General features: G+C 45.6%; 1 protein-coding gene across 1 annotated transcript; it reads right to left on the reverse strand.

Annotated features, from left to right (window-relative positions):
- Positions 1-8929: 8929 nt before the first annotated feature.
- Positions 8930-75601, reverse strand: LOC138648839 (prostaglandin E2 receptor EP2 subtype-like). The gene is made up of 2 exons (XM_069738793.1): positions 74078-75601; positions 8930-11232 (listed from the first exon to the last, which is right to left on the reverse strand). The coding sequence occupies exons 1-2, from the start codon at positions 74873-74875 to the stop codon at positions 10909-10911; spliced, it is 1122 nt and encodes a 373-aa protein (XP_069594894.1). The 5' UTR covers positions 74876-75601; the 3' UTR covers positions 8930-10908.
- Between the last annotated feature and the right edge of the window lie 68578 nt (positions 75602-144179).

The following is a 144179-nucleotide window of genomic DNA, read 5'->3' on the forward strand; positions in this document are numbered from 1 at the left end:
CTGTTTCTTCGGACCACTTAACCATTACTGATTTTGTCCCTTTTAGCAGGTCAGTCAGAGGCGCCGCCATTGTGGCGAAGTTTGGGATGAACCTCCTGTAATATCCCACGATTCCCAGGAAGGCTTTAACTTGCTTCTTGGAAACTGGTTTTGGCCATGTTTGAATTGCCTCCACTTTACTGATTTGGGGTTTTATTTCTCCATGACCCACTATGTATCCAAGGTACTTAGCTTCTTCTTTACCCAATGCACACTTCTTCGGGTTTATTGTAAATCCGGCCTCTCTTATAGCATCAAACACCGCTTGGACTTTCTCCAGATGACTCTCCCAGTCCGGGCTAAAGATGACGATATCATCTAGGTACGCAGCAGCGTATGCCTTGTGGGGTGCAAGGACTCTATCCATAGCCCTTTGGAAGGTGGCCGGAGCTCCCTGTAGGCCAAATGGCATCCGGACATACTGGAAGCATCCATCTGGTGTAGAAAACGCCGTCTTCTCCTTGGCTTCCTGTGCCATGGGGATCTGCCAATACCCCTTCGTCAAATCCAAGGTGGTTATGTACCTGGCGGGCCCAAGCCTTTCGATGAGCTCATCAACTCGGGGCATGGGATATGCGTCGAACTTGGAGACCTCATTCAACTTCCTATAGTCGTTGCAAAATCTCCACTCCCCATCAGGTTTTGGGACCAGGACAATTGGGCTCGACCAACCGCTCTTGGATTCCTCAATGACTCCAAGCTTCAACATACGCTCCACTTCCTTGGAGACTATTTCTCGACGGGCCTCAGGAATTCTATAGGGCTTCATGTTCACGCGCACATGGGGCTCTGTCAGGACCTCATGCTCTATGACCTTCGTGTACCCAGGCAACTCGGAAAACAGGTCCCTGTTTTTCTGGAGTAACTCCCGGCATTGCTGTTTCTGGGACTCCGATAGCGTCTCCGCTATAGTAACCGCTCCAACCTCATCTTCTGGGTTGCTTAACAACGATGGAGTTACTGTCGGCTCTCTATCTTGCCACGGCTTGATAAGGTTGACATGGTATACTTGGAATGGTTTCCGTCTTCCTGGTTGGTGAATTTTATAGTTTACTTCACCAAGTTTCTCGACAACCTCATATGGCCCTTGCCATTTGGCCAAGAACTTGCTTTCCACTGTCGGAACTAACACAAGAACTCGGTCTCCCGGATTGAATTGCCTCACTCTTGCAGACCGGTTGTAGACCCTGGCCTGAGCTTCTTGTGCTTGGAGAAGGTGTTCTTTCACGATAGGCATCACCTTTGCAATCCTCTGCTGCATCAGGGCCACATGCTCAATGACGCTTCTGTGGGGCGTGACTTCGGCTTCCCAGGTTTCCTTGGCTATATCCAGGAGTCCTCGTGGATGTCGGCCATACAGAAGCTCAAACGGTGAGAAACCTGTGGAGGCCTGTGGAACTTCACGAATGGAAAACATCAAATAGGGTAAGAGACAATCCCAGTCTCTACCGTCTTTCTCTATAGCTTTTCTCAGCATGCTCTTCAGTGTCTTGTTAAATCTCTCAACAAGGCCATCTGACTGGGGATTGTACACCGAGGTCCTCAACTGGGAGATTTTCTCCGGCAATGCTTGCTGGCTTGCAACAGCCTTGACCCAGGACATTCAAAATAAACTCACGTCTCCGCTGGGAACGCTGCTCGCACGTCTACCACCAATTGTAGGGATTTCACTCACTCAGCTGCGACGGCTGACGCTCAGGAGACGTGTTCCTTTAAAGTTCACTGGGTTTATTGCTTCATAAACCATGTGGCAAACAACAGAAAACAAATAGCCTTTGGCTCAGGTAAAGAAAAACAAGTGTCCAGTTCATCCGGCTCAGTCCTGAAGCCGTAACACACTCAGGAGGGTTTCACCTCCACACATACCTACCTGTGTTAAGCATTAGGCTTTCTTTTATATGTCTAACCACACCCAGAACCCATCACATGACCAGACATGTGGTTGTGACATCACCACAGGTCCTGAAACACATATAGGTAGCCATGGTTACATCACAGCAACAAGCCATCTATAAGACACATATCTCCCATCGATTAGACATCCTTTAGCCACGCTACAAGCGATACCTCATTTATATTATTTTTTTTGTTTTGGAGCTTTTTATACTATAAAAACTACTTAATAGAAAAAATAATTATTTTTGCATCGCTTTATTCTGAGGACTGTAACTTTTTTATTTTTTCACTGCTGGTGCTGTGTGGCGGCTCATTTTTTGCGGAACAAGATGATGTTTTCAGTGGTATCATGGTTATTTATATCCGTCTTTTTGATCGCGTGTTATTCCACTTTTTGTTCGGCGGTATGATAATAAAGCGTTGTTTTTGCCTCTGGGTTTTTTTTTTTTACGGTGTTCACTGAAGGGGTTAACTAGTGGGACAGTTTCATGGGTCGGGTCATTACGGACGTGGCGGTACTAAATATGTGTACTTTTATTGTTTTTTTTTAAATTTAGATAAAGACATGTATTTATGGGAACAACATATTTTATTTTTCTTTATTTGGAATTTTTTTTTTTTTTACACATCTAAAAAAAAATTTTTTTTACTTTGTCCCAGGGGGGACATCACTGTATAGTGACAGATCGCTGATCTGACACTTTGCAGAGCACTGTGTCAGAGCAGCGATCTGGCGTGCCCTGCTCCTTGCTTACCAGCGCCTGCTCTGGACCCGGAAGTAGTCCCTGCAGGACCCAGAAGTAGCCCCGCGGTCATTTTGGATAAGGGGCCTGCAGGGAAGAGACGCTCGGTACAAGGTGAGCACATCGCCTTGTACCGATCGTCTCAGGGAAGCACCCAGGGGCTCCCTGCGTGATGCTTCCCTATGCCTTGTGCAGGCATGTACTACGGAGGACAGAGAATGAACTTCAATCCAATATTACAGCCAGCATGCAGCCGGCGGGTAAGGAAAGGGTGAATCAAACACCCGAAAACCCCACCCCTATGGCTGAAGATTGTTCCCTCCAAATTCAGGTGACAGAGTCCCTTTAAGGTTCAGCAAATAATGGACACCCTTTTTTTTAACTCTTCTATCGCCACTCCTGCCAAGTCTCATGAAGGTTGTGAGCCCAATGTCCCCACGGAGTGATCCTTGACAGACGTGACGGGCATTCTCCTTGACTCTGTTTTTGGCAGAGATCTGACCGAGCCTTTCCCAGAGGAACCCATAACCCCAAGAATTTGCACGTTCTCGCTTGCTGACATGTCCTTGTGCATCTCATTGTTTAGCTGCTCATTCGTACTAAACGTGTGTGCACAAAGCCGATATAAAAGGACTTTATATGGTGCACATGCTGGGATGAGGCCAGATAAGAGTGCAGGAGGAAGCTATTGATTGACACGTCGCGTGCTGTTATATCAGCTGCTTGAGGAACTCGGTCATTCTGGCTAAAAACGTCATCAGTGTTGAAGAAACTTCTACTGTATGGTTCAACCAGCAGGGTTAATCATTCACTAGGTTCACGCTCTGGAGCCCCCAATCTTTGGCTTGTCTGCTGTTGCAAAATTAGTACTCCAAGTCTCCACCTGTCAGCGCTTGTGAGTGTTGTAACTTTGTAATGGTGAGAGAGTCGAAAGTTGTAGACCACTCACCTAGGGTCAAGTTGGCCAGCCTGGGTAGACATCTCCATTGGTGGGGTCCTAAGACTGCTGAGTAACAGGGGGATGGTTGAATTTTTCAGTAAAGACCTAATTTCCAAGGAGGAGATGACACTGAAGCGTTTCAAGCTCATTGCATGTGTGATATCCAGAATATGATGGATATCGTAGGACTTTACGTTAGACTTCACCACTGGGATATAATATTATGTGGCACATTGCCGATAATTATGCATATATAGTTATCTACTGTCTGGGGTGTATGGAACAGTCTTTTGGCCCCCAGGTCAACTTTTGGACCTGTGTCCCCCCAAAACCAGCAGATTGTGGTTTGGAAATGTGGGCCCTTGTGGCTCTGCTAAGGTCTATAAAGATTTATGTTCCCTCTCCATAAATATATATAACTATATATAAATATACATGACACTCAGATCTCCTGTAGACCATATATGTTTACTGCGTACAGATAAATCCAGTGACTCACCGGTGACGTTCTCTCTGATTTTAGTTCATTGCCCATATTCTTCTCCATCCGGCCCAGACCGTCATTACAACTTCCTCCATCAACATCTTGTTTCTGCAGAATGTAACCCACAGACATTCTTCACATGGAGGAAAAATAGTTGGTAAAAACTGCACTGCTGGTTCTGTATTCACAATAAAGATTCCATGAGCTGCTGCTGATCATCTGTTATGATCTGGTGGCCTAGGAGCAGCATGAGACGTACTCTGGAGAAGGTGGTACCTGTACTGACCGCAAACCCTGAACTTAGCAGCGCATCTAGAAGTAGCCGCGGGGGGTACCTAACACTCCCTAGACCCCTCGACACAGCCTAAGAACTAACTTCCCCTAAAGACAGAAACGGGAAAACTATCTTGCCTCAGTGAAAATCCCAAAAGGATAGACAGCCCCCCACAAATATTGACTGTGAGAGGAGAGGGAAATAACATACGCAGACATGAAATCAGGATTTAGCATAGGAGGCCATTCTAGCTAAAAAGAAAGAACAGGACAGAGTACTATGCGGTCAGTATTAAAACACTTGAAAATATCCACCACAGAAAATACAAATCACCACATCTGACTAAAGACATGGAGGGTATATCTGCATCTCCAGAGACACAGCTTGGCTGCAAAAAATCCTTCACAGACAAAGCTGGACAAGACAAAACATGAAAATGCACAGAACTATAAGGTCCACAGCAGGTGGACAGCAAAAACAAAGCCAGAACTTATCTTTGTTGAAATGAACAGCAAAAACAGGAGAGACCAGGAATGGATGTGAATCCTCCAAAAACAATGGACAACTGGCACTGACTAAAGGATAAAGCAGGACTAAATAGCCCAGCCCAAATTGCAAGAAATGGATACACCTGATAAATGCTGCGATCCAAAGACAGCAGCACTACCACTCATAACCACCGGAAGGAGCCCAAGAGCAGAATTCACAACAATCATCCATGCGGTTTTAATCTCAGCGCGTTTCGAAGTTAACACGGTTCTTCATTAGAAGAACACAATAATGCGAACAATTGGAATTCTCCTGAGAAGAAGCCCGTTAACGTCGAAACGTGTTGTTCTTTATTGTGGATACAGAACCAGCAACGCCGTTTTGACAACTGTTTCTTCCTCAATTTGATCACTACATTGGATTCTTCAGCCTGTTGGTCTTACAGCAGCCGGCTCTACTAACTTCCAAAGTGCAAACCTTTGTTGTGATGTACAGAACCTCACCAAGTGGGCATCGCTGCATCCCCCAATACCTCACTGCTTTATCCGCTAAGACCCTATTGCGCTTGCTTTGTCCCATTGTCTTGCTAACATGGAAATTCTTGGCTCATCACTTTTTCCAATAAACATCCCCCATACTGCCTTGCACAGTAATAATTCCCCTCCGCCTAACCGCACACCCTTCTACCTTCACACGGTTATAGTGCCCCTTTCTGCTCCCATGTAGTAGTCATCCCTTTGCAATGTCCTTCTTTGCCTATACAATAATTATTTGCCATTTGTGCTCCCGTATAATACTAATGCCCTTTTGTGGCCCTCGCAAAGGCAATGTCTTCTTTCTGCCTCCATACATTAATGATGAATAACGAGCGACCAGATCGCCCTCTTATACCACTCATCATGTGATATTGTTGTGCCACCTGACATCACCCGTACATCACCAGCCTCTGAAGGGCGCAGATCTTAAGCAACCTGTGATTACCAGAGTAAGTGGCGGAGCAGGGAGCCAAGGTATCTTTGTTCCACCACAGTTTTTTACATACAGAGTTAAAAGCAGTGACTGCCCGGGAATATGGGCTGAACTCCTTACCCTCCAGGTCCGGTAGAGATTACACCTTTGGCAACTTTAATTACACCCATTTACTGTAGAGGTCAACAGTGATTAGGAATTCATATATCCTTGATCACTACAGGTCTACTGACTGCCTTGCTCGCTTTGGCGGCTGCCTTGCTCGCTCTGTCGGCTGTGTTGCTCGCTCTGGCGGCTACATTGCTCGCTCTGGCGGCTGTCTTGCTCGCTCTGGCGGCTGCATTGCTCACTCTGGCGGCTGCATTGCTCGCTCTGTCGGCTGCGTTGCTCGCTCTGGCGGCTGCATTGCTCGCTCTGGCGGTTGTCTTGCTCACTCTGGCGGCTGCATTGCTCACTCTGGCGGCTGCATTGCTCACTCTGGCGGCTGCGTTGCTCGCTCTGGCGGCTGCCTTGCTTTCTCTGGTGGCTGCCTTGCTCGCTCTGGCGGCTGCCTTGCTTTTTCTGGCGGCTACCTTGTTTTCTCTGGCGACTGCTGATGTGCTTAATTCTAATACTCTGGGCAAAACCGTCAACGAAAAAGACCTGGGTGTATGGGTGGATGACAAACTCATATTCAGTGGCCAGTGTCAGGCAGCTGCTACAAAGGCAAATAAAATAATGGGATGCATTAAAAGAGGCATAGATGCTCATGAGGAGAACATAATTTTACCTCTATACAAGTCACTTGTTTGACCACACTTAGAATACTGTGCACAGTTCTGGTCTCCGGTGTATAAGAAAGACATAGCTGAACTAGAGCGGTGTTGTGAATTCTGTTTTCGAACTCCCTCCTGTGGTCATGAATGGTACTTCGGCGAGTTCTGTCCATGGACTCCCTCTGGTGGCTGTGAGTGGAGCTGCTGCTTCTGAGGTTCCTTCCACAGGTGACGTAGTTTATTCTTTGGCTGGCTGTTCTATTTAACTCCACTCAGATCGTTACTCCATGCCAGCTGTCAATGTTCTTGTACTGGTTCAGTTCGCTCTTGGATCTTTCTGGTGACCTGTCTATTCCAGCAGAAGCTAAGTCCCTGCTAGTTAATTATTTGTTCATTGTTTCCTTGTCCAGTTGGCTATCATAATTTTGTCTTGCTAGCTGGAAGCTCTGGGATGCAGAGTGGCACCTCCGCACCGTGAGTCGGTGCGGAGGTCTTTTTGCACACTCTGCGTGGTCTTTTGTAGTTTTTTGTGCTGACCGCAAAGATACCTTTCCTATCCTCAGTCTGTTTAGTAAGTCTGGCCTCCCTTTGCTGAAACCTGTTTCATTTCTGTGTTTGTGACTTTCATCTTAACTCACAGTCAATATATGTGGGGGGCTGCCTTTTCCTTTGGGGAATTTCTCTGAGGCAAGGTAGGCTTTATTTTCTATCTTTAGGGCTAGTTAGCTCTTAGGCTGTGAAGAGGCGTCTAGGTCGTGTTAGGTACGCTCCATGGCTATTTCTAGTTGTGTGATAGGATTAAGGGTTGCGGTCAGCAGAGCTCCCACTTCCCAGAGCTTGTCCTGTGTGAGTTTAACCATCAGGTCGTTCCGGGTGCTCCTAACCACCAGGTCCATAACAGAGCGGGTGCAGAGAAGAGCGACCAAGGTTATTAGAGGACTGGGGGGTCTGCAGTACCAAGATAGGTTATTACACTTGGGGCTATTTAGTTTGGAAAAACGAAGACTAAGGGGTGATCTTATGTTAATGTATAAATATATGAGGGGACAGTACAAAGACCTTTCTGATGATCTTTTTAATCATAGACCTGAAACAGGGACAAGGGGGCATCCTCTACATTTGGAGGAAAAAAGGTTTAAGCATAATAACAGACACGGATTCTTTACTGTAAGAGCAGTGAGACTACGGAACTCTCTGCCGTATGATGTTGTAATGAGTGATTCATTACTTAAATTTAAGAGGGGACTGGATACATTTCTGGAAAAGTATAATGTTACAGGGTATATACACTAGATTCCTTGATAGGGCGTTGATCCAGGGAACTAGTCTGATTGCCGTATGTGGAGTCGGGAAGGAATTTTGTTCCCCAAGGTGGAGCTTACTCTTTGCCACATGGTTTTTTTTTGCCTTCCTCTGGATCAACATGTTAGGGCAAGTTAGGTTAGGCTATGGGTTGAACTAGATGGACTTAAAGTCTTCCTTCAACCTTAATAACTATGTAACTATGTAACTATGACTGTCTTGCTCGCTCTGGCGGCTATTTTGCTCGCTCTGGCGGTTGCCTTGCGTGCTCTGATGGTTGCCTTGCTCGCACTGTTGGCTGTCTTGCTTGCTTTGTCGGCTGTCTTGCTTGCTCTGGCACATTCTACCTTTCTCTTAGTCAAGAAATGAAGTGCTCCTTGAAGACTACAGGGACATTCGAAAGAGCTGTTTTGTTGCAAATCTGACTTCAGCATTTAAAGGAGATCGTTCCTATCATTTATGCTGCTCGTATCACCGGAACCATGAATTAGAGACCGGCTCCTGCATTACTCTGCAGTGTTTTACTTTGGAACACTGCCGCATTTTAGAGAAAAAATGTTGGAGTTGAAGTGACTAGTCCAAGTAGTATGTCCCCGCTAGTTGCTCCTGGGTCGTTCTACACAATATGATAGACCTGTCAGTCAAGCTTAATAGTGTGGATTCAGTGGGAACAAACCCTTCCAAAGCTCGTTCAAAACTCCTCAAAAACCCTTCCAAACTCTTCATGAACCCCCCAAAAAAGCATTTCCTGGAGCGCTTTCCACTTAAAAAAATTCATCAATTTTGAACACTTCAAAAACACCTTGTATTCATACCATAAAAAGATGGATCTTAAGTCTAACTGTGTGATGAAACATAAAATGGATTTCAGACCACCGCAGACTCCATTGGACAGTGCAGCTAAGCTGGAGTCTCCGACCATGTGTGTCCTGTTAGAACATGGCAAAACACAGCAGAAAAGCATCTTTCATAGTCTCAGGCCACAGCTGACATCTGCCTATGATGTCTGTAAGCAAACGTTCACATTGTTTTATTTGAATCAGTTTTATTATAAAAGGGACAATTGACACATAGACGCATTAAATTAAATAACGGCTTTGTATACATATATAGTCACAAACAAAACATTTGCTGCCTGTGGAAAAATACAAAATAAGTGCTTTCTGAAAAGTGTCTTTCTAATATAAGTCCAATTGTTATTTCTTTTTCCTTATTTTTCATAAACTCACAAATTTTAATTCCTATTTTTTTTTCACAAAAGGGTCTTCACATATACCAAGTAAACTTCTTATCGCAGTGACTTTCCATTAGAAATTAGTTCCACATTGAGTCCGGGTTATTAACAATAAGACCATTTGTAATTAATTTCTAATTTTAAAGTGGAAAGCTACCACGAAATAAATGTGCAAAAAAAAAGAAAATTGCAGTGCTTTAAAAACAACCATAAATCTGGTATCGCCTTTTAAAGGGGACCAGTCGATGGTTTAAAAGTGGTAAGTTTTTACTCTTATTTTTATTCCCACTGATCCCTTTAGTATTCCGTTTTTTGTTTTTTTTAAATTCACCATACGGTATCAGAGATATGGGCTTTTATATTTAATGCTACATTTTATGGTTTTTATAAAGGGGGTGTGGCATACAGGATTCTTTGTGGGTGTGACTAGGCTGCACCGCATAATTACTCTGTAAGCCACACCCCTTTAGAGAGATCATAAAATAATAGCATTAAATATAAAGGCCCATTTCTCTGGAACCGTATGGCGGATTTAAAAAAACAAACAAACTTAAAAACAAGAAATAAAATGAGTAAAACTGGTCACTTTTAGACTAAAATTTTACATTTATTTTTCCACTTGAAAATCTGGAATTCTAGCAGAGTCATTGGCACAATACTAGATCACGCTTTATAAATCTATAATATAATTATAAGTGCTTCCTGGACACCATAATCCGTCCTTAGCATTAGAAAGTGCAAAACATAAGGACATTATGACATAAGGGAGGATCGTTTGGTAGAAGAATACATCATGGCGGTGGCACCACGCCAAACCGAAATCTGATGACAATGCCCTGTGGTTCCTTAGGAGAGATAAGAGATTAAGAAGTTATTGTATGTACAGCAGATCTATCAAATGTCACAGTACAAGCTTAGACCAGATGGGACTGGTGTACTTACTCTTAAAAAGTACCTTGCCAGGATGGCTGCCTATCTAGAGCTGGGCTCATTAAGATGTCAGGTGTGAATGTTCCAGTAAGGATTATACAGTCATGGTCACATATTTTCAAAGTAAGTCCATCAGCCTCATCCGGTCTAAAAGCTTGATTTAAAGGGAACCTGTCACCCCCCCAGGCATTTGTAACTAAAAGAGCCACTTGTGCAGAACTAATGCTGCCTTCTGTCAAGGTGGCTCTTTTATTTGGGGTCCCTTCCACCTCTGAAAGAATTGTTTTTATAATTTGCCCTCCATACCTGTAGTTTGTCAGGGGGGCATGTCTGACAGACCCAATTTTGTAAAGTGGTTGTCCCATCAAAACGACCTCATGTATCATTGGGACATGTGGACACTATAGGAGGGGACCCAGGATGGGCATATATGGGGCAGTCCGGAGTCCTGACTGTAGGGCTGTGTATTGTGATGCCAGCCTTGGCTAATAATGGGTCTTTTCTGCAAATTGGTAGAGTTGCCCGAGCACAAACGGTTTGCAGGTCCCAGGTCCAGCGGCCACAATGGTACTACACGCAAGACGATGAAGGCACTACGGTTCTCCTGTCTGACTACAATGAGGAGCACAGGTAGATTTTTACATGCGGACACTCCATATCTGTGGTCATATCAGTGGCTCCTTCCTCAGAGCAGAAGTCCCTCCCCAATGTGTGCCTCCATGATGTGGTCGCTGACAGCGTGCACTGTTTTATTATATGATCTCAATCAGACGTTACTTGGCGCTCCTCCGACACTGCCCGTCATGTACGAAGCATAGAACAGCCAAGGCAGTTTATTACGCTGTCACAATCCCTAGGTGTCAGTTTTTTCTCCCCATGCAATTTTGTTACCATCAGATAAATTCTTCTTCTGGGAAATCCCATACGAGGTGTCGGCAAAGTTTAGCTTAGTGTTGATGGACAGCCGGGTGCTGAGGGACGGGGAGCCTCGGATGCTCCCTGTGCCAAAAGAGGTCCGACAACATAGCACCGAGCGCATCAGCCGGAGCACGGAGGGGCGCAGGATGGTAAAAATCCATGGGTCAATTATTGAATTCACCGACAAAAATCTCAAGGCCAAAAGGTCCATTTTGTCGTCTCCTTTATCACCGTCCACTCTGTTCATATAAGCTCGTACCTGAAAAACACAAAGTCGAAAGATGTGTGAATGACGTCCGGGGGTGTTATTGTACCACGGAATGCGTCAATAATAATCTTTATACATTATCAAAAGCACTTTCCAATATGTAATAGTGACCTACTGTTCCTAAATATTACCGCTATATAGTGTCCAAATAATATGGCATGCAATGTCTACATAGTAGAGCCTTTATGTACAAATAAAATGTGCACTATGATGCCCACATCATAGTACCTAAAAATTGCATAATATACATTGCCATAGAGAAAAAGATGCGAGGGTGGAGGAGATCTTATCAATATATCTTATTATAATTTATCCCAAATTAATCATGACCTATTGTGCATAAATAATACCACCCTATAGAGTTCATAAGATATACTTTGTAGCGCCATACTGTGCATATAAAAAAAAGTGCTGTATGGTGCCCACATCATAGTACTGCCTGGCACCTAAGTAATTGTCTTATGCAACTCTTTATTATTAGCACCATACAAATTGCTACCTAATAGTGCCATGCAGTGCTTACACAATAGTGTCATATAGTGCCACACAGTGAATGGGGAGGAAGATAGTTTTTCAATACATAGTGCTATTTTTTAGTGACTGACCTGCTATACTGAAATAATACGACCACGTGCTCAATGGTGCCCATACCATTGTGTGGTAAAATACCTACATAATTTGCTTGTTTGATTCCACAGTACAGTACCAAACTGTGCCCAGGTAATAGTGTGCCAATCAGTGCCAAGGTAGCAGTGTGCCACACAGTGCCCAGGTAAGTGTGCCAAACAGTGCACAGGTAATAGTGCCAAACAGTGCCCAGGTAACAGTGTGGCAAAAAAGTGCCATGGTAAGAGTGTGGCAAATAGTGCCCAGATAATAGTGCCAAACAGTATCGAGGTAATAGTGCGGCAAACAGTGCTGAGGTAACAGTGTGGCAAATAGTGCCCAGGTAACAGTATGGCAAACATTGCCCAGGTAACAGTGTGGCAAACAGGGCCCATGTAACAGTGTGGCAAACAGGGCGCAGGTAACAGTGTGGCAATCAGTGCCCAGGTAATAGTGTGGCAAATAGTTCCCAGGTAACAGTGCCAAACAGTGCCCAGGTAACAGTTTGGCAAACAGTGCCCAGGTAATAGTGCCAAACAGTGCCTAGGTAACAGAGTGGCAATCAGTGCCCAGGTAATAGTATACCAAACAGTGCCCAGGTACCAGTGTGGCAAACAGGGCCCAGGTAACAGTGTGCCAAACAGGGCCCAGGTAATAGTGCCAAACAGTGCCTAGGTAACAGTGTGGCAATCAGTGCCCAGGTAATAGTGTGGCAAATAGTACCCACGTAATAGTGCCAAACAGTGCCCAGGTAACAGTGTGGCAAACAGGTCCCAGGTAATAGTGCCAAACAGTAACCAGGTAACAGTGTGCCAAACAGTGCCCAGGTAACTGTGCCAAACAGGGCCCAGGTAATAGTGCCAAACAGTGCCTAGGTAATAGTGCCAAACAGTGCCCAGGTCAGTGCCCAGGTAACAGTGTGCCAAACAGTGCCCAGGTAACAGTGTGGCAAACAGGGCCAGGTATTAGTGTCAAACAGTGCCTAGGTAATAGTGTGGCAAATAGTGCCCAGGTAACAGTGGCAAACAGTGCCCAGGTAATAGTGCCAAACAGTGCCCATGTAACAGTGTGCCAAACAGGGCCCATGTAACTGTGTGCCAAACAGTGCCAAGGTAACAGTGTGGCAAACAGGGCCTAGGTAACAGTGTGCCAAACAGTGCCCAGGTAGGTGTGGAAAACAGTGCCCAGGTAACAGTGTGCCAAACAGTGCCCAGGTAACAGTGTGCCAAACAGTGCCCAAATAACAGTGTGTCAAACAGTACCCAGTTAATAGTGCCAATCAGTGCCTAGGTAACAGTGTGGCAAACAGTGCCCAGGTAACAGTGTGACAAACAGGGTCCAGGTAACAGTGTGCCAAACAGTGCCCAGGTAACAGTGTGCTAAACAGTGCCCAGGTAACAGTGTGGCAAAAAAGTGCCAAGGTAACAGTGTAGCAAACAGTGCCCAGGTAATAGTGCCAAACAGTGCCCAGGTAACAGTTTGCCAAACAGGGCCCAGGTAAGTGTGCCAAACGGGGCCCAGGTAAGTGTGGCAAACAGTGCCCAGGTAACAGTGTGCCAAACAGTGCCCAGGTAACAGAGTGCCAATCAGTGCCCATGTAACAGTGTGCCAAACAGGGCCCAGGTAACTGTAAGGGATGTACTGGGACCATGTAATACTCCACTCCCTTCTCTTGTGTTGATACGGTTGTAATTAATGTAAAGTATATGTATGTTTTTGCCTACTGTGAACATTTCATAATGCTGCTAAATGTATAATATAATGTATATATTTGCTATAGAGTGTACTCACCAATAGGGAAAGTGTAGTAGTGGTTTTGGCCACTAGATGGGGGCATTTTAGTAAGAGTAATAGAATACAATTAAACATAGGAAGGGTCAGCTGCAGCTAAGACAGGGAGGATTTCCTGATTTGAGTCAGAAGAGCCAGGGTGCCCAGACAGTCCACACAGGCTTAAGTAACATAGTAACATAGTTAGTAAGGCCGAAAAAAGACATTTGTCCATCCAGTTCAGCCTATATTCCATCATAATAAATACCCAGATCTACGTCCTTCTACAGAACCTAATAATTGTATGATACAATATTGTTCTGCTCCAGGAAGACATCCAGGCCTCTCTTGAACCCCTCGACTGAGTTCGCCATCACCACCTCCTCAGGCAAGCAATTCCAGATTCTCACTGCCCTAACAGTAAAGAATCCTCTTCTATGTTGGTGGAAAAACCTTCTCTCCTCCAGACGCAAAGAATGCCCCCTTGTGCCCGTCACCTTCCTTGGTATAAACAGATCCTCAGCGAGATATTTGTATTGTCCCCTTATATACTTATACATGGTTATTAGATCGCCCCTCAGTCGTCTTTTTTCTAGACTAAATAATCCTAATTTCGCTAATCTATCTGGGTATTGTAGTTCTCCCATCCCCTTTATTAATTTTGTTGCCCTCCTTTGTACTCTCTCTAGTTCCATTATATCCTTCCTGAGCACCGATGCCCAAAACTGGACACAGTACTCCATGTGCGGTCTAACTAGGGATTTGTACAGAGGCAGTATAATGCTCTCATCATGTGTATCCAGACCTCTTTTAATGCACCCCATGATCCTGTTTGCCTTGGCAGCTGCTGCCTGGCACTGACTGCTCCAGGTAAGTTTATCATTAACTAGGATCCCCAAGTCCTTCTCCCTGTCAGATTTACCCAGTGGTTTCCCGTTCAGTGTGTAATGGTGATATTGATTCCCTCTTCCCATGTGTATAACCTTACATTTATCATTGTTAAACCTCATCTGCCACCTTTCAGCCCAAGTTTCCAACTTATCCAGATCCATCTGTAGCAGAATACTATCTTCTCTTGTATTAACTGCTTTACATAGTTTTGTATCATCTGCAAATATCGATATTTTACTGTGTAAACCTTCTACCAGATCATTAATGAATATGTTGAAGAGAACAGGTCCCAATACTGACCCCTGCGGTACCCCACTGGTCACAGCGACCCAGTTAGAGACTATACCATTTATAACCACCCTCTGCTTTCTATCACTAAGCCAGTTACTAACCCATTTACACACAATTTCCCCCAGACCAAGCATTCTCATTTTGTGTACCAACCTCTTGTGCGGCACGGTATCAAACGCTTTGGAAAAATCGAGATATACCACGTCCAATGACTCACCGTGGTCCAGCCTATAGCTTACCTCTTCATAAAAACTGATTAGATTGGTTTGACAGGAGCGATTTCTCATAAACCCATGCTGATATGGAGTTAAACAGTTATTCTCATCGAGATAATCCAGAATAACATCCCTCAGAATCCCTTCAAATATTTTACCAACAATAGAGGTTAGACTTACTGGCCTATAATTTCCAGGTTCACTTTTAGAGCCCTTTTTGAATATTGGCACCACATTTGCTATGCGCCAGTCCTGCGGAACAGACCCTGTCGCTATAGAGTCACTAAAAATAAGAAATAATGGTTTATCTATTACATTACTTAGTTCTCTTAGTACTCGTGGGTGTATGCCATCCGGACCCGGAGATTTATCTATTTTAATCTTATTTAGCCGGTTTCGCACCTCTTCTTGGGTTAGATTGGTGACCCTTAATATAGGGTTTTCATTGTTTCTTGGGATTTCACCTAGCATTTCATTTTCCACCGTGAATACCGTGGAGAAGAAGGTGTTTAATATGTTAGCTTTTTCCTCGTCATCTACAACCATTCTTTCCTATTTTTTAAGGGGCCTACATTTTCAGTTTTTATTCTTTTACTATTGATATAGTTGAAGAACAGTTTGGGATTAGTTTTACTCTCCTTAGCAATGTGCTTCTCTGTTTCCTTTTTGGCAGCTTTAATTAGTTTTTTAGATAAAGTATTTTTCTCCCTATAGTTTTTTAGAGCTTCAATGGTGCCATCCTGCTTTAGTAGTGCAAATGCTTTCTTTTTACTGTTAATTGCCTGTCTTACTTCTTTGTTTAGCCACATTGGGTTTTTCCTATTTCTAGTCCTTTTATTCCCACAAGGTATAAACCGCTTACACTGCCTATTTAGGATGTTCTTAAACATTTCCCATTTATTATCTGTATTCTCATTTCTGAGGATATTGTCCCAGTCTACCAGATTAAGGGCATCTCTAAGCTGTTCAAACTTTGCCTTCCTAAAGTTCAATGTTTTTGTGACTCCCTGACAAGTCCCCCTAGTGAAAGACAGGTGAAACTGTACAATATTGTGGTCGCTATTTCCTAAATGCCCAACCACCTGCAGATTTGTTATTCTGTCAGGTCTATTAGATAGTATTAGGTCTAAAAGTGCTGCTCCTCTGGTTGGATTCTGCACCAATTGTGAAAGATAATTTTTCTTGGTTATTAGCAGAAACCTGTTGCCTTTATGGGTTTCACAGGTTTCTGTTTCCCAGTTAATATCCGGGTAGTTAAAGTCCCCCATAACCAGGACCTCATTATGGGTTGCAGCTTCATCTATCTGCTTTAGAAGTAGACTTTCCATGCTTTCTGTTATATTTGGGGGTTTGTAACAGACCCCAATGAGAATTTTGTTACCATTTTTCCCTCCATGAATTTCAACCCATATGGACTCGACATCCTCATTCCCTTCGCTAATATCCTCCCTTAAAGTGGATTTTAGACAAGACTTTACATAGAGACAAACCCCTCCTCCTCTCCGATTTTTACGATCCTTTCTAAACAGACTGTAACCCTGTAAGTTAACTGCCCAGTCATAGCTTTCATCTAACCATGTCTCGATGCCCAGGGCAATAGCAGCGACTGCACAACGTTCGCTAAGAGAGAAGCCCAGCCATCTGCAGCATCAGACCTGATCGGTAACAGGCCAGTAGAGCAGCAAGCAAGGAGACTAAAGACAGAAACAGTGACAGGACGAGGACACAGGTAGCTCCAGTATGTGGCAGCTTATAGCATGGGCAGATGCCCTCAGAACCGGGTCGAAACATCTGAGGGAATGCTCAGATGCAGTGAGCTTGGACCAGGAGTGCGCTATGTCGTCACAAAGTACAGGACAAATGGACAGATCGCTCGCCAAGTGGCCACTGACTTCGAAGGCTGATAGTCTCTTGTCTGTGGCGAAACAGACAAAGGTAGGTCTATCTGTACGTAACCCCTTTCTCATGTACAGTACCATGGACTTAATGGTGCTACATAAATAAATAATAATAATAAATAATCTGTAGCAGAGCTGAATTGGGAGAACCCTGAGGAACCATTCGGTAAGGTTCGACCCGGGTATGTGCTGTGTGACAGAAAGGAAAGTGCAGGGAAAGAGGAAGAAATGTGCAATGTGAAACGTTGTAAATGCTGTGAAGAATATGGATGTGCTGTGTAAAGAAAATAGTAAAGTTGTTTATATGAAAGTTGAAAAGGACTGTGCCTCAATGTGTACAACACCGTCTAAAGGGAGCCTACAGCAGAGCAAAGGAGACCCTACAGGGCAGAAAGTGGAGCCACAGGTGTGCAAAGTAATGGACATTATTTTCATGTGAAGGGAGGCCAGGGCACAGACGTCCCAGTATCCTCTGCCATGACTACGGCCCTGGCCCTCTCTCACACTTGGCGTAGTCATCAGGATGCCGATACTGAAAATCAACTTCAACACTCACCGGTTCCCCAGTTCAGCTGAGGAGCGGTGCTGACGGCTGCCGGAGCCAGAACGCCATAGTCCGGGTCCAAAACATCTGTGTCGGGAGTTGGAGGCCGGGGAAGCGGAGGTTGCGACCGCCTCAGAGGAGCTTGCGCCGGAAGTAAAGGAGTTGGGGCGCGCAGCTACCGCAGTGGTGAAGATCAACAGCCACGGGATGGACGCAGTCCGGTTGCAGGAGGTGGTGAGTGATCCTCGGCCCCAGACTATAGAGAACAGGTCCGTACTCGGCAGTTATGCCACTCGACACTCGTCCCGTGCTCAACCCCTGGTGGAGGGTCCTTTCCCATCAACCACACAAGCCGCCTGGATAGAGGAGGTAATACTCTGTAGGAAGCAACGTGAGAAGGACGTGTGGGCGGAACTGCGACAACCGGGAGTTGGCGCTATGGCCGGGCGGTGCACTAGCAGGCAATTAATTTACACTGACGTAGAGCACGGATATGGATTTATCCAGGAGGATGACACCAATGTGAAAATGTATGTAAACACCACCTCGGTGAAGTTTGGCAGACCCTTAAAAGAAGGCAACTGGATCACCTTTTACCGGGAGGATGGCCCTCAGAGATTTTATGCAATTGCCGTAACCCGTCAGGAAGAAGAACTGGGGCTGTGTGCAGGCGTTGAGTCGGCCCACACAGAACCTATCTCTCAGGCCAATGTGCGGTCAATTATTGCCCCTGCCATTCTGTGGCAGCCAACGACGACTGCGGCTGCAGCATCATCATGAGCCCGTGTACAGGCACCAAACTGTTGAGGAGATCAGGCGACCCAGGATGGGTGTCGCTGAAAATAGGGGCTCCGGTGGACTGATACATTGTGCTTGTTGCACTTAATATGCGGGACTGTTCCGCATCCCGATGGGCAAATAAGCCCTGCAGCATCAGTACAGCGGAGCAATAAGTCCGGTGAGACCCAATATTTTGATGTTGTTACATGTGGACCCTCTCCTTGAGTTTGTTTTTTTGTGTTTTTTTTTGTTGCGCTTGTTGCTTCCTTTCTGCTGGATGGCGGAGCTTTGCCTTTAAGAAGAAGACCGGGACTTTGGATTACCTGACCTATGTGTGACTGCAACAATTAACTGTTTCCAGGACAGGCAGTGCACCTGGCATACAAGGGCAATACTCGGTTTAAAGGGAGGGGGACGCCTTCCTCCTTAAGGACTGTTGACCTAATGAATAGGTCCTGTGATTGTACATATGTCTGGTCTAAATACTAGTGACCATGCTTCCAAAAAGGAAGTGGGGAAGTCACCCCAAAGGACTGGAGGCCCCATGGAGCGGTCACCTTGTTATTCATATTCAGGGTCTTATCAACTGTAGGTGCACCTGGAGGACTATGTGCCACGTACCAAGGTTTTATTAAAGAACATGAACCCATTTTATTTTATTGGCTCCAACTTGAGCCGTAAGACTTTCTGTGGTGGGTGGTATCCGGTATACCCGCTGAATCAAAAGACTACCTCATTCGTCTCCCTGCGTGGAGTATTAGTTGTACAAAGTAAAGGTTTACTTATGCTATGGTCAGGGATTACCATAATTTAAAGGAAGGGAGAGTGTAATGGGTGTACCGGGACCATGTAATACTCCACTCCCTTCTCTTGTGTAAATACAGTTGTAATTAATGTAAAGTATGTGTAGGTTGTTTTTTCCTACTGTGAACATTTAATAATGCTGCTAGATGTATAATGTAATGTATATATTTGCTACAGTGTACTCGCTAATAGGGAAAGTGTAGTAGTCGTTTCTGGCCACTAGATGGAGGCATTTTAGTAAATAATAGAGTACAGTTAAACATAGGAGGGGTCAGCTGCAGCTAAGACAGGGAGGATTTCCTGATTTGAGTCAGAAGGCCAGAGTGCCCGGACAGTCCACAGGGGCTTAAGTGCTGAGGGCAATAGCAGCAACCGCGCAACGTTCGCTAAGAGAGATGTCCAGCCATCCGCAGCATGAGACCTGATAGGGAGCAGGCCAGTACAGCAGCAAGCAAGGAGACTAAAGACAGAAACAGGACGAGGACGCAGATAGCTCCAGTATGTGGCAGCTTACAGCATGGGCAGATGCTCTCAGAACCGGGTCAAAACGGCTGAGGGAATGCTCAGATGCAGTGAGCTTGGATCAGAAGTGTGCTGTGTCGTCGCAAAGTACAGGACAGATGGGCAGGTCGCTCGCCAAGTGGCCACTGACTTTGGAGGATGATAATCTCTTGTCTGGTGCGAAACAGACTAATGAAGGTCTATCCGTAGAAGAGCCAAATTGGGAGGACACTGAGGAACGGTGCGGTACCGTTCGACAAGGGTATGTGCTGTGTGACAGAAAGGATAGTGCAGGGAAAGAGGAAGAAATGTACAATGTGAAACCTGTTGTAAATAGTGTGAAGAATATGGATGTGCTGTGTAAAGAAAATAGTAAAGTTGTTTATATGAAAGTTGAAAAGGACTGTGTATTAATCTGTGCAACTTTGTCTAAAGGGAGCCTACAGCAGAGCAAAGGAGACCCTGACGGGGCAGAAAGTGGAGCCACAGGTATACAAAGTAATGGACATTATTTTCATGTGAAGGGAGGCCAGAGCACAGACGCCCCAGTATCCTCGGCCATGACTACGGCTCTGGCCCCCTCTCACATAACAGTGTGGCAAACAGTGCCTATGTAATAGTGTGCCAAACGGGGCCCAGGTAACAGTGTGCCAAACAGGGCCCAGGTAACAGTGTGCCAAACAGGGTCCAGGTAACAGTGTGCCAAACAGGGTCCAGGTAACAGTGTGCCAACAGGGCCCAGGTAACAGTGCGCCAAACAAGGCCCAGGTAACAGTGAGCCAAACAGGGGCCAGGCAACAGTGTGCCAAACAGGGTCCAGGTAACAGTGCGCCAAACAAGGCCCAGGTAACAGTGTGCCAAACAGGGCCCAGGTAACAGTGCGCCAAACAGGGTCCAGGTAACTTTGTGCCAAACAGGGTCCAGGTAACTTTGTGCCAAACAGGGTCCAGGTAACAGTGCGCCAAACAGGGTCCAGGTAACTTTGTGCCAAACAGGGTCCAGGTAACTGCGCCAAACAGGGGCCAGGCAACAGTGCGCCAAACAGGGCCCAGGTAACAGTGTGCCAAACAGGGCCCAGGTAACAGTGCGCCAAACAGGGGCCAGGCAACAGTGTGCCAAACAGGGCCCAGGTAACAGTGTGCCAACAGGGTCCAGGTAACAGTGCGCCAAACAGGGTCCAGGTAACAGTGTGCCAAACAGGGGCCAGGTAACAGTGGGCCAAACAGGGTCCAGGTAACAGTGTGCCAAACAGGGGCCAGGTAACAGTGTGCCAAACAGGGGCCAGGTAACAGTGCGCCAAACAGGGTCCAGGTAACAGTGTGCCAAACAGGGGCCAGGTAACAGTGCGCCAAACAGGGGCCAGGCAACAGTGTGCCAAACAGGGCCCAGGTAACAGTGTGCCAACAGGGTCCAGGTAACAGTGTGCCAAACAGGGTCCAGGTAACAGTGTGCCAAACAGGGCCCAGGTAACAGTGCGCCAAACAGGGGCCAGGTAACAGTGCGCCAAACAGGGTCCAGGTAACTTTGTGCCAAACAGGGTCCAGGTAACAGTGCGCCAAACAGGGCTCAGGTAACGGTGTGCCAAACAGGGCCCAGGAAACAGTGTGCCACACAGGAGGGAGACAATATATTGCCATAATTCAGCCCAAATAATAGTGACCTGTTATATCTAAATAATAGCACCACGTAGTGTTCACATAATATTATATTCACTGCCTGCATTATAACGCCATACTGTGCGAACAAAAAAAGTCCTCACACCACAGTGCTGCATAGTGCCGAAATAATAATGTAATGATGGCGCCAGCTGATGCAAAGGTAATTGTGTCCTATACCGATGCCTCCTATATACGCCCTCACAATGCCACACTATGGCGTATTTTCCAGTAACACTGATATATTGGGGGGATCGCATCAGGTTTCATGAATAAATAATGGAGAGAAATCATTTTTGTCGCGTATTGATTCGTAGATGGCGCTGAGACTCATTAACAGGCAGGAAAGTGACCACAAAACTCCTCCAGCCCCGGCACGTCTGTCCACAGGACGGTGTTATCTCTCCCCATTACACCATGTAACGCTCAGGCGACGCATTAATGACTGACAAATACAGGAGCAATGATTCTGTCCCGGAAAAGTCACAAAGTCAGTTACAAGAAGGGGGAAAAATTAATTTTTGTAGAAGTTGTACCATATCTCACCAGAAAGTTGGGGCTACACGGTGACATTGGTCGTGAAAAGTGAAGGTCAACATAATGGCTGGTTGTGTCGCCGCTTGCAATGTGACCAACGCATCGGTCACTAGTTGCAAAAGTTTTGCTCCCATAGACTTCAATGCAAATCTGTGATTTTCATGAAATGCTAAAATTGTAGTGTAACGGGGTCTACTAAGCTGGGGTACCTCTTTCAGTACCACCCTGCGTTTTAGGAGGTCCACTCTGCTTTGGCTGGAGTCTGAATGAAGGACGCTGGCTGGAATCGCTGGGTTACATGGGCGCATATAAAAGATCACTGCTTCTCCACGTATTTCCAGTCTGACAACACTTTACTCACAGGACACAGAATATATCACACAGATACAGAGGGCAGGCCAATAGAAAAGCAGCAGGCCAGACATACATTACAATAGCCGCAGGTGGCCAGAGCCTGCCGATATTTATTGTGGGAATTACAAAGGTGGGGGGCGGACAGAAGGGATATCTTGTCCCCTCTGCCCAGGGGCGCAGCCTGTGGGCTGATGCATTAGGGACATGCATCTCACATGGAACCTATTATACATACATATAATTGCACAACATATTCTGGGTGCTGAGTGGTTCTGTAACATGTAACATGTAGTGTAACAGCCATTGTCCTATAATCCCTTATATAAACTGGGGCAGGGTACATCCACTTCTCTGCCCATATGCCCGGCCCGATGATGGCACACACACTGGGGCACTTCCCTCTTGGTATCGGTTTAGGATGAGGCTTAAAATGTTGAGCATATGTGTCACATATATCAATGGGGTGAAACATTTTGCAACATAGTGAGTCTGGGTCAGATGCAGAGGACAGTTTGGTTTGGAAGGCTTTTCTTTTGTTCTTTTCTATGGGTCACAGAATTGACAATTCACTTTAATAAAATATTTCATACAGACATATGTCATGATTGTAACGGAGAATTTATAGAGAATACTTGCATTTTCCCATAGAGGAAACAATTCTGGAAATTTTAATTTAGAACTTTGCATTGTGCCTCAGTTATTCCTCCGGGAAATGTATAAAAAGTGAACAACTGGAAGCTTCTGCTTCAGGGGTCCACAGTGTGTCCCCACACAGAACGATAGCATCAGTTACGATTGTAAAGCATCAGGAGTGAAACATGCAACGTAAAGATGCTCCAGGATGGTTTCATGCGGAGGAACGGCACGGTGCAATATGGGGCCGGATGACTACTTATTGGATATGGTGGATTTTTGGTGGTTATTCCTAAATAACTATTGTGGGTAACGAGAGAGAACCTTTAGGCTTTGTTCCCACTATCAGTTTTTGGTCAGTTTTCTAAAAAATACAAGTAACCTTTCTTAATGGGTGCAGAAAATCTGCAACATGAAAAGCTCCTTGTGGGAACGTTGCCTAAGGCCAGTCTCACACGTCCAGATAATTCCGGTACCGGAAAAATCGGTACCGGAATTATCCGTGTCCGTGTGCCGTGTGTTTCTGTGGCACATCAGTGTGGCACACGTGTGCCGCCCGTGTGCCGACTCGGTACCGCACGCACCGTGCAGGAGACAGCGCTAGAGATAAGCGCTGTCCCCCCCCACGTGGTGCTGAAGCCGCCATTCATATCTTCTCTGCAGCAGCGTTTGCTGTAGAGAAGATATGAATAATCCTTTTTTTTTTGTTTCTCATGTTCAAAATAAAGATCCCTGTCCCCATCCCCCTCCCACCCCCTGTGCGCCCGCCCGCTGTTATTAAAATACTCACCCGGCTCCCTCGCTGGCGCTGCTTCCTGTCCTGGCCGCACCTTCTACTGTATGAGCGGTCACGTGGGGACAGGGATCTTTATTTTAAACACGAGAAACAAAAAAAAAAAAAAGGATTATTCATATCTTCTCTACAGCAAATGCTGCTGCAGAGAAGATATGAATGGCGGCTTCAGCACCACGTGGGGGGGGGACAGCACTTACTGTAGCGCTGTCTCCTGCACGGCACACGGACTGCACACGGACAACGTCCGTGTGCGGTACGTGTTTTACACGGACCCATTGACTTTAATGGGTCCGTGTAATCCGTGCGCTCCCACGAACACTGATATGTCTCCGTGTTTTCCAAACGGACACACAGTCCGTGAAAACACTCTGACATGTGCAGAGACACATTGATTTCAATGTGTCTATGTGAGTCAGTGTCTCTGGTACGTGAGGAAACTGTCACCTCACATACCGGAGCCACTGACGTGTGAAACCGGCCTAAGAGGAAGAAATCCCCAAGGGTCAGACGGATCTCCTAACTGTTTCTCTGCTCAGTCTCAGACATTTTGGAATATTGAGACTTGATTATCGGATGCTGGATTGGAGAAATGTTACTATACGGGAAAGCGATTCCCCTCCTCCAGTGCTGCTGCTCTGACTTGTAGAAGAATGCTGCGTCTTACTCAGACTTGTACTTTGTCCATTGTAAATATTGTCTTTCAGGGCAAGAAAAAACAAAACAAAACAGTTTTAAGAAGTCTTAGGCCTCTTTCACACTTCCGTCGTTTAGGGGCCGTTGCAATGCGTCGTTCTGTGGAAAAAACGCATCCTGCAAAGTTGCCCGCAGGATGCTTTTTTTGCACATAGACTTGTATTACCGACGCATCGCGACGTATGGACACACATTCCATACGTCGTGCACTGGATGCGTTGGTATTTGGCGGGCCGTCGTATCGAAAAAACATTCAAGGGAATGTTTTTTGGTACGTTGTGTCCTGCATTTCCTACCACGCATGCGTGGCTGGAACTCCGCCTCCTCCTCCCTGGGACTTTACAGTGGACAGCGGACACGTTGAAACACTGCGCCCGCTGCCCACGTTGTGCAGAATTTGCACAACGTCCATCGGTACGTTGCGCCGACGCTTAGCGACGGCCCCGTACCAACGGAAGTGTGAAAGAGGACTTATCCGGCATTTATTACCTTTATATCCAGTGCGTTTTCACTGAAAGCTTCAATCTGTGACAGAAGCGCAGGACTGATATCACTTCACCTATTCACCTATCCTATACTGTAGATGGCGGCCGGAGAGTCAGTACAGGCAACCGACGTAACAAAACATGGCTGCACTATTACTCCTCATCTATTACTGTGTGTGATGTCATGTGTGCATTATCCCAGTATTGTGACATCACTGTGTGCATTATCCCTGTACTGTGACATCACTGTGTGCATTATCCCTGTACTGTGACATCACTGTATGCATTATCCCTGTACTGTGACATCACTGTGTGCATTATCCCTGTACGTGACATCACTGTGTGTATTATCCCTGTACCGTGACATCACTGTGTGCGTTATCCCTGTACCGTGACATCACTGTGTGTATTATCCCTGTACTGTGACATCACTGTGTGCATTATCCCTGTACTGTGACATCACTGCGTGCATTATCCCTGTACCGTGACATCACTGCGTGCATTATACCTGTACCGTGACATCACTGCCTGCATTATCCCTGTACCGTGACATCACTGCGTGCATTATCCCTGTACCGTGACAACACTGTGTGCATTATCCCTGTACTGTGACATCACTGTGCGCATTATCCCTGTACTCTGACATCACTGTGTGCATTATCCCTGTACTGTGACATCACTGCGCGCATTATCTCTGTACTGTGACATCACTGTGTGCATTATCCCTGTACTGTGACATCACTGCGCGCATTATCTCTGTACTGTGACATCACTGTGTGCATTATCCCTGTACTGTGATATCACTGTGTGCATTATCTCTGTACTGTGACATCACTGTGTGCATAATCCCTGTATTGTGACATCACTGTGTGCATTATTCCTGTGCTGTGACATCACTGTGTGTATTATCCCTGTACTGTGACATCACTGTGTGTATTATCCCTGTACTGTGACATCACTGTGTGCATTATCCCTGTACTGTGTGCATTATCCCTGTACTGTGACATCACTGTGCGCATTATCTCTGTACTGTGACATCACTGTGTTCATTATCCCTGTACTGTGACATCACTGTGTGTATTATCCCCTTACTGTGACCTCACTGTGTGCATTATCCCTGTACTGTGACATCACTGTGTGTATTATCCCCATACTGTGACCTCACTGTGTGCATTATCCCTGTACTGTGACATCACTGTGTGCACTATCCCTGTACTGTGACATCACTGTGTACATTATCCCTGTACTGTGACATCACTCTGTGCATTATCCCTGTACTGTGGCTTGATGTGCTGTGAGAGCTATCTGTATCAGGATCACTGTCAGTCACTTGCACTGTATTTGTGACTGTGGCCGTCTGTAAGTAATTGCTCGGAGAAGGGGACAATAACTACGGCTGATTATTTTTACTTTGGAAAACAATAGGACTGAAAAACAAATGTACCGGTAATATTGAAAGCCCCTTAAATGTGAAACCCCCAGTCTGTGCGCAGCTCCGAGTGATCGGGGAAATATGTTTGTTCTGTGTGTCACATTTCCATCTTTCCAAGCTCTGGAATCATTCACTGAAATATCAGCTTTTCTCAGACAGAACTAGCGACTCTTGTGAATCACCGATGACAAAGCACTGACCTTCCCCTCCACCCCGACACCTCCTGCACTGACTCACAGCATCTTTATGTAATGTAAGGGTCTGCCAGCTACAGGCAGTAATTACCCCGCAGCCCCTCATTACTGACCTCCTTAATGGTAAATCATGTTAGTTTCTTTATGAAAATGCAATGTCTGACGGGAATTCTCATCTCTCTTCTATGTTTGATGGATCAGTACTGAAGACATAGAAAGTGTAATTCGCATTTGAACACCAGTCTATATATAGACTAGAAATAGGCCCGATGCTTTGGCATCGGGAGTGCGGTGAAATTGACATCTGTGTATGTGCGCAGTTGTAGCTCTTACTGCGCATGCACGGGAATAGTGGTGAGGTGAATGTCACTTGCGCAGGCGCAGTTCATGGCCTTGCAGCCATGAACTGCGCCTGCGCAAGTGACACTGCCGCGGTGCCTTATGGGATTCGGGGGCTGCGGTCAGAAGTCCCAACTGGCGATTATATATGTAGGTGTAACCAACTGTAAAATTTGAGTCACTGTGTACATACACTACACTACTGATCCTGCACAGATCCTGAGTTACATCCTCTATAATACTCCAGAGCTGCACTCACTATTCTGCTGGTGCAGTCACTGTGTACATACATTACATTACTGATCCTGAGTTACATACTGTATTATGCCCCAGAGCTGCACTTACTATTCTGCTGCTGCAGTCATTGTGTACTTACATTACATTACTGATCCTGAGTTACCTCCTGTATTATACCCCAAAGCTACTCTCACTATTCTGCTGGTACAGTCACTGTGTACATACATTACATTACTGATCCTGAGTTACATCCTGTATTATACCCCAGAGCTGCACTCACTATTCTGCTGGTGTAGTCACTGTGTACATACATTACATTACTGATCCTGAGTTACATCCTCTATAATACTCCAGAGCTGCACTCACTATTCTGCTGGTGCAGTCACTGTGTACATACATTACATTACTGATCCTGAGTTACATACTGTATTATGCCCCAGAGCTGCACTTACTATTCTGCTGCTGCAGTCATTGTGTACTTACATTACATTACTGATCCTGAGTTACCTCCTGTATTATACCCCAGAGCTGCTCTCACTATTCTGCTGGTACAGTCACTGTGTACATACATTACATTATTGATCCTGAGTTACATCCTGTATTATACCCCAGAGCTGCTCTCACTATTCTGCTGGTACAGTCACTGTGTACATACATTACATTACTGATCCTGAGTTACATCCTGTATTATACCCCAGAGCTGCACTCACTATTCTGCTGGTGTAGTCACTGTGTACATACATTACTGATCCTGAGTTACATCCTCTATAATACTCCACAGCTGCACTCACTATTCTGCTGGTGCAGTCACTGTGTACATACATTACATTACTGATCCTGAGTTACATCCTGTATTATACCCCAGAGCTGCACTCACTATTCTGCTGGTGTAGTCACTGTGTACATACATTACATTACTGATCCTGCAATGATCCTGAGTTACATGCTGTATTATACTCCAGAGCTGCACTCCCTATTCTGATGGTGCAGTCACTATGTACCTACATTAAATTACTGATCCTGAGTTACCTCCTGTATTATACTCCAGAGCTGCACTCACTACTCTGCTGGTGCAGTCACTGTGTACATATATTACATTACTGATCCTGAGTTACATCCTGTATTATACTCCAGAGCTGCACTCACTATTCTGCTGCTGCAGTCACTGTATACATACATTACATTACTGATCCTGAGTTACATCCTGTATTATACCCCAGAGCTGCACTCATTATTCTGCTGGTGCAGTCACTGTGTGCCCACATTACATTACTGATCCTGAGTTACATCCTGTATTATACTCCAGAGCTACACTCACTATTCTGCTGGTGCAGTCACTGTGTACATACATTACTGATCCTGAGTTACATCCTGTATTATACCCCAGAGCTGCTGCAGCCCCCAGAGACCTGGTCGTTGCAGTATGACGCTCTGCCACTAAGGGGAGTAATGGTACGTCTGATGGCACTAAAGGAGTTCTCCTGACTAGGTATCACCAGAACACATTACACTTCACACTGGTAAAACTAGGGGTTGGGGAGGAAGTTAGTCAGAAGCTGACTGGGTTGGATTCAGGCAACATCCCGTGGCAGGCGGTGTTGCAGGGAGAAGACACAGGGGGGTCCCTGTCAGGCGTGGGAACCTGGCAGGTGCCTAGCGAACAGAGCAGAACCGCACCTGCACACCCTGCGGCGGTATCCAAGAGAGAGACACGAAGGGAAGGATATTGTGGAACAGTGTAAACGAGATCAAGCACAAAGGAGTACCAGTAGGAGTCGTGCCGTGAGACCGAGGCAACATCCTACTGAGGCGCGTAGCTGGTGGCCGGAACACCGCGGGAGTAACTGACTCTAGGCCTTACTTCGAACTCCGCAGGACAGTTAATTATAGGTTGGCTGTCTACCTTACTACACCTACGAAGACATAGGGGGCAACAGTGGGAGAGGGGGCGTCTCTCGGGTCCCGTAAGACCTCCAGGCCTTCCCGCCACACGGGTGCGTCCTAGCCATAACATACCTGGGGGACGTTGAACTAGAAACATCTGGAACCAAAGAGAGAGAGAGCTGTAGAGAACGAACGAACGAGAACAGCAGTTGTGAGGACTATTCCGAATGCTCAGCAGGGTAGGACTACAACACACAGGCGCTAGTGGTAGGCAACGATTTCCATCTGCAAAGGAAACTCTGGAAGTGCCCATCGGACCGGCCGGTCTCAGATAGCCCTGTTAAGCGTGCTCTGGATTGCGGATCCTGAAGTCTTCAGTAAAGAGGTAAAGAGACTGCAACCTTGTGTCCTCGTTATTGACTGCACCCTACACCATTACCATCTACCTTACTGGGAAGCCCTGGGGACATACTTCACCTGTGGGAAGGTATACCATCCAGCTGCCATTCCATCACCCCAGCGGACCCCACAGCAGCGTCGGTCGCCCTGACCGAACACCACAGGTGGCGTCACGAACCCCTGACAGACTGCACCACCTTTATTGGATGCCCCTTAGCAGGGTCACGGACCGGGTCTAGCCACCGTGACAGCCTCAGAACCGAACCAGAGAGGCCCGGTACCGAGAACTCGTGGCCCTGTGTCTGGGGGCGCTCCACTGCACTCACTATTCTGCTGGTGCAGTCACTGTGTACATACATTACTGATCCTGAGTTACATCTTGTGTTATACTCCAGAGCTGCACTCACTATTCTGCTGGTGCAGTCACTGTGTACAAACATTACATTACTGATCCTGAGTTACATCCTGTATTATACTCCAGAGCTGCACTCACTATTCTGCTGGTGCAGTCACTGTGTACAAACATTACATTACTGATCCTGAGTTACATCCTGTATTATACTCCAGAGCTGCACTCACTATTCTGCTGGTGCAGTCACTGTGAACACACATTACATTACTGATCCTGAGTTACATCCTGTGTTATACTCCAGAGCTGCACTCACTATTCTGCTGGTGCAGTCACTGTGAACACACATTACATTACTGATCCTGAGTTACATCCTGTGTTATACCCCAGAGCTGCACTCACTATTCTGCTGGTGCAGTCACTGTGTACAAACATTACATTACTGATCCTGAGTTACATCCTGTATTATACCCCAGAGCTGCACTCACTATTCTGCTGGTGCAGTCACTGTGTACATACATTACATTACATTACTGATCCTGAGTTACATCCTGTATTATACCCCAGAGCTGCACTCACTATTCTGCTGGTGCAGTCACTGTGTACATACATTACATTACTGATCCTGAGTTACATCCTGTATTATACTCCAGAGCTGCACTCACTATTCACACAGAGCCCATGAACCCTGCAGCCACTCATTAAGTTTAATGGCTCCTGACTTCTCCATCTGCAGAGCTGCTGAGCTCAGTGAATGGCTGCAGCGGTAACAGGTGCTGTAATCATGATGTCACTGTGGCAGCCTGTAATCAATCACTGGGAGCAGTGACAGGCAGCGCTGGAGCTGGGGAAGGTCAGTAATTTTTAACATGTGGTAGCCTGTGGGCTGAAGAAAGTTGTAAGTGGAGACCCCTTTAAACTATTGCTTTTAGAAAGATACATTTTGCAATAATCAAGTAAATGTTACATTTTGCTTTTATGTGTTTATTTTTCATTCTGGAATTTGTACCTGGCATAAAACCACATGATGCTTTGTAAGTGTGTGTGACTCCTGGGAGCTGCAGAGATGAATGAACCCTGCAAAATAACTCTAAATGATGATATTGAATCGTAGGCCCCCGTGGACATCACTGTGATATGATCTGAGCGCTGTATAGTGGTGATATGATCTGAGCGCTGTATGGCGGTGATATGATCTGAGCGCTGTATGGCGGTGATATGATCTGAGCGCTGTATGGCGGTGATATGATCTGAGCGCTGTATGGAGGTGATATGATCTGAGCGCTGTATGGCGGTGATATGATCTGAGCGCTGTATGGAAGTGATATGATCTGAGCGCTGTATGGAAGTGATATGATCTGAGCGCTGTATGGAAGTGATATGATCTGAGCGCTGTATGGAGGTGATATGATCTGAGCGCTGTATGGCGGTGATATGATCTGAGCGCTGTATGGCGGTGATATGATCTGAGCACTGTATGGCGGTGATATGATCTGAGCACTGTATGGCGGTGATATGATCTGAGCACTGTATGGCGGTGATATGATCTGAGCACTGTATGGCGGTGATATGATCTGAGCGCTGTATGGCGGTGATATGATCTGAGCACTGTATGGCGGTGATATGATCTGAGCGCTGTATGGCGGTGATATGATCTGAGCACTGTATGGAGGTGATATGATCTGAGCGCTGCAAGGCGGTGATGTGATCTGAGCGCTGTATGGCGGTGATGTGATCTGAGCGCTGTATGGCAGGGGTGTCAAACTACATTCCTCGAGTGCCGCAAACAGGTCATGTTTTCAGGATTTCCTTGTATTGCACAGGTAATAATTAGGTAGGCATCTATACCATTGTATTTCGGAATCTGGATGGCAGTGTTATTTGGATAGCTTCCTTTAGGCACTATATGCTGATTTTTACACATAGGGAGAGGCACTATAAGACCATCACAGGCTTTTGGCAGCATACATCTCCTAGTGCGGTACTATTAGTGTTTACTCCGTAGCCATGTTACTTGTTATGACCTGATGTTCTAGTACTGAGAAATTGAACTTTGAAGCCACATGCAAAAGATTTGGGAAGTGCCTTGGAGGGGTGTCGGAGCACGAGAAAAGCATGAACACCCTCCCCCTATGCCCTTCCAGGCTAATTTGCATATGACATATCGGACTATTACAAGACAGTATCATTTTTATTGCTGGACTGGGACCCATAAAGCCATTACACATAGTTTCAGTAGTAAGTTATCCTGGCAAGTTTCTTTTAAAGACTAATATGTCTGTAAGAATATGAGGGAATGATGCATGCAGTGGAGACAGGAATACAAGGACGGGCAGCACGAGTTGGTTCGTGGCCAGAATCTGCAGCTTCAAAAGGCGGCTGCTATTTCACAACTGAAATAAAATTGCCTGCGTGGTGGATGGCGCAGCGGTGACACGTGGCCTTTATTACTGTACCGAGGTTGGGCGACATCGCTTTAGTTTTGGAAAGTTTTTAGCTGGCTGTGGGTTATGGCTCTGAATGACGGTTGGTGGGGGGTGTATGCGGAAATCCGTAATCAGGGCTATACTCTGTTTCTTTCTAGGGACGGTTGTGGTGGAGCACAATAGCCCCCCTGCTGTGGCGGGGCACCACAATTTGGGTCCTGAGGCCTAGGAGTACCACAAATCCAAATATCATTAGTCTCTAGTGTTTGAAACATATTATATAGCACTATTAGTAGATTACTTTAATTATGAAACTGATGAATGCTTTCATTGTTGCACTGTATGGCGGTGTTGACTGTGGCGCTTCTCTTTAGCTATATTGGTAACCACATGTTGGCAGACACTATAACAGCTTTTAAAAAAAGAGGCTGGATGATTTCCTTGATACACATAACATTGCAGGTTATAGCTAGATTAGTGACGAAATGTACAGTTGGAGGAGAAAGGTTGAACTTTGATGGACCTAGATCTTTATTCAACCTACGTAACTATGTAAACATGTTGTTGGTAACATTGGATAACATTAGCCTTTAAGGAACTGTATGGAAGCATTATTGGTCACCATGTGGCACCATGTAGGTAATATACAGCACACGCCGTCTCCTGGTAAGAGCTGTGCTATATAGTATACGGCATATACTGTCAGTATACGGGATGCCTCTTAGATTTAGGCACTGTATTGTTATTTGTACACTGTATGATACAATATTATCAGGAAGAGTGACTCCAACAGAGCGCACTGCATAAAGGACCGCCAGAGGAATTGGTTCTATGCAGACTTATGTGTCTCCACGGTTACAGACTACAATGCCTCTTTGTAGTCAGAGTCCACAGTCATTGGTGGATCTGTCAATGTAGAAGCTGCGATGGAGCCCGGAGTTTGATGGGGCCAGTGTGGCGTAAGAACACCATGTATTTCTGTAGAGGATGCACATTGGTGATTTTCTGCTCTTTAGCACTATGGGCAGCACGGTGGCGCAGTGGTTAGCACAGCAGCCTTGCAGCGCTGGAGTCCTGGGTTCAAGCCCCACTAAGGACAACATCTGCAAAGAGTTTGTATGTTCTCTCCGTGTTTGCGTGGGTTTCCTCCGGGCACTCCGGTTTCCTCCCACATTCCAAAGACATACTGACAGGGAATTTAGATTGTGAGCCCCAATGGGGACAGCAATGATAATGTGTGTAAAGCGCTGCGGAATATGTTAGCGCTATATAAAAATAAAGATTATTATTATTATTATTATTATTATTATTATTACTATGTGCTGTTCTCTGATATATGGCAGTATTATACATATCTGTAATTGTTGCTACATATGACGCTGTTGCAAGGACCCTGTGTGATTTTCCTGAGGGGCCCTATGACTTCTAGCTACACCTGCATTACTCTTTCTATCACTGCCTGTGGGACCTATGGAGTGAAGTATCCTCAGATCAAACCGAAAAGCCGCATAAATCTGCACAGGAGCTGCATGATCCAGCTTCCAAGCTTGCAAAAAAGTATTGGATTAAAAAATATTAATAGATTCCATCAAGAGTGTAGACACAGCAATGCGTTTCGAACATCAATTGCGTTCTTTAACAAAGCTTTGAAGAGGGATCATCTTCTTTTTTCATGACCCTGGTATTGTCGAAGGAGTAGACTTTGCCGTTACGACACCCCCACCCATTCTATCCCCACCCGTGGCCCCCCAACTATCATTCTAAACCCAATAAAAACACAACCACTGTAATTCTTTTGGAATGATCTAGGCCACAGTAGCCTTTTTATTAAAACATATAACAATAATACATTAATAACAATAAATAACATTTTAAAGGCCAGAAGGAGTCCTAGGAGCCCCAAGAATCTGGTGATTGACAAGCCATACCGTGAACATCCATAACACCAACTTTACCCCCAGCCGTTCAAAACCCTGGCTCGGGAGCACCAAAAACCCAAACGAGGGCTCACTGTTCACGGTAAAAATCCCTGGAGATCCAGCCACCCCTGCCGGAACTCCCCAACCACCATTCACCAGATTCAAAAATACACCAACACAAAAACAGAGGACCCATATGCCAAAATGGATCCCCAAATCCAATTTTTACCAACTCCCAGGACTCCCCCCAGACGCCACGGCCACAATGACCCACGAGAAACAACAACCCTCCCAATTAACGACCAACTTGATAAAACCCTCTCCCTCCACTTTGTTTTTTTTTTTTTTGTAAATAAAATGAAAATAACAATAGGGCGGGAGGGCGGGACTGCTCACGATCCTCCGAGAGCGGGAAGTGACTGCCCCCACCCCAAAACTCCCATAAACCCCCGAGCTAGCTCCACCCCCTCCTGATTCAAATTCTCTACCCCTCTCCCCCCCATTGTCATGCAGGCCTTCGCCTACGCCGTGGGGGGGAGGGGCACGGCTCGCTTCGGCCCTTCCTTGACCCTGGTATTGTCGAAGGAGTAGACTTTGCCGTTACGACACCCCCACCCATTCTATCCCCACCCGTGGCCCCCCAACTATCATTCTAAACCCAATAAAAACACAACCACTGTAATTCTTTTGGAATGATCTAGGCCACAGTAGCCTTTTTATTAAAACATATAACAATAATACATTAATAACAATAAATAACATTTTAAAGGCCAGAAGGAGTCCTAGGAGCCCCAAGAATCTGGTGATTGACAAGCCATACCGTGAACATCCATAACACCAACTTTACCCCCAGCCGTTCAAAACCCTGGCTCGGGAGCACCAAAAACCCAAATGAGGGCTCACTGTTCACGGTAAAAATCCCTGGAGATCCAGCCACCCCTGCCGGAACTCCCCAACCACCATTCACCAGATTCAAAAATACACCAACACAAAAACAGAGGACCCATATGCCAAAATGGATCCCCAAATCCAATTTTTACCAACTCCCAGGACTCCCCCCAGCCGCCACAACGAAAGGCCCTTTGAACCCCTCAAAGGCCCGAGACCCCACCACTCCGAAAAAATATGGCCCGTTCAATGCCCTCCTGAATAGCGAGGGCCCACAAGTCCATTCCTACCGCATTCAAATGGACCCCATCCGCCAACCAAAAGGCCCCTTCCCCCTTTCTCCAGCTCAAAATGGCGCACCGCCGCGCCCCCTGTTGTGAATTCTGTGGCTGAGTTCACTTCTGTGGTCACAAGTGGTATTGCAGTCTCTGGGCTTCCTCCCTCAGGTGTTTTGGTGAGCTCGTTGGCTGCCTTGCTATTTAGCTCCACCTGAGTCTGTCTTCCTTGCTCCTTGTCAATGTTCCAGTGTTGGATCTGAGCTACTGCATCTTTCCTTGGGCCTGCTGCTCTGCTAGATAAGTGCTTCTAGTTTGTTTTCTGTTTTTTCTGTCCAGCTTGCTATTAACTTTTGCTGGAAGCTCTGAGAGGCAAAGGGGTGCACCGCCGTGCTGTTAGTTCGGCACGGTGGGTCTTTTTGCCCCTTTGCGTGGTTTTCGTTTTAGGGTTTTTTGTAGACTGCATAGTTCTCTTTGCTATCCTCGCTCTGTCTAGAATATCGGGCCTCACTTTGCTGAATCTATTTCATTCCTACGTTTGTCTTTTCATCTTGCTAACAGTCATTATATGTGGGGGGCTGCCTATTCCTTTGGGGTATTTCTCTGAGGTAAGTCAGGCTTGTATTTCTATCTTCAGGCTAGTCAGCTCCTCAGGCAGTGCCGAGTTGCATAGGTAGTGATAGGCGCAATCCACTGCTGCTTATAGTTGTGTGAGGATAGATCAGGTACTGCAGTCTACAGAGATTCCACGTCTCAGAGCTCGTCCTATTGTTTTTGGTTATTGCCAGATCTCTGTATGTGCGCTGATTACTGCACGCTGTGTAGCCTGATTGCCAGCCATAACAGTACAAGGAGCCAACCAATGATTCCCAATAGAGGGAAAAAAGAAATCCTGACAGCATTTTTTTTTCTTAGCTCTGTCTTCAGTCTTTTTTTTCCCCTAGACATTAGAGTGCTTCAGGACACAGCTGTGGACATGGATATTCAGGCTCTGTGCTCCTCAATGGATAATCTCGTTGTAAATGTACAAAAGATTCAAGATACTATTGATCAGAAATCGATGCTAGAACCAAGAATTCCGATTCCTGATTTGTTTTTTGGTGACAGAACTAAGTTCCTGAGCTTCAGAAATAATTGTAAGCTATTTTTGGCCTTGAAACCTCATTCTTCTGGTAATCCTATTCAACAGGTTTTGATTATTATTTCTTTTTTGCGCGGCGACCCACAGGACTGGGCATTTTCTCTTGCACCAGGAGATTCTGCATTGAGTAATGTTGATGCATTTTTCCAGGCGCTGGGATTGCTTTACGATGAGCCTAATTCAGTGGATCAGGCTGAGAAAAATCTGCTGGCTTTATGCCAGGGTCAGGATGATGTAGAAGTATATTGTCAGAAATTTAGGAAGTGGTCAGTACTCACTCTGTGGAATGAATCTGCACTAGCGGCTTTGTTCAGAAAGGGTCTCTCTGAAGCTCTTAAGGATGTAATGGTGGGATTTCCTATGCCTGCTGGTTTGAATGAGTCTATGTCCTTGGCCATTCAGATCGGTCGTCGCTTGCGCGAGCGTAAATCTGTGCACCATCTGGCGGTATTGTCTGAGAGTAAACCTGAGCCTATGCAGTGCGACAGGACTATGACTAAAGTAGAACGGCAAGAACACAGACGTCTGAACAGACTGTGTTTCTATTGTGGTGATTCTACTCATGCTATTTCTAATTGTCCTAAACGCACTAGGCGGTTCAATAGCTCTGCCGTTATTGGTACTGTACAGTCCAAATTCCTTTTGTCCATTACCTTAATGTGCTCTTTGTCATCGTATTCTGTCATGGCGTTTGTGGATTCAGGCGCTGCCCTGAATCTGATGGATTTGGATTATGCTAAACGTTGTGGATTTTTCTTGGAGCCTTTGCGGTGTCCTATTCCATTGAGAGGAATTGATGCTACACCTTTGGCCAAGAATAAGCCTCAGTACTGGGCCCAGCTGACCATGTGCATGGCTCCTGCACATCAGGAAGTTATTCGCTTTCTGGTACTGCATAATTTGCATGATGTGGTCGTGTTGGGGTTGCCATGGCTACAAACCCATAATCCAGTATTGGATTGGAACTCTATGTCGGTAACCAGCTGGGGTTGTCAGGGAGTACATGGTGATGTTCCATTTTTGTCTATTTCGTCATCCATTCCTTCTGACATCCCAGAGTTCTTGTCTGACTTTCAGGATGTATTTGAAGAGTCCAAGTCTGATGCCCTACCTCCGCATAGGAATTGTGATTGTGCTATCGATTTGATTCCTGGTAGTAAATTCCCTAAGGGTCGTTTATTTAATTTGTCCGTACCTGAACACACCGCTATGCGCAGTTATGTGAAGGAGTCCCTGGAGAAGGGACATATTCGCCCATCGTCGTCACCATTGGGAGCAGGGTTCTTTTTTGTAGCCAAGAAGGATGGTTCGCTAAGACCGTGTATTGATTACCGCCTTCTTAATAAGATCACTGTTAAGTTTCAGTATCCCTTGCCATTGATTTCTGACTTGTTTGCTCGGATTAAGGGGGCTAGTTGGTTTACTAAGATTGATCTTCGTGGTGCGTATAATCTGGTGAGAATCAGGCAGGGAGATGAATGGAAAACGGCATTTAATACGCCCGAGGGTCATTTTGAGTATCTGGTGATGCCGTTCGGACTTGCCAATGCTCCATCTGTTTTTCAGTCTTTTATGCATGACATTTTCCGTGAGTATCTGGATAAATTCTTGATTGTTTACTTGGATGACATTTTGATCTTCTCAGATGATTGGGAGTCTCATGTGAAGCAAGTCAGAATGGTTTTCCAGGTACTGCGTGCTAATTCCTTGTTCGTGAAGGGATCAAAGTGTCTCTTCGGTGTGCAGAAAGTTTCATTTTTGGGGTTCATCTTTTCCCCTTCTACTATCGAGATGGATCCGGTTAAGGTTCAGGCCATCCAGGATTGGACTCAGCCGACATCTCTAAAAAGTCTGCAGAAATTCCTGGGCTTTGCTAATTTTTATCGTCGCTTCATCTGTAATTTTTCTAGCATTGCCAGACCATTGACCGATTTGACCAAGAAGGGTGCTGATTTGGTTAATTGGTCTTCTGCTGCCGTGGAAGCTTTTCAGGAGTTGAAGCGTCGTTTTTGCTGTGCCCCTGTGTTGTGTCAACCTGATGTTTCTCTTCCGTTCCAGGTCGAGGTTGATGCTTCTGAGATTCGTGCAGGGGCGGTTTTGTCACAGAGAGGTTCTGGTTGCTCAGTGTTCAAACCATGTGCTTTCTTTTCCAGGAAATTTTCTGCTGCTGAGCGTAATTATGATGTGGGCAACCGAGAGTTGCTGGCCATGAAGTGGGCATTCGAGGAGTGGCGTCATTGGCTTGAGGGTGCTAAGCATCGCGTGGTGGTATTGACTGATCATAAGAACCTTACTTATCTTGAGTCTGCCAAGCGCTTGAATCCTAGACAGGCCCGTTGGTCGTTATTTTTTGCTCGTTTTGATTTTGTGATTTCATACCTTCCGGGCTCTAAAAATGTGAAGGCGGATGCTCTGTCTAGGAGTTTTGTGCCCGACTCTCCGGGGTTATCTGAGCCGGCGAGTATCCTCAAGGAAGGAGTCATTGTGTCTGCCATCTCCCCTGATTTGCGGAGAGTGTTGCAGAAATTTCAGGCTAATAAACCTGATCGTTGTCCGGCCGAGAAACTGTTCGTCCCTGATAGGTGGACTAGTAAAGTTATCTCTGAACTTCATTGTTCGGTGCTGGCCGGTCATCCAGGAATCTTTGGTACCAGGGAGTTGGTTGCTAGATCCTTCTGGTGGCCATCTCTGTCACGGGATGTGCGTGCTTTTGTGCAGTCCTGTGGAATTTGTGCTAGGGCTAAGCCCTGCTGTTCACGTGCCAGTGGGTTGCTTTTGCCCTTGCCGGTCCCGAAGAGGCCTTGGACACATATTTCGATGGATTTCATTTCTGACCTTCCCGTTTCTCAAAAAATGTCGGTCATTTGGGTGGTCTGTGATCGCTTTTCTAAAATGGTCCATCTGGTGCCCTTGGTTAAATTGCCTTCCTCCTCTGATTTGGTGCCTTTGTTCTTCCAGCATGTGGTTCGTTTACATGGCATTCCTGAGAATATTGTTTCTGACAGAGGTTCCCAGTTTGTCTCGAGGTTCTGGCGAGCCTTTTGTGGTAGGATGGGCATTGACCTATCTTTCTCCTCGGCCTTCCATCCTCAGACTAATGGCCAGACCGAACGAACCAATCAGACCTTGGAAACATATCTGAGATGTTTTGTTTCCACTGACCAGGATGATTGGGTGTCATTTTTGCCGTTGGCTGAGTTCGCCCTTAATAATCGGGCCAGCTCGGCTACCTTGGTCTCTCCATTTTTCTGCAATTCTGGGTTCCATCCTCGTTTCTCTTCAGGACAGGTTGAGTCTTCGGACTGTCCTGGTGTGGATTCTGTGGTGGACAGGTTGCAGCAGATCTGGACTCAGGTAGTGGACAATTTGACCTTGTCCCAGGAGAAGGCTCAGCTTTTCGCTAATCGCAGACGCCGTGTGGGACCCCGACTTCGTGTTGGGGATCTGGTTTGGTTATCTTCTCGTCATATTCCTATGAAGGTTTCCTCTCCTAAATTTAAACCTCGTTTTATTGGTCCGTATAGGATTTCTGAGATTCTCAATCCGGTGTCTTTTCGTCTGACCCTCCCAGACTCCTTTTCCATACATAATGTATTCCATAGGTCGTTGTTGAGGAGATACGTGGCACCTATGGTTCCATCTGTGGAGCCTCCTGCCCCTGTTTTGGTGGAGGGGGAATTGGAGTATATTGTGGAGAAGATTTTGGATTCTCGTGTCTCTAGACGGAAACTCCAGTATCTGGTCAAATGGAAGGGTTATGCTCAGGAAGATAATTCCTGGGTTTTTGCCTCTGATGTCCATGCCCCAGATCTTGTTCGTGCCTTTCATGTGGCTCATCCTGGTCGGCCTGGGGGTTCTGGTGAGGGTTCGGTGACCCCTCCTCAAGGGGGGGTACTGTTGTGAATTCTGTGGCTGAGTTCACTTCTGTGGTCACAAGTGGTATTGCAGTCTCTGGGCTTCCTCCCTCAGGTGTTTTGGTGAGCTCGTTGGCTGCCTTGCTATTTAGCTCCACCTGAGTCTGTCTTCCTTGCTCCTTGTCAATGTTCCAGTGTTGGATCTCAGCTACTGCATCTTTCCTTGGGCCTGCTGCTCTGCTAGATAAGTGCTTCTAGTTTGTTTTCTGTTTTTTCTGTCCAGCTTGCTATTAACTTTTGCTGGAAGCTCTGAGAAGCAAAGGGGTGCACCGCCGTGCTGTTAGTTCGGCATGGTGGGTCTTTTTGCCCCTTTGCGTGGTTTTCGTTTTAGGGTTTTTTGTAGACTGCATAGTTCTCTTTGCTATCCTCGCTCTGTCTAGAATATCGGGCCTCACTTTGCTGAATCTATTTCATTCCTACGTTTGTCTTTTCATCTTGCTAACAGTCATTATATGTGGGGGGCTGCCTATTCCTTTGGGGTATTTCTCTGAGGTAAGTCAGGCTTGTATTTCTATCTTCAGGCTAGTCAGCTCCTCAGGCAGTGCCGAGTTGCATAGGTAGTGATAGGCGCAATCCACTGCTGCTTATAGTTGTGTGAGGATAGATCAGGTACTGCAGTCTACAGAGATTCCACGTCTCAGAGCTCGTCCTATTGTTTTTGGTTATTGCCAGATCTCTGTATGTGCGCTGATTACTGCACGCTGTGTTGCCTGATTGCCAGCCATAACAGCCCCCGTTCCTGGCCACGAAACTGGACACCGCCCGATTAACTTTTATCCGGGCTTTATTCAACTTGTCCAGTGACCTCATATTCCTCCACCGTTTCCTCGGCACGATTTCAGACCAAACAATGGTCAAACCAGGATACAGGACCCACAAACGCAGACAGTCCTGCTTAATGTCTTTAATCAATTCTCTAAATGGACAGGCCCCCAAGTCATTCCCCCCGACGTGCAACACTAAAATATCCGGAGCCCTGTCCAACCGGGCTCCGTCATTAATTTCCTTTAGAACTCTGCGCCATACCAACCCCCGAAAACCCAACCACCGGATTACCGCCTTCTCACGATCGAAACCCAATTGTCTCCCCTCGCTCCGCACGTCGGCGCGCTGCGCTCCCCAATAAACGTAAGAATGGCCGAATATCCACACCAACAAAGGCGAGGGACCTGAAAAAACACAAAGCAGAAACTCAAGATCAACACATACCAACAGCCAAACCGTCCCCGCCTCCCAAAGAGCCCCTCAACTTTTACGGGCGCACATAGCTCCGATATCTATCCGAACGCCACCTTCCGATGCGCTGAATTGCTGGAGCCCCCAGGCCTCCCAACGCTGCTTCCGTCGCTGCCCCAATCCTAAAAGAGTGGGGCGCGAAACCACCCACATCCAAACCCAGCAACCCGATTGCCTTTCTAAAAATCACCGTAAACTGATACCGGGACAACAAGGAACCATCCATATGGCATAATAACGACCGGTCACGACAAGGCCCCAAATCCCAAAAATTTTTTAAACAGGTAACCGGGCACATAACCGAACCTGGCACCGAACCCAACACGATCCTGCTCCCCTTACCTTCCTGATCCGCCTTGGACCGCCGCAGCCACAACTCGACTCTGCCCACCAATAACAGCACGTCCCGAGCCAACAAACCTCCCACAACCTTCTTGCTAGGCGAAACCAACTCGCCCACCCGTAACGCCCGAAAAAGGCTAAAGAAAACGCTAGGCGAAATAAGCGCACCTCAAAACCCGACACGCAGACCGACTCCAAGACCCCACCCAGTCTTTCCAACAAACCGAAAGACACTGGACGCCTGGTATCCATGCACCGCGGCCCCCGCCGGAAACCCTTAACCGCTTGCTTCACCAGAAAAATTTTTGTTAAATCCAATTGACCACGCAATTTAAATCCGAAAGCCAAAGCTGACATAAGCCGTGACACTTTAGCCGGAGACCAACCCGCAGCAGCTCCCCGACTCAACCAAGACAACAACACTCCCGCTTGCTCCTGCTCACCCGACCTACACCCAGCAGCCCCCAACACTTCCATCCACTCCACCCAAATAGCCTGGTAAGCCTCCCACGTTCTGGGAGCCAACGACGACTTGATCAACGCCTCCGCGTCTCGGACGCCACAAGCCAAAGCTCCGCTGGGCATTCCAACCCAACGACCTCCGCCTCCGGAGCCAGCGACCGAAAACGTTCGAACTGTGAACGAGAAAGAGCGTCAGCAATGGAATTATGAGCACCAGGCACATGCGTCGCAGTCACCTGTGCGTTCAAACTCAAACATGACAAGACCAGCTGTCTCAACACCCGCACAACCGGAGGCGATGAAGCCGACAGATTGTTTATCGCACAAACCACTCCCATGTTGTCGCAGTAAAAACGAACACGCCTGTTCTGAAAAGCCTGCTGCCACAAATGTACCGCCACCAAGATAGGAAAAATTTCCAAAAGTGCGATATTCCGAATCAAGCCAGAAGAAATCCAAGATGGCGGCCATGTTGCCGCACACCATTGTCCCTTAAAATACGCCCCGAAGCCTGACCCCCCGGCTGCGTCCGTAAACAACTCCAATGACTCGTTATCAAAGACTCCCTCCTGTAACAACGAACGGCCGTTGTAACTCTGCAAAAACTCGCTCCACACCGCCAAATCCTCTTTATGATCAGCTGACAACCGTACAAAATGATGAGGAGCCCTCACTCCTGCCGTAGCCATGGCCAATCGCCTCGAAAAAACCCTGCCCATAGGCATAACTCGACAAGCGAAATTAAGCTTTCCGAGGAGCGATTGCAAATCCCTTAACGTTAACTTCCGCAAACGACAAGCCCGCAACACCTCCTCGCGCAAACTCCCAACTTTATCGATGGGCAACCTGAACTCCCACTGAATGGTATCGATCACGATACCCAGAAACGACAAGCACGTGCTCGGGCCTTCCGTTTTGCCCGCAGCCAACGGAACTCCGAAGCGATGCGCCACCCATTCAATTGCTCTCAAAAGCGTCAGGCCGACGCACAAAAAGTCATCCAGATAATGAATGACAGAATCACACCCCGAAACATCACGAACCACCCACTCCAAAAAGGAACTAAAAGCCTCAAATAATGCGCAAGATAACGAACACCCCATAGGCAAACACCTGTCAACAAAAAAGCGATCCTCCCAAAAACAACCCAGCAGCCGAACACTATCTGGATGAACAGGCAACAACCGAAATGCGGATTCTATATCTGTCTTAGCCAACAAGGCCCCTTTTCCGGATTTCTGAACCCATTCTACCGCCGTGTCAAATGACGCGTAAACCACAGAGCACAACCCCGGGTCAATCCCGTCATTAACTGACAAACCCCTGGGATAAGACAGATGCTGAATCAAACGAAATTTCCCTGCCTCTTTCTTAGGCACGACCCCCAACGGGGAAACCACCATATCCACAAAGGGAGGAGACTCGAAAGGGCCCGCCATCCGACCCATCGCAACCTCCTTCCGCAACTTCTCGGAAACCACTTCAGCATGCAACAAAGCCGACCGCAAATTCTTCCTAACACAGGGAACAACATAAGAAGGGGCCAGGATTACAAAACCCTCCTGAAAACCTGCTAACAATAACTCCGCTTTTTCCCTATCTGAATATCTACTTAGATAAGGGACCATCTTTTCCCACATCACCGGTGTCACCCCCTTGGGTATTACCGCTTCCTGACTTACCTCTACCCTTTTTGAAACATTTTGCGGCGCCATGCGTGGAGCCGCTACAGTGTGAACACAAGTGTTTATACTTGCAGTTAGCACCGAATCTACACTGGCCTTCGTTAAACTGCCAACAGACCCCCAATTTTTGACCCCCTGTTTGACTTCCTGAACTAGAGGCGCTCGCGGTACTGGACTGAAAACCCTGGCCGGAACCTCCGGCCTCCCCGTGAAAGGGGTTGCCGAACTTGTACTGCGCCATAACCCGCAACCACAACCCAATATCTTTTTGATCCCAGCGAATTGCTGGCCGAACTGCCTTCCTCTGTCTGAACTGCTCATCATACCTGAGCCACGCCTGACCACCATAAACCCGATGAGCCTCACTTATGGAATCCAGATAACAGAACAGACCCGAGCAATTCTCAGGCGCCTTTTCTCCAATCACACTAGCCAGAATGACAAAAGCCTGCAGCCAATTACCGAACGTCTGAGGAATCAGGCGCCATCGCCGCTTTTCCTCGTCCTCCTTCTTACCCTCATCCTTTTTTCTTTTTATCCAAATTAAATTTCTCTAACGGAAGTAACGAGAATATCTCCACATATTCGTCTTTTGCAATCTTTTCTCTAACTTCCTTTTTTAGATGCGCCCCCAACGGGCCCTCAAAACACACATAAACTTCGCCATGGGCCCTATCATCTAAATGCACCCTACACTCTTTTTCCTTCTCCATCTGCACTGAAACCGATATCGGCGCCGGAGCCGCTACTGGCGCCACCACCGCCCCAAAAGCCCCCACCTGCGGGCTCAACCAAGCCCCTAAATGCCGCTGCGCAGACATACCTTGCTCCAACCTAGATAACAGATCCTGCACACTACCCAAAAGCTCACGCACCCCGACTGAACTTGCATCACCCGCAACCCTCTCAACACCACCAACCCCCTGACTACCCAAAAAAGCAGGTGACGCCAAATTAGGTAAACACAGACCTGACACAGACGCATACTCACCGGGCTGCAAGGGATCTGTGGGCCCCCCAGCCGGAGTGCTGGCATCCAGACGTCCCCGACTCGCTGTGTCGGCGAAGGATCCACCCGAATCCGCCCGGCCCTGCCTTCCAGTAAGGTCCGCTTGTGTGCCCTGTCCCGGTACAGGCACGGCAGCTAATGGATCCAGGCTCTGGCTTCCCGGGGAAAAAGGTGCCTGCGTGGACGAGCTGGCAGCGCACCAGCTCCCATCCGTCCCAACACCGACCGCAGCGGCCATGAAGCTGTCTTGTCGCCCCGAAGCAGGAGAGGACCCTGCCACTGAAGGTGGGGCCAGCCCGGATACGTCCAGCTGCGGGCCGCCCGCCCCGACGTTGCTTGCCGGAACCGCCGTCCATCCAGATGCGGCCGAGGCAGGCCGCGCGGCAGGAGCCACACCGCCGCGGCCTCCCGCTCCAACAGGCCCCAGTCGTTGTCGTGCGCGTCGAGGCCCCGCCCCCACTGCACTCCGAGGTGCAGGCCTCGAAACCGCCGATGAGCCCCGACCGGCAGGTGGATTCCTCCCAGGCCGGGGCCGCGCATCTGCTGATCTTACCGGCGCCTGGCCTGGAGGGTCCCGGGAGGGGCTCCTGCGCCTTCGGGGGGCTCGAGGACCGGAGTCCGGGGAAAGACGCTCGGGGGGCCGCGTCATCCGAGAACGCGGCGCCGCAGCGCCAGCCGACCCTGCGGCGCTCGACGATCCCGCAGCGCCGGACGGCCCTGCCACCGACATAATGTGGGCCACCTGCTCCTGCAGCCAACCGGGAGGATGAAGCGCTGCCGCCGCCCTGAGGCCCTCGAGGATCGCGTCGGTGCCAGACATGTCAGGTATGTCTGCTCACGATCCTCCGAGAGCGGGAAGTGACTGCCCCCACCCCAAAACTCCCATAAACCCCCGAGCTAGCTCCACCCCCTCCTGATTCAAATTCTCTACCCCTCTCCCCCCCATTGTCATGCAGGCCTTCGCCTACGCCGTGGGGGGGAGGGGCACGGCTCGCTTCGGCCCTTCCTTTTCCACAAGTGGTTCCTTGCAGATCCGTGCGTCCTGGGAAGCCTAGCTGGGGTGAGCTGGTTAGTCTATTTCCATAGGAGCTGTATGCGCAAAACGGTAAGAGGCGTCTAGATACATCTTCTTTCTTTTTATAATTAGCATAGGATTCCATGACGTGGATTTGTTAGCGCTGATATCTGGCACGCAATGTGGCAGCTCAGATGCTTCTGCACCGGCTCCGGACGACTTCCAGCATTTTTTGATTTGATCTGACTTTTGTTTTTTAGTTCCTTCTGGAGCCTGAATTGTTCCTTTGTGAGATTCTCAATGTTACATAAGACTGATCCCAGGAAGCTCCCGAACATCAGGCTGCTGGCCTTCATATATAGCTTCATGGTTATATAAACTCACAGGCCAACGCCCTTCTGCACCGCAGAGGGATTTACGGAATTAGTAATGTCTGTGAAAAGGTTTTTCAGTTGATGATATTTGGTTTAGAAGGTTCTCAGATATAGAAATAGAAAAGGTTCATGAGATGTTGTGACCGGCTGGAGCTCTGGAGCAGGTTACATTTTAGTTTCCATCTATTTGTAGAACTAAAATCCTGACCTGACTCTGCTACATCATCTCCAGTGATGGGCGACTGTGTGTGAATAATGAATTGTCACAGTGGGATAAGGCAATATCACGCTGAGATAAGGTGATATCATGCTGGGATAAGGCGATATTACTCTTGGAACCGGTGTTATCACGCTGAGATAAGGTGTCATCACTCTGAGATAAGGTGTCATCACCTGGGATAAGGTATTATCACTCTTGGAAACGGTGTTATCACGCTGGGATAAGGCGTCATCACGCTGGGATAAGGCGTCATCACGCTGGGATAAGGCGTCATCACTCTGAGATAAGGTGTCATCACGCTGGGATAAGGCATTATCACTCTTGGAAACGGTGTTATCACGCTGGGATAAGGCGTCATCACACTGGGATAAGGCGTCATCACGCTGGGATAAGGCGTCATCACTCTTGGAAACTGTGTTATAATGCTGGGATAAGGCGTCATCACGCTGGGATAAGGCATCATCACGCTGGGATAAGGCGTCATCACGCTGGGATAAGGCATCATCACTCTTGGAAACTGTGTTATAATGCTGGGATAAGGCGTCATCACGCTGGGATAAGGCGTCATCACTCTGAGATAAGGTGTCATTACGCTGGGATAAGGCATTATCACTCTTGGAAACGGTGTTATCACGCTGGGATAAGGCGTCATCACGCTGGGATAAGGCGTCATCACTCTTGGAAACTGTGTTATAATGCTGGGATAAGGCGTCATCACGCTGGGATAAGGCGTCATCACGTTGGGATAAGGCGTCATCACGCTGGGATAAGGCATCATCACTCTTGGAAACTGTGTTATAATGCTGGGATAAGGCGTCATCACGCTGGGATAAGGCGTCATCACTCTGAGATAAGGTGTCATTACGCTGGGATAAGGCATTATCACTCTTGGAAACGGTGTTATCACGCTGGGATAAGGCGTCATCACACTGGGATAAGGTGTCATCACTCTGAGATAAGGTGTCATCACTCTTGGAAACGGTGTTATCACGCTGGGATAAGGCGTCATCACGCTGGGATAAGGCGTCATCACGCTGGGATAAGGCGTCATCACGCTGGGATAAGGCGTCATCACGCTGGGATAAGGCGTCATCACACTGGGATAAGGCGTCATCACGCTGGGATAAGGCGTCATCACTCTTGGAAACTGTGTTATAATGCTGGGATAAGGCGTCATCACGCTGGGATAAGGCATTATCACTCTTGGAAACTGTGTTATAATGCTGGGATAAGGCGTCATCACGCTGGGATAAGGCATCATCACGTTGGGATAAGGCGTCATCACGCTGGGATAAGGCATCATCACTCTTGGAAACTGTGTTATAATGCTGGGATAAGGCGTCATCACGCTGGGATAAGGCGTCATCACTCTGAGATAAGGTGTCATTACGCTGGGATAAGGCATTATCACTCTTGGAAATGGTGTTATCACGCTGGGATAAGGCGTCATCACGCTGGGATAAGGTGTCATCACTCTGAGATAAGGTGTCATCACGCTGGGATAAGGCATTATCACTCTTGGAAACGGTGTTATCACGCTGGGATAAGGCATCATCACGCTGGGATAAGGCGTCATCACACTGGGATAAGGCGTCATCACGCTGGGATAAGGCATCATCACTCTTGGAAACTGTGTTATAATGCTGGGATAAGGCGTCATCACGCTGGGATAAGGCGTCATCACTCTGAGATAAGGTGTCATTACGCTGGGATAAGGCGTCATCACACTGGGATAAGGCATCATCACGCTGGGATAAGGCGTCATCACACTGGGATAAGGCGTCATCACGCTGGGATAAGGCGTCATCACACTGGGATAAGGCGTCATCACGCTGGGATAAGGCATCATCACTCTTGGAAACTGTGTTATAATGCTGGGATAAGGCGTCATCACGCTGGGATAACGCATCATCACTCTTGGAAACTGTGTTATAATGCTGGGATAAGGCGTCATCACGCTGGGATAAGGCGTCATCACTCTGAGATAAGGTGTCATTACGCTGGGATAAGGCGTCATCACTCTGAGATAAGGTGTCATTACGCTGGGATAAGGCGTCATCACGCTGGGATAAGGCGTCGTCACGCTGGCATAAGGCGATGTCACGCTGGGATAAGGCGTTATCACTCTTGGAAACAATGTTATCACGCTGGGATAAGGCAATGTCACACTTAGATAAGGGGTCGTCACGCTTGGATAAGGTGTTATCACTCTTGGAAACGGTTTTCTCACGCTGGGAAAAGGCATTATCACGCTGGGACGAGGAGTTATCATGCTGCGGTGTTATCTGAGTGACTTCAGTGTGCTTGAATACTGTGTTCCAGTCCCCGTGGCTGCATGTCTCACACTGTTCGACAGACACAAACACTGACAGGGATTTCTGTTAGGTAATCCCCGCATGTGTTGCAACTGTCGAGCAGCTGTGGGGACTTGAACATGTTTTTCGAGCACGCCGAAGTCACTAGGTTTGCACACAAGCATGGCGGATAACACCACATATCTGAGCCCGTTCACTCATCAATAGCCATCTCCTCTAAAACACAACATTTTGTCAATACCAAAAATGTACCCGTCCTGTATCCGGGCAAAACTCTTGATGAAATTTTAAATAAAGGATACAGCCGTGTTGCAAGGAGAGGTAAATCCGCAGGTAACATACTTCCCCCCCCTCTCCTTCCCCCCCCCGAGTCTGTCTAAAAAATGTACTAACAACTCGAGGCTATCCATAAAGGTTCCGGTAATAATGCAATATTTGCCATTTTGCTAAAAAAAAAAATATATAGACGACCATCATATTCATTCTTTTATTAATTGCGACACCTGCCATGTGATTTATTGTATTGATATCTGTGATAAAAAGATATGTCTGCTGTACTACTTGCTAGGTGAACATAAATATACAGACATGGCTGACATTGTTGGCACCCTTGAAACTGTTCCAGAAAATGAAGTATTTCTCCCAGAAAATTCTTGCAATTCCACATGTTTATTTCCTTTCTATGTAAAGGAACAACAACAAAAAATACAGAAAAAAAGGAAATTGGACCTAATTTCACACACAAACACAGAAATGGGCTGGACAAAATTGTGGGTAAACAACTTTGGTTTCAAGCATGTGATGCTTGTTCACACTCACCTGTGGCAAGTAACAGGTGTGGGCAATATGAAAATCACACCTGAAAGCAGATTAAAAGGGGAGACATTGACTCAATCTTTTCATTGTATGTCTGTGTGTGCCACACTAAGAATGGAGAGCATAAAGAGAAGAGAACTGTCTGAGGACTTGAGACCCAAAATTGTTGAAAAATATCAACAGTCTCAAGGTTACAAGTCCATCTCAAGAAATCTTGAGGTTCCTTTGTCCACAGTCCGCAACATAATCAATAAGTTTACAACCCATGGCACTGTAACTAATCTCCCTGGACGTCAATGGCAGGGAAAAATTGATGAAAGGTTGCAATGTAGGATAGTCCAGATGGTGGGTACAGTGCCTTGCGAAAGTATTTGGCCCCCAGGAACTTTTCAATCTTTTCCCACATATCGTGCTTCAAACATAAAGATATCAAATGTAATTTTTTGGTGAAGAATCAACAAGTGGAACACAATTGTGAAGTTGAATGAAATTTATTATTTTAAATGTTTGTCGAAAATCAAAAACTGAAAAGTGGGGCGTGCAATATTATTCGGCCCCTTTGCTTTCAGTGCAGCAAACTCACTCCAGAAGTTCATTGTGGATCTCTGAATGATCCAATGTTGTCCTAAATGCCTAATGATGATAAATATAATCCACCTGTGTGAAATGAAGTCTCCATATAATTGCATCTGCTCTGTGATAGTCTCAGGGTTCTGTTTGAAGCACAGAGATCATCATGAAGACCAAGGAGCACAACAGGCAGGTCCGTGATACTGTTGTGGGGAAGTTTAAAGCCGGATTTGGATACAAATTGATTTCCAAAACTTTAAAAATCCCAAGGAGCACTGTGCAAGTGATCATATTGAAATGAAAGGAGTATCATACCACTGCAAAACTACCAAGACCTGGCCGTCCCTCTAAACTTTCATCTCAAACAAGGAGAAGAGTGATCAGAGATGCAGCCAAGAGGCCCATGATCACTCTGGATGAACTGCAGAGATCTACAGCTGAGGTGGGACAGTCTGTCCATAGGACAACAATCAGTCGTACACTGCACAAATCTGGCCTTTATGGAAGACTGGAAAGAAGAAAGACATTTCTCAAAGATATCCATTATTATTATTATTATTATTATTTATTTATATAGCACCATTAATTCCATGGTGTTGTACATGAGAAGGGGTTACATCAAAATACAAATATCACTTACAGTAAACAAAACTAACAATGACAGACTGATACAGAGGGGCGAGGACCCTGCCCTTGCGGGCTTACATTCTACAGGATTATGGGTAAGGAGACAGTAGGTTGAGGGTTGCAGTAGCACCAATGGTGTTGAGGTGGCCGTGTTGTCATTACAGGTTGTAAGCTTCTTTGAAGAGGTGGGTTTTCAGGTTTCTTTTGAAGGATCCAAATGTGGATAACAGAACGTGTTGGGGCACAGAATTCCAGAGGATGGGGATATTCGGGAGAAGTCTTGGAGGCGATTGAGTGAGGAGCGAATAAGCGTGGAGAGAAGGAGGTATTGGGAGGATCGGAGATTACGTGAGGGAAGATATTGAGAGATTAGTGTGGAAATATACGGAGAAGAAAGGTTATGGATGGCTTTGTAGGTCAGTGTTCGTAGTTTAAACTGGATACGCTGGGAAATTGGGAGCCAGTGAAGGGATTTGCAAAGAGGGGAAGCAGGAGTGTAGCGAGGAGAGAGATTAATTAGTCGGGCAGCAGAGTTAAGGACGGACTGGAGGGGTGCGAGAATGTTAGAAGGTAGGCCACAGAGGAGGATGTTGCAGTAGTCGAGGCGGGATATGATTAGGGCATGCACAAGCATTTTGGTAGAGTGAGGGTTGAGGAAAGGACGGATTCTGGAAATATTTTTGAGCTGGAGGTGACATGAGGTGGCGAGAGCTTGGATGTGCGTTTTGAAGGACAGGGCAGAATCCAGGGTTACTCCGAGGCAGCGGATTTTGGGGACAGGAGAAAGTGTGATTTCATTTATTTTGATAGATAGATCAGGTAGGGAAGATATGCAAGATGGAGGAAAGATAATTAGTTCAGATTTGTCCACATTGAGCTTGAGGAAGCGAGAGGAGAAGAAGGAGGATATGGCTGATAGACACTCTGGGATTCTGGACAGCAGAGAGGTGACATCTGGGCCAGAGAGGTAGATCTGAGTGTCATCAGCATATAGATGGTACTGGAAGCCATAGAACCTTATGAGTTGTCCCAGGCCACATAAAAAGTGTCATTTAAAATTTGCAGCAGGCCACCTGGGAGACACACCAAACATGTGGAAGAAGGTGCTCTGGTCAGATGAAACCAAAATCGAACTTTTTGGCAACAATGCCAAGCGATATGTTTGGCGTAAAGGCAACACAGCTCATCACCCTGAACACACCATCCCCACAGTCAAACATGGTGGTGGCAGCATCATGGTTTGGGCCTGCTTTTCTTCAGCAGGGACAGGGAAGATGGTTAAAATTGATGGGAAGATGGATGGAGCCAAATACAGGACCATTCTTGAAGAAAACCTGTTGGAGTCTGCAAAAGACCTGAGACTGGGACGGAGGTTTGTCTTCCAACAAGACAATGATCCCAAACATAAAGCAAAATCTACAATGGAATGGTTCCCAAATAAACGTATCCAGGTGTTAGAATGGCCAAGTCAGAGTCCAGACCTCAATCCAATCGACAATCTGTGGAAAGAGCTGAAAACTGCTGTTCACAAACGATCTCCATCAAACCTCACTGAGCTTGAGCTGTTTGCCGAGGAAGAATGGGCAAGAATTTCAGTCTCTCCATGTACAAAACTGATAGAGACACACCCCAAGCGACTTGCAGCTGTAATCACAGCAAAAGGTGGCGCAACAAAGTATTAAGATAAAGGGGCCGAATAATATTGCACGCCCCACTTTTCAGTTTTTGAATTTCCACAAAAATTTAAAATAACCAATAACTTTTGTTCAACTTCACAATTGTGTTCCACTTGTTGATTCTTCACCAAAAATTTACATTTGGTATCTTTATGTTTGAAGCTTGATATGTGGGAAAAGGTTGAAAAGTTCCAGGGGGCCGAATACTTTCGCAAGGCACTGTAAGCCGCCCCAATCAAGTTCCAAAAAAATTCCAGCTGTCCTACAGGGATTGTGTGAATTATGTCCAATTTGCCTTTTTTTTGTTGTTGTTGTGTTGCTCCAATAAACAGAAAGGAAATATACGTGTATAAGAAAATATGTGAAATTTAAATAATTTTCTGGGAGGAAAGCTTAATTTTCTGGGACCATTTCAAGGGTGCCAACACTTTCAGTATGTAACATCAGTATTAACTAGATGGGTATTTCCTGAAGGAACTACAGATAGTGCTTTGGAATGGTGCCCGGGCTGCCCCTGCAAGACTTTCACACTTGGGTGCCCCTCAGGCGCTGATTTGGTGGGTGGGGCCCCTCAGGGGCCTATTTGGTGGTCGGGGCCACACTGGGTCCGATTTGGTGGTCGGGGCCACACTGAGTCCGATTTGGTGGGCGGGGCACCTCAGGAACCGATTTGGTGGGCGGGGCCACTCTGAGTCCTATTTGGTGGGCGGGGCACCTCAGGAACTGATTTGGTGGGCGGGCCCACTCAAGGTCTGATTTGGTGGGCGGGGCCCCTCGGCCTCCGCTTTGGTGGGCGGGGCCCCTCGGCCTCCGCTTTGGTGGGTGGGGCCCCACGGCCTCCGCTTTGGTGGGCGGGGCCCCTCGGCCTCCGCTTTGGTGGGCGGGGCCCCTCGGCCTCCGCTTTGGTGGGCGGGGCCCCTCAGGTGCCAATTTGGTGGGCGGGTCACTTTAAGAGCTGATATTATCTGGCAATATCTGTGTCCTGGTGGGGTCATGTAGAGTTCGTAGGCGTTGGCATAGTAACTGGGTCTGACTGTGCACATCAATGAGCTAATCAGCCAGGTGGCAGTTGGCAGTTATTTTGAAATTGCCTCAGAAATCAGACATTATACCCTATGGGAAAATTTCCCTATTGAAATGCATTGAGACAAAATTTTCAAACGCAAATTGCGACAAAACTACAAATCCGATCGGCACGAAAAATACTTAGCACACCTCTCATGTACGCTGGCTTCGAAATGACACCTCACTGGAGTCTGTGAGTGCAGCGGTTCGGGCCGCATTAATTGCGGACTGAATAATACTAAAGACATACTGATAGGGAATTTAGATTGTGAGCCCCATCAGGGACAGTGATGATAATGTGTGCAAACTGTAAAGCGCTGCAGAATATGTTAGCGCTATATTAAAATAAAGATTATTATTATTATAATAATAATAAGTTATCTACGGTGGAATAACAATATAGTGCTTTTTCAAAGCACTATAATAACATAACCTATTTGGAAGCCATTTTTCTTTTTGGCGGGGGGGGGGGAGGGGGGAGAAACACATAACAGCTTCAGCTTCTTTGGATTAGAAAGAGTTAAATCTTCAGACCGAGGAGCAAGGGAACAGAAACTCTTAATGAGAGAAACTTTTGGATACAAATCATCCCAGGAATGATAGAATTGACACTATGGTTATTCGCTGTCGCTCCACACTTGCTATTTTCCCGTTTCTTTTTACTGTGCCATTTTTTTCTGGCTGTTCAGTTAGTCGTGGATGTTCCTATCTAATATTTGCATAATTTCACCTCCTCATTGCATTTGATTAATTGTAAATTACAGATGATTGATAATGGTTTCCTACAAAGGTTTGTTCTTTCACATTGACGGCTATGACTCTGGCTGGAGTCACACTCGGCGTAAGACAATACGTTCCATATATTACGGCTGTAATACGCTGAAAAGTCCCCAAAATAGTGGTCCGTAGCTCCTCCGTAGGCAGGGTGTATCAGCGTATTTTGCGCATGGCATCCTCCGTATGTAATCCGTATGGCATCCGTACTGCAAAATATTTTAACCCCTTCAGATGAATTTACATTGTTGGACGTTACAGATCTGTGGAAGGTATGGATATTGTTGGTTTATTTTTTATTTTTTTGTTACAGATCGAGGGTCTTCAGTGATTGGATTGAGCGTAGAATTAAATAAAATATTACAACAACCTTTGTTTTTATTTCATTAAAAAAATTTTTAATAATGTGGTTGTGTTTTTTTTAACCCTTTACTACTATTGGATTAATAATGGATAGGTGTCATAATTGACGCCTCTCCATTATTAATTTGGCTTAATGTCACCTTACAATAGCAAGGTGGCATTAACCCTTCATTACCCCATATCCCACCGCTACACAGGAATGGGAAGAGAGTGGCCAAGTGCCAGAATAGGCGCATCTTCCAGATGTGCCTTTTCTGGGGTGGCTGGGGGCAGATGTTTTTAGCCGGGGGGGGGGCCCAATAACCATGGACCCTCTCCAGGCTATTAATATCTGCCCTCAGTCACTGGCTTTACTACTCTGGTGGAGAAAATTGCGTGGGAGCCCATGCCAATTTTTTCCGCCATTTAACCCTTTAATTTAATAGCTAGAATGGCCAAATTTTGCATATACACACTACTAACATTAGTAGTGTGGAATATGCAAAAAAATGGGGATATGAGATGGTTTACTGTATGTAAACCAGGTCTCATATCATGTCGGGTTTAGGAAGGAGATAGCTTTAAAGCCGGTAATTCAATTACCGGCTTTTGCTATCTAGCGCTGTATGAAGTAATAATATATATACATATATGTCTCTCACTGACATGTATATGTGTATATATATATATATATATATATATATATATATATATCTATTCTATGTGTACACATTTATTCTACCTATTCTACTGTAAGCTGTCAGTGTGATTTTACTGTATACCGCACTGAATTACCGGCTTTTCTCTCTAACACCGCTGCGTATTTCTCGCAAGTCACACTGCTGGTCCGTGTGTAATCCGTATTTTTGGGGCTTCCATAGACTTTCATTGGCGTTTTTTTTGCGCAATACGGTAACAAACGCAGCATGCTGCGATTTTCTACGGCCGTAGCAAGCCGTATAATACAGATCAGTAAAATATGGCAGATAGGAGCAGGGGCATAGAGAAGCATTGGGCCGTGTGTAATGCGTGTTTTACGGACGTATTTTATGCGCTCATACGTCCGTAAAACTCGCTAGCGTGACTCCAGCCTTTGTCAGTGCCAGAAACGTGTCAGTGTTTCTTCTGGCACTCTAACACTACCATGTGTGATTTTTAATCTGATGGACCTGAAATAAAGCTTGATTTTTTTTTTTATATTTATTTATTTATATATTTTTTTGGATGTTCCTACCCAGTCTTCCTTTTGACGTTTTCCTTCCGATCAGCAGTAATTGAATGGAAACCACAACGATAAAGACAGGTGTTCATCAAATGAGTACCGTGAGATCTCTGAAACTTTTTTTATGTTAATCCCTTTAAAAGGCCAAACGCACACATTCAGTATTTGGTGTGTTTTTTACCCCAGTATTTGTAAGACAAAACCAGGAGTGGGTGATCAATGCAGAAGGGGTGCAAATGTTTCTATTACGGTTTTCCTCTGACCTTTCCACTCTTGGTCTTGGCTTACAAATACTGGGGTAAGAAAATCACCAAATACTCAATGTGTGCACGTGGCCAAAACGTAACGATCAGCTGATTGACTTAGGATCTACTATATCTCCAGCCAGGCGTTTTCCCTGCAGTGACCACTACAGGCAAAATGTAGTATTACATGTTAGCAACTCAGATGAATGACCGTCAATGTTCTGGCACACTTGAGATGTCCTTGAATTACAATAACCTCTTGTATAAAGCGGCTTTCTCTTCTGGCTCATAAATAGGGGTCCCAAGCTAGAATCCCCCCCGTGTGATATTTAGGTGCCATTATAAAGCATATAGACAGAAGTCGAGACCATTTTAAGGCCCAGTGTATGTAATATAGCAGTCATTTCCCGTGCCCTCCTCTCCTCGAATCCTGGGCCTGATGTATAACAGATCTGGAAGGCTGGAAGTAGTTTATGTTGGCGCGGAGAAGTAAATCTATTTTTAAGATAAATCTACCGTAAATCCAAAAAAGTAAAACAATGAGAAATTCCATCTCTGACACAGAATTGCCATTTAAAACTGCTGGTTTCTAGAGCAACAAGATATTTTACCAGTTTTATTTACGGTTATATGTTGAAAGGCCCTCAGTAATGTAACAACAACGTGCAAATATCTTTTCAAATAGAATAATCCTATATTAACTGTATAGTGAATCTAGAAATGCAGTACATTTGTATCCTCCATGGATGCTGAGCTATATTCTGTATTAGGCTATGTGCACACGTTGCAGATTTTGATGCGGATCCGCAGCGTTTTTGGATGCGCGGAATTGCATCAAATCCGCAGTGTAGTGCACAAGCAATGTTAGTCTACAGTACAGACCAAGAGTTTGGACACACCTTCTCATTTAAAGATTTTTCTGTATTTTCATGACTATGAAAATTGTACATTCACACTGAAGGCATCAAAACTATGAATTAACACATGTGGAATTATATACGTAACAAAAAAGTGTGAAACAACTGAAATTATGTCTTATATTCTAGGTTCTTCAAAGTAGCCACCTTTTGCTTTGATGACTGCTTTGCACACTCTTGGCATTCTCTTGATGCCTTCAGTGTGCATGTACAATTTTCATAGTCATGAAAATACAGAAAAATCTTTAACCCCTTTACCCCCAAGGGTGGTCTGCATGTTAATGACCGGGCCAATTTTTACAATTCTGACCACTGTCCCTTTATGAGGTTATAACTCTGGAACGCTTCAATGGATCCCGGTGATTCTGACATTGTTTTCTCGTGACATATTGTACTTCATGACAATGGTAAAAATTCTTTGATAGTACCTGCGTTTATTTGTGAAAAAAACGGAAATTTGGCGAAAATTATGAAAATTTCGCAATTTTCCAACTTTGAATTTTTATGCAATTAAATCACAGAGATATGTCACACAAAATACTTAATAAGTAGCATTTCCCACATGTCTACTTTACATCAGCACAATTTTGGAACCAAATATTTTTTTTTTTGTTAGGGAGTTATAAGGGTTAAGTTGACCAGCAATTTCTCATTTCTACAACACCATTTTTTTTTAGGGACCACATCTCATTTGAAGTCATTTTGAGGGGTCTATATGATAGAAAATACCCAAGTGTGACACCATTCTAAAAACTACACCCCTCAAGGTGCTCAAAACCATATTCAAGAAGTTTATTAACCCTTCTGGTGCTTCACAGGAATTTTTTGAATGTTTAAATAAAAATGAACATTTAACTTTTTTTCACAAAAAATTTAATTCAGCTCCAATTTGTTTTATTTTACCAAGGGTAACAGGAGAAAATGGACCCCAAACATTGTTGTACAATTTGTCCTGAGTATGCCAATACCCCACATGTGGGGGTAAACCACTGTTTGGGCGCATGGCAGAGCTCGGAAGCGAAGGAGCGCCATTTGACTTTTCAATGCAAAATTGACTGGAATTGAGATGGGACGCCATGTTTCGTTTGGAGAGCCCCTGATGTGCCTAAACATTGAAACCCCCCCACAAGTGACACCATTTTGGAAAGTAGACCCCCTAAGGAACTTATCTAGAGGTGTGGTGAGCACTTTGACCCACCAAGTGCTTCACAGAAGTTTATAATGTAGAACCGTAAAAATAAAAAATCATATTTTTTCACAAAAATTATCTTTTCGCCCCCAATTTTTTATTTTCCCAAGGGTAAGAGAAGAAATTGGACCCCAAAAGTTGTTGTACAATTTGTCCTGAGTACGCTGATACCCCATATGTGGGGGTAAACCACTGTTTGGGCGGATGGGAGAGCTCGGAAGGGAAGGAGCGCCGTTTGACTTTTCAATGCAAAATTGACAGCAATTGAGAGAGAACGCCATGTTGCGTTTGAAGAGCCACTGATGTGCCTAAACATTGAAACCCCCCACAAGTGACACCATTTTGGAAAGTAGACCCCCTAAGGAACTCATCTAGAGGTGTGGTGAGCACTTTGACCCACCAAGGGCTTCACAGAAGTTTATAATGCAGAGCCGTAAAAATAAAACAAAATTTTTTTCCCACAAAAATTATTTTTTTAGCCCCCAGTTTTGTTTTTTCCCGAGGGTAACAGGAGAAATTGGACCCCAAAATTTGTTGCCCAATTTGTCCTGAGTACGCTGATACCCCATATGTGGGGGGGAACCACTGTTTGGGCGCATGGGAGGGCTCGGAAGGGAAGGAGCTCCATTTGGAATGAGGACTTAGATGGAATGGTCTGCAGGTGTCACATTGCATTTGCAGAGCCCCTAATGGACCTAAACAGTAGACACCTCCCACAAGTGACACCATTTTGGAAACTAGACCCCCTAAGGAACTCATCTAGATGTGTTGTGATAGCTTTGAACCTCCAAGTGTTTCACTACAGTTTGTAACGCAGAGCCGTGAAAATTAAAAAAAAAAATCTTTCCCCCCAAAATTATTTTTTTAGCCCCCAGTTTTGTATTTTCCCGAGGGTAAGAGGAGAAATTCGACCCCAAAAGTTGTTGTCCAATTTGTCCTGAGTACGCTGATACCCCGTATGTTGGGGGGAACCACCATTTGAGCGCATGGCAGAGCTCGGAAGGGAAGGAGCGCCATTTGGAATGCAGACTTAGATGGAATGGTCTGCAGACGTCACATTGCGTTTGCAGAACCCCTAATGTACCTAAACAGTAGAAACCCCCCACAAGTGACCCCATATTGGAAACTAGACCCCCCAGGGAACTAATCTAGATGTGTTGTGAGAACTTTGAACCCCCAAATGTTTCACTACAGTTTATAACGCAGAGCCGTGAAAATAAAAAATCTTTTTTTTTCCCACAAAAAATATTTTTTAGCCCCCAGTTTTGTATTTTCCCAAGGGTAACAGGAGAAATTGGACCCCAAACGTTGTTGTCCTATTTGTCCTGAGTACGCTGATACCCCATATGTTGGGATAAACCCCTGTTTGGGCACACGGGAGAGCTCGGAAGGGAAGGAGCACTTTTTTACTTTTTCAACGCAGAATTGGCTGGAATTGAGATCGGACGCCATGTCGCGTTTGGAGAGCCCCTGATGTGCCTAAACAGTGGAAACCCCACAATTATAACTGAAACCCTAATCCAAACACATCCCCATAGTTTGTAAGCTTGCGAGCAGGGCCCTCATTCCTCCTGGTATCTGTTTTGAACTGTATTTCTGTTATGCTGTAATGTCTATTGTCTGTACAAGTCCCCTCTATAATTTGTAAAGCGCTGCGGAATATGTTGGCGCTATATAAATAAAAATTATTATTAATTATTATTATTATCCCTAACCCTAATCCCAACAGTAACCCTAACCACACCTCTAACCCTGACACACCCTTAACCCTAATCCCAACCCTTTTCCCAACTGTAAATGTAATCTAAACCCTAACTGTAACTTTAGCCCCAACCCGAACCCTAACTTTAGCCCCAACCCAAACTGTAGCCCTAACCCTAGCCCTAACCCTAGCCCTAGCCCTAGCCCTAACCCTAGCCCTAACCCTAGCCCTAGCCCTAGCCCTAACCCTAGCCCTAACCCTAGCCCTAACCCTAGCCCTAACCCTAGCCCTAACCCTAACCCTAGCCCTAATGGGAAAATGGAAATAAATACATTTTTTTAATTTTTCCCTAACTAAGGGGGTGATGAAGGGGGGTTTGATTTACTTTTATAGCGGGTTTTTTAGCGGATTTTTATGATTGGCAGCCGTCACACACTGAAAGACGCTTTTTATTGCAAAACCACATTTTGAGAGCTATAATTTTTCCATATTTTGGTCCACAGAGTCATGTGAGGTCTTGTTTTTTGCGGGACAAGTTGATGTTTTTATTGGTAACATTTTCGGGCACGTGACATTTTTTTGATCGCTTTTTATTGCGATTTTTGTGAGGCAGAATGACCAAAAACCAGCTAGTCATGAATTTCTTTTGGGGGAGGCGTTTATACCGTTCCGCGTTTGATAAAATTGATAAAGCAGTTTTATTCTTCGGGTCAGTACGATTACAGCGACACCTCATTTATATCATTTTTTTATGTTTTGGCGCTTTTATACGATAAAAACTATTTTATAGAAAAAATAATTATTTTTGCATCGCTTTATTCTCAGGACTATAACTTTTTTATTTTTATGCTGATGATGCTGTATGGCGGCTCGTTTTTTGCGGGACAAGATGTCGTTTTCAGCGGTACCATGATTATTTATATCTGTCTTTTTGATCGCGTGTTATTCCACTTTTTGTTCGGCGGTATGATAATAAAGCGTTGTTTTTTGCCTCGTTTTTTTTTTTCTTACGGTGTTTACTGAAGGGGTTAACTAGTGGGCCAGTTTTATAGGTCGGGTCGTTACGGACGCGGCGATACTAAATATGTGTACTTTTATTGTTTTTGGTTTTTTTTTAGATAAAGAGATGTATTTATGGGAATAATATTTTTTTTTTTTCATTATTTTGGAATATTTTTTTTTTATTTTTTTTTACACATTTGAAAATTTTTTTTTTTACTTTGTCCCAGGGGGGGACATCACAGATCGGTGATCTGACAGTTTGCACAGCACTCACCATTACTAAGCGGTCTTCATGTCACCTTACAATACAAAGGTGACATTAACCCCCTATTACCCTATATGCCTCTGCTACAGGGCAGTGGGAAGAGAGGCTAATTACCGGAATTGGCGCATCTTACAGATGTGCCATTTCTGGGGCGGTTGAGTGCTGTTGTTTCTCTGGTGCAGAAAATTGCGCGGGAGCCCACGCCATTTTTATTTTATTAAACAAATATTGTGTTTAAGGCCGGGGTCATACTTGTGAGAAACTCGCACGAGTCTCTCGCATCAATACCTGGGACTGCCACCAGCACTCGGGATCGGAGTGTATTTCTATGCATCTGAACGCTCCGGTCCCGAGTGCCGGCGGCAGTGCTGGGTATTGATGCGAGAGACTCGTGCAAGTTTCCCACAAGTGTGACCCCGGCCTAACGTAGATTTTTGTGTGTGTCTTTAACTCTTTATGTACCATTTTATTATGTTTATTACTAAATATCGGGCTTGGTATTATCTATCTATCTTTCTGTGTGTGTGTGTAAACATTATTCTTCAATGGAGTATGTAAATGAAGAGGTTGGACAAGAAATGACATCGCAATTCTTTTTTTTTTTTTTCAATGATAGATCCTTATTTAGCTTTCAAAAACACATACAAACTGTATAAAACAGGAAAGGGATACAAAAAGATATCCAAGGAATTGATAATGCCAGTTTTCATGAAATATGACATAAGCCTCATTGTGCCATGACTCATACAGAGCTCTGCTACATCTTTTAGGTTTGCTGGTCCAAACGCACAGCTGCATAGCCCCCTCAGTCTGCCTCTTTAATTCTAAATCACTTATTCCCCCTCCCTTCTGTGCAGCTGTGAAACTGGCTGAAAGCAATTCTACTAGCCATGTGCTTTTTTGTTGTACGATATAGTTATTCAAGATGAAATAACCTGACCCCAAGTAGTGACATAGGTGTGAAAGTTACATATTTGGAATGTGCATTAATAGTGCCATCACACAGTGGCTTTTCTACGCTCAACGCCTGGCAGGATCTGAGAAATGCGTTACTGCTTACCCGAGTCACATAGCCAAGCCATGTTTAGACTTATATGTAAGCTAATTTTGTGAGAAGTCATATAATACGTTCGTCGTCCTTCTACGAGGTTCATACCCCGAGATATGTTTAATAGATGGTTTTCCATATCTTTCCAAAGGGGGTGTATCCAGCCCCTCAGTGATGTCACTAGCAGAGGGTATAAGACGTTCAACCTCATTTTAGGAATTGTCTTTTTCTGGGGGATTCAGCTACAACCCTCTGTGCAATCTGACCAGATAATTTGGGAAGGTCCCCTCCCCCACACAACCACATGGCGTATCATCATCTGAGATGACTGTAAGTGTTTTTCACCTTTAATCCCATTTATTTTGTAATTGTCTGTACATACTAGATTGCCTCATTTTGGTAATGTCTTTTTATATACTTTTTATATACTTTTGTAAACACTGCCTAATCTTTTTGGAGTAAAAGTTATAATATTTACTAGTTTCATCCTCCTTGCTCTAAAACATACCTCCAGCGTCCTCTGAAGTATTATACTCCAGAGCTGCACTCACTATTCTGCTGGTGCAGTCACTGTGTACATACATTACATTACTGATCCTGAATTACATCCTGTATTATACTCGAGAGCTGCACTCAGTCTGCTGGTTTCAGATATGCAATCTCTGAGCATTTCCTGGTTGTACATTTCTTGCACAGAACTTGCTATGGAAATTCACATGACGCAATTTTAGGAACTTCACTAATTTTAAGGGGTGTGTCTGATAATAAGCTTTTTGACAGTGTACATAATCAGCTAGCAGAACAGTGAGTGCAGCTCTATAAAGCATAGCTCCCAACCGTCCCTCATTGAGCGGGATTGTCCCGGTTTTGAGCCTTTGCCCTGCTGTCCCGCAGAGTGCAGACAGCAGGACCGACACGCCCCCTTGTGTTAAGCCATGCCCCGGGCCCTTACCCTTCCGTATGGCTGCCTGCTTTCTGTGCACAGGACCTGTGATGAGGTCACAGGAGGGGAGGAGTCAGCGGTCACATGATCGGGACCTCCGTGGATTGCAGGACGCGGCTGCCTGTGCTGGTTGCCAGCTTGCTGCCACATGGTGCTGCAGTCGCAGGATGAGGTAAGTATGCTGCCTTGTTTGGGGTCAGGAGGTGTACAGTGTGGATGTAGCAGAGCCGTGTGTGTGTGTGAGGTGTACAGAGCGGAGCCGTGTGTGTGCGAGATGTACGGAGCGGAGCCGTGTGTGTGCGAGGTGTGCGGAGCCGTGTGTGTGTGAGGTGTACGGAGCGGAGCCGTGTGTGTGCGAGGTGTACGGAGCGGAGCCGTGTGTGTGCGAGGTGTACGGAGTGGAGCCGTGTGTGTGCGAGGTACAAGGAGCGGAGCCGTGTGTGTGCGAGGTACTATGTGTCGCCATTATATGGAGCATCATGTGTGGTCATTATACAGTATGGAGCATCATGTGGGGCCATTATACAGTATGGAGCATCATGTGCGGTCATTATACAGAATGGAGCATCATGTGGAGCCATTATACAGTATTGAGCATCATGTGCGGTCATTATACAGTATGGAGCATCATGTGTGGTCATTATACAGTATGAAGCATCATGTGCGGTCATTATACAGAATGGAGCATCATGTGCGGTCATTATACAGTATGGAGCATCATGTGGAGCCATTATACAATATTGAGCATCTTGTGGGGTCATTATACAGTACTAGATGGTGGCTCGATTCTAACGCATCGGGTATTCTAGAATATGCATGTCCACGTAGTATATTGCCCAGCCACGTAGTATATTGCCCAGTCACATAGTATATTGCCCAGCGACGTAGTATATTGCCCAGCGACGTAGTATATTGCCCAGCCACGTAGTATATTGCCCAGCCACGTAGTATATTGCCCAGCCACGTAGTATATTGCCCAGTCACGTAGTATATTGTCCAGTCACGTAGTATATTGCGCAGCCACGTAGTATATTGCCCAGCCACGTAGTATATTGCCCAGCCACGTAGTATATTGCGCAGCCACGTAGTATATTGCGCAGCCACGTAGTATATTGCCCAGCCACGTAGTATATTGCCCAGCCACATAGTATATTGCCCAGCCACGTAGTATATTGCACAGCCCACATAGTACGGTATATTGGCCAGTCACGTAGTATATTGCACAGTCACGTAGTATATAGCAGAGCCACGTAGTATATTGCCCAGTCACGTAGTATATTGGCCAGCACAGAGCCACGTAGTATAGAGACTTAAAAAAATAAAAATAAACATATACTCACCTATAGCCCGTTGAAGTCCTGCTATACTTACCCTCCACCGCCTTTCCCGCTCCTCGTCACGCTCCCGGGACCGCTCCATTGCAAGCGTCAGCTTCCAGTCCCAGGGCTGGTGTGAGCAGGACCTATGGTGACGTCGCGGTCACATGACTGTGACGTCACGGCAGGTCCTTAACTAATTTTACAAGCAGAAGCCTGCTAATGCAGCCGCCCCTGCTTGTAAAAACCCTGCGAATGAATGGAATGTCGGTGAATGACCTGTAGTTAGCTCGAGTTGCGGTGATGCGCCCTCTGCTGGATGTCCTAATTTGAACTCGAGCGTGGGAAAATATTCTGGAAAGTTCCCAGGCTCGAGTTTATATGAGAACATCAAGCAGAGGGCGCATCACCGCGACTTGAGCTAACTACAGGTCATTCCCCTGCATTCCATTCATTCCCCGGTTTTTACAGCCACAAGCACAGCTGCATTAGCAGAGCTCCTGGGTGTAAAATTAGTTAACCCTTTCAGATGGATTTACAGCGTGGGACAAGACTGATCATCGGAAGGTATGGAATATTGTTGTTTGTTTTTTTCACATTTGTTCCAGGTGACAAGGGTCTTGTGTGTGTTTTTATAACCATCTCCTACTATTGGATTAATAACGGATAGGTGCCATAATTGATGCCTCTTCATTATTAATCTGGCTTAATGTCACCTTACAATAGCAAGGTGACATTAACCCCTCATTACCCCATATCCCACCGCTACACGGGAATGGGAAGAGAGTGGCCAAGTGCCAGAATAGGTGCATCTTCTAGATGTGCCTTTTCTGGGGTGGCTGGGAGCAGATGTTTTTAGCCGGGGGGGGGGGGGGGGGCAATAACCATGGACCCTCTCCAGGCTATTAATATCTGCCCTCAGTCACTGGCTTTACCATTCTGACGGAGAAAATTGCGCGGGAGCCCATGCCAATTTTTTCCGCGATTTAACCCTTTAATTTAATAGCTACATTTTGCACATACACACTACTAACATTAGTAGTGTGGAATATGCAAAAAAAAGGGATATGAGATGGTTTACTGTATGTAAACCATGTCTCCTATCATGTCGGGTTTGAGAAGGAGATAGCAAAAGCCGGCAATTGAATTACCGGCTTTAAAGCAATCTAGCGCTGTATGATATATTAATATATATACATATATGTGTCTCACTATCTATATATATATATATATATATATATATATATATATATATATATATATATATACATATATATATATACAGGTCCTTCTCAAAAAATTAGCATATAGTGTTAAATTTCATTATTTACCATAATGTAATGATTACAATTAAACTTTCATATATTATAGATTCATTATCCACCAACTGAAATTTGTCACGTCTTTTATTGTTTTAATACTGATGATTTTGGCATACAACTCCTGATAACCCAAAAAACCTGTCTCAATAAATTAGCATATTTCACCCATCCAATCAAATAAAAGTGTTTTTTAATAACAAACAAAAAAACCATCAAATAATAATGTTCAGTTATGCACTCAATACTTGGTCGGGAATCCTTTGGCAGAAATGACTGCTTCAATGCGGCGTGGCATGGAGGCAATCAGCCTGTGACACTGCTGAGATGTTATGGAGGCCCAGGATGCTTCAATAGCGGCCTTAAGCTCATCCAGAGTGTTGGGTCTTGCGTCTCTCAACTTTCTCTTCACAATATCCCACAGATTCTCTATGGGGTTCAGGTCAGGAGAGTTGGCAGGCCAATTGAGCATAGTAATACCATGGTCAGTAAACCATTTACCAGTGGTTTTGGCACTGTGAGCAGGTGCCAGGTCGTGCTGAAAAATGAAATCTTCATCTCCATAAAGCATTTCAGCCGATGGAAGCATGAAGTGCTCCAAAATCTCCTGATAGCTAGCTGCATTGACCCTGCCCTTGATGAAACACAGTGGACCAACACCAGCAGCTGACATGGCACCCCACACCATCACTGACTGTGGGTACTTGACACTGGACTTCAGGCATTTTGGCATTTCCTTCTCCCCAGTCTTCCTCCAGACTCTGGCACCTTGATTTCCGAATGACATGCAAAATTTGCTTTCATCAGAAAAAAGTACTTGGGACCACTTAGCAACAGTCCAGTGCTGCTTCTCTGTAGCTCAAAAGTGGCTTTACCTGGGGAATGCGGCACCTGTAGCCCATTTCCTGCACACGCCTGTGCACGGTGGCTCTGGATGTTTCCACACCAGACTCAGTCCACTGCTTCCTCAGGTTCCCCAAGGTCTGGAATCGGTCCTTCTCCACAATCTTCCTCAGGGTCCGGTCTCCTCTTCTCGTTGTACAGCGTTTTCTGCCACATTGTTTCCTTCCAACAGACTTACCATTGAGGTGCCTTGATACAGCACTCTGGGAACAGCCTATTTGTTGAGAAATTTCTTTCTGGGTCTTACCCTCTTGCTTGAGGGTGTCAATGATGGCCTTCTTGACATCTGTCAGGTTGCTAGTCTTACCCATGATGAGGGTTTTGAGTAATGAACCAGGCAGGGAGTTTATAAAAGCCTCAGGTATCTTTTGCATGTGTTTAGAGTTAATTAGTTGATTCAGAAGATTAGGGTAATAGGTCGTTTAGAGAACCTTTTCTTGATATGCTAATTTATTGAGACAGGTTTTTTGGGTTATCAGGAGTTGTATGCCAAAATCATCAGTATTAAAACAATAAAAGACGTGACAAATTTCAGTTGGTGGATAATGAATCTATAATATATGAAAGTTTAATTGTAATCATTACATTATGGTAAATAATGAAATTTAACACTATATGCTAATTTTTTGAGAAGGACCTGTATATATATATGTATATATATATATATATATATATATATATATATATATATATATTAGTATGTATATATATATATATATATATATATATATATATATATATATCCCTATACTATGTGTAGACATTTATTTGATCTATTCTATTCTAAGCTGTCAGTGTGATTTTACTGTACACCGCGCTGAATTTCCAGCTTTTCTATAGAACACCACTGCGTATTTCTCGCAAGTCACACTGTTGTTCCATGTGTAATCTGTATTTTTCTTGCCCCCATAGACTTTCATTGGCGTATTTTTTGCGCAATATGCTGACAAACGTATAATACGGATCAGTAAAATACGGCTGATAGGAGCTGGGGCATAGAGAAGCATTGTACCGTATGCAATCTGTATTTTCTGCACCTCTCATACGTCCGTAAAACTCGCTAGTGTGAGGCCGGCCTCAGGCAGGAATCTCTCGCCCATGCGCATTTCAATCTATGCTGAAAATTTCTATCACCAATTTCCGGTTCAGATTTCCCTGAGGCATCAAGAGACGAGTACTGACTCATTCTCATTATGTCTATCAAGCGTCCAATCTCACTGTTATGGTGCAGAGCACTAGTTGCTCGATACCCTGTCCCGCTCTTCCATGTGCCGTACATATCCACACTCTCACAGGCTCGTATCACTTTCACATGCAGTTGTATCATGTTCTCTGCTGCAGAAGTTGTTATATTTTTTCAGACACAACCATGGAAGAAAAATCCTCAAAAATGTACAAAACTAAAATGTGGCAGAACCTGTTCATTTGTATCACATGGGGGCGAATTCCTGCATTTTATGTGATTGTCAGAACTCTATTAACCCAGAGAAAAGAAATTGTAAAAGGAACATTGTTTATATACAAATAGTGTATGTCATGTGGACGTTCTATGTACATTTATCTTTTAGTGATCCTGACTTACATCATGCGTTATGCTTTAGACATACCTCCCAACTTTTGAAGATGGGAAAGAGGGACAAAGCTTGCGGCAAATTTTAAGCCATGCCCCTGACCACACCCATTCATAATTAGTCACACCCATATCCACGTCCCAACCACACCCATTTAGCACTGCTGATCACACTGTTTCATATACAATAATTATAAAAAAAAAATATGGCCACACAGTGCTCCATACTGTATAATGGCCACACATGATGCTCCATACTGTATGATGACCACACATGATGCTCCATACTGTATGATGGCCACACATGATGCCCCACACTGCATGATGACCACACATGATGCTCCATACTGTATGATGGCCACACATGATGCTCCATACTGTATGATGACCACACATGATGCTCCATACTGTATAATAGCCACACATGATGCTCCATACTGTATAATGACCGCACATGATGCTCCATACTGTATAATGGCCACACATGATGCTCCATACTGTATAATGACCGCACATGATGCTCCATACTGTATAATGACCGCATATGATGCTCCATACTGTATAATGACCGCACATGATGCTCCATACTGTATAATGACCCCACATGATGCTCCATAATGTATAATGACCCCACATGATGCTCAATACTGTATAATGACCGCACATGATGCTCCATACTGTATAATGACCCCACATGATGCTCCATACTGTATCATGACCACACATGATGCTCCATACTGTAATGACCGCATATGATTCCATACTGTATAATGACCGCACATGATGCTCCATACTGTATAATGACTCCACATGATGCTCCATTCTGTATAATGACCGCACATGATGCTCCATACTGTATATTGGCCGCACATGATGCTCTATCTATATACATAATTGTCTAAGGGGTACTTCCGTCTGTCTGTCTGTACTTCTGTCAAGGATAAGGAAGTACCCCTTAGACCTTACAATAGCAAGGTGACATTAACCCTTCATTACCCCATATCCTTCCGCTACACGAGAATGGGAAGAGAGTGGCCAAGTGCCAGAATAGGCGCATCTTCCAGATGTGCCTTTTCTGGGGTGGCTGGGGGCAGATGTTTTTAGCCAGGGGGGGGCCAATAACCCTGGACCCTCTCCAGGCTATTAATATCTGCCCTCAGTCACTGGCTTTACCATTCTGGCGTAGAAAATTGCGCGGGAGCTCACGCCAATTTTTTCCGCGATTTAACCCTTTAATTTAATAGCTAGAGCGCCCAAATTTTGCACATACACACTACTAAAATTAGTAGTGTGGAATATGCAAAAAAAAAAAAAGGGGGTACGAGATGGTTTACTGTATGTAAACCATGTCTCATATGTCGGGTTTGAGAAGGAGATAGCAAAAGCCGGCAATTGAATTACCGGCTTTTAAGCTATCTAGCGCTGTATAATAATAATAATAATTTTTATTTATATAGCGCCAACATATTCCGCAGCGCTTTACAAATTATAGAGGGGACTTGTACAGACAATAGACATTACAGCATAACAGAAATACAGTTCAAAACAGATACCAGGAGGAATGAGGGCCCTGCTCGCAAGCTTACAGACTGTGTAAATGTATGATATAAAGTGCCTACAAGTAGTATTCAACCCCCTGCAGATTTAGCAGGTTTACACATTTGGAATTAACTTGGCATTGTGACATTTGGACTGTAGATCAGCCTGGAAGTGTGAAATGCACTGCAGCAAAAAAGAATGTTATTTCTTTGTTTATTTTTTTTTTTAAATTGTGAAAAGTCTTTTCAGAGGGTCATTTATTATTCAACCCCTCAACCCACCAGAATTCTGTTTGGTTCCCCTAAAGTATTAAGAAGTAGTTCAGGCACAAAGAACAATGAGCTTCACATGTTTGGATTAATTATCTCTTTTTCCAGCCTTTTCTGACTATTTAAGACCCTCCCCAAACTTGTGAACAGCACTCATACATGGTCAACATGGGAAAGACAAAGGAGCATTCCAAGGCCATCAGAGTCAAGATCGTGGAGGGTCACAAGGCTGGCAAGGGGTACAAAACCCTTTCCAAGGAGTTGGGCCTATCTGTCTCCACTGTTGGGAGCATCATCCGGAAGTGGAAGGCTTATGGAACTACTGTTAGCCTTCCACGGCCTGGACAGCCTTTGAAAGTTTCCTCCCGTGCCGAGGCCAGGCTTGTCCGAAGAGTCAAGGCTAACCCAAGGACAACAAGGAAGGAGCTCCGGGAAGATCTCATGGCAGTGGGGACATTGGTTTCAGTCAATACCATAAGTAACGTACTCCCCCGCAATGGTCTCCGTTCCAGACGAGCCCGTAAGGTACCTTTACTTTCAAAGCGTCATGTCAAGGCTCGTCTACAGTTTGCTCATGATCACTTGGAGGACTCTGAGACTGACTGGTTCAAGGTTCTCTGGTCTGATGAGACCAAGATCGAGATCTTTGGTACCAACCACACACGTGACGTTTGGAGACTGGATGGCACTGCATACGACCCCAAGAATACCATCCCTACAGTCAAGCATGGTGTCGGCAGCATCATGATGTGGGGCTGTTTCTCAGCCAAGGGGCCTAGCCATCTGGTCTGCATCCATGGGAAGATGGATAGCATGGCCTACCTGGAGATTTTGGCCAAGAACCTCCGCTCCTCCATCAAGGATCTTAAGATGGGTCGTCATTTCATCTTCCAACAAGACAACGACCCAAAGCACACAGCCAAGAAAACCAAGGCCTGGTTCAAGAGGCAAAAAATCAAGGTGTTGCAGTGGCCTAGTTAGTCTCCTGACCTTAACCCAATTGAAAACTTGTGGAAGGAGCTCAAGATTAAAGTCCACATGAGACACCCAAAGAACCTAGATAACTTGGAGAAGATCTGCATGGAGGAGTGGGCCAAGATAACTCCAGAGACCTGTGCCGGCCTGATCAGGTCTTATAAAAGACGATTATTAGCTGTAATTGCAAACAAAGGTTATTCCACAAAATATTAAACCTAGAGGTTGAATAATAATTGACCCACACTTTTATGTTTAAAATTTATAAAAATTTAACTGAGCAACAAAACTTTTTGGTTTGTAAGATTTATGCATCTGTTAATAAATCCTGCTCTTGTTTGAAGTTTGAAGGCTCTAACTTATTTGCATCTTATTAAACCTGCTAAATCTGCAGGGGGTTGAATACTACTTGTAGGCACTGTATCTATAATATAACGCTGGGAGCGTCACTCTGTCCGAAGCCTTTATAGACTGTGCAAGCGCAAGCGCAGTCTGGACCCCACAGAGTGACGCTCCCAGGAGATCGCGGTATGCGTAAGCACTGAACGCACACCGCGATCTCCAACGGATAGCAGGGACGTGCCAGGAGGGTGAGTATGCTATATTCACCTGTCCCGTTCCAGCGCTGCCCGCCGCTCCGTCTTTCGGGTCCTCTGCCTGTGACGTTCACAGTTAAGAGGGCGCGATGACGCGCTTAATGCGCACCGCCCTCTGACTGAACAGTCACAGCCAGAGGACCCGGAAGAAGCGGCACGCAGCGCTGGAACGGGACAGGTGACTATAGCAAGTGTCGGGGGCCTGAGCTAGCGGCGACTCCGGCACCTGACCCCCACGCCGGTGTCCCCGCCTGCTCAGGCCCCCCAGCACTCGGCGCCCAGCGACGATAGGTGAGTATGTTATTATTATATATATATATCGCAGCAGCATACGGGGCATATAATACTATGGAGCATCTTATGGGGGCCATCAACATTTATGGAGCAGTGTACGGGGCATATACTATGGAGCATCTTATGGGGGCCATTAACCATAATGGAGCAGCATACGGGGGTTAGACTATGGAGCATCTCATGGGGGCCATCAACCATAATGGTGCAGCATACGGGACATATACTATGGAGCATCTTATGGGGGCCATCAACCTTTATGGAGCAGCGTATGGGGTATATGGATGGGAGCAGCAAATTACAGAACAGTGGTGCAGGATGGGAGCAGCACATGACAGGATGGGGGCGCAGGATGGAAGCAACACATACTAGGATGGAGACCATATACCATAATACCATACCATAATATATATATTATGTGTGTCTTTTGCAAGCCGGCGAGAAAATCTCGCAGTACGGATGCCATACGGATTACATACGGAGGATGCCATGCGCAAAATACGCTGACACACCCTGCCTACGGATGACATACAGATCACTATTTTGGGGACTTTTCTGCGTATTACGGCCGTAAAAAAGGACCGTATTTTTATACGCTGAGTATGAGGCCGGCCTGATGGATCCGGCCATAAAATGTACTGAAGTGTTTAGGAAAACACAATTACAAGTTTGTAAATATCTTATTTCCTGTTTATATGTAGTAAAACCTCTGTGCTCACTGCCTCTCATGGTCATGGCTGCTGATTGTCACTCTGGAGAGAAAGCCAGACTATAAGTCACATATGGTGGGACTCCAGTAGCAGAAAAGTGAGTGCAGCTCTGGAGTATAATACAGGAGGTAACTCAGGATCGGTAATGTAATGTATGTACACAGTGACTGCACCAGCAGAATAGTGAGTGCAGCTCAGGGGTATAATACAGGCTGTAACTCAGGATCAGTAATGTATGTACACAGTGACTGCACCAGCAGAATAGTGAGTACAGCTCTGGAGTGTAATACCGGATGTAACTGAGGATCAGCAATTTAATGTATGTATACAGTGACTGCACCAGCAGAATAGTGAGTGTAGCTCTGGGGTATAATACAGGATGTAACTCAGGATCAGTAATGTAATGTATGTACACAGTGACTGCACCAGCAGAATAGTGAGTGCAGCTCTGGGGTATAATACAGGATGTAACTAAGGATTAGTAATGTAATGTATGTACACAGTGACTGCACCAGCAGAATAGTAAGTGCAGCTCTGGAGTATAATACCGGATGTAACTGAGGATCAGCAATTTAATGTATGTATACAGTGACTGCACCAGCAGAATAGTGAGTGCAGCTCTGGAGTATAATACAGGATGTAACTCAGGATCAGTAATGTATGTACACAGTGACTGCACCAGCAGAATAGTGAGTGCAGCTCTGGATTATAATACAGTAGGTAACTCAGGATCAGTAATGTATGTACACAGTGACTGCACCAGCAGAATAGTGAGTGCAGCTCTGGAGTATACTACATGATGTAACTCAGGATCAGTAATGTAATGTATGTACACAGTGACTGCACCAGCAGAATAGTGAGTGCAGCCTGGAGTATACTACATGATGTAACTCAGGATCAGTAATGTAATGTATGTACACAGTGACTGCACCAGCAGAATAGTGAGTGCAGCTCTGGAGTATAATACAAGATGCATGTACATAGTGACTCAACTTTTTATGTAGATCACATCTGTATGCAGACAATAAAGTTGTGTCTGTGGGTCGCCATTGGCTGTTAGGTGTATACATTGATGGGAGGACATGCTGACGGCTGATTATGACAAAGTTGAATACAAAAGTTGAGGTGTTGCAGGAGCAGCTTTGATGAGAAGCCGGAGTGTCAGTAGTTGCGCAGTCGGTGCTGGGAGAATAGACCCATTTGGGGCAGCTCAGATTGAATTGATAGATGAACGTATTTGGTTTATGACACAATGTGACGTGAGTTTATAAATTTTTCTTTAGTGTTAGTAATTAATAATTAATACGCCCTTTTTTCAGGCAATGCCCGATTCGGCATAATTCCTTTCTGGTAGGGTGCAAACATTGTGTTAGGGCTTTATAGACTTCATGTCTGTTCCTATATAACAACAATTAGAAGCGATTCTGAATATCTTACCGTGAACGGCACTGAACAGATAATGAAGGCAATGGTCATGATGGACAATAGTATGAGATGGTTGATTTCTTCAGACATGGAAATCTTCTCCCGCTTGCTGGTCTTCAGAGATCCCAGTCTCCGGGTTTTTTGTCTCTTGTGCATCCTGACCAGACTGACGATGACTATGAGGTTGCAGGTCAGCCCAGCTAAGATGAGAAAGAGCAGCAGGGCGGCATAGAGCATGGAGTACACGTTGCTAATGTAGCCATCCCTATTTTGACCCCTCATGTTGATAAAGCACCAAGTTCCCGGGCAGTATTGAATGAATTCTCCAAATCCCATAACTGGGAAGAGGCAAAACACAATGCAAAAAGAGTAGATGACTGGAAAGGCGATGATCCCACAACGCTTCTTGATGAACTTGTCGTAGAAGTAAGGATGTCCTATGGCTAATGCACGCTCCAAAGCCATGGCAAAGAGGACCATCATGGTGGCCAGGCTGAAAAAAGTCATGGCAAAAGCAAAATAATTGCAAAGATTCAAAGCGGAGAGAGTCATTCTCCTGGCGTAAGATACCAACACCACCGGACTGATCATACAAGTGCCCAACAGGTCAGTGATGACCAGACCCGTGACCAGGATGAAGAACAGAGAGATTTTGCCCCTGTTCCCTCTTCTCCTTCGCTCCAGCAAAACCAGCGCTGTTAAGTTCCCCAAGACCCCTGCGGAGAACATGATGGCGCTGATAGCCGGGCTCTCGTTGGGTCCTAAATGTGTGGTGGATAAGCATTTGTTGGTGAAGTTATACTCGTCCATCGTGATCCTGAAAGAATTTGGGCTAAAAAGTCAACCACTTCTGGTCCAGTTCTTCAGGCACATGGCCGGAGAGTCCTCAGCACTAGGAGGAATGAGACTTGGGCAAGAAGAAGCACAATGTGGGAAGCCTCTGACATCACACAGAACTTTCACTCCTCCCAGAAGCATAAACGAGGAAGAAAGAAGCGAAAGAGAAGACTATTTAATGTAAAAGCCATGCCAAGGTCCATCCACTTACTCTAAGGATGGTCACGTCTCCAGGACTCGAGAGAAGATCCCATGGTATCTCTACAGAAGGAGGAGAACCTGGTGAGATCGCTTCAGTGAAGGAGAAGAACCTGGTGAGATCGCATCAGTGGAGGAGAAGAACCTGGTGAGATCGCTTCAGTGAAGGAGAAGAACCTGGTGAGATCGCTTCAGTGAAGGAGAAGAACCTGGAGTGATAACTTCAGTGGAGGAGAAGAACCTGGTGAGATCGCTTCAGTGGAGGACAATTCCACGCGACTTGTGTCCCCTCCCACATCCTCTCCCCACAGCACGTTGTGTAGAGGGCGAGCCCCGGAGAAGAGCTGCCCGTCAGCAGGGAAAGCTGAGAGCTGCGGCTAGTAAAAAGGCTTCATAATCCTAGAAGTACAATCTGTGGCTGCGGGCGTCACACGCGGAGCTAGAAAGTGGCCACAATCCGACCTGTCCCCATGTAGTGGTCTCCGGCCGGCTCGCCCGTGTTGGGTGCTCGCCCGTGTTGGGTGCTCGCCCGTGTTGGGTGCTCGCCCGTGTTGGGTGCTCGCCCGTGTTGGGTGCTCGCCCGTGTTGGGTGCTCGCCCGTGTTGGGTGCTCGCCCGTGTTGGGTGCTCGCCCTGTGCGCACTTTACTTCGGATTTTTGTTTCTTGCATTTTTCTTGTGTGCATTTTTTTTATTAACGATTTATCACCTTATCTGCAGCGCGTTCCCGAGGGATTGATGGAAACTTTTAATCGATACTACAAAGAAATAATAAAAAATAAATTCTGATCACCTTCTCCCAGAATGAAGAGTGAATGGGCGGGAGGTGCTGAGACTGCAATATATAAAAAGAACAAGGTGCAGCAGCATGTACTTTATATAAAACCGCCACAGCATGCACTGTATATAAAACCGCCACAGCATGCGCTGTATATAAAACCGCCACAGCATGCGCTGTATATAAAACCACCACAGCATGCACTGTATATAAAACCGCCACAGCATGCACTGTATATAAAACCGCCACAGCATGCACTGTATATAAAACCGCCACAGCATTCACTGTATATAATACCGCCACAGCATGCACTGTATATAAAACCACCACAGCATGCGCTGTATATAAAACCGCCACAGCATGCACTTTATATAAAACCGCCACAGCATGCATTGTATATAATACTGCCACAGCATGCACTTTATATAAAACCGCCACAGCATGCACTGTATATAAAACCGCCACAGCATGCACTTTATATAAAACCGCCACAGCATGCACTTTATATAAAACCGCCACAGCATGCACTGTATATAAAACCGCCACAGCATGCACTGTATATAAAACCGCCACAGCATGCACTTTATATGAAACCGCCACAGCATGCACTTTATATAATACCGCCGCAGCATGCCCTGTATATAAAACCGCCGCACCATGCACTGTATATAAAACCACCAAAGCATGCATTGTATATAAAACCACCACAGCATGCACTGTATATAATACCGCCACAGCATGCACTGTGTATAATACCGCCACAGCATGCACTGTGTATAATACCGCCACAGCATACACTGTATATAAAACCGCCACAGCATGCACTGTATATAATACCGCCACAGCATGCACTGTATATAGAACCGTCACAGCATGCACTGTATATAATACCGCCACAGCATGCACTGTATATAATACCGCCACAGCATGCACTGTATATAAAACCGCCACAGCATGCACTGTATATAATACCGCCACAGCATGCACTGTGTATAATACCGCCACAGCATGCACTGTATATAATACCGCCACAGCATGCACTGTATATAATACCGCCACAACATGCACTCTGTATATTATACTGCTACAGCATGCATTGCATATAATAATGCCACAGCATGCGCTGTATAAAATACTGCCACGGAATGCGCTGTATATAATGCCGCCAGGCCATTCGCTGTATATAATACCGACACGGCATGCGCTGTATATAATACCGCCACAACATGTGCTGTGTATAATACCGCCACAATATATGCTGTGTATATAATACTGCCACAGCATGCACTGTATATAATAATGCCACAGCATGCACTGTATATAATAATGCCACGACATGTGCTGTATATAATGCTGCCAGGCCATATATAATACCGACACAGCATGTGCTGTATATAATACTGCCACATCATGCGCTGTATATAATACCGACATGGCATGCACTGCATATAATACCGCCACATCATTCGCTGTATATAATACTGCCACGGCATGAGCTGTATATAATGCCGCCACATCGCCTGCTGTATATAATACTGCCACGATATGCGCTGTATATAATACCGACATGGCATGCACTGTATATAATACCGCCACATCATTCGCTGTGTATAATACCGCCACGGCATGAGCTGTATATAATACCGCCACATTATGTGCTGTATATAATATCACCACAGCATGCACTGTATATAATACCGCCACAGCATGTTGCAGCCGATCGCACTTGCTTCATTCTCTGAGCAGGTGCATTGTTTCTTTGTAGTATACATTTGGTGGAAGTGATATTTCTCATTCGTTGGCCGAGTTCCTCCCATCAGTCTAAGGGCTCGTTCAGACATCTGTTTTTTTGCATATCATTGTCTATGGGACTGTTCACATGTCTGATTTTTTTTTTTCTGCCAACCAGGTGATCTGTGTAAAATTGCGGAAACAAGTCGGATATTGATCTGAGTGTCCGATCAAAATTGGCAATGGAAGTCTGTAAGTCCCTGAAAAAAATCGGACAGTACTCAGATGCCATTAAAGTGCTGCTCATTTTTCACAGCCGAATAGAATGTGGAGAAACATTTTTTTGTTTTTTCTCGTCCAAGCCCAACAGTGAATCTATGGGCCCAGCCTGAAGATGTTTGAACGAGCCCGTAAAAAGTGTCCATAAAGTGCATTACTATGGGACCACACAAGGACTAGTTTCCGCGTCGGCATACCACTTCTGTAACAGATGTGTAGAAGATAATGACAGGCGTTGACGATCTGTGGCACCCCAGGGTCCTGGTCAACACAGTGGTATTGCTTTCCTCACGGGGAGAGTGATGTAACGTTTGGAGGCAAGAAAGGATAACTGTCGCCAGGTAAACACAAGCATGCAACACATTCACACTCCATGCCACCAGGGGGAGCTTTTGATCCTATTTACTAGGTGACTCTCCATATATATGGTAGTTTTGGAGGGAAAGGTCAGAACAGTTCTTGCCAGGAAACAGACTGGGTCAGTCTGAGGCAGAAGAGGGTTTCCAGAGCTGTGTAGCCACAGTGCTGCAGCTCCTGGAAAGAGACATACAGAAAGCCGAGTACATTGCAGTGAGCGTGTAGGAGAGCGAAGCACAGGAGAGGATACCAGGGGGAGGCCAGCCCCGAGCAGGCTGCCTCCTGAGGCGCAGAGATGGGTAGCCGGATCACCGAGGTTGTAAGGCCCTCTACGACTTACATCATAGACCAGCAGGACAGCTGAACTCCACGTTATCTGTCCGTCTTAGTACCCAGGAGGCACGGTAACACCCTTAGAGCCCGGGGCGTGCTAGAGTCCCTATAAACAGACTCAAGTCACCAGTCATACTGGTCATGTCCTATCCTATACGAGGGACTGAGAGAGAGGACATCTGTGAGGACCTTATCTGAAGGGACTACAACACCACAGTGCTAGAGGAAGGCTTTGATCTCCACCTGGATAAGGGGACTCCTAATTTGCCTCCAAGCCGGCTGGACTCTGCCTGCCCTGTGATCTGGTGCCCTGGACTTTGGCTGCTGAAGTCTTCAGTAAACCAGGTACAGAGACTGCAAACCTGTGTCCTCGTTCTTTACTGTGCCATTCACCATCTTCCATCTACACACCGGGAGCCCTGGGGATATACTTCACCTGTGGGAAGTTATACCATCTAGCTGCCATAACATCACCCCAGAGGACCCCTAAAGCAACGTCGATCCCCACTGACCGAATACCTCAGGTGGCATCATGAACATAAACTTTATTCCCTTTAAAGACCTTTCCCTTTTAACGTTGATGCCCAGGGCCACGGACCAGGTCGCAGCCACCGTGACATCCCCCTCTGCGACCGGACCCGGTACCGAGTACCCCACTGCCCTGTGGGAGCGTCAGATCCTCCGTCTATGGCTCCTGCAAGTGTAGTCTCTGCAGATGGTCACTTTCCCAAGTTAGAAGACTATTGTGAGGTTCTTTCGGATGCCTCGTTACAGCCGCCCCCTCTATGGGGACAATGACAGCACGGAAGTCATTGTGCGCTTCTAGTGAGCCATAGCCAAACCCTTCCAGCAAACCACCTCTTTAAGACACCACTGATGGCATCCTGGACCCTCTGAGACCTTTCATCTCCAGAGTGATTAAATGGATTAATATGCAGCAAAACTGCATTAAGGTTCATCACTAGTGATGAGCGAATATACTCGTTATTCGAGATTTCCCGAGCACACTTGGGTGTCCTCCGAGTACTTTTTAGTGCTCAAGAGATTTATTTTTTTTCGCCGCAGCTGGATGATTTACAGCTACTAGCCAGCTTGATTACATGTGGGGATTCCCTAGCAATCAGGTAACCCCCACATGTACTGATGCTGGGTAGTAGCTGTAAATCATCCAGTTGCGGCGAAAAAAACCTAAATCTTCGAGCACTAAAAAATACTCGGAGGTCACCCGAGCATGCTCGAGAAATCTCAAGTAACGAGTATATTCGCTCATCACTATTCGTCACCGAGGTTTCAATCCTGTGTGCGGCTCACATCTACAGCCATCGATAAGAAACTGTCAATTATCTCCACATCTCAGGCACGTCACTTGTATTTCATGACGCATTCTGCCTTCCCATCAGTTTTTTCTACTAGTCCAGATATGACTTATCTAGAACTGATGGAAATAGCTTGTGTGATGGTACGTAAAGATTAACAAATGGTTTACTGCATATGTGCAAATCTAGCAGAGCTGAATGCGCACTGTAATGTATGAACTGGTAGTATTCTTGTAACAAGCAGCACCATGAAAGCCACAGCTCACTACCCATAATAATTCCTCAAAACCCCTTTAAAAAATTGCTGCGTTGCTGGAAAGAAGTGTCTTTCTGCAATATCTATATTTATGTATTAAGAATCCAGCCCTAGGGGACCTCAGAGTGTTACATACGTTTTCTCACATGGCAGTTAGAGGATTTGGAACAATTAGGGGTAGTTGAATTTCAATACATTTGCTCATTTTGTGTGATTATTATATAAACAGTAACCTAAAAAGTACAAACTACACTATAATAGCTGTGACTAAATGGTTAAATATCTCACACTTTATTAGCATAAATATTATCAAACGCTGCAGAATATGTTGGCGCTTTATAAATTCTTATTATAATTGTCACAAAAATATTTTCCTGGTTCATCAAAAACATCATCCATCATCTTTCCCCCCGATGAAGCTATTGGCGAAACGTGAGGAAGTGTGTGTCAATCTGTCCATTAATCTGGGATGTGGTGGGTAATATATTAGATTTGAGGTCCCCTTCTGTGTTCAGATTTACGTTGGTAGTGATAGTGTGGCTTGTTGCAGGCTTTATAGCGGTCTTTGATTTCTTAATGACGTTGCTGTAATCACTTTGTGATTAATTTATTCTACGTCCACCCATCTGATTTTATACATTGACTTTAATGAACTAGGTATTGCATTTCTTGATGGCCCTCATGGCGTGACCGTTCTGCCTTGCATGGGTTTTTATTGGGGTGTATTTTTATTTTTTTTGACAATTGTTTCTAGATTTTTTGTCCTAGTAAAGTGTGAGATGTTCAAGTACTTAGTTATAGTTGTCAATAATAAATTGTAATGTAGTTTGAGTTCTAGGGTCATTTTATAAGTTATTGTGCATTTATTAATGGTACCGTGCACTAGACATAGATATATGTGACAGGGCTTATGGGCCGGTGCTGGGGAAAAATAGATATATACATGGGATACTATGTACAAATACATAATGTGTGTCTAAAGAGAGTCTTTTCTATATGAGGATCCACTAGTCACCACCTGGTATTTCTATAGGAAGCTGCAGGTAGCCGGTGCCAAGTGGCAATAGTCGCTCCATGGACACGTTGGCATCCAAATAAAACCTCTTTAAAGGGAACCTGTCACTCTGGAAAATGTTATTAGCCTACATATATGGTGTAAACCTGCGTTACTATACTGCCCGTTCGTCTTACTAAAAGCGCGTCTACTGGGAGAATAAGAACCTATTTCCTCCGGGGAGCGGATGGCTGTCAGTCATGGGGAATGCCCGGAACTGCTCTGGTTACCTCTCACTATTTTGATATTTGATTGACAGCTGGCCCTTCACTGCATCTGTACAGAGTGAACTGTTGATCAAAGTGCCAGGGCGAGCTCACAGTATAGTGAAGGATAACTGTCCAATAGTAGAAGAAACACACATCCGCACTGCTAATATGTCGAACCCATTGACCGTATAAAACTACCGGTCTGGCACCTGTGAAAGTTGTCACGGCTGTACATATCCTCCACACTAAATCAAAGGGGTGCCGCTTCCAGAAAATACATGTAGAGTCCAATGAAAAAATGGAAAAAAGGTAGGAGCGCACTTACCCTGGTGTGGTTAACATCACTTTATTTGGACATATGAAAAAACGAACAGCAGGGAGGGACATTGAAGTGCCGTTGAGCACGAAACGGCCGTTGTCCGTAGCTGATCCCGTCCCTCCCTGCTGTTCGTTTTTTCATATGTCCAAATAAAGTGATGTTAACCACACCAGGGTAAGTGCGCTCCTACCTTTTTTCCATTTTTTGAAGGATAACTGTAGCTGCTCCGACTGCACATCCCTGTCTGACAGCCGGCGGCTCATGGGAGGGATACAAGTCATTTTCTCCCAGCAGCCACACTCTTAGTAAGGCGCCCGGGCAGCATTTTAACACTGTTTATCTGTAGAATTACCCTATAACTGCAGGTAAATAGCTTTTTTCCCAGGCGACCGGTTCCCTTTAATCAAAATATAGTGTCCAGTTCTGCATCTTTTTAATATACTTTGTATTTTAATTCCTAACTTTTTGGACAATTCCTATGGCTATTTATTGACTCCATATAGAATAATAAAGTCCATCAAATTCTCAGAGCTGAGATTTTGTAACGATGTGTCAGTAGCAGTAGCGCCATTGCCCCGGGGCCGGTGCTCAGAAGGGGCACGCCCGGAGCTACGCTACTGTAACTGTATTGGCGCGTGCAGCGCGCTGATACAGTTACTTTCTGCGCCAGAGCAGGGAGAATCGATCTCCCTGCTCTGCCGCCCGCTATGGGGCCCCTGAGTAGTGGGCCCCCCGCCCGTCACCGCACTGAGGGAAGGAGCGCTGCGCTCCTCCCATCATACCCCTGTCAGCGTCTGGCGTCATCGACGCTGACAGTTTGCGCGATGACGTCACCAACCAGCGCCCGCTGTCAGAAGATGAGCGAGAGGTTGGAGCACCGCTGGAGCAAGGAGGAAGAGAGGTGAATATTTATTGTTTTTTTTATGGGGGCTGCATTATATTTCAGGATCTGCCTATAGGGGGCTGGCTTATACTTCAGGATCTGTTTATAGAGGTGCTGCCTTATACTTTAGGATCTGCCTATAGGGGGCTGCCTTACACTTCAGGATCTGCCTATAGGGGTGCTGCCTTATACTTCAGGATCTGCCTATAGGGGGCTGCCTTATACTTCAGGATCTGCCTATAGGGGGACTGCCTTATACTTCAGGATCTGCCTATATGGGAGCTGCCTTATACTTCAGAATCTGCCTATGGGGTACTGCCTTTTACTACAGGGTCTGCCTATGGGGTGCTGTCTTATGCTACAGAGTCTGCCTATGGGGTGCTGCCTTTTACTAGAGACTGCCTATGGGGTGCTGCCTTATACTACAGGGTCTGCCTATGGGGTGCTGTCTTATGCTACAGAGTCTGCCTATGGGGTGCTGCCTTTTACTAGAGTCTGCCTATGGGGTGCTGCCTTATACTACAGGGTCTGCCTATGGGGTGCTGCCTTTTACTAGAATCTGCCTGTGGGGGGCTGCCTTATACTACAGGGTCTGCCTATGTGGGTGCTGCCTTATACTTCAGAATCTGCCTATGGGGTGCTGCCTTATACTACAGGATCTGCCTATGGGGTGCTGTCTTATACTACAGGGTCTGCCTATGGGGGTGCTGTCTTGTGCTATAGAGTCTGCCTATGGGTGCAGCCTTATGCTATAGAGTAGACCTATGGGGAGTGCATTATGCTATATGGAGTCCTATGGGGAGTGCATTATACTATAGGATGATCTGGTGCATTATACTATATGGAGGCCATCTAGTGGGCCGTCATACAGTGTGCAGATTACAGTGAAGGGGCCATCGTGCAGTGTTGGATCCATCAAACAGTTTGGGGGCTACTAAGGGGTCAGTATACTGTGTGGATGGTAATATACAGTCAGAGGCATTATACTGTATAGGGGAGCTGTACAGGGGGGCACTCTTACATTTTATTAAATGTGAAGTGGGCACTTCTTGTTATAGGGGATCTCAGGTTACTGTGACTATAAAAGGGGTACACATGGCAATATTACTTGATAGGGAGCAAAATGTGGGCTCTGTTTTCTAGGGCACTTGCACCCGGCATTACTATATTATAGAGGGGTGCTTTAGCATTTAGAAGGCTCAGAGAACCGCAGAGCAGGTGCAGTAATAGGGACACATACGGCAGCAGCGGCTCAGTATTGGGGTATCAGGAGCAGTAATAGGGACACATACGGCAGCAGTGGCTCAGTATTGCAGTATCAGGAGCAGTAATAGGGACACATACGGCAGCAGCGGCTTAGTATTGGGGTATCAGGTGCAGTAATAGGGACACATACGGCAGCAGCGGCTCAGTATTGGGGTATCAGCAGGATGAGGGGTTTGCGCAGGTTGGGAATAGATGGTGATGGGGCTGGAATATGAGAAGTGAAATGTGTCTTTGTTGTATTCTCTGCAGAAGAGTCCTGGCTGGAAGAAGTTGTCGTGTCGGTCTGGGCCAGATGGAAAAGACAGGAAAAGTGAAGGATTCCATCAGAGAACATCAACGGTAAGGCTAAGTGCACACATTGCGGAATTGCCGCGGAAATTCCGCAACTCCTGCCGCGGGTATATCGCATGCGGAATTGGCATGCGTATTCCCGCTAAACACTAGCGTTTTGCAAGCGTAATTAGACATCTTTCACACTTCCGTCGTTTAGGGGCCGTTGCAATGCGTCGTTCTGTGCAAAAAACGCATCCAGCAAAGTTGCCCGCAGGATGCGTGTCTTGCACATAGACTGGTATTACCGACGCATCGTGACGTATAAACACATGTTCCATGCATCGTGCACTGGATACGTCGGTATTTGGCGGACCGTCGTATCGAAAAAACGTTCAAGGGAACTTTTTTTGTATGTCAGGTCCTGCAATTCCTACCACGCATGCGCTGTCGGAACTCCGTCCCCTCCTCCCTTGGACTATACAGTGGGCAGCGGACGCGTTGAAACACTGTGTCCGCTGCCCACGTTGCACAGAATTTTCACAATGTCCGTCGGTACGTCGCACCGACGCTTTGTGACAGCCCCGTACCGACGGAAGTGTGAAAGAGGGCTTAGCTTGCAGAATGCTAGCTTTTTCCATGCGATCTGTAGCATCGCTTGGAAAACTGATTGACAGGTTGGTCATGCTTGTCAAACATAGTGTTTGACAAGTGTGACTAACTTTTTACTATTGATGCTGCCTATGCAGCATCAATAGTAAAAAGATCTAATGTTAAAAATAATTAAAAAAAATAGTTATTCTCACCTTCCGATGTCACCTGATCTCCTCAGTGGTGCACGTGGCGGCTGGGATGCGGTGTGCGAAGGACCTGCGATGACATCACGGTCACGTGACCGCGACGTCATCGCAGGTCCTTCGCACACAGCATCCCAGCCGTCGCGTGCACCGCTGAGAGGCGGGAGGACTCCAGGGGCCATCGGAAGGTGAGAATATCACGATTTTTTTATTTTAATTCTTTTTTTTTTTAACAATTTATATGGTGCCCAGTCCGTGGAGCAGAGTCTCCACTCCTCCACCCCAGGTACCATCCGCACATGATCCGCTTACTTCCCACATGTTGGGGATAACCCCATGCGGGAAGTAAGCGGATCAATGCATTCCTATGTGTGCGGAATCCCCGCGATTCCGCAAATGAATGAACATGCTGCATTTTTTTCCGGAATGCGTTTCCGCTCAGGAAAAAAACGCAGCATGTGCATACAAAATGCGGATTGCATTCTTTTAAATAGGATGCTTAATGTGAGCATTTTTTTCGCAGTTTTATCGAGGATTTATAGCAAAAAAAACGCGAAAAATCTGGAACGTGTGCACACAGCCTTAGTCATTATCTGTAACTGTGCAGTGATCTGTTATATGTTCTGTAAAGCTGGTATCTACCACTGACCATATGGCGGTAATATCCATGTTGGTCATTATATAGAGATTATCTTCAGTAACAGTGCGGTCATCTTCTGAGGTTCTCCACTATTAGGGTGCGTCACCGAATTGTAATGAAGGTTACCTGGTTAGGGGCCCACTCAGAAGCTTCGCCCCCTGAACCAAAACCCTAGCTAGCCTCTGGTCAGTAGTCAGAGCTACACTGTTTATAGACGATTGTCACCGTCCTCACTCAGCTCTGTAAGCAGGACAATGTCACCGCCACTTTCCAGCCTCTGAATGTAAGCAGCTCCTTACTGACAGAAAGCAGAAGTCCAAGAGAAGTGAAGACTGGAGGTCAGGCAGGAAAGGAGCAGTCACTGATGGGTCGGAGTTGTACATGGAGATTATCTCCAGGGGTCTGTTTGACGCAAATCTATACATGCTACTTTCCCTCTCTCTGATGCGCCCCCTGAGCAGTCTCTTCCCATCAGTCTCTTCCCAGCAGTCTCTTCCACCAGTCTCTTTCCAGAAGCCTCTTCCCAGCCTTCTGCAGTTTGTCACTGACATGGTGATGCTAAATGTTTTTTATTATAGTTTTTTTTTTTTTTTCCCCAATCACTTTGAGAGTTTAACTAATAGAATTTCGTACCATGTTACTCCCCACGTTTCGTTTCACCTTTCATCCCACTTTATGCCCCAATGTTTGTTGCACTTTTTGTCTCACTTTTTGGCCTACTTTTCGTCTCGCTTTTCATCCCACTTTTCATTTCACTTCTCGTCCCACGTTTCGTCCCACTTTTCCTCGCATTTCCTCTGAATTCTGACCGTCAGCTTAAACTATTGATCTGGGTCTGACATGGTTTAATGAACGACCTCCACTTAGCAATGAGCGTCTCCGTGTTCTGCACCAACTCTTATCACTGATACAGTGCAGGTTCCTGATAAAGTTCGTGTTTTTTTCAGATCCAAAACTTCACGGTAAATGTTTTTGGATAATCAGTAAAATGCTGCATTAGCGTTTGGCCCAATGGGTGGCCAGATCTCTTAGTTACTGGTCTGGGGCTGCAGATTTACTTCGCACCAACTGCAGAGCAGGAATAATATAGTAGCTGGTTCCTGTTGGGAAACGTTCCAGTTTCTGACACACGATGCAGACACCGCATGCATCGGCTCAACGGAGGCTACCTCTGTATATGCCACCTGTGTTGTATGGCACCCCAACCAGGATTGGCCAAGGAAGAGTGCCATGTTAGCACTCATTCTGACTCCCGGCACACAGGGCACGTGCCACACTGGGATCACTGGTAAAGAATAGGACCTTGTAACACTGTATTACATCATCTTATAAAAAGTCTGTTGGAGAAGGATGAGTGCTGTACTCTGCTAATGGAGAATGAGTTATGACAATGTGCATCATATACCGATGGAGCATTTCTGAGTGCTCTTATGGGGTCCGACCTTTGGGACCCCCACGATCTGCAAATTATCATCCATCCTGTGGATGAGTGATGTAACTTTTAATTATGTTAAAACCATTTAAAGGGATTTAATCTGAGGACAGCTTAACTTAGAGGCAGAGACTCTAACTCCAGCGATGTGTCACTTACTGAGCTGCTTGATGTAGCTATGATAAAATCACTGTTTTATCAGCAGGAGATTATCGCTAGAGGAATAGTAAACCTGCTGCCATGTAGTCCAACCCCGCCCCCACCACTGATTGGTAGCTTTCTGTCTACGCACAAGGGGCAAAGAAAGCTGCCAATCAGTGATGTGGTGTAGACCAGATCCTATTGTGACAAACCAACAGCTATAAAGTTGATAGTATTAACATCAAGCTCAGATCTTAAAATTGTCAGAAGTTGAAAAATAAAGTTTATTGCAAACTTGCAGAAGTTTTTCTTATGCAACACAGTTTCATGTGCAGAGACCTTTACTCCAGCGCTGTCCATCTGCAACCCCCTAACTATCCTACACGGTGTCAGGCTGTGGTGGGTGAAAGTAACCATGAGATGATATGTGACTTCTGCGGTGTGCCACCTGTTGTCTGGAGATTATACGCTGGATGACAATACACACCAATGCAAACAAAGCCGAATGTCACAAGTCCTATCTGTCACATACTTCCCGCATGGCTTATTCTTTACTGTAAATACCATATGCTGTTAACAGATCTCATCCAACTTGGCTTCAGCATTGAATGTATAGAATGTATAGAATTTTTCCCACAGGTATTAGCCAGCTGGACAGTACAATATTGCGTGCGATCTCATCTCCTCCCAAATTACTTAAGTGTCCACTGTCAAAATAATAATAATTCTTAGTGCTTATAAAATAAAACCTGTATTCAAATGTTTCTACAGCGCCTCTGCGGAGTAATGTGTCTCCACAGCAGCAGAAACCACATCCTTAGAGTAGTCGGATCCCACAGGCAAATTCCCTTCCATCTGTCCTGCTTCTACTTTTCCTTCCAAATGCGTGTGAGCACAAAGAGACTAATGTAAGAACTTATGAGACCACAGGATTACACTATACTGAATGTATTAGCTGTCTGTTACCGTGTCGGCACATACATTTAGGTCCATATATATTTGGACACAGACAATATTTTTCCAATTTTGGTTGTAGACATTACCACAATGAATTTTAAACAAAACAATTCAGATGCAGTTGAAGTTCAGACTTTCCGCTTTCATTTCAGGGTATCCACATTAAAATTGGATGAAGGGTTTAGGAGTTTCAGCTCCTTAACATGTGCCACCCTGTTTTTAAAGGGACCAAAAGTAATTTGACAGATTCAATAATAACATGGCAAGGGCTGTGTTCTATTTCTTCTTCATATTCTATTGCCAAGTTGCTTCATTATTTATCTTATCTGGGCTATAAAATTAATTTTGGTTGTGAGTTCCTAAGTAGGTTTTAAGCTATTTTGGAAGATGATAGTTTGATAGTTTAGCCATTTTGGAAAATGTGGGCAGTCATTTATTTCCAGTCTAATTAGCATTTTGGCTTGGATTTCTCATGATTGGCACATCAGATTTCCACACAACAGGTCTCAAATTTACTGGGGAGCAAGCATCTATACAGCCGTGCCATTAGTTCCATACTGAACAGTTTTTAAAAAAAGGTGGTGACCTATGAACAACATTTATCTCCGATCCAAGAGGTAAGAAATGTAAGGTCAGGGGTGGTCCAGCCACTCTGTCTCCATAGCTTATAGAGATGAGAATACATGGAGAAGACCCTCCTACACGGTACGGTACAATCACATGACAGCCCACATTTCTCAGGAGGAAACGCAATGTGTTATAAAATTGTCCCAAAAGGACATCAAAGGTAGTAGACCAATATTCAGAATGGTTTTAGGTTATGTAGGTCCTAGAATCTAATTGCCAACTTTATTTAGTTACCATCCAGGGAAAGTAAAGTGGAGCCAAAAATGTTTGAGCACAGTTGTACCTTTATTAAAGACAACACAATTTAGGTTCATTTTTCATCGAATTTTCTGCCCCAGCTACACCCAGATTCCCTGTATCTGAAATGTATCTGAGATGCCAGGGGGGGCAAGAAGTTTTCAGAAGTCCCTGAATTTCTGCAGATTTCAGCAGATTCTTCCTGGAGTCAGGGAAATTTCTCCTTTTTATTTTTTTCTAGAAACCTGGACGATCCAGGAAAGTTGTCACGACCAGAGGAATGGTTATTCAGACGACCGTAGGGCATGATTCTGCTGCCGCTGATACCACGACTGTCAATATCACGGCATGTTCATATGGAGACAATGGAGTAGGATATTAGGGGATTAAGTTGGATATCACCGTCAGCACATTACTGATAGGCGCCACTGATAAATTCTGCTGCATAGACACATGCCTCCACATACAGGAAAGTGGGAGAAGAATACAAATCTGCGACCCGGCCGTAGCTCGTGCACAATCTTGTAATGTGGGTCATATGCAGTTGTTAAAGCTTTGCAGTGATGCATGGGTCTAAAGGTGCAGATATTCCCTGGAGAGAGTAATGGGGCCACAGATATCTTCATGTTTGAGTGTCAAGAAATCTCTGCAATCAATATTTGCTAATGAGCTCATTCTAATGAGGTAGTTTTGGAGGCAATGTCCCTACAGATAAATGGGAAAGTCGCAGAAATTTTTGCAAAGCTCAGTTTGCTCCAAGGCCGAGATGATAACTGTCACGGGTTTACCATGACAGAGAGGAGCCAGAAGACCGCAGTGTCAGATTTCTCCTACTCCTGCACTGATTAGAAGAACTTCACCTTCATATTAAACAGTGCAAGTTTCTGCTAGCAGTGCAGGGGTTAATCTGTTCAGCTTATAGTCTCTGAAGCCTTCCTGCTTGGATGATCTCCACTGTTCAGTGCTGGCCACTCCCCTTTCCTATAAATACTTGCCTCTGACAATTTGGATTGCCAGTGTTAGTCTTGTACTGCCTGGTGTGGAGTGCGAGAGTTGGTTGTTGGTAGAGGCATTTGAAGTGTTGATCCAAGACTGTTGTTTGGTGTTTAGGCTGTGTGCAAATCTTCTTCCTCGCCTATTTGGTTTTCCATCCTTTTCTCCCCGGTGTACTTCTCTGTTGTATGTGCATATTTGCATGATTGGTATTTTCATTTATCCCTGAACGTCCCCCCTTGTTAGTCTGGTTTATATACAGGGTGGGCCATTTATAAGGATACACCTAAATAAAATGGGAATGTGTTATGGCCGGCAATCAGGCAACACAGCGTGCAGTAATCAGCGCACATACAGAGATCTGGCAATAACCAAAAACAATAGGACGAGCTCTGAGACGTGGAATCTCTGTAGACTGCAGTACCTGATCTATCCTCACACAACTATAAGCAGCAGTGGATTGCGCCTATCACTACCTATGCAACTCGGCACTGCCTGAGGAGCTGACTAGCCTGAAGATAGAAATACAAGCCTGACTTACCTCAGAGAAATACCCCAAAGGAATAGGCAGCCCCCCACATATAATGACTGTTAGCAAGATGAAAAGACAAACGTAGGAATGAAATAGATTCAGCAAAGTGAGGCCCGATATTCTAGACATAGCGAGGATAGCAAAGAGAACTATGCAGTCTACAAAAAACCCTAAAACGAAAACCACGCAAAGGGGCAAAAAGACCCACCGTGCCGAACTAACAGCACGGCGGTGCACCCCTTTGCTTCTCAGAGCTTCCAGCAAAAGACAATAGCAAGCTGGACAGAAAAAAACAGAAAACAAACTAGAAGCACTTATCTAGCAGAGCAGCAGGCCCAAGGAAAGATGCAGTAGCTCAGATCCAACACTGGAACATTGACAAGGAGCAAGGAAGACAGACTCAGGTGGAGCTAAATAGCAAGGCAGCCAACGAGCTCACCAAAACACCTGAGGGAGGAAGCCCAGAGACTGCAATACCACTTGTGACCACAGAAGTGAACTCAGCCACAGAATTCACAACAGTACCCCCCCCTTGAGGAGGGGTCACCGAACCCTCACCAGAACCCCCAGGCCGACCAGGATGAGCCACATGAAAGGCACGAACAAGATCTGGGGCATGGACATCAGAGGCAAAAACCCAGGAATTATCTTCCTGAACATAACCCTTCCATTTGACCAGATACTGGAGTTTCCGTCTAGAGACACGAGAATCCAAAATCTTCTCCACAATATACTCCAATTCCCCCTCCACCAAAACAGGGGCAGGAGGCTCCACAGATGGAACCATAGGTGCCACGTATCTCCTCAACAACGACCTATGGAATACATTATGTATGGAAAAGGAGTCTGGGAGGGTCAGACGAAAAGACACCGGATTGAGAATCTCAGAAATCCTATATGGACCAATAAAACGAGGTTTAAATTTAGGAGAGGAAACCTTCATAGGAATATGACGAGAAGATAACCAAACCAGATCCCCAACACGAAGTCGGGGTCCCACACGGCGTCTGCGATTAGCGAAAAGCTGAGCCTTCTCCTGGGACAAGGTCAAATTGTCCACTACCTGAGTCCAGATCTGCTGCAACCTGTCCACCACAGAATCCACACCAGGACAGTCCGAAGACTCAACCTGTCCTGAAGAGAAACGAGGATGGAACCCAGAATTGCAGAAAAATGGAGAGACCAAGGTAGCCGAGCTGGCCCGATTATTAAGGGCGAACTCAGCCAACGGCAAAAATGACACCCAATCATCCTGGTCAGCGGAAACAAAACATCTCAGATATGTTTCCAAGGTCTGATTGGTTCGTTCGGTCTGGCCATTAGTCTGAGGATGGAAGGCCGAGGAGAAAGATAGGTCAATGCCCATCCTACCACAAAAGGCTCGCCAGAACCTCGAGACAAACTGGGAACCTCTGTCAGAAACAATATTCTCAGGAATGCCATGTAAACGAACCACATGCTGGAAGAACAAAGGCACCAAATCAGAGGAGGAAGGCAATTTAACCAAGGGCACCAGATGGATCATTTTAGAAAAGCGATCACAGACCACCCAAATGACCGACATTTTTTGAGAAACGGGAAGGTCAGAAATGAAATCCATCGAAATATGTGTCCAAGGCCTCTTCGGGACCGGCAAGGGCAAAAGCAACCCACTGGCACGTGAACAGCAGGGCTTAGCCCTAGCACAAATTCCACAGGACTGCACAAAAGCACGCACATCCCGTGACAGAGATGGCCACCAGAAGGATCTAGCAACCAACTCCCTGGTACCAAAGATTCCTGGATGACCGGCCAGCACCGAACAATGAAGTTCAGAGATAACTTTACTAGTCCACCTATCAGGGACGAACAGTTTCTCGGCCGGACAACGATCAGGTTTATTAGCCTGAAATTTCTGCAACACTCTCCGCAAATCAGGGGAGATGGCAGACACAATGACTCCTTCCTTGAGGATACTCGCCGGCTCAGATAACCCCGGAGAGTCGGGCACAAAACTCCTAGACAGAGCATCCGCCTTCACATTTTTAGAGCCCGGAAGGTATGAAATCACAAAATCAAAACGAGCAAAAAATAACGACCAACGGGCCTGTCTAGGATTCAAGCGCTTGGCAGACTCAAGATAAGTAAGGTTCTTATGATCAGTCAATACCACCACGCGATGCTTAGCACCCTCAAGCCAATGACGCCACTCCTCGAATGCCCACTTCATGGCCAGCAACTCTCGGTTGCCCACATCATAATTACGCTCAGCAGCAGAAAATTTCCTGGAAAAGAAAGCACATGGTTTGAACACTGAGCAACCAGAACCTCTCTGTGACAAAACCGCCCCTGCACCAATCTCAGAAGCATCAACCTCGACCTGGAACGGAAGAGAAACATCAGGTTGACACAACACAGGGGCACAGCAAAAACGACGCTTCAACTCCTGAAAAGCTTCCACGGCAGCAGAAGACCAATTAACCAAATCAGCACCCTTCTTGGTCAAATCGGTCAATGGTCTGGCAATGCTAGAAAAATTACAGATGAAGCGACGATAAAAATTAGCAAAGCCCAGGAATTTCTGCAGACTTTTTAGAGATGTCGGCTGAGTCCAATCCTGGATGGCCTGAACCTTAACCGGATCCATCTCGATAGTAGAAGGGGAAAAGATGAACCCCAAAAATGAAACTTTCTGCACACCGAAGAGACACTTTGATCCCTTCACGAACAAGGAATTAGCACGCAGTACCTGGAAAACCATTCTGACTTGCTTCACATGAGACTCCCAATCATCTGAGAAGATCAAAATGTCATCCAAGTAAACAATCAAGAATTTATCCAGATACTCACGGAAAATGTCATGCATAAAAGACTGAAAAACAGATGGAGCATTGGCAAGTCCGAACGGCATCACCAGATACTCAAAATGACCCTCGGGCGTATTAAATGCCGTTTTCCATTCATCTCCCTGCCTGATTCTCACCAGATTATACGCACCACGAAGATCAATCTTAGTAAACCAACTAGCCCCCTTAATCCGAGCAAACAAGTCAGAAATCAATGGCAAGGGATACTGAAACTTAACAGTGATCTTATTAAGAAGGCGGTAATCAATACACGGTCTTAGCGAACCATCCTTCTTGGCTACAAAAAAGAACCCTGCTCCCAATGGTGACGACGATGGGCGAATATGTCCCTTCTCCAGGGACTCCTTCACATAACTGCGCATAGCGGTGTGTTCAGGTACGGACAAATTAAATAAACGACCCTTAGGGAATTTACTACCAGGAATCAAATCGATAGCACAATCACAATTCCTATGCGGAGGTAGGGCATCAGACTTGGACTCTTCAAATACATCCTGAAAGTCCGACAAGAACTCTGGGATGTCAGAAGGAATGGATGACGAAATAGACAAAAATGGAACATCACCATGTACTCCCTGACAACCCCAGCTGGTTACCGACATAGAGTTCCAATCCAATACTGGATTATGGGTTTGTAGCCATGGCAACCCCAACACGACCACATCATGCAAATTATGCAGTACCAGAAAGCGAATAACTTCCTGATGTGCAGGAGCCATGCACATGGTCAGCTGGGCCCAGTACTGAGGCTTATTCTTGGCCAAAGGTGTAGCATCAATTCCTCTCAACGGAATAGGACACCGCAAAGGCTCCAAGAAAAATCCACAACGTTTAGCATAATCCAAATCCATCAGATTCAGGGCAGCGCCTGAATCCACAAACGCCATGACAGAATACGATGACAAAGAGCACATTAAGGTAATGGACAAAAGGAATTTGGACTGTACAGTACCAATAACGGCAGAGCTATCGAACCGCCTAGTGCGTTTAGGACAATTAGAAATAGCATGAGTAGAATCACCACAATAGAAACACAGTCTGTTCAGACGTCTGTGTTCTTGCCGTTCTACTTTAGTCATAGTCCTGTCGCACTGCATAGGCTCAGGTTTACTCTCAGACAATACCGCCAGATGGTGCACAGATTTACGCTCGCGCAAGCGACGACCGATCTGAATGGCCAAGGACATAGACTCATTCAAACCAGCAGGCATAGGAAATCCCACCATTACATCCTTAAGAGCTTCAGAGAGACCCTTTCTGAACAAAGCCGCTAGTGCAGATTCATTCCACAGAGTGAGTACTGACCACTTCCTAAATTTCTGACAATATACTTCTACATCATCCTGACCCTGGCATAAAGCCAGCAGATTTTTCTCAGCCTGATCCACTGAATTAGGCTCATCGTAAAGCAATCCCAGCGCCTGGAAAAATGCATCAACATTACTCAATGCAGAATCTCCTGGTGCAAGAGAAAACGCCCAGTCCTGTGGGTCGCCGCGCAAAAAAGAAATAATAATCAAAACCTGTTGAATAGGATTACCAGAAGAATGAGGTTTCAAGGCCAAAAATAGCTTACAATTATTTCTGAAGCTCAGGAACTTAGTTCTGTCACCAAAAAACAAATCAGGAATCGGAATTCTTGGTTCTAGCATCGATTTCTGATCAATAGTATCTTGAATCTTTTGTACATTTACAACGAGATTATCCATTGAGGAGCACAGAGCCTGAATATCCATGTCCACAGCTGTGTCCTGAAGCACTCTAATGTCTAGGGGAAAAAAAAGACTGAAGACAGAGCTAAGAAAAAAAAATGATGTCAGGATTTCTTTTTTCCCTCTATTGGGAATCATTGGTGTGGCTCCTTGTACTGTTATGGCCGGCAATCAGGCAACACAGCGTGCAGTAATCAGCGCACATACAGAGATCTGGCAATAACCAAAAACAATAGGACGAGCTCTGAGACGTGGAATCTCTGTAGACTGCAGTACCTGATCTATCCTCACACAACTATAAGCAGCAGTGGATTGCGCCTATCACTACCTATGCAACTCGGCACTGCCTGAGGAGCTGACTAGCCTGAAGATAGAAATACAAGCCTGACTTACCTCAGAGAAATACCCCAAAGGAATAGGCAGCCCCCCACATATAATGACTGTTAGCAAGATGAAAAGACAAACGTAGGAATGAAATAGATTCAGCAAATTGAGGCCCGATATTCTAGACAGAGCGAGGATAGCAAAGAGAACTATGCAGTCTACAAAAAACCCTAAAACGAAAACCACGCAAAGGGGCAAAAAGACCCACCGTGCCGAACTAACAGCACGGCGGTGCACCCCTTTGCTTCTCAGAGCTTCCAGCAAAAGACAATAGCAAGCTGGACAGAAAAAAACAGAAAACAAACTAGAAGCACTTATCTAGCAGAGCAGCAGGCCCAAGGAAAGATGCAGTAGCTCAGATCCAACACTGGAACATTGACAAGGAGCAAGGAAGACAGACTCAGGTGGAGCTAAATAGCAAGGCAGCCAACGAGCTCACCAAAACACCTGAGGGAGGAAGCCCAGAGACTGCAATACCACTTGTGACCACAGAAGTGAACTCAGCCACAGAATTCACAACAGGAATGGTTGTGATATCAACTTTCTGTTTGTGGCACATTAGTATATGGGAGGGGGAAAACTTTTCAAGATGGGTGGTGACCATAGCGGCCAATTTGAAGTTATAATAATAATACATTTTATTTATATAGCGCCAACATATTCAGCAGCACTTTACAATTAAGCTGGGACATGTACAAACAATAAATTCGGTACGAGTTAAGACAATTTAAACAGTGACATTAGGAGTGAGGTCCCTGCTCGCAAGCTTGCAATCTACAAGGAAATGGGGGGACACAATAGGTGAAAAGTGCTTGTTATTTCAGGTCTAGCAATTATAATAAATAGGGATTTTCATATAAAGCTGCATGATCCGGTCATCCGCCCGTGTGTTTAAGTGCAATAGTCAAGTATCAAGTGCAGTTATCATGTGCTTGGAGGGTGTGGAGCAGAAGAATAGTAGGGTGCAGATTCAGAATAATATTTGGAAGGAGGGAACAGGGCAAAGTTAGTTTACTGAGTAGTTGATGTGGTAGGCTTGTTGAAGAGATGGCTTTTCAAAGCACGCTTGAATAGGTCGGGGCTAGGTATCAGTCTGATCGTCTGGCGAAGTGCATTCCAGAGAGCAGCAGGAGAGAAGTCTTGGAGACGGAGGTGTGAGGTTCAGATTACAGGGGATGTTAGTCTTAGGTCATTTGTAGAACGGAGGGCACGTGTAGGGCGATAGACTGAGATGAGAGAGGAGATATAAGGTGGTGCAGAACTGTGGAGAGCTTTGTGGGTGAGAGAGATTAGTTTATACTGGACCCTGTAGCGAATGGGTAGCCAGTGTAATGACTGGCACAAGATGGAGGCATCGGTGAAGCGGCTGGACAGAAATATGACTCTGGCTGCAGCATTCAAGATGGATTGGAGAGGAGAAAGTTTGGTAAGAGGGAGACTGATCAGAAGAGAGTTGCAGTAGTCCAGATGGGAATGAATAAGAGCGACAGTAAGAGTCTTAGTGGTTTCAACGGTGAGAAAAGGTCGGATTCTGGAGATGTTTTTAAGATGCAGGTGACAGGAGCGAGTGAGTGATCGGATATAGGGAGTAAAGGAAAGTTCGGTGTCGAATATGACCCCAAGACAGCGGGCATGCTGCTTGGGAGTTATGGTTGAACCCTCCAGCGTAATTTCAATGTTTGGTAGAGTGAGGTTAGTAGAAGGGAGAAACACAAGAAGTTCCGTTTTGGAGAGATTTAGTTTCAGGTAGAGGGAGGACATGATGTTGGAGACAGCAGACAGACAATCCTTGGTATTTTGAATTAGGGTAGGGGTGATGTCGGGGGAAGAAGTGTATAATTGGGTGTCATCAGCATAGAGATGATACTGGAAGTTGGCCATTTTGGATCCAACTTTATTTTTTTCAATGGGAAGAGGGCCATGTGACACATGAAACATATTGAGAATTTCACAGGAAAAACAATGGTGTGCTTGGTTTTAATGTAACTTTATTCTTTCATGAGTTATTTATAAGTTTATGACCACTTATAAAATGTGTTCAAAGTGTTGCCCATTGTGTTGAATTGTCAATGCAACCCTCTTCTCCCACTCTTGACACACTGATAGCAATACTATATGGAGGACTGAGGAGTGTATTTTAATATATGGAGTACTATACGGAGTGTATTATACTATATGGAGGTTATGGGGCACATATTATATGGAGGACTGTGGTGTGTGCATTTTACAATATGGAGGACTGTGGTGCACATTATAATATATGGAGGACTATGGGGTGTATTATACTAAACAAGCAAAAGGCTGCAAATTCATCGAATGATTGGATTGTTTATGCCGGGACAGAAATCATTGTTCACAGCAGCACATCACCGGTGCAAACTGTAGATGTGCTGCTGACAGCGTAGCTACCGGGGGGCGCGTGCAGCGCGCCAATACAGTTACCTTGTGCGGCAGAGCAGGGAGAATCGAGCTCTTCCGCTATGGGGCCCCTGAGCAGGGGTTATCGCAGGGTCAGCTGTACTGGCATTAAGCCGATACAGCTGACCGCCATGAGGAGGGAAGGAGCGCTGCGCTCCATCCCCCATCATTCCCCTGTCAGCGTCTGACATTGGCGACGCTGACAGGGGGGCGCGATGAGTCACTGCCCGGCGCCGAGATGAGCGGGAGCTCAGAACAGCGCAGGAACCAGGAAGAAGAGAGGTGAGTATTTATTTTTTTGAAGGGGTGCTGCCTTATAGTACAGAATCTGCCTATGTGTGGGTCTGCCTAGTTCTACAGGGTCTGCCTATAGGGGGGTCTGCCTAATACTACATGGTCTGCCTATGGGGGGTCTGCCTAATACTACAGGGTCTGCCTATAGGGGGTCTGCCTATGGGGGGTCTGCCTAATACTACAGGGTCTGCCTAGAGGGTCTGCGTAATGCTACAGGGTCTGCCTAGGAGGGGTCTGCCTAATACTACAGGGTCTGCCTATGGGGGATCTGCCTAACAATACAGCGTCTGCCTATGGGGGTCTACCTAATGCTACAGAGTCTGCCTATGGGGGGTCTGCCTAATGCTACAGGGTCTGCCTATAGGGGGGTCTGCCTAATGCTACAGGGTCTGCCTTTGGGGGGTCTGCATTATACTACAGAGTCTGCCTATGGGGGGTCTGCCTCATACTACAGGGTCTGTCTATGGGGGTGCTGCCTTATACTACAGGGTCTGCCTATGGAAGTGCTGCCTTATTCTACAGGGTCTGTCTATAGGGGTGCTGCCTTATAGTACAGGGTCTGCCTATAGGGGTGCTGTCTTGTACTACAGGGTCTGCCTATAGGGGTGCTGCTTTATACTACAGGGTCTGCCTGCGGGTGCTTCCTTATACTACAGGGTCTGCCTATGGGGTGCTACCTTATACTGCAGGGTCTGCCTATAGGGGTGCTGCTTTATACTACAGGGTCTGCCTACGGGGTGCTACCTTATACTATAGAGTCTGCCTATGGGTGCTGCCTTGTGCTATAGAGTCTACCTATGGGGGATGCATTATACAATATAGAGTAGGTCTATGGGGAGTGCATTATACTATATTGAGGACTATCTAGTGCATTATACTATATGGAGGCTATCTAGAGGGACATCATGCAGTGTGGGGATTACAGTGTTGGAGCCATAAGTTTGGAGGCTACTAAGGGGTCAATATACTGTGTATTAGGGAGCATCATGCTGTGTATAGGGGAGCTGTACAGAAGGCAGACTCGGGACATTATTAAATGTAAAGTGGGCACTTATTGTTATAGGGGAACTCAGGTTACTGTGGCTATCAAAGGAGCACACAGGACAATATTACTTTCTAGGGGGCAAAATATGGGCACTGTTTTCTAGGGCACTTACACCTGGCATTGCTATATTATAGAGGGGTGCCTTAGAATTTAGAGGGCACACAGAACCACACAGCAGGTGCAGTAATAGAGACACATACGGCAGCAGCGGCACAGTATTGGGGTGTCAGGTGCAGTTATAGGGTCACATACGGCAGCAGCGGCTCAGTATTTGGGGTATTAGCAGGATAAGGAGTTTGTGCAGGTTGGGAATAGATGGTGATGGGGCTGGAATATGAGAAGTGAAATGTGTCTTTGTTGTATTCTCTGTAGCCGAGTCATTGCTGGAAGAAGTTGTCATGTTGGTCTGGGCCAGATGGAAAAGACGGGAAAAGTGACGACTCCATCATAAAGAACATCGGCGGTAAGACATTATCTGTAACTGTGCTGTGATCTATGTTCTGTAGGGCTGGTATCTACCACTGACCATATGGCGGTAATATCCATGTTGGTCGTTATATAGAGATTATCTTCAGTAACAGCGCAGTCATCTGCTGAGCTTCTCCTCCACTATTAGGGCGCATCACCGAGTTGTAATCAAGGTTACCTGGTTAGGGGCCCACTCAGAAGCTTCGCCCCCCCTGAGCCAAAACCCTAGCTACCAGAGTTGAGCGACTTTTACTTTTTTCGGATCGAGTCGGATTTCGTGAAACCCGACTTTGTCAAAAGTCGGGTCGGGTGAAATCGGCCGATTATTTTGAAAAGTTGGGGGCTGACCGAAACACGAAACCCAATGCAAGTCAATGGGGAATCAAAGTCGGCAGTGAGTGGAGGACAGGAAAACACCTACAGTGCCCATTTTAATGCCCAAAACATCAATTCTTATTACTTAAGCTTGTCAATCTTAATTTACTTTATAATAATAGTTAGGCATTGAAAACTGGGGGTCATTTGGCTAAAGTTGGGGGGTAGGGCTGGCTCAAGATTTTCGTGGGCCCAGGAAACGTGGAATACGTCACGTCAGTGGAGCAGGGAGAGGTAAGTATTTCAACTTTGCAAGTGCTGTGATCCTGAGCAAGCAGGGAGGGCCCACTCGTTGGCACTGGCACAGGGCCCCTCATATTACAGCGGTGTGTTTGATGGCGGGTGGCGCCTCCCACTTCCAGAGACACTTTTGCGTACTATGAGGGGCCCTGTGCCAGTGACGTCACCAACGAGTATGCCCCCCACCTGATGAAGGAACCTGCACTTTCATCTGCACCTTCCTCTTTGTCCCCGTGTAAGGTGGTATAGTATGCGGGAAGGGGAACCTGACTTTCAGCAGGGTCAGATTCTGGCTGTGTAGAGTGCAAGGGGAATGTAGTGGTCTGGGTCAATGTGCCAGCAGACTCATCTAGCAGTGGCTGGGCAATGGGCAGGATGAGGAGGAAACACAGATATAGGCCCAAATAATAAAGTAGGCTAAATGCAGTTCAAAATTGGTAACTAGACTAAACAGGCGGCATTGTTTTGTTCAGTGGAGGACAACTGTAATGAGTGGCGCAGACACAGTTAGTAGGCCCAAATAATAAAGTAGGCTAAATGCAGTTCAAAATTGGTAAGAGGACTAAACAGGCGGCATTGCTTTGTTCAGTGGAGGACAACTGTAATGAGTGGCAGACACAGTTAGTAGGCCCAAATAATAAAGTACGCTAAATGCAGTTCAGAAATTGGTAACAGGACTAAACAGGCGGCATTGCTTTGTTCAGTGGAGGACAACTGTAATGAGTGGCTGACACAGTTAGTAGGCCCAAATAATAAAGTAGGCTAATGCAGTTCAAAATTGGTAACAGGACTAAACAGGCGGCATTGCTTTGTTCAGTCGATGACAACTGTAATGACTGGCAGACAGTTAGTAGGCCCAAATAATAAAGTGGGCTAAATGTCTGCCAAAAAATAGTTAATAAATAAACAGGTGGCATAGTTAGGTACAGGGGTGGGCTCCTCTGCTGAGTAGCAGACAGTGGTAGTAAGCGCAAAGTATTAACTGAACCAGAAACGCATGGGCTACTTGTACATTGAACAAGTCTGTAGGAACGTGTTCACACCACCAAGAAACTTGAAGACACAAAAGAGCACAGTGAGGTCAAAAATACTCTGTTGTAAAAAAAATCACAGTAATAAGCAAGTGCTAGTCAAAAGATGGAAAAAAACAGGGTATTTAGTTGATACTTTTTTTTGCAAAAAAACGTATCAACTAAATACCCTGTTTTTTTCCATCTTTTGACTAGCACTTGCTTATTACTGTGATTTTTTTTTACAACAGAGTATTTTTGACCGCAAAGTATTAACTGGTCTAAATGGAGGCCAGGGACCCTATATATTTTAACTATCATCTATCATTTCAACAAATTTGTATTGGCAGTGCCATTCAAGGATTTAACAGCACAGACTACACAGTGGTGGAGCAGGGAGAGGTAAGTATTGCAAGTGGTAAAGCACTGTTCGAGCTGGGGGTGAACACTCTCTCGTGGGCGGCGGTACTGGCATAGGGCCCCCCATATTACGACGGTGTGTCTGACATGGTTGTGCACCACCACCGTCAGAGACACTTCATTGTACTATGAGGGACCCTGTGCCAGTGCCGTCGCCCAAGAGTGGGCGCGCCCACCTGTCCAGGCAAACCGCACTCGCACGGGTGCTTGTGCCAGGTGGTGACCATGGCCCTGTGGGTGGAGTCAGCCCATTTATGGAGGTATAAAAATGGCCTATGGTGGACATTCAGCAGGTGCAAATGGAGGAATTGGAGAAGTCAGTAAGAGGAGGCCAAAAGCAAGACATTTTTCAGGCAAGCTACGTGTCAGCAGGGGAAGGTGGGGCAAAATAATTTGAAATCCATGATTGGTTCATTTTAATGAAGGTTAGATCATCAACATTCTGGGTAGCCAGACGTGTCCTTTTTTCGGTCAGTATTGAACCAGCAGCACTGAAGACTCTTTCTGATAGCACAATTGCAGCAGGGCAAGCGAGCTCCTGTAATGCATATCCTGCCAATTCAGGCCAGGTGTCTATTTTAGATGCCCAGTAATCAAAGGGGAATGACCTGTGAGGGAGAACATCGATAAGGGAGGAAAAGTAGTTCGTAACCATACTGGACAAATGCTGTTTCCTGTCACTTTGAATCGATGCAGCACTACCTGTCGTGTCAGCGGTCATTGCGAAATCACTCCACAGCCTGGTCATAAAACCCCTCTGTCCAACGCCACTTTGGATTTGTGCACCTCTAACACCTCTGCCATGTTTTCCCCTACGGCTCGTGTGAGAACCATCACCGCCGCTGTGTGCTGGGAATGCCTGAACCAAACGGTCTACAAGAGCTGCTTGTTTGGTAGCCAATATTTGCTCAAGATTCTCATGTGGCATGATATTTTGTAATTTTCCTTTATATCGTGGATGCAGGAGGCAGGCCAACCAGTAATCGTCATCGGTCATCATTTTGATAATGCGGGGGTCCCTTTTTAGGATACGCAAGGCATACTCAGCCATGTAGGCCAATGTTCCAGGTGTCAATTCACTGCTTGTGCTTGGTTGAGGAGCACTTTCTTGCAAATCAACATCACTTGTGTCCCGCAAATCCCTGTACCTGACCTTGCAACGCCACCAGTTTCTATTGCCCCCTGAGAAGCATCCTCCTCCCATAAATATTCATCCCCATCATCCTCCTCCTCCTCGTCCAGGAGAGTTCCCTGAGCAGACAATGGCTGACTGTCATAAAGGCTTCCCTCCTCCTCGGCTGCAGACGCCAGCTCCTTAATGTGTGTCAAACTTTGCATCAGCAGACGCATTAGTGGGATGCTCATGCTTATGATGGCGTCATCTGCACTTACCAGCCGTGTGCATTCCTCAAAACACTGAAGGACTTGACAGAGGTCTTGTAGCTTCGACCACTGCACACCAGACAACTCCATGTCTACCATGCAAGTGCCTGCCCGTGTATGTGTATCCTCCCACAAATTAATTACAGCACGCCTCTGTTCGCACAGCCTCTGAACCATGTGCAGTGTGGAGTTCCACCTTGTTGCAACGTCGATTATTAAGCAGTGCTAGGGAAGATTCAGCGATCGCTGATGGTTCAGCATACGGCTGGAGTGTACGGGCGACCGGCAGATGTGCGAGCAAAGTCTTCGCACCTTCAGGAGCTGGGCTGGTAACTCCGGATAATTTTTGAGGAAGCACTGCACCACCAGGTTCAAGGTGTGAGCCAGGCAAGGTATGTGTTTAAGTTGTGAAAGGGCTATGGCAGCCATAAAATTCCTTGCGTTATCACTGACTACCTTGCCTGCCTCAAGATGTACACTGCCCAGCCATGACTGAGTTTGTTGCTGCAAGTACTCGGCCAGTACTTCCGCGGTGTGTCTGTTGTCACCCAAACACTTCATTTGCAGCACAGCCTGCTGACGCTTACCACTAGCTGATCGATAATGGGACACCTCGTGTGCAACACTGGCAGCTGCGGATGGAGTGGTCGTGCGACTGCGCTCTGTGGAAGACTTTCGCTTCTGGAGGAGGAGGAGGAGGTGTGGCGAACACCTACAGCCAACTGTTTCCTAGACCGTGGGCTAGGCAGAACTGTCCCACTATGGCTGTCCCCTGTGGACCCTGCATCCACCACATTAACCCAGTGCGCCGTGATGGACACGTAACATCCCTGGCCATGCCTACTGGTCCATGCATCTGTTGTGAGGTGCACCTTTCCACTGACTGATTGCCTCAGTGCATGGACAATGCGGTCTTTGACATGCTGGTGGAGAACTGGGATGGCTTTTCTCGCAAAGAAGTACCGACTGGGTAGGTCATAGCATGGTACTGCGTAGGCCATCAGGTCTTTGAAAGCGTCACTTTCAACCAACCGGCAGGGCATCATCTCTAACGAGATTAGTCTACCAATGTGGGCGTTCAACCCCTGTGTACGCGGATGAGAGGATGAGTACTTTCTTTTCCTAATGAGTCTCTTGTAGGGTGAGCTGGACTGGAGAGCTGCATATGGTGGAACTAGCGGTGGTGGTGGTGGACATGGCGGATTGAGAGAGGGTTGGTGATGGTGTTCTTGATGTTGGCCTACATACAGTGTTTCCTACCAATAACCTTGTGATTCCCTGACTGCTTTGGCCTTGCGATGACACCTCCACATTTGCTGCTGGTGGTGTCCTAACCGGTGGGCTTACAGTGAGGGAAGCAATGTAGCGTTGCTGACTACCTTCATTCCGGGCAGGTGCACCAACGGTACGGGACGTTTGGTAGTTTGTCCAGGCTTGCAAGTGCATGCTGGTTAAATGTCTAAGCATGCACATTGTATTTAAATTTTGAATATTCTTCCCTCTGCTAAAGGACTTTGAGCATTTTTTACAGATAACTTTTGACTGATCATTCGGATCTTGGTTAAAAAATTGCCACACTACACTCTTCCTACTATGTGATACCTTTTCAGGCATTGCACGCTGTGCTACTTTCACCGGATGGCCACTCCTTCCTAAAACTGTTTTTGTTTTTGACAAACGTTTTTGGCCTGATACGGGCCTGCCAGATGACAGTTGTTGCGATGTAGATGGCTGCTGCGGATCATCCTTCTCCGCTTTTGAGCTACTGGCAGCGGCACCCTCATCTCCCAATGGCTGCCAGTCTGGGTCAACAACTGGGTCATCTATCACTGTTATGATCTGGTGGCCTTGGAGCCGCATGGAACTTTCTCAGGAGTTGGTGGAAACTATACTGACCGCAATTCCTGAACTTAACACCGCAACTAGAAGTAGCCGTGGGGTGTGCCTAACAAATCCTAGACACCTCGACACAGCCGGAGGACTAAAAACCCCTATAGATGGAAGTAGGAATTCTACCTTGCCTCAGAGCAGAGCCCCAAAGGATAGGCAGCCTCCCACAAATATTGACTGTGAGTAGTAGAGGAAAGACACACGCAGGCAGGAAACAGGATTTAGCAAAAGAGGCCACTTCTAGCTAAATAGGAAAGGATAGGACAGAATACTAAGCTGTCAGTATTAAAACCCTTCCAAAAAATAACCACAGCAGATGTTACAAAAAATTCCACCATCTAACTAAAGATGTGGAGCGAATATCTGCAACTCCTGAGAATACAACAAGACTGAGAGAACACTGACACAATCTAAGCTGGACAAGAGAAAACAAATGAATAGCACAAAATATTAAGCACACAGCTTGTGTGCCACAGGAAAAAAAACCCAAACACTTATCTTTGCTGAATTGGCAGCAAGGCAGGAGGAACCAGACAAAGATCCAAAACCTCCCTGAACCATGGACAACTGGCAAGGACTAATGAATCCTGCACACCTAAATAGCCCAGTCAGAACTGCAATCAGCAGATACACCTGACCATGACTGTAACTCCTGGACAACTGCATTACCACCTACAACCACTGGAGGGAACCCAAAAGCAGAATTCACAACATATCACCTCCTGTTCAATGTCATGTGCACCTTCCTCTGTGTCACCGTGTAAGGTGCTATAGCGTTCGGGACAGGGCACCATAGTCTCATCAGGGTCAGATTCTGGCTCAGTACCCTGCAAGGGCAATGTAGTGATCTGAGTCAATGGAACAGCCTTATAATCTAGCTGTGGCTGTGCATCAGTGCACTCCATGTCCGATTCATCTTGTAATGGGCAGTTAAAGGGACACTGTCACCTGAATTTGGAGGGAACAATCTTCAGCCATGGAGGCGGGGTTTTGGGGTGTTTGATTCACCATTTCCTTACCCGCTGGCTGCATGCTGGCTGCAATATTGGATTGAAGTTCATTCTCTGTCCTCCATAGGACACGCCTGTGCAAGGCAATCTTGTACTATAAGGCAGCCTAATAAGCTACAGAGCTGATGCACAAAAATATAGCCTTCACTGTCCCTGCAAAAAAATGGTGGTGTTGGACAGTGGAAATCGCTACAGCATAAGCAGTTTGGTGGTTAATCTTCCCTCCCTAACTATATCCCTTCTGATGAAGCTGCAGCAACCTCTCCCTATGCTAAGTTCGGCAGAAGTAAGATGGCGGTCGGCGTGCACGCCCCTTTATAGCCCCTGTGACACCGCAGAAAGCAAGCCAATCACTGTCATGCCCTTCTCTAAGATGGTGGGGACCGAGACCTATGTCATCACGCTGCCCACACTCTACGTCCTCCTTCATTGGCTGAAAAATGGCGCTGAAAGCGTCACATGAAACGCGACTTTGGCGCGAAGATCGCCGACCTCATGGCCTATCACACACTAGGATTGGTTCGGGTTTCATGAGACTTTGCCGAAAGTCGGCGATTTTTGAATTTGTCCGATCCGTTTCGCTCAACCCTACTAGCTACGCCTCTGGCTGCTGATACTGTATGGGAACAGATTGATCTATTAGTGATTGTTCTGTTCTCATCATTCTTTCTCAGTTGGTGTAAAGAGACCGGGAAACAATTGTTGAACGACTTAAATATTGTCAATCAAACTCGTTTAGCGGCCTAAACTCAGCGCATGTAAATACAACAGAAATACAATATAAGAAAAAACAGGAATGCACTCACCGGTCTGTTGAAACCAAAAAATGTTTTCCTTTATTGGGGCATGTGCAGGAAACACCAGGGAGAACGTGGAAAAAAGAGGACGAAGATCGTTTCGCGCTGCTGCGCTTCTACGGGTCCTAATACTTCTGTGTGATGTGCAATATGTTAGCATTTGGGGCCCCATTTTAAACTTTTGCCTAGGGCCCCACTTTGCCTAAAACCGTCCTTGACCAGAGTATACTTATTTTCTTCATTGGTAGATCTCAATTTTTCTACCGGCGGAGATACATCTTGGCAAAGAAAAGGTGGTTATTTCTGCCTTTCTTGACAGTGGGACAGTGTTTAAATTGATCGATGCTAGGTTAGTCTAGGCCCAAGGCCTCAATCCACAAATATTGTCTAGATCAATAACCATAATCGCTATTGACTCCACCCCCTTGAGACAGCGGTATTTTACTCAGATTATTGTTGCATTTACAGGTGGGGACCATGCACTCTGAGGCACAGTCAGTACGGAAAATATTCAGACCCCTTTAAATTTTTCACTCTTTGTTTCATTGCAGAGATTTGGTAAATTTTAAAAAAGTTCATTTCTTTCACTTTAATGTACACTCTGCACCCCATCTTGATTGAAAAAAAAAACAGAAATGTAGAAATTTTTGCAAATTTAATTAAAAAAAGAAAAACTGAAATATCACATGGTTGTAAGTATTCAGACCCTTTTCTCAGACACTCTCATATTTAAGTCACATGTTGTTCATTTCCTTGTCATCCTTCATGAAATGTTTCTGTTCCTTCATTGGAGTCCTGCTATGTTTAATTAAACTGATAGGACTTGATTTGGACACACACCTGTCTATATAAGACCGCACAGCTCACAGTGCGGCATGTCAGACCAAATGGGAATCATGAGGTCAAAGGAACTGACGAAGAATTGTGGCAAGGCACAGATCTGGCCAAGGTTACAACAGAATTACTGCAGTACGCAAGGTTCCTAAGAGCACAATGGCCTCCATAATCTTTAAATGGAAGAAGTTTGGACTACCAGAAGTCTTCTTAGACCTGGCCGTCCAGCCAAACTGAGCAAACGTGGGAGGAGAGCCTCGGTGAGAGAGGTAAATAAGAACCCCAAATCACTGTGGCTGAGCTCCAAAGATGCAGTAGGGAGATGGGAGAAAGTTCCACAAAGTCAACCATCACCGCAGCCCTCCACCAGTCTGGCCTTTATGGCAGAGTGGCCTGACGGAAACCTCTCCTCATTGCAAGACATATGAAAGCCTGCATAGAGTTTGCTAAAAAACACATGAAGGACTCCCAGACTATGAGAAATAATAATCTCTGGTCTGATGAGACGAAAATAAACCTTTTTGGTGATAATTCTAAGTATGTGTGGAGAAAACCAGGCACTGCTCATCACCTGCCCAATACAATCCCAATAGTGAAACATGGTGGTGGCAGCATCATGCTATGGGTGTGTTTTTCAGCTGCAGGGACAGGGTGACTGGATGTCATTGAAGGAAACATGAATGTGGCCAAGTACAGAGATATCCTGGATGAAAACTTCTTCCAGAGTACTTTGGACCTCAGACTTGGCTTAAGGTTCACCTTTCAACAACATAATGACCCTAAGCACACAGCTAAAATAAGACTCATGGCTGTACTAGCTCAAAAGGGTGCTTCTACTCAATACTGAGCAAAGGGTCTTAATAGTTATGACCATGTGACATGTCAGGGTTTTTTTTTTAAATAGATTTACAAAAATTACTACATTTCTGTTTTTTTTCAGTCAAGATGGGGTGCAGAGCGTACACTAATGAGAAAAAAAATGAACTTTTTTGAATTTACCAAATGGCTGCAATGAAGCAAAGAGTGAAAAATATAGGCTATGTGCACACGTTGCAGATATACTGCGGATCCGCAGTGTTTTTTCTGTGCAGAACCGCATGTGATTTACAGTACAATGTAAATCAATGGGAAAATAAAAATGCTGTGCTAATGGTGCGGAAAATTCCACACGGAATCCGCAGCGGATTAAAAAAGGATCATGTCAATTCTTTGTGCGTTTCTGCACCCTTTCTGCACCCATTCCATTATAGGAAAATGCAGGGGTAAAAACGCATGAAATTCCCACAAAATCTGCAGCAAATCCGCAGGAAAAACACAAAAAATATGCATAAAGCGCAGATTTTGACCTGCGTTTTCTGCCAAGAGATGCAAAATCCGTACGGAAAATTTCACAGTCAAATCCGCAACATGTGCACATAACCTTAAGGTGGTCTGAATACTTTCCGTACCTACTGTGATAGACTGTTATGTGATAGAGGTTCTACCCTCTCCTGCCGTTCTTGGACTACCTTGGCTCACACTACACAACCCTGTGGCTGACTAGCAGACTTGGGAGGTGGTAAAATGGAGCGAGTATTGCCATGGACCCTGCTTCGGCACTATAACACTGAAAGTCTGGCAAAGGGTTATTTCAGACCTTCTTTATCTCCCCTTGCTACAGGGTTTTTCGTTGTCATAAAAAAAGACAGGGGAGTTAAACCCACTGCCTAGACTTTCTCTAACTCAATCAGATCACGGTCTGGTTCCATACCCTCTCCCCCATACCCCGCTGTGCTGCTCGGTTTATTCTGATAGGCTTTCAGCCATACATGGACATTTATGTAATTGTAATATACTTAGTTCTATCGTCTATTGTATTTGTTATACTTTGCTGCCATCTACTGGCCATTGCTGTATTACACTGTAATATTTTGTTATGGTACTTTCCCATAATACCTCTCTAGCTCCTCCTATCTTTTTCCTTCTCTTCCTATTTGTACTCCGTGCCATCTTAGAACACACATGTGCTGCAGACCTGGAGAAAGGATTCTGTTGTTACCTCTAACCTGGAGCTTCTAGTATCTTTACGTATATATCGGTGGCAGAATACCCACACTTCTTTAATCAGATTATGGGAGCCAAAAGGTTTTCTAGACTAGATCTCAGGTGGGTATATTATCTCATTCATATTATGGAAGGGGATGAGTGGAGGACTGCCTTCAATAGACCTGAGGGACACTGAGAACCTTGTGATGCCATTTGGGTTGACTAATGCTCCTGCCATCTTTCAGCACTTTCCTAATGACATTTTAAGTCACCTTTCAGGTAGGTTTGTTGTGATGTATCTTGTTGATATATTGATTTATTCGACTCTCATCAGGTGCATATCAGGCAGGTCCTTCAGATTGACTCAGAGAAAATAAATTATTTGTCAAACCAGAGAAATGTATGCTCTTGATTCAGGAGGTTCCTTTTCTGGGTTATTTCATATTGTCCACCAGTTTTCGCATGGATCCGGTGAAAGTTCGGCCGGTGTTGGATTGGGATCGTCCTGATGACCTCAAGGCATTACAATGGTGCTTCCATAACAGCTCTAACCTACAATCCTCACTCCTACTTCATCTTCATTCCTTCATCTTCCCTGATATCTCATCTCATCAAGGTACTGTAAATAAAGTCTGTTGAATTCATCACTGCATCATCCTTACGGACCACCACGCGCAGCTAATAAGGACTAGGAGCACAGGTTGGCGAGTAACGCTATCCACCACTGTTTATACAGAGATTCGTGATCACATCCCTCAGACACATCTCATCCACGTATATCGGTGGCAAAATAGTAACAATAGACCTAAGTCTACAGTGTCTGTGTGCATATGCATTGTCTGCTAGCAAGTCTTAACCGTCCGCCATCTTAGCTAAAACATGTCCACAAAGGGCACCGTGGACCCATCTGCAAGTGAAGCATATCAGGTTCCTGACACCATAGATGCTGCAGGAGCAGAGTCCATACTTACTGCAGAACAAGACGTACGACCCAGACGTGTAACCAAGCCGACACAAAAGGCCAGAGAGAACTTTGAAACTACTAGAGATAAGTTCCATGATAACCTAGAACATTTATGGGGCAGAGTTGATCACTATTTAGCAGCTCTTCCACGCTCTCACAGTAACGCAGCAGATTTAACTGCCACATTGAAGAGTTTATCTGCCACCTATCGCTACGAGAGACTGTCTGCAAAGTACATCACCTTCCTGAGTAACTGTGACTTGACTAATGCCCTAGCAGAACTAGCTGAAAGGGAAACTCTTCTTCAAGAAAAGACCTCATTAGTACGAGATGCCCAGGATAAAGCAGAACTCCGCATCGCTCACCTCCAAGAGGTCAGGTCACATCGCACAACATCGACCAAAATCACATCTCCGTCTTCCAGATCATCTCACTTCAGGAAGTCAACATAGTCCGACAAGCTACTGGAGATCCGTGCAGCTGCAGAGGAAGCTAGAGTAAAAATCTCTTTTGCTAAAAGGGAGGCTGAAGTCGAAGTAGAAGCCCAAATGGAAGCTCAAAGAAATGAGAAGGAGGCTCAAAGAAACAAAATGGAAGCTCAAAGGAAATTAAAAATACTCCAAGCAGAAAGGGAAGAAGCAACAGCCCTTGCTAAACTGAAGGTCCTTGAACAAGCATTGGGACAAGAAGATAATTCGGACTGTCTTATTCCAGGAGAAATGGAGGACTCAGCTGATTGCACTTCTGACTACGTGCTAAGACATTTAACATCTGCACCAGCACCACCTCCAGTTTCTAACATGAATGCGCCCGCAAGTCAAGAAATGTCGCCACTTACTGCCGACAAGGTAACTTCCAGCACTAAATCCCAATTTAGCCCACAGCCAGCAGAACCTATAGATTCTAAACCACAGTTTAACCGTTATGCCGCATCATTTCGTCCTGATTTGTCGCAGTCATATAAGGCAGAGAACTTACATCCCCTACGGATTCCACAAGTTCATCCTGCAACAATGACCGGGAGATCTGACATGTATGACTTCGCCAGATACATGATTCGCCGGGAGTTAATAAACTTTAGTCTCTCAAAGTTTGATGATCGTGCCGAGAATTATAGAGCCTGGAAATCGACCGTTCAAGCAGTGATCCAAGACTTTAATCTCACTGGCAAGGAACAACTGGATTTGCTTGTTAACTGGTTAGGCCCTGAATCAGCAGAGCGCATAAAGACAATAAGGGCAGTTCATGTGGACTATTCAGATGCAGGTCTTATTGCAGCTTGGGAGAGACTGGAACAAACCTACGGCAGCTCAGAAGCCATAGAACATGCCTTATTTAAAAGACTGCAAACCTTCCCAAAGATAACTAACAAGGACAATAGAAAACTTCAAGATCTGAGCGACCTGCTAAAGGAAATAGAATTGGCAAAATTAGACCCACGTCTCTCAGGACTGAGCTACCTAGATACTGCTCATAGCGTTAATCCAATAGTGTCCAAGTTGCCACATGCAGGATAAATGGGCAGACCACGGCTCATGGTATAAAAGGCAGCATGATGTGTCCTTTCCCCCCTTTTCACATTTTTCCACGTTCATCAGTGACCAAGCTCGGAAGAAGAATGATCCCAGCTTCGACTTCACTGAGCCTACTCCACCAGCATCATCATCATCTACAAGGTATGATAACTGTTATGGCTGGCAATCAGGCAACACAGCGTGCAGTAATCAGCGCACATACAGAGATCTGGCAATAACCAAAAACAATAGGACGAGCTCTGAGACGTGGAATCTCTGTAGACTGCAGTACCTGATCTATCCTCACACAACTGTAAGCAGCAGTGGATTGCGCCTATCAACTACCTATGCAACTCGGCACTGCCTGAGGAGCTGACTAGCCTGAAGATAGAAATACAAGCCTGACTTACCTCAGAGAAATACCCCAAAGGAATAGGCAGCCCCCCACATATAATGACTGTTAGCAAGATGAAAAGACAAACGTAGGAATGAAATAGATTCAGCAAAGTGAGGCCCGATATTCTAGACAGAGCGAGGATAGCAAAGAGAACTATGCAGTCTACAAAAAACCCTAAAACGAAAACCACGCAAAGGGGCAAAAAGACCCACCGTGCCGAACTAACAGCACGGCGGTGCACCCCTTTGCTTCTCAGAGCTTCCAGCAAAAGTTAATAGCAAGCTGGACAGAAAAAACAGAAAACAAACTAGAAGCACTTATCTAGCAGAGCAGCAGGCCCAAGGAAAGATGCAGTAGCTCAGATCCAACACTGGAACATTGACAAGGAGCAAGGAAGACAGACTCAGGTGGAGCTAAATAGCAAGGCAGCCAACGAGCTCACCAAAACACCTGAGGGAGGAAGCCCAGAGACTGCAATACCACTTGTGACCACAGAAGTGAACTCAGCCACAGAATTCACAACAGTACCCCCCCCTTGAGGAGGGGTCACCGAACCCTCACCAGAACCCCCAGGCCGACCAGGATGAGCCACATGAAAGGCACGAACAAGATCTGGGGCATGGACATCAGAGGCAAAAACCCAGGAATTATCTTCCTGAGCATAACCCTTCCATTTGACCAGATACTGGAGTTTCCGTCTAGAGACACGAGAATCCAAAATCTTCTCCACAATATACTCCAATTCCCCCTCCACCAAAACAGGGGCAGGAGGCTCCACAGATGGAACCATAGGTGCCACGTATCTCCTCAACAACGACCTATGGAATACATTATGTATGGAAAAGGAGTCTGGGAGGGTCAGACGAAAAGACACCGGATTGAGAATCTCAGAAATCCTATACGGACCAATAAAACGAGGTTTAAATTTAGGAGAGGAAACCTTCATAGGTATATGACGAGAAGATAACCAAACCAGATCCCCAACACGAAGTCGGGGTCCCACACGGCGTCTGCGATTAGCGAAAAGCTGAGCCTTCTCCTGGGACAAGGTCAAATTGTCCACTACCTGAGTCCAGATCTGCTGCAACCTGTCCACCACATAATCCACACCAGGACAGTCCGAAGACTCAACCTGTCCTGAAGAGAAACGAGGATGGAACCCAGAATTGCAGAAAAATGGAGAGACCAAGGTAGCCGAGCTGGCCCGATTATTAAGGGCGAACTCAGCCAACGGCAAAAATGACACCCAATCATCCTGGTCAGCGGAAACAAAACATCTCAGATATGTTTCCAAGGTCTGATTGGTTCGTTCGGTCTGGCCATTAGTCTGAGGATGGAAGGCCGAGGAAAAAGATAGGTCAATGCCCATCCTACCACAAAAGGCTCGCCAGAACCTCGAGACAAACTGGGAACCTCTGTCAGAAACAATATTCTCAGGAATGCCATGTAAACGAACCACATGCTGGAAGAACAAAGGCACCAAATCAGAGGAGGAAGGCAATTTAACCAAGGGCACCAGATGGACCATTTTAGAAAAGCGATCACAGACCACCCAAATGACCGACATTTTTTGAGAAACGGGAAGGTCAGAAATGAAATCCATCGAAATATGTGTCCAAGGCCTCTTCGGGACCGGCAAGGGCAAAAGCAACCCACTGGCACGTGAACAGCAGGGCTTAGCCCTAGCACAAATTCCACAGGACTGCACAAAAGCACGCACATCCCGTGACAGAGATGGCCACCAGAAGGATCTAGCAACCAACTCCCTGGTACCAAAGATTCCTGGATGACCGGCCAGCACCGAACAATGAAGTTCAGAGATAACTTTACTAGTCCACCTATCAGGGACGAACAGTTTCTCGGCCGGACAACGATCAGGTTTATTAGCCTGAAATTTCTGCAACACTCTCCGCAAATCAGGGGAGATGGCAGACACAATGACTCCTTCCTTGAGGATACTCGCCGGCTCAGATAACCCCGGAGAGTCGGGCACAAAACTCCTAGACAGAGCATCCGCCTTCACATTTTTAGAGCCCGGAAGGTATGAAATCACAAAATCAAAACGAGCAAAAAATAACGACCAACGGGCCTGTCTAGGATTCAAGCGCTTGGCAGACTCAAGATAAGTAAGGTTCTTATGATCAGTCAATACCACCACGCGATGCTTAGCACCCTCAAGCCAATGACGCCACTCCTCGAATGCCCACTTCATGGCCAGCAACTCTCGGTTGCCCACATCATAATTACGCTCAGCAGCAGAAAATTTCCTGGAAAAGAAAGCACATGGTTTGAACACTGAGCAACCAGAACCTCTCTGTGACAAAACCGCCCCTGCACCAATCTCAGAAGCATCAACCTCGACCTGGAACGGAAGAGAAACATCAGGTTGACACAACACAGGGGCACAGCAAAAACGACGCTTCAACTCCTGAAAAGCTTCCACGGCAGCAGAAGACCAATTAACCAAATCAGCACCCTTCTTGGTCAAATCGGTCAATGGTCTGGCAATGCTAGAAAAATTACAGATGAAGCGACGATAAAAATTAGCAAAGCCCAGGAATTTCTGCAGACTTTTTAGAGATGTCGGCTGAGTCCAATCCTGGATGGCCTGAACCTTAACCGGATCCATCTCGATAGTAGAAGGGGAAAAGATGAACCCCAAAAATGAAACTTTCTGCACACCGAAGAGACACTTTGATCCCTTCACGAACAAGGAATTAGCACGCAGTACCTGGAAAACCATTCTGACTTGCTTCACATGAGACTCCCAATCATCTGAGAAGATCAAAATGTCATCCAAGTAAACAATCAAGAATTTATCCAGATACTCACGGAAAATGTCATGCATAAAAGACTGAAAAACAGATGGAGCATTGGCAAGTCCGAACGGCATCACCAGATACTCAAAATGACCCTCGGGCGTATTAAATGCCGTTTTCCATTCATCTCCCTGCCTGATTCTCACCAGATTATACGCACCACGAAGATCAATCTTAGTAAACCAACTAGCCCCCTTAATCCGAGCAAACAAGTCAGAAATCAATGGCAAGGGATACTGAAACTTAACAGTGATCTTATTAAGAAGGCGGTAATCAATACACGGTCTTAGCGAACCATCCTTCTTGGCTACAAAAAAGAACCCTGCTCCCAATGGTGACGACGATGGGCGAATATGTCCCTTCTCCAGGGACTCCTTCACATAACTGCGCATAGCGGTGTGTTCAGGTACGGACAAATTAAATAAACGACCCTTAGGGAATTTACTACCAGAAATCAAATCGATAGCACAATCACAATTCCTATGCGGAGGTAGGGCATCAGACTTGGACTCTTCAAATACATCCTGAAAGTCCGACAAGAACTCTGGGATGTCAGAAGGAATGGATGACGAAATAGACAAAAATGGAACATCACCATGTACTCCCTGACAACCCCAGCTGGTTACCGACATAGAGTTCCAATCCAATACTGGATTATGGGTTTGTAGCCATGGCAACCCCAACACGACCACATCATGCAAATTATGCAGTACCAGAAAGCGAATAACTTCCTGATGTGCAGGAGCCATGCACATGGTCAGCTGGGCCCAGTACTGAGGCTTATTCTTGGCCAAAGGTGTAGCATCAATTCCTCTCAACGGAATAGGACACCGCAAAGGCTCCAAGAAAAATCCACAACGTTTAGCATAATCCAAATCCATCAGATTCAGGGCAGCGCCTGAATCCACAAACGCCATGACAGAATACGATGACAAAGAGCACATTAAGGTAATGGACAAAAGGAATTTGGACTGTACAGTACCAATAACGGCAGAGCTATCGAACCGCCTAGTGCGTTTAGGACAATTAGAAATAGCATGAGTAGAATCACCACAATAGAAACACAGTCTGTTCAGACGTCTGTGTTCGTGCCGTTCTACTTTAGTCATAGTCCTGTCGCACTGCATAGGCTCAGGCTTACTCTCAGACAATACCGCCAGATGGTGCACAGATTTACGCTCGCGCAAGCGACGACCGATCTGAATGGCCAAGGACATAGACTCATTCAAACCAGCAGGCATAGGAAATCCCACCATTACATCCTTAAGAGCTTCAGAGAGACCCTTTCTGAACAAAGCCGCTAGTGCAGATTCATTCCACAGAGTGAGTACTGACCATTTCCTAAATTTCTGACAATATACTTCTACATCATCCTGACCCTGGCATAAAGCCAGCAGATTTTTCTCAGCTTGATCCACTGAATTAGGCTCATCGTAAAGCAATCCCAGCGCCTGGAAAAATGCATCAACATTACTCAATGCAGAATCTCCTGGTGCAAGAGAAAACGCCCAGTCCTGTGGGTCGCCGCGCAAAAAAGAAATAATAATCAAAACCTGTTGAATAGGATTACCAGAAGAATGAGGTTTCAAGGCCAAAAATAGCTTACAATTATTTCTGAAGCTCAGGAACTTAGTTCTGTCACCAAAAAACAAATCAGGAATCGGAATTCTTGGTTCTAGCATCGATTTCTGATCAATAGTATCTTGAATCTTTTGTACATTTACAACGAGATTATCCATTGAGGAGCACAGAGCCTGAATATCCATGTCCACAGCTGTGTCCTGAAGCACTCTAATGTCTAGGGGAAAAAAAAGACTGAAGACAGAGCTAAGAAAAAAAAATGATGTCAGGATTTCTTTTTTCCCTCTATTGGAAATCATTGAAGGGCTCCTTGTACTGTTATGGCTGGCAATCAGGCAACACAGCGTGCAGTAATCAGCGCACATACAGAGATCTGGCAATAACCAAAAACAATAGGACGAGCTCTGAGACGTGGAATCTCTGTAGACTGCAGTACCTGATCTATCCTCACACAACTGTAAGCAGCAGTGGATTGCGCCTATCAACTACCTATGCAACTCGGCACTGCCTGAGGAGCTGACTAGCCTGAAGATAGAAATACAAGCCTGACTTACCTCAGAGAAATACCCCAAAGGAATAGGCAGCCCCCCACATATAATGACTGTTAGCAAGATGAAAAGACAAACGTAGGAATGAAATAGATTCAGCAAAGTGAGGCCCGATATTCTAGACAGAGCGAGGATAGCAAAGAGAACTATGCAGTCTACAAAAAACCCTAAAACGAAAACCATGCAAAGGGGCAAAAAGACCCACCGTGCCGAACTAACAGCACGGCGGTGCACCCCTTTGCTTCTCAGAGCTTCCAGCAAAAGTTAATAGCAAGCTGGACAGAAAAAACAGAAAACAAACTAGAAGCACTTATCTAGCAGAGCAGCAGGCCCAAGGAAAGATGCAGTAGCTCAGATCCAACACTGGAACATTGACAAGGAGCAAGGAAGACAGACTCAGGTGGAGCTAAATAGCAAGGCAGCCAACGAGCTCACCAAAACACCTGAGGGAGGAAGCCCAGAGACTGCAATACCACTTGTGACCACAGAAGTGAACTCAGCCACAGAATTCACAACAGATAACATTGCCAAAGATAGAGATTCAAGGAACACAGTATCCGTGAGAAAGACTGACGTTCCACTTACTACACCTGCCTTCACTAAAACAATGTTGCTCCTAAAGTCATGGACAGTAACCGTATATGCCCTATCCACAAAAGGCCTCACCTACTTTAAGAATGCCGTGGATTCAGAGCAAGGACTTTGCAGGAGCGTAAAGATACCCTCTAGGAGCTTAGGATATGTTATAAGTGTTGCGCCTCAGACCACCTCGCTAATGACTGTAAGGCCGCCATTAAGTGCACTGAATGCAGCAGTGATAAACACATCACAACAATGCATCCCACGCCAGCTCCACACAACTCACAACCTTCTGCAGCATCCAATCCTGCTCAAAAGCATGGCGGGGAGCCACAAGTTCCTGACGCAACTGCTGTTTCCTCCTCATGTATTGAGGTATGTGGAGAAGGGACTGTTCCTAAATGCTGTGCCAAGGTATGTCTGGTTAAGGTCTATCCAGAAGGACAACCCGACAAGGCCTCCAAAATGTATGCCATGATAGATTAGCAAAGTAACCGATCTCTAGCAAGGCCCAAATTCTTTGAGATCTTAAACATAAAGGGACAAACGAATCTATACACCCTCAACACCTGCTCTAGTTGTATTGAGACTTCTGGCAGGAGAGCCTCTGGGTACATAGTCTCTTCAATCAAGGGAAACGTGCACATACCCTTGCCAACCCTAATTGAATGTGACCAGATACCTGATAACGGAGGAAATTCCCACTCCAGAATCCGCGCGTCACCATCACCACTTGAGGCACCTGACTAATGAAATTCCTCCTCAGGACACGAATGCTGATATTCTAATCCTACTCGGGAGGGACATTCTGAAGGTCCACAAGATGCGCCAACAATGCAACGACCCAGATGATGCTCCATACGCCCAAAGACTCGACCTAGGCTGGGTAATCGTGGGCGATGTATGTCTGCATAGGAGTCACAAAGCATGCAAAGTCAACGCCTGTAAAACGTATGTGCTCCAAAATGGTCACGCAACTCACTTTAAGCCATGCCCTCATCACTACGAAGTGAAAGGTTCTCTGATTGCATCCAGGAGCCTGACATCATTCCCACTCCCTACGGTGATTACTTAGGGAGAACAGTGTTTCACACAACAAAAGATGACAACAAAGTTGCCTTATCCATAGAAGACAAGGAGTTTCTTAAAATCATGGACAGTTTATTCTTCAAAAATGAATCTGACCGCTGGGTTGCTCCCTTATCTTTCAAGGCTTCAAGGACCAGGCTTCCTAACAACAGAGAACAGGCCTTATCTAGATTCATCTCATTGCAGAGAACATTATGGAACAAGCCTGAAATGAAGGAACATTTCATAGCCTTTATGGACAAGATATTTCGCAATGACCACGCAGAGCCAGCTCCACCATTGCAAGCTGATTAAGAATGCTGGTATCTACCTTCCTTTGGAGTGTATCATCCAAGAAAGCCGAAACAAATCAGAGTGGTGTTCGATTCAAGCGCCAAACATGACGGCAAATCTCTGAATGATGTTCTCCTCACTGGTCCGAACCTGACTAATAACCTGGTGGGAGTGCTCATGAGGTTCAGAAAGGAACCGGTCACCATTACCGCCGACATCGAACAAATATTCCATTATTTCATCGTGCAGCAAGAGCACATAAATGATCTCCGTTTTCTATGGCACCGAGACAACGACACCAACAAGGAAATGGTCGAATACCGCATGAAGGTGCACGTGTTCGGAAACAGTCCTTCTCCTGCAGTCGCTACATACGGCCTACGTAGGACCGCCTCCGATGGCGCAGCAGAGTTCAGGAAGGATGCCCAACAGTTCGTTGAAAAGAATTTTTACGTGGACGACGGTCTTAAATCCCTGCCCACAGCGGAAGAAGCCATAGATCTGCTCAAACGGACACAAGGTATGCTTTCTAAAGCTCATTTAAGATTGCATAAAATTGCCTCCAATAGTGCTGTTGTCATGAAGGCCTTTCACCCTAATGATCATGCCGCAGAATTTAGGGACTTGAATCTAGGCCCAGACAATCCACCAGTACAGAGAAGCCTAGGACTGAGGTGGAACTTGCTAAAGGACTCCTTCAGCTTTCAGGTTAGTGGTGCAGAGAAACCATTTACTAAGCATGGGGTTCTGTCAGTGGTGAACAGTCTATATGATCCACTTGGGTTTGTCCCACCCCTGACTATACAAGGCAAGCTCCTGCTGAGACAAGTCTCAGAGTGCATTAAAGGGACACTGTCACCTGAATTTGGAGGGAACAATCTTCAGCCATGGAGGCGAGGTTTTTGGGTGTTTAATTCACCCTTTCCTTACCTGCTGGCTGCATTCTGGCTGCAATATTGGATTGAAGTTCATTCTATGTCCTCCGTAGTACACACATGCACAAGGCAATCTTGCCTTGTGCAGGCATGTACTGTGGAGGACAGAGAATGAACTTCAATCCAATATTGCAGCCAGCATGCAGCCAGTGGGTAAGGAAAGGGTGAATCAAACACCCAAAAACCCCGCCTCCATGGCTGAAGATTGTTCCCTCCAAATTCAGGTGACAGTGTCCCTTTAAGGACTGGGATATACCACTCCCTGCGAACAAAGAACTAAGGTGGGAGTTGTGGAGAGAATCTCTTTGCGCGTTGGATAAGATCCACATACCATGTTGTTACACTCCGAGATCCCTAGCTACGAGTCAAAGGAAAGAGTTTCATGTATTTGCTGATGCCTCCACTGAAGCTATTGCCGCTGTCGCTTACTTGAAGGTTGCAGACTCTAACAATGAAGCCCATCAGTCGTCCTGGCCCCTTTGCAGAGAAACAGCCCCAAAGCATGATGTTTCCACCACCATGCTTTACAGTAGGTATGGTGTTTGATGGATGCAACTCAGTATTCTTTTTCCTCCAAACACGACAAGTTGTGTTTCTACCAAACAGTTCCAGTTTGGTTTCATCAGACCATAGGACATTCTCCCAAAACTCCTCTGGATCATCCAAATGCTCTCTAGCAAACTTCAGACGGGCCCGGACATGTACTGGCTTAAGCAGTGGGACACGTCTGGCACTGCAGGATCTGAGTCCATGGTGGCGTAGTGCGTTACTTATGGTAGGCCTTGTTACATTGGTCCCAGCTCTCTGCAGTTCATTCACTAGGTCCCCCCGCGTGGTTCTGGGATTTTTGCTCACCGTTTTTGTGATCATTCTGACCCCACGGGGTGGGATTTTGCGTGGAGCCCCAGATCGAGGGAGATTATCAGTGGTCTTGTATGTCTATCATTTTCTAATTATTGCTCCCACTGTTGATTTCTTCACTCCAAGCTGGTTGGCTATTGCAGATTGAGTCTTCCCAGCCTGGTGCAGGGCTACAATTTTGTTTCTGGTGTCCCTTGACAGCTCTTTGGTCTTCACCATAGTGGAGTTTGGAGTCAGACTGTTTGAGGGTGTGCACAGGTGTCTTTTTATACTGATAACAAGTTTAAACAGGTGCCATTACTACAGGTAATGAGTGGAGGAAAGAGGAGACTCTTAAAGAAGAAGTTACAGGTCTGTGAGAGCCAGAAATCTTGATTGTTTGTTTCTGACCAAATACTTATTTTCCACCATAAAATGCAAAAAAAATGATAACAAAACAGACAATGTGATTTTCTGGATTTTTTTTTCTCAGTTTGTCTCCCATAGTTGAGGTCTACCTATGATGTAAATTACAGACGCCTCTCATCTTTTTAAGTGGTGGAACTTGCACTATTGCAGACTGACTAAATACTTTTTTGCCCCACTGTATAACCAGACGAAGCGCTTTTATGTCTATGTCAGTAACCACGTGGAAAGGATCAGGAAATCCTCTAAACCCCAGCAATGGCAGAATGTCCTATCCCATCTTAACCCTGCGGACCTTGCTACTAGACCAGTGTCTATTGGTGCCTTCGCAAGCTCTTCTTGGTTAACAGGACCAGAGTTCCTTCATGACCAATGCGAAGAGACTGCCGTTGAAGACAGCTTCAACCTTCAGGATGCAGATGTCGACCCAGAGATCCATCCTGATGTCAGTACCTTCATTACCAAATTCAAGGAGAAGGTTGGCTTGGACTGTCGGGGTTTTGATCGCTTCTCAAGATGGACAAGGCTGGTTCGTGCCATTGCAAGGTTAGTACACATTATACAATGCTATCGCAATAAGGACCGTAACATTGATTGGCATATCTGCCATAAGCCTCTCTCTGCAGAAGACATTGCTGTGAGTGAACTCATTGTGATACGCAATGTGCAGCAGAATGTTTTTCACAAGGAACTGGAATGTATACATAAAAAACAAGATGTTCCTTAAAACAGCCCCATTGTCAACTTAAACCCAGTAATAGATGAGAGGTGTTTATTGAGAGTTGGTGGTCATTTAAACAAAGCTAAATTGGATGAGGCAGAAAAGAATCCTCTAATTATTCCTGGTCATCACCATATCCCCACTCTACTAATACGACATTACCATGAAAAAATTAAACATCAAGGCAGACACTTCACTGAAGGAGCCTTAAGAGCTGCAGGCCTCTGGATTGTGGGAGCAAAGAGACCGGTTTCCCATTTAATTCATCATTGTGTTCAGTGTCATAAGACAAGAGGAAAACTGCAACAATAACAGATGTCTGATTTACCTGCTGATAGGACAAGCACAGAGCCTCCATTTACCTATGCTGGCTTGGACGTTTTTGGCCCATGGGCAGTCGCTGCACGTCGGACCAGAGGTGGACATGAGGAAAGTAAACGGGCAGTATTGTTCATGTGCATGAGTGTACGAGCAATACACATAGAAGTGATAAAGTCCATGGATTCCTCCAGTTTCATCAATGCCCTAAGACTATTCTTCTCCATCAGAGGACCAGTAAAACAATTAAGATCTGATTGTGGAACAAACTTTGTAGGTGCCTGTCGAGAACTACAACTGAATTCAACACCAGTCCAGAACTTCTTGACAACCAATGGCTGTTCCTGGGTCTTCAATCCTCCTCATGCTTCCCATATGGGCGGATCATGGGAAAGAATGATGGGCATTACTCGTCGGATACTGGAATCTATGCTGATGGCCTCAAATCTTTCAAGACTCACTCACGAGACCTTGACCACTTTCTTAGCAGAAGTCTCTGCTATAGTAAACTCAAGACCTCTTGTACCCATATCTATGGATCCAGAATCTCCTACTATTCTCACTCCGGCAACTCTCCTCACCCAGAAAAGTGGAACTGTTCCTAACCTGCCTGAAGACTCTGTGTCCGGTAGCAAATATCAGAAAAGGTGGAAACATGTGCAACATCTTGCTAATTGTTTCTAAAATGGATGGAAGAGGGAGTACCTGACACTTCTCCAAAAACGAAGAAAATGGCAACAAGTAAAGCCAAATTTACAAGTAGGAGATATTATCTGTTGTGAATTCTGTTGTCGAACTCCCTCCTGTGGTCGTGAATGGTACTTCGGCGAGTTCTGTCTATGGGCTCCCTCTGGTGGCTATGAGTGAAGCTGCTGCTTCTGAGGTTCCTTACACAGGTGACGTGGTTTATCCTTTGGTTGGCTGCTCTATTTAACTCCTCTCAGATCGTTACTCCATACCAGCTGTCAATGTTTTTGCATTCGTTCAGTTCGCTCCTGGATCTCTCTGGTGACCTGCCTTCTCCTGCAGAAGCGAAGTTCATTATAGTCTTATTTTGTTCTCTGTTTTCTTGTCCAGCTGGTTTTCATGATTTTGTCTTGCTAGCTGGAAGCTCTGGGATGCAGAGTGGCCCCTCCGCACCGTGAGTCGGTGCGGAGGTCTTTTTTGCACACTCTGCGTGGTCTTTTGTAGGTTTTTGTGCTGATCGCAAAGTTACCTTTCCTATCCTCTGTCTATTTAGTAAGTCTGGCCTCCCTTTGCTGAAACCTGTTTCATTTCTGCGTTTGTAACTTTCATCTTTACTCACAGTCAATATATGTGGGGGGGCTTCCTTTACCTTTGGGGAATTTCTCTGAGGCAAGGTAGGCTTTATTTTCTATCTCTAGGGCTAGATAGTTCTTAGGCTGTGACGTGGCGCCTAGGTCTGGTCAGGAGCGCTCCATGGCTATTTCTAGTGTGTGTGATAGGATTAGGGCTTGCGGTCAGCAGAGCTCCCACATCCCAGAGCTCGTCCTGTATGAGGTTTAATTATCAGGTCATTCCGGGTGCTCCTAACCACCAGGTCATAACAGTACAGCTGGCCCAAAGTATTAATGCATCTCAATAGAGGGATAAGAGAACTTCTGAGACCATTTTTTTTCTTTGCACTGTGTTTTGTCTTTCTTTTCCCCTAGACCTTTGGGTGGTTCAGGACACAGGTGTAGCTATGGACATTCAATGTCTGTCCTTTTGTGTGGATCATCTAACTGCAAGGGTAAAAAACATTCAAGATTTTGTGGTTCAGAATCCTATGTTAGAGCCTAGAATTCCTATTCCTGACTTATTTTCTGGGGATAGATCTAGGTTCTTGAATTTCAAAAATAATTGTAAACTGTTTCTAGCTTTGAAACCCCGCTCCTCTGGTGACCCCGTTCAACAGGTAAAAATCATTATTTCTTTGTTACGTGGTGACCCTCAAGACTGGGCATTTTCCCTTGCGCCAGGAGATCCTGCATTGCGTGATATAGATGCGTTTTTTCTGGCGCTTGGAGTGCTTTATGATGAACCAAATTCAGTGGATCAGGCAGAGAAAATCTTGCTGGCTTTGTGTCAGGGTCAGGATGAAGCGGAGGTGTACTGTCAGAAGTTTAGAAAGTGGTCTGTGCTTACTCAGTGGAATGAATGTGCCCTGGCGGCAATTTTCAGAAAGGGTCTTTCTGAAGCCCTTAAGGATGTCATGGTGGGATTTCCCACGCCTGCTGGTCTGAATGAGTCTATGTCCTTGGCCATTCAGATCGATCGGCGCATGCGTGAGCGCAAAGCTGTGCACCATTTGGCGGTACTATCTGAGCATGGGCCTGAGCCTATGCAATGTGATAGGACTTTGACCAGAGCTGAACGGCAAGAACACAGACGTCGGAATGGGCTATGTTTTTACTGTGGTGAATCCACTCATGCTATCTCCGATTGTCCTAAGCGCACTAAGCGGTTCGCTAGGTCTGCCACCATTGGTACGGTACAGTCTAAATTTCTTTTGTCCGTTACTCTGATGTGCTCTTTGTCATCCTATTCTGTAATGGCATTTGTGGATTCAGGCGCTGCCCTGAATTTGATGGACTTGGAGTTTGCCAGGCGCTGTGGTTTTTTTCTTGGAGCCCTTGCAGTATCCTATTCCATTCAGAGGAATTGATGCTACGCCTTTGGCCAAGAATAAGAATCAGTACTGGACTCAATTGACCATGTGCATGGCTCCTGCACATCAGGAGGATATTCGCTTTTTGGTGTTGCATAATCTGCATGATGTGGTCGTTTTGGGGTTGCCATGGCTACAGGTCCATAATCCAGTGTTGGATTGGATATCTATGTCTGTGTCCAGCTGGGGTTGTCAGGGGGTACAGGGTGATGTTCCATTGCTGTCAATTTCGCCATCCACTCCTTCTGAAGTCTCTGAGTTTTTGTGAGATTACCGGGATGTATTTGAAGAGCCCAAATCTGGTGCCCTACCTCCTCATAGGGATTGCGACTGTGCTATTAATTCGATTCCTGGTAGTAAGTTTCCTAAGGGCCATCTGTGTAATTCATCTGTGCCAGAACACGCCGCTATGCGGAGATACGTGGCGCCTATGGTTCCCTCCGTTGATCCTCCTGCCCCGGTGTTGGTCGAGGGGGAGTTGGAGTATGTGGTGGAGAAGATTTTGGATTCTCGTGTTTTGAGACAGAAACTCCAGTACCTGGTCAAGTGGAAGGGTTATGGTCAGGAAGATAATTCCTGGGTTTTTGCCTCTGATGTTCATGCTGCCGATCTGGTTCGTGCCTTTCATTTGGCTCATCCTGATCGGCCTGGGGGCTCTGGTGAGGGTTCGGTGACCCCTCCTCAAAGGGGGAGTACTGTTGTGAATTCTGTTGTCGAACTCCCTCCTGTGGTCGTGAATGGTACTTCGGCGAGTTCTGTCTATGGGCTCCCTCTGGTGGCTATGAGTGAAGCTGCTGCTTCTGAGGTTCCTTACACAGGTGATGTGGTTTATCCTTTGGTTGGCTGCTCTATTTAACTCCTCTCAGATCGTTACTCCATGCCAGCTGTCAATGTTTTTGCATTCGTTCAGTTCGCTCCTGGATCTCTCTGGTGACCTGCCTTCTTCTGCAGAAGCTAAGTTCATTATTGCTAAGGAGAGTAAAACTAATCCCAAACTGTTCTTCAACTATATCAATAGTAAAAGAATAAAAACTGAAAATGTAGGCCCCTTAAAAAATAGTGAGGAAAGAATGGTTGTAGATGACGAGGAAAAAGCTAACATATTAAACACCTTCTTCTCCACGGTATTCATGGTGGAAAATGAAATGCTAGGTGAAATCCCAAGAAACAATGAAAACCCTATATTAAGGGTCACCAATCTAACCCAAGAAGAGGTGCGAAACCGGCTAAATAAGATTAAAATAGATAAATCTCCGGGTCCGGATGGCATACACCCACGAGTACTAAGAGAACTAAGTAATGTAATAGATAAACCATTATTTCTTATTTTTAGTGACTCTATAGCGACAGGGTCTGTTCCGCAGGACTGGCGCATAGCAAATGTGGTGCCAATATTCAAAAAGGGCTCTAAAAGTGAACCTGGAAATTATAGGCCAGTAAGTCTAACCTCTATTGTTGGTAAAATATTTGAAGGGTTTCTGAGGGATGTTATTCTGGATTATCTCAATGAGAATAACTGTTTAACTCCATATCAGCATGGGTTTATGAGAAATCGCTCCTGTCAAACCAATCTAATCAGTTTTTATGAAGAGGTAAGCTATAGGCTGGACCACGGTGAGTCATTGGACGTGGTATATCTCGATTTTTCCAAAGCGTTTGATACCGTGCCGCACAAGAGGTTGGTACACAAAATGAGAATGCTTGGTCTGGGGGAAAATGTGTGTAAATGGGTTAGTAACTGGCTTAGTGATAGAAAGCAGAGGGTGGTTATAAATGGTATAGTCTCTAACTGGGTCGCTGTGACCAGTGGGGTACCACAGGGGTCAGTATTGGGACCTGTTCTCTTCAACATATTCATTAATAATCTGGTAGAAGGTTTACACAGTAAAATATCGATATTTGCAGATGATACAAAACTATGTAAAGCAGTTAATACAAGAGAAGATAGTATTCTGCTACAGATGGATCTGGATAAGTTGGAAACTTGGGCTGAAAGGTGGCAGATGAGGTTTAACAATGATAAATGTAAGGTTATACACATGGGAAGAGGGAATCAATATCGCCATTACACACTGAACGGGAAACCACTGGGTAAATCTGACAGGGAGAAGGACTTGGGGATCCTAGTTAATGATAAACTTACCTGGAGCAGCCAGTGCCAGGCAGCAGCTGCCAAGGCAAACAGGATCATGGGGTGCATTAAAAGAGGTCTGGATACACATGATGAGAGCATTATACTGCCTCTGTACAAATCCCTAGTTAGACCGCACATGGAGTACTGTGTCCAGTTTTGGGCACCGGTGCTCAGGAAGGATATAATGGAACTAGAGAGAGTACAAAGGAGGGCAACAAAATTAATAAAGGGGATGGGAGAACTACAATACCCAGATAGATTAGCGAAATTAGGATTATTTAGTCTAGAAAAAAGACGACTGAGGGGCGATCTAATAACCATGTATAAGTATATAAGGGGACAATACAAATATCTCGCTGAGGATCTGTTTATACCAAGGAAGGTGACGGGCACAAGAGGGCATTCTTTGCGTCTGGAGGAGAGAAGGTTTTTCCACCAACATAGAAGAGGATTCTTTACTGTTAGGGCAGTGAGAATCTGGAATTGCTTGCCTGAGGAGGTGGTGATGGCGAACTCAGTCGAGGGGTTCAAGAGAGGCCTGGATGTCTTCCTGGAGCAGAACAATATTGTATCATACAATTATTAGGTTCTGTAGAAGGACGTAGATCTGGGTATTTATTATAATGGAATATAGGCTGAACTGGATGGACAAATGTCTTTTTTCGGCCTTACTAACTATGTTACTATGTTACTATTATAGTCTTATTTTGTTCTCTGTTTTCTTGTCCAGCTGGTTTTCATGATTTTGTCTTGCTAGCTGGAAGCTCTGGGATGCAGAGTGGCCCCTCCGCACCGTGAGTCGGTGCGGAGGTCTTTTTTGCACACTCTGCGTGGTCTTTTGTAGGTTTTTGTGCTGATCGCAAAGTTACCTTTCCTATCCTCTGTCTATTTAGTAAGTCTGGCCTCCCTTTGCTGAAACCTGTTTCATTTCTGCGTTTGTAACTTTCATCTTTACTCACAGTCAATATATGTGGGGGGCTTCCTTTACCTTTGGGGAATTTCTCTGAGGCAAGGTAGGCTTTATTTTCTATCTCTAGGGCTAGATAGTTCTTAGATAGCAGAGCTCCCACATCCCAGAGCTCGTCCTGTATGAGGTTTAATTATCAGGTCATTCTGGGTGCTCCTAACCACCAGGTCATAACAGTTATCCTCATGAAAGACTATAAGGAGGAAAGAAACGCATGGCCTATAGGACTTATATCTAAAACCTTTCCAAGTAACGATGGCAAGGTACGCAAGGTAGAAGTGACAGTTACTAAGCAAGGTGACCCCAAATCTCTCATGAGGTCTATATCAGAGATTATCTTACTCATACCGGTTGAGGACTGATTATCCATCCAATCAGTAGGGACTCTTTCAAGGAACTTGAACCTTTGGATTACAAATGGGTTGGAGACAGTTTGGCCTAGCGCGGCTACTCCAATCCGAAGATGGGTTATCCTTTGGATTACTTCAAGAACTCGTTATAGACAATCATCTATCTTGTTTTACAATATGTTATTGTTGCATTGCATGTGTTGTTTTTATCTTTCAGGTTGAGGTATCCCTTCATGCACTTCTGGTAAACACTCCCAATTCGAGACTGTTGGTATAGTGAAATCCAAGGATTTCAGATGGGGAGTGTGCTGTTTGGTTTATTCTGATAGACTTTCAGCCATACATGGACATTTATGTAATGGTAATATACTTAGTTCTATCATCTATTGTATTTGTTATACTTTGCTGCCATCTACTGGCCATTGCTGTATTACACTGTAATATTTTGCTATGGTACTTTCCCATAATACCTCTCTGTCTATAGCTTCTCCTTTTTCCTTCTTTTCCTGTTTGTACTCCGTGCCATCTTAGAACACACATGTGCTGCAGAGCTGGAGAAAGGATTCTGTTGTTACCTCTAACCTGGAGCTTCTATTATCTTTTAAGCTGCTGCTTCTATAACAGCTCTAACCTACATTCTTCACTCCTACATCATCTTCATTCCTTCATCTTCCCTGACGTCTCATCTCATCAAGGTACTGTAAATAAAGTCTGTTTAATTCATCACTGCATCATCCTTCCGGACCACCACGCGTAGCTAATAAGGACTAGGAGCACAGGTTGGCGAGTAACGCTATCCGCCATTGTTTATACAGAGATTCATGATCACATCCCTCAGACACTCCTCATCAACGTATATCAGTGGCAGAATACCCGCACTTCTTTAATCAGATTGTGGGAGCCAAATGGTTTTCTAGACTAGATCTCAGGTGGGCATATTATCTCATTCATATTATGGAAGGGGACGAGTTGAGGACTGCCTTCAATAGACCTGAGGGACACTGAGAACCTTGTGATGCCATTTGGGTTGACTGTTATGACCTGGTGGTCAGGACAATAATGGACCTGGTGGTTAAGAGCACACAGAATGACCTGATAGTTACTGATAATAAGGACGAGCTCTGGGACGTGGGAACTCTGTTGACCACAATCCCTAATCCTTTCAAACACACTAGAAATAGCCGTGGATTGCGCCTAATGCTCCCTATTCAACTCGGCACAGCCTAAGAAACCAGCTAGCCCTGAAGATAGAAAAATAAAGCCTACCTTGCCTCAGAGAAATTCCCCAAAGGAAAAGGCAGCCCCCCACATATAATGACTGTGAGTAAGATGAAAATACAAACACAGAGATGAAACAGATTTAGAAAAGTGAGGCCCGACTTACTGAACAGACCGAGGATAGGAAAGGTTACTTTGCGGTCAGCACAAAAACCTACAAAAAGACCACGCAGAGGGCACAAAAAGACCCTCCGAACCGACTCACGGTGCGGAGGCGCTCCCTCTGCGTCCCAGAGCTTCCAGCAAGCAAGACAACAATAAAAATTGCAAGCTGGACAGAAAAATAGCAAACCAAAGAAATACAAGCTGGAACTTAGCTTCTGCTGGGAAGACAGGACACAAGAACGATCCAGGAATGAACTAAACCAATACTGGAACATTGACAGGTGGCATGGAGCAAAGATCTAAGTGGAGTTAAATAGAGCAGCCAGCTAACGAATTAACCTCGTCACCTGAGGATGGAAACTCAGAAACACCCACCAGAGGAAGTCCATGGACAGAACCAGCCGAAGTACCATTCATGACCACAGGAGGGAGCCCGACAACAGAATTCACAACAGTACCCCCCCCCCTTGAGGAGTGGTCACCGAACCCTCACCAGAGCCCCCAGGCCGACCAGGATGAGCCAAATGAAAGGCACGAACAGATCGGCAGCATGAACATCAGAGGCAAAAACCCAGGAATTATCTTCCTGACCATAACCCTTCCACTTGACCAGGTACTGGAGTTTCCATCTCGAAACACGAGAATCCAAAATCTTCTCCACCACATACTCCAACTCCCCCTCAACCAACACCGGGGCAGGAGGATCAACGGATGGAACCACAGGCGCCACGTATCTCCGCAATAACGACCTATGGAACACATTATGGATGGCAAAAGAAGCAGGAAGGGCCAAACGAAATGACACAGGATTGATAACCTCAGAAATCTTATACGGACCAATGAAACGAGGCTTAAACTTAGGAGAGGAAACCTTCATAGGAACATAATGAGACGACAACCAAACCAAATCCCCAACACGAAGTCGGGGACCCTGTTATGAACAGGTAATTCAGAACCACAATGGACCTTGAAGTTCAGAGCACACAAAGTGACCTGACATTTACCAAAAACATAGGATGAGCTCTGAGACGTGGAAACTCTGCTGACCGCAATCCCTAATCCTATCACACCACACTAGAGGTAGCCGTGGATTGCGCCTAACACTCCCTATGCAACTCGGCACAGCCTGAGAAACTAACTAGCCCTGAAGATAGAAAAATAAGCCTACCTTGCCTCAGAGAAATTCCCCAAAGGAAAAGGCAGCCCCCCACATATAATGACTGTGAGTAAAGATGAAATACAAACAGAGATGAAATAGATTTAGCAAAGTGAGGCCCGACTTACTGAATAGACCGAGGATAGGAAAGATAGCTTTGCGGTCAACACAAAAACCTACAAACAACCACGCAGAGGGGCAAAAAGACCCTCCGCACCGACTAACGGTACGGAGGTGCTCCCTCTGCGTCTCAGAGCTTCCAGCAAGCAAGAAAAACCAATATAACAAGCTGGACAGAAAAAATAGCAAACAAAAGTAACACAAGCAGAACTTAGCTTATGCAGGATAGACAGGCCACAGGAACGATCCAGGAGGAAGCAAGACCAATACTAGAACATTGACTGGAGGCCAGGATCAAAGCACCAGGTGGAGTTAAATAGAGCAGCACCTAACGACTTAACCTCATCACCTGAGGAAGGAAACTCAGAAGCCGCAGTACCACTCTCATCCACCAAAGGAAGCTCATAGACCGAACCAGCCGAAGTACCACTCACGACCACAGGAGGGAGCTTGGCCACAGAATTCACAACAGTACCCCCCTCTTGAGGAGGGGTCACCGAACCCTCACCAGAGCCGCCAGGCCGACCAGGATGAGCCACATGAAAGGCACGAACCAGATCGGCAGCATGGATATCAGAGGCAAAGACCCAGGAATTATCTTCCTGACCATAACCTTTCCACTTAACCAGATACTGTAGTTTCCGTCTCGAAACACGAGAATCCAAAATCTTCTCCACTATATACTCCAATTCCCCTTCAACCAAAACCGGAGCAGGAGGATCAATAGATGGAACCACAGGTGCCACGTATCTCCGCAACAATGACCTATGGAACACGTTATGGATGGAAAAGGAAGCCGGAAGAGTCAAACGAAAAGACACAGGATTAAGAACCTCAGAAATCCTATATGGATCAATGAAACGAGGCTTAAATTTAGGAGAGGAAACCTTCATAGGAATATAACGAGATGACAACCAAACCAAATACCCAACACGAAGTCGGGGACCCACACAGCGCTTGCGTTTAGCAAAACATTGAGCCTTCTCCTGGGACAAAGTCAAATTGTCCACTACATGAGTCCAAATCTGCTGCAACCTATCCACCACAGTATCCACACCAGGACAATCCGAAGACTCAACCTGTCCTGAAGAGAAACGAGGGTGGAACCCAGAATTGCAGAAAAACGGCGAAACCAAAGTAGCCGAGCCGGCCCGATTATTAAGGGCGAATTCGGCCAAAGGCAAAAAGGACACCCAATCATCCTGATCAGCAGAAACAAAACATCTCAGATATGTTTCCAAGGTCTGATTGGTTCGTTCAGTCTGGCCATTTGTCTGAGGATGGAAACCCGAGGAAAAAGACAAATCAATGCCCATCCTAGCACAAAAGGCTCGCCAAAACCTCGAAACAAACTGGGAACCTCTGTCAGAAACGATGTTCTCCGGAATGCCATGTAAACGAACCACATGCTGGAAAAACAATGGCACCAAATCAGAGGAGGAAGGCAATTTAGACAAGGGCACCAAATGGACCATCTTAGAGAAGCGATCACAAACCACCCAAATGACCGACATTCTTTGAGAGACGGGGAGATCCGAAATAAAATCCATAGAAATATGCGTCCAGGGCCTCTTCGGGACCGGCAAGGGCAAAAGCAACCCACTGGCACGAGAACATCAGGGCTTAGCCCGAGCACAAATCCCACAGGACTGCACAAAAGAACGCACATCCCGCGACAGAGACGGCCACCAAAAGGATCTAGCCACCAAATCTCTGGTATCAAAGATTCCAGGATGACCAGCCAACACCGAACAATGAACCTCAGAGATAACTCTACTCGTCCATTTATCAGGGACAAACAGTTTCTCCGCTGGGCAACGGTCAGGTCTATTAGCCTGAAATTTTTGCAGTGCCCGCCGCAAATCAGGGGAGATGGCAGACAAAATTACCCCCTCTTTGAGAATACCCGCCGGCTCAGGCAAACCCGGAGAATCGGGCACAAAACTCCTAGACAGGGCATCCGCCTTCACATTTTTAGAGCCCGGAAGGTACGAAACCACAAAGTCAAAACGGGAGAAAAGCAGCGACCAACGAGCCTGTCTAGGATTCAACCATTTGGCGGACCCGAGATAAGTCAAGTTTTTGTGATCAGTCAAGACCACCACGCGATGCTTAGCTCCTTCAAGCCAATGACGCCACTCCTCGAATGCCCACTTCATGGCTAGCAACTCTCGATTGCCAACATCATAATTTCGCTCAGCAGGCGAAAATTTCCTGGAAAAGAAGGCGCATGGTTTAATCACCGAGCAATCAGAACTTCTCTGCGACAAAACAGCCCCTGCTCCAATTTCAGAAGCATCAACCTCGACCTGGAACGGAAGCGAAACATCTGGTTGGCACAACACAGGGGCAGAAGAAAAACGACGCTTCAACTCCTGAAAAGCTTCCACAGCAGCAGAAGACCAATTGACCACATCAGCACCCTTCTTGGTTAAATCAGTCAACGGTTTAGCAATACTAGAAAAATTATTGATGAAGCGACGATAAAAATTAGCAAAGCCCAGGAACTTCTGCAGACTCTTCAGGGATGTTGGCTGAGTCCAATCATAAATGGCCTGAACTTTAACAGGGTCCATCTCGATAGTAGAAGGAGAAAAAATGAACCCCAAAAATGTAACCTTCTGAACACCAAAGAGACACTTTGACCCCTTTACAAACAAAGAATTAGCACGCAGGACCTGGAACACCATTCTGACCTGCTTCACATGAGACTCCCAATCATCCGAGAAGACCAAAATATCATCCAAGTATACAAACAGGAATTTATCCAGGTACTCTCGGAAGATGTCATGCATAAAGGACTGAAACACTGATGGAGCATTAGAAAGCCCGAATGGCATAACCAGGTACTCAAAATGGCCTTCGGGTGTATTAAATGCTGTTTTCCATTCATCACACCGCTTAATACGCACAAGATTATACGCACCACGAAGATCTATCTTGGTGAACCAACTAGCCCCCTTAATCCGAGCAAACAAATCAGACAGCAGCGGCAAGGGGTACAGAAATTTGACCGTAATTTTATTTAGAAGGTGGTAATCAATACAAGGTCTCAGCGAACCATCCTTCTTGGCCACAAAAAAGAACCCCGCTCCCAATGGCGACGATGATGGGCGAATATGACCCTTCTCCAAAGACTCCTTCACGTAACTCCGCATAGCGGCGTGCTCAGGTACAGATAAATTAAACAGTCGACCCTTAGGAAACTTACTACCAGGAATCAAATCGATAGCACAATCACAATCCCTATGCGGAAGTAGGGCATTGGATTTGGGCTCATCGAATACATCCCGGTAATCAGACAAGAACTCTGGGATCTCAGAAGGGGTGGATGATGAGATAGACAGAAATGGAACATCACCATGTATCCCCTGACAACCTCAGCTGGACACAGACATTGATTTCCAATCTAATACTGGGTTATGGACTTGTAGCCATGGCAACCCCAACACGACCACATCATGCAGATTATGCAACACCAGAAAGCGAATATCCTCCTGGTGCGCAGGAGCCATGCACATGGTCAGCTGGGTCCAATACTGAGGCTTATTCCTGGCCAAAGGCGCAGCATCAATTCCTCTCAATGGAACAAGACACTGCAAGGGCTCCAAGACAAACCCACAGCGCCTAGCAAACTCCAAGTCCATCAAATTCAGGGCAGCGCCTGAATCCACAAATGCCATGACAGAATAGGAAGACAAAGAGCAGATCAAAGTAACGGACAAAAGAAATTTCGACTGTACCATACCAATGGTGGCGGACCTAGCGAACCGCTTAGTGCGCTTAGGACAATCGGAGACAGCATGAGTGGAATCACCACAGTAGAAACACAGCCTATTCTGACGTCTGTGTTCTTGCCTTTCAGCTCTGGTCAAAGTCCTATCGCACTGCATAGGCTCAGGTTTATGCTCAGATAATACCGCCAAATGGTGCACAGATTTACGCTCACGCAAGCGTCGACCGATCTGAATGGCCAAAGACATAGACTCATTTAGACCAGCAGGCATAGGAAATCCCACCATGACATCCTTAAGGGCTTCAGAGAGACCCTTTCTGAAAATAGCTGCCAGCGCACATTCATTCCATTGAGTGAGCACGGACCACTTTCTAAACTTCTGACAATAAATCTCTATCTCATCCTGACCCTGACACAGAGCCAGCAAATTTTTCTCTGCCTGATCCACTGAATTAGGTTCGTCGTACAGCAATCCGAGCACCAGAAAAAACGCGTCAATATTACATAATGCAGGATCTCCTGGCGCAAGGGAAAATGCCCAGTCTTGAGGGTCGCCACGTAATAAAGAAATAATGATCTTAACTTGTTGAACTGGGTCACCAGAGGAGCGGGGTTTCAAAGCCAGAAATAGTTTACAATTATTTTTAAAATTCAAAAACTTAGCTCTATCTCCAGAAAATAACTCAGGAATAGGAATTTTAGGTTCTAACATAGGATTCTGAACCACTAAATCTTGAATGTTCTGTACTCTTATAGTGAGATTATCCATCAAAGAGGACAGACCCTGAATGTCCATGTCCACACCTGTGTTCTGAACCACCCTGATGTAAAGGGGAAAAGAAAGACAGAACATAGTGCAAAGAAAAAAAAATGGTCTCAGAACTTCTCTTTTCCCTCTATTGAGAAGCATTAGTACTTTGGTCCTCCAGTACTGTTATGAACAGGTAATTCAGAACCACAATGGACCTTGAAGTTCAGAGCACACAAAGTGACCTGACATTTACCAAAAACATAGGACGAGCTCTGAGACGTGGAAACTCTGCTGACCGCAATCCCTAATCCTATCACACCACACTAGAGGTAGCCGTGGATTGCGCCTAACGCTCCCTATGCAACTCGGCACAGCCTGAGAAACTAACTAGCCCTGAAGATAGAAAAATAAGCCTACCTTGCCTCAGAGAAATTCCCCAAAGGAAAAGGCAGCCCCCCACATATAATGACTGTGAGTAAAGATGAAATACAAACACAGAGATGAAATAGATTTAGCAAAGTGAGGCCCGACTTACTGAATAGACCGAGGATAGGAAAGATAGTTTTGCGGTCAACACAAAAACCTACAAACAAACACGCAGAGGGGTAAAAGACCCTCCGCACTGACTAACGGTACGGAGGTGCTCCCTCTGCGTCTCAGAGCTTCCAGCAAGCAAGAAAAACCAATATAACAAGCTGGACAGAAAAAATAGCAAACAAAAGTAACACAAGCAGAACTTAGCTTATGCAGGATAGACAGGCCACAGGAACGATCCAGGAGGAAGCAAGACCAATACTAGGACATTGACTGGAGGCCAGGATCAAAGCACCAGGTGGAGTTAAATAGAGCAGCACCTAACGACTTAACCTCATCACCTGAGGAAGGAAACTCAGAAGCCGCAGTACCACTCTCATCCACCAAAGGAAGCTCATAGACAGAACCAGCCGAAGTACCACTCACGACCACAGGAGTGAGCTTGGCCACAGAATTCACAACAGGACCCACACAGCGCCGGCGGTTAGCAAAACGTTGAGCTTTCTCCTGGGACAATGTCAAATTGTCCACCACATGAGTCCAAATCTGCTGCAACCTATCCACCACAGTATCTACACCAGGACAGTCCGAAGACTCAACCTGCCCTGAAGAGAAGCGAGGATGGAAACCAGAATTGCAGAAAAACGGCGAAACCAAAGTAGCCGAGCTGGCCCGATTATTAAGGGCGAACTCAGCCAATGGCAAAAAGGACACCCAATCATCCTGATCAGCAGAAACAAAGCATCTCAGATATGTTTCCAAAGTTTGATTAGTTCATTCGGTTTGGCCATTTGTCTGAGGATGGAAAGCCGAGGAAAAAGACAAATCAATGCCCATCCTAGCACAAAAGGATCGCCAAAACCTCGAAACGAACTGGGAACCTCTGTCAGCAACGATGTTCTCCGGGATACCATGTAAACGAACCACATGCTGGAAAAATAATGGCACCAAATCAGAGGAGGAAGGCAATTTAGACAAAGGTACCAAATGGACCATCTTAGAAAAGCGATCACAAACCACCCAAATGACCGACATCTTTTGAGAGACGGGGAGATCCGAAATAAAATCCATAGAAATATGCGTCCAGGGCCTCTTCGGGACCGGCAAGGGCAAAAGCAACCCACTGGCACGAGAACATCAGGGCTTAGCCCGAGCACAAGTCCCACAGGACTGCACAAAAGAACGCACATCCCGTGACAAAGACGGCCACCAGAAGGATCTAGCCACCAAATCTCTGGTACCAAAGATTCCAGGATGCCCAGCCAACACTGAACAATGAATCTCAGAGATAACTCTACTAGTCCATCTATCAGGGACAAACAGTTTCTCCGCTGGGCAACGGTCAGGTCTATCAGCCTGAAATTTTTGCAGCACCCGCCGCAAATCAGGGGAGATGGCAGACAAAATTACCCCCTCTTTGAGAATACCCGCCGGCTCAGGAATAAGCAATGAAATAGGGCGCACTACCAACATATAAACCTAATATAAAAAAATATATCCATAAATACGGGGTGCAAGCGAGTGACAAAACGACCAAATATAACCAGCAGAAAGAAAAGTATCACTCCAGTTATGCACACCACGTATAAAAAATGAAAACATAATGTAGGAAAAAACACAAGATTTTATTGACACACAACATAATAAAACATACTTAAAAACAGAAAGGCAAGGCCCTGTCCATAACACTCAGTAAATACAGAGTACAATAATATATATAACCCATAATAAGCATACTGATAACCAATGCTATAAGCCTGCCTGTACCCTAGGACTAGATGCAGACCATACGTGGCCAGCTCACAGGACAAACTAACCAACCCAGGCGGATGTATACAAAATCCTAAGTGGCCAGTAAACACCCAAATAGTGCATTTAGCCCGAACGGCTCATGGGACAAAAATATCTACCCTAAGCCAGTAAGGCAACAGGATCCCAAAATAATAGTGGGAGAAAAAAAAAAAAAAAAAAGAGCACTGGAACCGCCAGGAAAAACCTCAGAGCACTAGAAGAAGGGGTTACCCAAATGGTGACCAGAGCGGAGTCCGTCGGTAGCCAGGCAAGCAAGCAGGACAGGGACCAGAGCAGCCCCACGCGTATCGCCCTTCAAGAGAGGGCTTCGTCAGGGGAAGTACCAACATGTGTCCCAAACCCTGTATAAATACCATCCCAATAAATAGAACAAACGGCCCACCTGTGACTGAGCAAAGAAGCTGCAAATGTGCAGAAAGTCCTGAAATGAAAGTGCCAGCCAAAATGCAGCCGGAGCTAGCTGAGATAAGGAGCCAGTCCCACGTCCAGCCGGGCGGGGAAGAGAAGGCGGCCGCTGTCAGAGTGAGCGATGAAAGCCACACCCACACAGCAAGCTGAAGGAGAGCCAAAAACACAGGCGCAAAAGCACCAAAAGCCCAGCTGTGAAGCAACAGCTGGAACAAAGAATCCTGGCAACAGGAAAGCCCATAGTTATAAAAATATATGTATATGCACAGACACGGGATAGAGGTATTAAGAAAATATATGTTATAATAAGGATGGTAGAGATCCTAAACAGGAACCGGGGAGCCTACAAAAGTGTGCCCAGCCAAGGGGTGATCAGTCCCAAGGCAAAATATCCATATATGCATGTATAAATATGCATACAAATGCATACATATACATACAGAAGAAGGAGCTAGATGGAGGTGCAATTGTGTACCAGAGGCCCTAGTTATAGATGTAAACAGCGGAACGCTAACCTAAGAAAAAATAAATAATAATAAAAATAAATAACAAACCCAAGAGAAACTAAGAAAAAAGAAAAAATAATAATAAAGAGAAAATAATAATAAATAAATAAAAAATAACAAAAAATAAAATAAAAAAATAATAAAATAAAAAAAATAAATAAAAAAAATAAAATAAAAAATAATATAAAAAAATAAATAAATAAAAAATAATCAAGAAACTGAAAAATAGAAAGGCGTACCGAATGCCCAAAATGGACAAGAAACATGCACACACAGCAATCAACCCCCGGGGGACAACCTCACAGGCATGCAATTTTAATAAACAAACACGCCAAGAAACAGCCACCAACCAAATCCAACCCATACAATTGTATTGTAAACACATCTGCAGCATAAATAATGTCATTATAAGCACCATCTTTATTGAATAAATATACAGCAAAATACATGTATATACTACACACAGACTAGTATGGGAAGGAAACGTAAGGACGACTGAAAAGATAATAACAGCCATGCCAAAACAGAGGAATCAAATGTACCGGTAGAATACACCGAAATCTATCTTATGCATAAAGGACAACCCCAAAAGAGAGTAGGGGCAGGAACTATGCCCAATGGGCTAGGGAAGAGAAAAGAACAGCCAAAAGAAGCTGGTCAGCCCCAACCATATGCCCAAACCGGCTAACAAGATGAAAGCCAGCATAAGTGAAGAACTACCTGGATGTCCCATGAGCCAGAGGAATCCCTATATAATGTGTCAAACATGCATCATGTCCTGATGCCCCATGAGCCAAAAATACCTGTACACAGTATGTAGTGCAGCAAATGGAGGCTAAACCCTATCCTGATACCATCTAGTACATATATTTTAATAAGAACACCGAAGGGTGTAAATAAAAACCCAATGAACTACCACTAGAGTAGCCCACTCCATCAGCAGATCTAAAGTGCAGTGCAAATAAATAAAGGCCATCATGTTGCTATACAAATCCAACCGCAGACACAGTAAGGCGCCGATCGTAATATAGATGAATCCTCAAAAAAGTCCAATTAGAACGTAGAGAGTCCACTTTAGATTGGAGGAAAAAGTGATTCCCAATAGGCGGAGTATACACGAGGTCCATCCGGGACGACTCTAGAGAAGGAAGAGGAATCCAGACCCATCCAGTCCAAAGAGGCACCAAACCATGAGATAACCAACCAGACAGATCTCATCCCAGGAAGCCCGTAAAAAGGAGTTCTTCATTGAGACCTGTTGGGGTAACAGAAGACAGATTGAAAATCCAACGGGATTCACGGCGTAACAGGGATGGCTTGAGTGGGCCCCCCCTATTAGAGACAAGGACATGCTCCAGGCCAACCACCTTGGTATTGGTAACCCTGCCCGCATGATGAGCAAGAAAGTGGGCCGCCACAGGGGTGAGAACTTTACCCTTGGATGCATCATTGGAAGCCAGATTAATGGTGGAGAAGTGCTTCTGCACTCTCCGTCGCAATTCCTGCGACGTTTGACCCACATATATAAGCTGACACGGGCAAATAAGGGCGTAGATAACGCACGTAGTCCTACAGTTTATGTATGAAAGAAGTCTGTGCCGACTACCATTCTGGGGATGAACAAAAAAGTCTCTTGTGGTCCCCATATGCGGGCAAATGCTGCAACCACCACAGGCAAACGAACCTCGGAGTTTAATGCCCCGATTGATACTCACAGTCCGTCTCCTATAGTGGCTCCTAGATAGTATATCCCTAAAATTAGGGGCCCTTCTAGCTACCAATAGGGGTTGTGCACTGACCACATCAGCAGTTTGAAGGTCCGTCGTCAGAATGTCCCAATGCCTGCGCAAAATCGCCTTAAGGCCACCCCAGTTATTATTATAGCCCGTGATAAACCTAGGTTTATCATCACGTACCTTGTTAGATGCAAGCAATAGGGAATCCTGAGTATGGAGTCTTGCTCGTTGGAAAGCAGTAGAGATACTTCTGTGCGGGTAGTGCCTTTCCTTAAAACGATCCGTGAGCCTTAGTGCTTCCGCTCGAAAGTCCACATCGGACGTGCAATTCCTTCTCACTCTCAGGAATTGCCCAACGGGCACTCCATCCCTGGTGTGCTGTGGATGGAAGCTTCTGTAGTCTAAAAGACTGTTTGTGGCCGTCGGCTTCCGAAACAGCTTGGTGGAGATGGAGCCATCTTCTTCAATCCTAATCTGTAGGTCAAGATACGTGGCTACGGAGGATGACATAGAGTAAGTCAATAGAATGTTATGTGTATTCATATTCAAGGACTCAATAAATTATTTATTTTTTCTTAGGTTAGCGTTCCGCTGTTTACATCTATAACTAGGGCCTCTGGTACACAAATGCACCTCCATCTAGCTCCTTCTTCTGTATGTATATGTATGTGTATGCATTTGTATGCATATTTATACATGCATATATGGATATTTTGCCTTGGGACTGATCACCCCTTGGCTGGGCACACTTTTGTAGGCTCCCCGGTTCCTGTTTAGGATCTCTACCATCCTTATTATAACATATATTTTCTTAATACCTCTATCCCGTGTCTGTGCATATACATATATTTTTATAACTATGGGCTTTCCTGTTGCCAGGATTCTTTGTTCCAGCTGTTGCTTCACAGCTGGGCTTTTGGTGCTTTTGCGCCTGTGTTTTTGGCTCTCCTTCAGCTTGCTGTGTGGGTGTGGCTTTCATCGCTCACTCTGACAGCGGCCGCCTTCTCTTCCCCGCCCGGCTGGACGTGGGACTGGCTCCTTATCTCAGCTAGCTCCGGCTGCATTTTGGCTGGCACTTTCATTTCAGGACTTTCTGCACATTTGCAGCTTCTTTGCTCAGTCACAGGTGGGCCGTTTGTTCTATTTATTGGGATGGTATTTATACAGGGTTTGGGACACATGTTGGTACTTCCCCTGACGAAGCCCTCTCTTGAAGGGCGATACGCGTGGGGCTGCTCTGGTCCCTGTCCTGCTTGCTTGCCTGGCTACCGACGGACTCCGCTCTGGTCACCATTTGGGTAACCCCTTCTTCTAGTGCTCTGAGGTTTTTCCTGGCGGTTCCAGTGCTCTTTTTTTTTTCTCCCACTATTATTTTGGGATCCTGTTGCCTTACTGGCTTAGGGTAGATATTTTTGTCCCATGAGCCGTTCGGGCTAAATGCACTATTTGGGTGTTTACTGGCCACTTAGGATTTTGTATACATCCGCCTGGGTTGGTTAGTTTGTCCTGTGAGCTGGCCACGTATGGTCTGCATCTAGTCCTAGGGTACAGGCAGGCTTATAGCATTGGTTATCAGTATGCTTATTATGGGTTATATATATTATTGTACTCTGTATTTACTGAGTGTTATGGACAGGGCCTTGCCTTTCTGTTTTTAAGTATGTTTTATTATGTTGTGTGTCAATAAAATCTTGTGTTTTTTCCTACATTATGTTTTCATTTTTTATACGTGGTGTGCATAACTGGAGTGATACTTTTCTTTCTGCTGGTTATATTTGGTCGTTTTGTCACTCGCTTGCACCCCGTATTTATGGATATATTTTTTTATATTAGGTTTATATGTTGGTAGTGCGCCCTATTTCATTGCTTATTCCAAAAAGTGTCTTTTCCCACTGTTTTGGTGGGATTTTTCATACTGGGCTGCACACGTCCTATTTGGGACTAATTGATAGTATTGCTCTGGAACACTGACTACTGAGTGGGTGTTCTGTTATTATTGCTTCTTTACTTTACGGCTGTTCTTTGTGACACCACTTGCTGGGTGGGTATTGCTGCATTATTTTTTCTGTTTTTTTGTTTGTTTTTTTTTGTTTTTTTTTTGTTTTTTTGTTTTTACGTTTTTCCATATATCTCTTCTTTTTACAGTCTACATTTTGGATTTTCTACCTGCTGGATATGGATTGGGACTCCCGTGAGGCAGCCTGGCAGGCTCAAACGGCCAACATCTTTATGCCTGGGGATGCTCCGGTACCGGATTCTGATTTCTCTAAACTGTCCACAGATTTAACATCAGCCCATAGGTTGGGGATTAGACTATGGTGGAACATCCGTAGTCTAGAAGAATACCTTAGGTTGAATATTGTCCCTCGGGGCCTTAGGGTTCCCATTTATCCAGCGTGGGAACCTTCATCTGCATTTCGGACCACATGGGAACAGGGCCTATTGAAATGCTCTAGCATCATCATGAACATGCTGCTGGAACATGACAGGGAGTTATTATTTAATACTAAGATCAGGGTTAAGGATCTGGAGGGTCAACTCCTTAAATTTGATGATGCTAAACAAGTCCAACCTTTCAGGGCTAGGCTCAAGGAAAATTTAGATAAATATGAAAGGGATATTGTCAACAAAAAGAAATCTAAGTTTTCCAGGGACCGCTCCGATTTTGAGTCGGCCAGGGCATTCCAATGGCGGCACCAGGGCAACCAGAGACGGGTGCCTCCAGTTCAGAGGACCAGGATCCAAGCACAGGAGTCTACTAGAGGTGCAGACTTCACCTCAGAGAGTGATTTTTTTATCTTCGGCGGAAAGCGAGGTAGACGTCGGATCAGAAGGGGCCGTAAGCGCCGTCCCAATGTCACCACGAATAACGAGATTTGGGGGACGACGACCACAGGTCCAGAAACCACACAGGAACCGTCGCAGATACTAATGGGTCCCTCTTCCGGGGCTGTCTTGGGACCAATGGTGGCATCGGATAATTTGTTGCAGGTCATTAACCTTTCTGATCATGTTCTTTCCGCTACAGAACTGAGAGTTCTTCAGAGGGGTTTGACTTTCTCCCCTTCACAAACCGCGGATAAGTTCACTTTAGTTAAGGACTTGTATCTGTTTTGCAGGCACCTGGTTCTTCGAGTCTTACACAACAGGCCCCAGACTATGAGGGATCTCGACCAGACGGACCAGCAGGTTATGCAGGATCTTTTACGACTACTCCAGGAGAACGAGTCGGGTGGAGGTAGGAATCGGTTTCCA

Source organism: Ranitomeya imitator, chromosome 1, assembly GCF_032444005.1.
Source record: "Ranitomeya imitator isolate aRanImi1 chromosome 1, aRanImi1.pri, whole genome shotgun sequence".
NCBI classification, from domain to species: Eukaryota; Metazoa; Chordata; class Amphibia; order Anura; family Dendrobatidae; genus Ranitomeya; species Ranitomeya imitator.

Bases quoted from the DNA above. Each gene is read 5' to 3' on its own strand.
- LOC138648839 (XM_069738793.1), bottom strand. From the start codon at position 74,875: ATGGACGAGTATAACTTCACCAACAAATGCTTATCCACCACACATTTA. The intron at 11,233-74,077 runs GTAAGATATTCA...TGTGTTTTTCAG, and splicing joins TCTGTTCAGTGCCGTTCACG to GTACGAGCTTATATGAACAG.